The sequence below is a fragment of the Monodon monoceros genome, unplaced genomic scaffold, assembly GCF_005190385.1.
Source record: "Monodon monoceros isolate NGI ecotype Baffin Bay Population unplaced genomic scaffold, NGI_Narwhal_1 Super_Scaffold_21, whole genome shotgun sequence".
NCBI lineage: Eukaryota > Metazoa > Chordata > Mammalia > Artiodactyla > Monodontidae > Monodon > Monodon monoceros.
Window position 1 is genome coordinate 149,226,837 of NW_021703778.1, and position 144,179 is coordinate 149,371,015.

General features: G+C 41.2%; 4 protein-coding genes and 1 pseudogene across 14 annotated transcripts in view; 2 read left to right on the top strand and 3 right to left on the bottom strand.

Annotated features, from left to right (window-relative positions):
- Positions 1-617: 617 nt before the first annotated feature.
- Positions 618-33,019, bottom strand: ALKBH1 (alkB homolog 1, histone H2A dioxygenase). The gene is made up of 6 exons (XM_029238680.1): positions 32,828-33,019; positions 30,466-30,574; positions 26,637-26,799; positions 14,146-14,236; positions 4,995-5,188; positions 618-4,160 (listed from the first exon to the last, which is right to left on the bottom strand). The coding sequence occupies exons 1-6, from the start codon at positions 33,017-33,019 to the stop codon at positions 3,755-3,757; spliced, it is 1,155 nt and encodes a 384-aa protein (XP_029094513.1). The 3' UTR covers positions 618-3,754.
- Positions 33,020-33,115: 96 nt separating this feature from the next.
- On the top strand, positions 33,116-44,522 carry SLIRP (SRA stem-loop interacting RNA binding protein). Of its 2 annotated transcripts, none has more exons than XM_029238739.1 (4): positions 33,116-33,223; positions 40,576-40,634; positions 43,848-43,955; positions 44,410-44,522. In XM_029238739.1, exons 1-4 carry the CDS (start codon positions 33,127-33,129, stop codon positions 44,479-44,481), a joined length of 336 nt encoding a protein of 111 aa, XP_029094572.1. In that variant the 5' UTR covers positions 33,116-33,126; the 3' UTR covers positions 44,482-44,522. The 2 variants fall into 2 exon arrangements, with proteins under 2 accessions (XP_029094572.1, XP_029094571.1); XM_029238738.1 differs by having other exon boundaries at positions 33,127-33,223; positions 40,558-40,634.
- Positions 35,795-38,774, bottom strand: LOC114904612 (annotated as a pseudogene).
- Positions 44,523-44,525: 3 nt separating the features above from the next.
- SNW1 (SNW domain containing 1) lies at positions 44,526-85,021 on the bottom strand. Its single transcript, XM_029238737.1, has 14 exons — positions 84,949-85,021; positions 80,316-80,469; positions 71,404-71,565; positions 63,957-64,052; positions 63,758-63,864; positions 62,724-62,828; positions 60,387-60,456; positions 59,630-59,695; positions 57,894-58,010; positions 51,776-51,917; positions 48,898-48,994; positions 45,792-45,909; positions 45,286-45,449; positions 44,526-45,209 (listed from the first exon to the last, which is right to left on the bottom strand). The coding sequence occupies exons 1-14, from the start codon at positions 84,960-84,962 to the stop codon at positions 45,011-45,013; spliced, it is 1,611 nt and encodes a 536-aa protein (XP_029094570.1). The 5' UTR covers positions 84,963-85,021; the 3' UTR covers positions 44,526-45,010.
- Positions 85,022-115,041: 30,020 nt separating this feature from the next.
- The window catches only part of ADCK1 (aarF domain containing kinase 1), a 116,923-nt gene continuing 87,785 nt past the window's right edge, over positions 115,042-144,179 (top strand). The window contains exons 1-6 of one of the 10 annotated variants that reach the window (XM_029237467.1): positions 115,314-115,638; positions 115,997-116,095; positions 123,348-123,493; positions 125,484-125,567; positions 128,693-128,766; positions 131,331-131,390. In XM_029237467.1, the coding sequence (XP_029093300.1) occupies positions 116,094-116,095; positions 123,348-123,493; positions 125,484-125,567; positions 128,693-128,766; positions 131,331-131,390 (366 nt within the window). In that variant the 5' untranslated portion in view covers positions 115,314-115,638; positions 115,997-116,093. Of the gene's footprint in view, positions 115,162-115,313; positions 115,639-115,996; positions 116,096-123,347; positions 123,494-125,483; positions 125,568-128,692; positions 128,767-131,330; positions 131,391-144,179 lie in introns of those variants that run through there. The other 9 variants (XM_029237469.1, XM_029237473.1, XM_029237472.1 and 6 more) reach the window with 9 other exon arrangements.

Below are 144,179 nucleotides of genomic sequence, written 5' to 3' on the forward strand. Positions count from 1 at the left end.
CCAGCCGCTCCGCGACATGTGGGATCTTCCCAGACCGGGACACGAACCCGTGTCCCCTGCATTGGCAGGCGGACTCTCAACCACTGCACCACCAGGGAAGCCCAACAAGCTCTTCTTGTTAGACAATGTTGATATTCCTAGATTTGCATTCTAATATATTCCAAGTAGAGGCAGAATTACAAGGTAAAGGACTATTTTTTTTAATTGGAAAAAAAAAATTCAAGCATGTATTCTTTACTTAAAAAATGACTCAGGGACTTCCCTGGTGGCGCAGTGGTTAAGAATCCACCTGCCAATGCAGGGGACACGGGTTTGAGCCCTGGTCCGGGAAGATCCCACATGCCATGGAGCAACTAAGCCCATGCGCCACAACTACTGAGCCTGCGCTCTAGAGCCCGGGAGCCACAGCTACTGAACCCCACGTGCCACACTACTGAAGCCCGCGCGCCTAGAGCCCGTGCTCCGCAACAAGAGAAGCCACCGCTCGCCGCAACCAGAGAAAGCCTGCATGCAAGCAACGAAGCCAACGCAGCCATAAATAAATAAGTAAATTTATTTTTAAAAAAGACAAAAAAATTTTCAATGTAAAAAAAAAAAGAAATACAGAAAAGCACAAATAGAAGAAACATCAACTATAATCCCACTATCATTCACACTTTGGTATACCTATCCTTCCAGTTTAAAAAATATATATAAACAATCTATACAGAATGAGGTTACTATGCATGGTTTCATAACTGCGTTTTCTCATTAAACACAAGTATTTCCTCATATCTTTATTTGTTCTTCCAAAACATGAATTTTAATGGTTATAGTTTTCCTCTGTATGGTTATGTCATTTCCACTAGGATATAAGCACCACAAAAGCGGGTACTTTGTGCAAATCAAAGAACAGTGCTCAATAACCATTTATTGAACACATACATGAATTTAATCAACTCCTTGTTGCTGGATATTGAGCTTATTTCAAACTGACTATTACATTCTTATACAAAAATCTTGCAGACAGCTCTAATTACTTCCCTAGACTCAACTAGAAGTGAAATTTATTGGGTCAAATGGTACACATTTTAGAACATAATTAGGATGACCATATAATTTATCATCAAACCAGAACCCTTCTGAGAGGAATAGGGAACATCATTCAGGACTGCCCTGGCCCAACTGGGATGTACAACAGAATTACAGGTTACATGATGCCAAACTGAGCCTTAAAGGTTATATAGCAAGTTACACTGCCACTTGCAGAGCATGAGCGCCAGCTTCCCCAGACCTAACATTTGTGACTCCACTCTTGATACCATGTACATCCTAGAACACAGAGTTATCTACCCTGGCATTTTTGATATAAAATAATAAAGAAAACAAAATATCTTCCCCTTGATGTTTTCTCTTGGTTTCAGGCTCCTTTCTAGGGGTCTGGTTTCCTTTCTAGGTGTTGGCAAATGTTTGCTGTACAGCCTGGATCATATCTTTTAGACTTTGTTGCAATTATTCAACTGTCATTTTAGCATGAAAGCAACCACAGATAATCTGGAAATGAATTAGTGTGGCTGTGTTCCAATAAAACTATTTATGGACACAGAAATTTGAATTTCATATAATCTTCATGTGTCACTGATATTATTCTTCTGAGTTTTTCCCCCCACCGGTTAAGAATGTACAAATGATTCTTAGTCCATGGGCAGTATAAAAACAGAGGGTAGCTCACAGTTTGCTGACACCTGACTTAGAAAACATCTGGGAGACAACTAAAACAAACTTGGTGGGGGGGGATCATCCTCATTTAAATGCAGAAAAATCACCAACTTTTCCTTTTTCCTTGAGCTGTATAATTTCTGCTGTCAAAGTAGTTGCATTATATACATCTTCAACTATATGTGCCTCACAGAAATATACATAAAAACAAGAGAAGTGAACTGTGCAAACAATTCTGCTCAGCCCTCTCCACCCCGCAAATGAGTCCAGGAGCACATCCCTAGAGGAAGCGTGGGCTGGGAGACAGGAGTCTTCCATCCTCTTGGCTGGCCTCAGTTTCCACATGCTTCTCACAGCATACATATCTTGCTTGATGGAGTGTGAGTTTACAGTTGGAACATGTATTTTTTGTAAAATATTGACCCTGAACACAAGGCAATACCTTCATCTGATAACTGACTAAAGAGCAATCTTCTAATGCTGAAAGATAAGCTGACTGCTGGATTTACTAAATGACATGTGTTGGTGTTCAGTGGGTCACATATAATGTACACAGTGTTCATATAATGTACATTATTAAAAACTTAAGGGATTTTTCCAGTGGTAATTTTAATTATATAAAATTATCCTATCACGAACGAATTTTAGAACCTATGTATGTACACATAAAGGATGAACCTGTTAATTTTTATTCCTTCAAACAAAAAAAACCCTACCAAGGATTACAATATAAACTCAATACTCAACACTCATAAGAAAAAAAAGGCAGGACAGAGGAGAAATGCAAATTTGGCAAGTCATGTCGCAAGCAGCAGGTATCAAAGCAGCTTCTGGTCAGTCGTCCACACAAACAAATAAGCCAGAATGTTTCTAAGAGTCCAGATAGTAATAAAATATTGGCAATATTATGTTTCTAGAAAGGAGCACTAAATTTCCATTATTGTTTGAAATAGCAATATCCATCTAGGAAGATGGTAATAAATATTTTCATTTTATGAGTGAGGAAACTGAGGCCCACCGAGACATAAGGTAACTCAAAGGGTCAGGGTGTACCGAGGTGAACTGGTGGGGGTACACAGATTAAACTCAGTGCTTCATGCATTTTCCATACTGTCTACAATACAAAAAACAGCAGTGACTGGAATATCAAGGAATATTCTCTCCTGTGAGATAGCCACAAAGAATACTTAGGGCAGAAACAGCTAGAAGGCTTCAATAGCATGAATAAAGCAAGTGAAAATAGGAAAAAAACGAATCCCAGAATCACTTACCCTCAAACATAGATACAGATCTTTAATTTAAAACTGAGTAAGTTTATTCATGGGGAAAACAGTTACAGAATACCCTTAGGACTTTTTTAGTCCAACAATTAAAATTGCATTTAAAAGCCAACGGGAAGAGTTTACAGACCTGAAAGACATCTGGAGAAACTACTGTCCCTCTTTCCTTGGGTTTATATATATTTACCTTTTAGGCAAGAGAGATAACTGTGATTGTCTTTTCTAGGAGATGCGATTTCCAGTTCCACTGTCTTAAGTGTATAGGATTTTTCTGTGAAGGCCAGAGAAGATCAAAGAATTTGGTGTTGATTGGAAGAATTAAGAAGGTAAGACTAATGGTTGGTTCATGGAACCACAAATCACTAGATGGGGTGGTGGAAGGGGAATTATGTTTCCCATCAATAAAACCTGAGGTATTTAAAGATTCCACAGACATGGAAACTCACGTCTACCTTGCTCAGAGATAACGGCGAGGCTGAGAAGGCTGTTGTGGGAGCTCATACCTCCTTGGACTTCGCACATACGTTAGTGCCAAAACCTAACTGGGACTGGATCACGTCAAGCACTTCTCTGGCCAAAGTGGTTAATGTTTTCTCTTCAGGATGGGTTCCAAGGCAACAGTGTGATCAATGATGAGTTTTTCCCTGCCTCTGCTTTTGGCCTGTCTTTGTGCTGAAGTCTGCGGCAATACAAAACAGCACGGTCATTTACTGTAAGACCTGCCTGAGTAAAAGAGTGGGGCTCTCCAAGTCTCAGCAGTCAGGGTTTAACCTAGCTCATTTTACTTGGCTGTTCTCATCATCCAGATGGCAGGAACCCTCTGTGGTGATGTCTCTTTTATTCTCCTCCATGAGTTCCAAAGGGAAGTCCTGACCTATGGCCAGCACCTGCCGGACAGTCATGTTAACACGAGCAGTTTTCAAGTAGCTGGCGCACACCTGCCAGTCCTCCACAGAACAGGGCTCCACCACTGAGTCTCTGGGGAGGTCAGCTGGGAGAGGCGTCTCTAGGCAGCAAGGCAAGCTTTCCCCTTCCAGACTGGGAAGGACCCTCGGGACTGCATGGTTCAACAGGCGGCTGAAACCTGACATTACCATGATGTCACCACTGTGCATAAACATGGGGGTGGGCGCTTCATCTCTTTTGAGACCACCCAGGAGAAAGATGGCAGACTGTCCGAAGCTATAAAAAAAAAGTAAAACAATACAAATAGTAAGTTTCTGTTACTAGCCATGACTGGGAAAGTTACTGCCCACTGCTTTTTTTTTTTGGTTGCACTGTGCAGCTTGTGGGATCTTAGTTCCCCGACCAGGGATTGAACCTGGGTCCACAGCAGTGAAAGCATCAAGTCCTAACCACTGGACCACCAGGGAAGTCCCAATCCTCCTTTTTAAACCATGCTAAGATACTTCTTTTCCAGCTTGTGTCTATGAGCGACCAGCCCATGATCTGCTATTTAAACTTATTATAGCCCACAGAACTGCTGCAAAATAAAATCTGAAGCAATTAAATAAGCAAATTAAAATTTATTTGGGTCCTTTAATATATATTTATAATTCCTGTTCACTTTAAAGATAAGGCAATTAATAAAAGATTCTGTTCAGGCACTTTCCTCATGAGATACAGGTGCAGTACTTTGCAGAAATATAAACTTACATTTAGGGAGAAAAGGAGAGTAAACTTTTCAGGCTTCTGTGCTTTGCTCTCCTCTATTCCAAAAAGGTTGCTCACTTTGCCTTATGGCCTCTACCACTTATCTATTCCACAGACACTGACAATACCTCTCATTATAAAAGACAGACTCCATGCATCTTAAACAGAAATATTCATTGTAATTTGGTCATTACTCGAAAAGGACTAGGCTAATTTTACTTATGATACATGGCTAAGATGCCCAGAAGTGAAAGATTATAGAGTCCAACCATTTAAAAAATCTAATGTTTTATTTAAGCTTAAAAGTGCTTTAGAAAAAGGAATGAACTGATAAGTAATTCAAAATCCCTAGACCCAACTTACCTGAACGAAAGCAGGGGTTTGGAGTGATCTAGTTCAGATCTGTCTACATGGATTCCTAGTGTGGAGTCTAATCGGTAGTAATTCAGGATTCCTGCTTCGGCTCGGAAACCCTGAAATCCACAGGCAGCGGCTACTTGCTCTGAGAGGAAAGCCAGGTCAGAAGGGAAAGGTGTATAATGATCTGCTGAGTATTTCTTTGATAAAAGTAGGGAGAATAAGAAAAATAAACAATGATCTCAGGAAAATAGGCAAGTGTGGCATAAGATTAATTACCACTTTAAGATCATCTAATTTACATGCAATATACTGATTGATTTACAATGTTGTGTCAGTTTCTGCTGTACAGCAAAGTGATTCAGTTATACCTATGTATACATTCTTTTTTTTTTTTTCGGTATGCGGGCCTCTCACTGTTGTGGCCTCTCCCGTTGCGGAGCACAGGCTCCAGACGCACAGGCTCAGCGGCCATGGCTCACGGGCCCAGCCGCTCCGCAGCATGTGGGATCTTCCTGGACCGGGGCACGAACTCGTGTCCCCTGCATCGGCAGGTGGACTCTCAACCACTGCGCCACCAGGGAAGCCCTACATTCTTTTTAATATTCTTTTCCACTATGGTTTATCACAGGATACTGAATATAGTCCCCTGTGCTATACAGTAGGACCTTGTTGTTTATTCATTCTCTATATATAATAGTCTGCATCTGCTGACCCTAAACTTCCAATCCCTCCCTCCCCCATGGCAACCACAAGTCTGTTCTCTATTACATGTAATATTAATATAGCATGATTTACCCATCCCTCAAATACTATAGCCAGTTTGATTTTGGACCCCTCAGCCTGCAACGTAGTTTCATGTGATTTCACTGGTCAATCTGATGGGATGACATGCTCAAAACATCTGAATTTAAACCGACTTACACTGTGGTCAAGGCACGACCTTAAAATGGAAGTAATTTTCCCCCTGAACTGCCTCTATTTTTTGTACCTAAGGATCATAAATATCCTTTTTCTCTTAAAAAACAAAAAAACAAAGGCCAGAATACTCTCTCTACAAAACATATACAATTTCGGAGAATGACAAGGCAGCAGCCTCCTACGCAGCAGATGAGGCTGACGGCTAGTCTGGCTATGTAAGCCAGCAGCATCCTGATCCCTTCCTTGGGCTGATGCTCCTCTCTCATTCCTCCCGTTACTCAGTCAACCTCAAATCTGATTAGAAAATCCACTTTTGTCTCACATCCCCACTAGTGTCGACTAGCTGGAGCAATGGTCATGGCTCTGGAGAGATGTGAGCTTCTTTTTTTTTTTTTTGTCTTCAGTAAGTGATTATTACTGGGACAAAAGACAATTTGGTACACATCTGCTCCAAAGCACAGAGGATTCAATACAGCAGAAACAATCCATTAACAGGAATGCAGACAGTAACACCAACGAGAAACCTATCACACACGCAGTAATCTTTCATCCACATTTAAAAAAATGGGCTTCAGTATATTTTTGTTATTTCAGTATGTTAACAATATACTTATTTCCTGTTTCTTTCTCTTTCTCTTCCTCTTCATTTTTCTTTTTTATTAGTCATCAATTTTATACATATTAGTGTATACATGTCAATCCCAATCTCCCGGTTCATCACACCCCCACCCCTGCCCCCCGCCGCTTTCCCCCCTTGGTGTCTATACGTTTGTTCTCTACATCTGTGTCTCAATTTCTGCCCTGCAAACTGGTTCATCTGTACCATTTTTCTAGGTTCCACATATATGCGTTAATATACGATATTGGTTTTTCTCTTTCTGACTTACTTCACTCTGTATGACAGTCTCTAGATCCATCCACGTCTCAACAAATGACCCAATTTCATTCCTTTTTATGGCTGAGTAATATTCCATTGTGTATATGTACCACATCTTCTTTATCCATTCATCTGTCGATGGGCATTTAGGTTGCTTCCATGACCTGGTTATTGTAAATAGTGCTGCAATGAACACTGGGGTGCATGTGTCTTTTTGAATTATGGTTTTCTCTGGGTATATGCCCAGTAGTGGGATTGCTGGATCATATGGTAATTCTATTCTTAGCTTTTTCTTTTTTTTTTTTTTTTTGCGGTACACAGGCCTCATTGCTGTGGCCTCTCCTGTTGCGGAGCACAGGCTCCAGACGCGCAGGCTCAGAGGCCATGGCCCATGGGCCCAGCTGCTCTGCGGCATGTGGGATTTTCCAGGACTGGGGCATGAACCCACGTCCCCCCCATCGGCACATGGACTCTCAACCACTGCGCCACCAGGGAAGCCCCTATGCTTAGCTTTTTAAGGAACCTCCATACTGTTCTGCATAGTGGCTGTATCAATTTACATTCCCACCAACAGTTCAAGAGGGTTTCCTTTTCTCCACACCCTCTCCAGCATTTGTCGTTTGTAGATTTTCTGACGATGCCCAGTCTAACTGGTGTGAGGTGATACCTCACTGTAGTTTTGATTTGCATTTCTCTAATAATTAGTGATGTTGAGTAGCTTTTCATGTGCTTCTTGGCCATCTGTCTTCTTTGGAGAATGTCTATTTAGGTCTTCTGCCCATTTTTGGATTGGGTTGTTTGTTTTTTTAATATTGAGCTGCATGAGCTGTTTATATATTTTGGAGATTAATCCTTTGTGTGACGACTTGTTTACAAATATTTTCTCCCATTCTGAGGGTTGTCTTCTAGTCTTGTTTATGGTTTCCTTTGCTGTGCAAGAGCTCTGAAGTTTCATTAGGTCCCATTTGTTTATTTTTTGTTTTCATTTCCATTACTCTAGGAGGTGGATCAAAAAAGATCTTGCTGTGATTTATGTCAAAGAGTGTTCTTCCTATGTTTTCCTATAAGAGTTTTATAGTGTCCGGACTTACATTTAGGTCTCTAATCCATTTTGAGTTTATTTTTGTGTATGGTGTTAGGGAGTGTTCTAATTTCATTCTTTTTACATGTAGCTGTCCAGTTTTCCCAGCACCACTTATTGAAGAGACTGTCTTTTCTCCATTGTACATCCTTTCCTCCTTTGTCATAGATTAGCTGATCATAGGTGCATGGGGTTATCTCTGGGCTTTCTATCCTGTTCCATTGATCTATGTTTCTGTTTTTGTGCCAGTACCATATTGTCTTGATTACTGTAGCTTTGTAGTATAGTCTGAAGTCAGGGAGTCTTATTCCTCCAGCTCTGCTTTTTTCCCTGAAGACTGCTTTAGCTATTCGGGGTCTTTTTTGTCTCCATACAAATTTTAAGATTTTTTGTTCTAGTTCTGTAAAAAATGCCATTGGTAATTTGATAGGGATTGCAATGAATCTGTAGATTGCTTTGGGTAGTAGAGTCATTTTCACAATGTTGATTCTTCCAATCCAAGAACATGGTATATCTCTCCATCTGTTGGTATTATCTTTAATTTCTTTCATCAGTGTCTTATAGTTTCCTACATACAGATCTTTTGTCTCCCTAGGTAGGTTTATTCCTAGGTATTTTATTCTTTTTGTTGCAATGGTAAATGGGAGTATTTCCTTAATTTCTCTTTCAGATTTTTCATCATTAGTGTATAGGAATGCAAGAGATTTCTGTGCATTAATTTTGTATCCTGCAACTTTACCAAATTCATTGATTAGCTGTAGTAGTTTTCTGGTGGTATCTTTAGGATTCTCCATGTATAGTATCATGTCATCTGCAAAGAGCGACAGTTTTACTTCTTTTCCGATTAGGATTCCTTTTATTTCTTTTTCTTCTCTGATTGCCGTGGCTAGGACTTCCAAAACTATGTTGAATAATAGTGGCGAGAGTGGACATCCTTGTCTTCTTCCTGATCTTAGAGGAATTGCTTTCAGTTTTTCACCACCAAGAATGATGTTTGCTGTGGGTTTGTCGTATATGGCCTTTATTATGTTGAAGTAGGTTCCCTCTATGCCCACTTTCTGGAGAGATTTTATCATAAATCAGTGTTGAATTTTGTCAAAAGCTTTTTTGCATCTACTGAGATGATCATATGGTTTTTTCCTTCAATTTGTTAATACAGTGTATCACATTGATTGATTTGCATATATTGAAGAATCCTTGCATCCCTGGGATAAATCCCACTTGATCATGGTGTACGATCCTTTCAACGTGTTGTTGGATTCCATTTGCTAGTATTTTGTTGAGGAGGTTCACATCTATATTCATCTGTGATACTGGTCTGTAATTTTCTTTTTTTGTAGTGTCTTTGTCTGGTTTTGGTATCAGGGTGATGGTGGCCCCATAGAATGAGTTTGGGAGTGTTCCTTCCTCTTCCATGTTTTGGAAGAGTTTGAGAAGGATGGGTGTTAGCTCTTCTCTAAATGTTTGATAGAATTCACCTGTGAAACCATCTAGTCCTGGACTTTTGTTTGTTGCAAGATTTTTAATCACAGTTTCAATTTCATTACTTGTAACTGGTCTGTTCATATTTTCTATTCCTTCCTGGTTCAGTCTTGGAAGATTATACCTTTCTAAAAATTTGTCCATTTCTTCCAGATTGTCCATTTTGTTGGCATAGAGTTGCCTGTAGTAGTCTCTTAGGATGCTTTGTATTTCTGCGATGTCTGTTGTAACTTCTCCTTTTTCATTTCTAATTTTATTGATTTGAGTCCTCTCCCTCTTTTTCTTGATGAGTCTAATGGTTTATCACTTTTGTTTATCTTCTCAAAGAACCAGCTTTTAGTTTTATTGATCTTTGCTATTGTTTTCTTTGTTTCTATTTCTGCTCTGATCTTTATGATTTCTTTCCTTCTGCTAAATTTGGGTTATATTTGTTCTTCTTTCTCTCGTTCCTTTACGTGGAAGGTTAGATTGTTTATTTGAGATCCTTCTTGTTTCTTGAGGTAGGTTTGTATAGCTATAAACTTCCCTCTTATAACTGCTTTTGCTGCATCCCACAGGTTTTGGATCGTCGTGTTTTCATTGTCATTTGTCTCTAGGTATTTTCTGATTTCCTCTTTGACTACTTCAGTGATCTCTTGGTTATTTAGTAACATATTGTTTAGCCTCCATGTGTTTGTGTTTTTTACATTTTTTCCCTGTAATTCATTTCTAATCTCATAGTGTTGTGGTCAGAAAAGATGCTTGATATGAGTTAATTTTTTAAAAATTTACTGAGGCTGGATTTGTGACCCAAGATGTGATCTATACTGGAGAATATTCTGCGTGCACTTGAGAAGAAAGTGTGATCTGTTGTTTTTGGATGGAATGTCCTATAAATATCAATTAAATCTATCTGTTCTATTGTGTCATTTAAACCTTGTGTTTCCTTATTTTCATTTTGGATGATCTGTCCATTGGTGTAAGTGAGCTGTTGAAGTCCCCCACTATTATTGTGTTACTGTCGATTTCCTCTTTTATAGCTGTTAGCAGTTGCCTTATGTATTGAGGTGCTCCTATGGTGGGTGCATATATATTCATAATTGTTATATCTTCTTCATGGATTGATCCCTTGATCAGTATGCAGTTTCCTTCCTTGTCTCTTGTAACATTCTTTATTTTAAAGTCTATTTTATCTGATATGAGTATTGCTACTCCAGGTTTCTTTTGGTTTCCATTTGCATGGAATATCTTTTTCCATTCCCTCACTTTCAGTCTGTATGTGTCCCTATGTCTGAAGTGGGTCTCTTGTTGACAGCATATAGATGGGTCTTGTTTTTGTATTCATTCAGTGAGCCTGTGTCTTTTGGTTGGAGCATTTAATCCCTTCACATTTAAGGTAATTATTGACATGTATGTTCCTATGACCATTTTCTTAATTGTTCTGGGTTTGTTTTTGTAGGTCCTTTTCTTCTCTTGTGTTTCCCACTTAGAGAAGTTCCTGTAGCATTTGTTGTAGAGCTGGTCTGGTGGTGGTGAAGTCTCTTAGCTTTTGCTTGTCTGTAAAGCTTTTGATTTCTCCATTGAATCTGAATGAGATCCTTGCCGGGTAGAGTAATCTTGGTTGTAGGTTATTCCCTGTCATCACTTTAATTATATCATGCCATTCCCCTCTGGCTTGTAGAGTTTCTGCTGAGAAATCAGCTGTTAACCTTATGGGAGTTCCCTTGTATGTTATTTGCCGTTTTTCCCTTGCTGCTTTCAATAATTTTTCTTCATCTTTAATTTTTGCCAATTTGATTACTATATGTCTCGGTGTGTTTCTCCTTGGGTTTATCCTGTATGGGACTCTCTACGCTTCCTGGACTTGGGTGGCTATTTCCTTTCCCATGTTAGGGAAGTTTTTGACTATAATCTCTTCAAATATTTTCGTGGGTCCTTTCTCTCTCTCTTCTCCTTCTGGGACCCCTATAATGCAAATGTTGTTGCGTTTAATGTTGTCCCAGAGGTCTCCTAGGCTGTCTTCATTTCTTTTCATTCTTTTTTCTTTATTCTGTTCCGCAGCAGTGAATTCCACCATTCTGTCTTCCAGGTCACTTATCTGTTCTTCTGCCTCAGTTATTCTGCTATTGATTCCTTCTAGTGTAGTTTGCATTTCAGTTATTGTATTGTTCATCTGTTTGTTTGCTCTTCAATTCTTGTAGGTCTTTTGTTAAACATTTCTTGCATCTTCTCGATCTTTGCCTCCATTCTTTTTCCGAGGTCCTGGATCATCTTCACTACCATTCTGAATTCTTTTTCTGGAAGGTTGCCTATCTCCACTTCATTTAGTTGTTTTTCTGGGGTTTTATCTTTTTCTTTCATCTGGTACATAGCCCTCTGCCTTTTCATGTTGTCTATGTTTCTGTGAATGTGGTTTTTTTTTTCACAGGCTACAGGATTGTAGTTCTTCTTGCTTCTGCTGTCTGCCCTCTAGTGGATGAGGCTATCTAAGAGGCTTGTGCAAGTTTCCTGATGGGAGGGACTGGTGGTGGGTAGAGCTGACAGTTGCTCTGGTGGGCAGAGCTCAGTAAAACTTTAATCGGCTTGACTGCTGATGGGTGGAGCTGGGTCGCCCCCCACCCCCCCCACCCCACCCCCGCCGCGTTGGTTTTCTGGCCTGAGGCAACCCAACACTGGAGACTACCTGGGCTGTTTGTTCGGGCTAATGGCAGACTCTGAGAGGGCTCACACCAAGGAGTACTTCCCAGAACTTCTGCTGGCAGTGTCCTTGTCCCCACGGCAAGCCACAGCCAACCCCCGCCTCTGCAGGAGACCCTCCAACAGTAGCAGGTACGTCTGGTTCAGTCTCCCCTGGGGTCACTGCTCCTTCCCTTGGGTTCCAATGTGTACACTACTTTGTGTATGCCCTGCAAGAGTGCAGTCTCTATTTCCCACAGTTCTGTCAAAGTCATGCAATGAAATCCCACTAGCCTTCAAAGTCTGATTCTCTAGGAATTCCTCCTCCCGTTGCCGGACCCCCAGGTTGGGAAGCCTGACGTGGGGCTCAGAACCTTCACTCCAGTGGGTGGACTTCTGTGGTATAAGTGTTCCCCAGTCTGTGGGTCACCCGCCCAGCAGTTATGGGATTTGATTTTACTGTGAGTACACCCCTCCTACCGTATCACTGTGGCTTCTCCTTTGTCTTTGGATGTGGGGTATCTTTTTTTGGTGAGTTCCAGTGTCTTCCTGTCGATGATTGTCCAGCAGCTAGCTGTGATTCTGGTGTTCTCACAAGAGGGAGTGAGAGCACGTCCTTCTACACCAGCATCTTGGTTCAGGGCTGAGAAGTGAGCTTTAACTTCTCATTAAGAAAGACTTTTCTGAAAAGTCTTTGATGGATGGCCAAGCCTTTTCAGTTGGAATCTGTTTTACTTTTTTCTTCTTTTCCTGAACTGCAAATGAGAGCTCCTATTTAATTTCTGAAAACTAAGGGTGTAGTTAGAGAACTTTAAGAAGGTTTTCTCTAACATTTTGTTTTAGTCCTTCAGAAGACCAGCCACTTAGAGCTCCTATTCTATCACTAGATTGCCTCTGCTATAATATAAGAATTACCTTTTTGGGCTTTCATCCCTATCCAAACTGTCTATGTACTACTCTTCTTTCTTAATTCTCTTTCTCTTTTTCTGATTACCCTTTCAGTGCTTTTGATAATTTTCACTCCATGTTTTTCTTAGTAAATGAGGCTAACTTATTCCTTGGAGAATAACAATATCTACAGTAAAATTAATATCATAAAAAACAATAAGCTAACATTTATGGTGTTAATACATTTAACTGCTTAGAATAGCCAGGCACTGTTGTTAATACTACAAAGGCGTTAATCATTTAATCCTCACAACCACCTTATGGGGGAGGCACTATCCATATTGAAGGCAAGATTCAAATCCAAGGTGTCTAACACAAAGAAAACCACATGGCCATTTCCCCAAATAGATGTCTAGTTTTCCATTAAATCTATATCACTGAAAATAAGAATTTTATCATGAATAGTTCTGAGCAACATTTACCATTATTTTGAGTAGTTAACATATTTATTAATGAGCTGGGTTGACTGAAACTATGGAGCTCTTAAAAAGTAACTGATTAGTAGGAAGATGGTCTATACCAATTTGCTTTATTCAGTTTACTCTCAGAATTAGTCCTTCCACTTGGTGGCAAACATATCATTGCGAAAAGAGGCACTGAGATGCCAGCGATAAAGGAGGCATTTTCTGAATCGTAGGGGTCACAAAAGAAGAAATTGTACCTCAAGAAAACATGGAACTTTGTTAACTGTAGGACATTCTTTCCCATCTCTCTCCTGCTCACACCTTATACAGCAGTCAAAGGCGTCTAGATCTTGAAAGTTCTTTTGTGAGTTGATGGAAGAGAATACCAGAAGTACATGGAGCTTCTTTTACTCCAGGCACATATTATGTAGAAAATAAATGATCAACAAACACTAAATAATAATGGAAATAAAGATTGTAATTGAGAACTGCTCTTGAATACAGTAAAGAAAAATCTGTATCCCTGAAACCTCCCCAGAAGCACCACCAATGACTTCTGATAAAATAATATAACCTGAGAACATATGAAAAAGTAATTTTCTCTTGATAAATTATTCATTCCTCTCGAGATACCATATCAAGAGGATTTTAGGAGGGAATAAATGAAAGAAATCCTTCCACATATGTATATTCTGATACTTTAAGCTTGGCCAGGAAGAAGTCAAACTATGTGGGCCCAAAAAGAATAAAAATGGAAAAACAATGGAATTAGCAAGAAAATTTTAATACCTTATTGTCCCAGTTATAATGGTAGCCTAGGGTCACCCAGCGCAGTTTCTCTAGTAAACTTCGGGGTCTCCGTTTATTCACTTCTTTATACCTGCAAAGATTGGAGACAAAAACGATTTATTCACTTCAAATGGCAGCAATAGCCCGTTGCATGGATCCTGGAGTCTAAATGTGGTATTCTATATAAGCTGTTAGCCAAGACCTCCACAGGGGAAATTAGAACAGAAATGAGTTGACCAAGAATACAATACTCCCTGGTGGCGCAGTGGTTGAGAATCTGCCTGCCAATGCAGGGGACACGGGTTCGAGCCCTGGTCTGGGAGGATCCCACATGCCGCGGAGCAACTGGGCCCATAAGCCACAACTACTGAGCCTGCGCGTCTGGAGCCTGTGCTCCGCAACAAGAGAGGCCACGACAGTGAGAGGCCTGCGCACTGCAATGAAGAGTGGCCTCCGTTCGCCACAACTAGAGAAGTCCTCTCACAGAAACGAAGACCCAACACAGCCAAAAATAAATAAATAAATAAATTTATAAAAGAAGAATACAATACTACTAAAACACATGTTAGCATTTCTAATTTCTAATCGTTGGTTCTAAATCCTCTGCTGAATGGTATTAATTTTAAATGTCGAGTCTCCAGCATCTCAATAATAATTAAACAAAATGACAACAGAAATGCCTTTACCCGTCCATGGGAAATGGGACAAAGAACCCTACAGATAACCGAAAATTTGGCTAACAGAACATGTTCAATTTGGTTTGCTAAAAGCAGGACGTGATTAATTACAGCTATCAACTATGTCTAGAATAATGGCGGCTTCCCAGAATTGCAATTTGGGGAAAAAACATTTGGCAAAATACAGTATACAATCAAAAATTACTGGTTTAACATGACTTCTTTAACCCCATATAACAACTTAGATAACTGAGGCCCAGCTAACAATTAAGGGCCACTGTAATTGATTTGGTTTCTGACATTCCCTTATTCAAACCACAGGAGGTTTCTGTAAAATGGAGGTATCCTTTCTGTAATTATACCTTGTTTAATCAAATCTATGGGATTAACTACTCTTTTTCTTTTTTTTTTGGCCGCGCTGCATGGCTTGCAGGATCTTAGCTCCCCAACCAGGGATTGAACCCAGGGCATTTGTCAGTGAAAGCACGGAGTCCTAAACACTGGACCATCAGGGAATTCCCTAACTACTCTCCTTCTAAAGAGGAAGATTGTTTGATTTACCTCTAAATATCTAAAAATACAAGAATGCTAGGTCTAATCATTTTATTTAGTTTGTTTTTTCTATGTAATTTACATCATTAATCAATCAAAAAAAATTTTGGGGGGTCTAGGAACCACTGCTCTTTAAAAAAGAAAAGATCAGGCTGCTTTAAGGAGTTTATATTTTGACAAGAGACGACAGATAAGTATAAGAAATGAGAGGAAATTTTAAGGCAGTATAAAATTTGGCACTAAACTGAATAGCACAAGACTTGGAGGGCCACTAGAATTAAGAAAAAGCAGAGCTCAAAGTCAACTGTCTAATCAGTTAAGGCTTCATGGCAGAGTTGGGGAGTTGAGTATGGCATTGAAGAATGGTCAGCATTTAAACAAGGAGTGATGCAATAGGCAATATAGGCACAAAGCATGAACAGAAGCAAAGGATTTATTACAGGCTCACACTGTAAGTGGCACTCATCTTGAGGTCTGACAAAGTTTACAGAATAGATGCTATCTGCCCTCAAAGAGTTTACATTCTAAGGAAATTGCCACACAGACATACATCAAGACCAGTAACTCAATAAAAAGAATGGATCAAACACTGATATATTTAGGACAGCTGTGAAGAAAGAAGCATAGCAGGTCCGACTGCTATCCTTTGAAAGCACTGCATATTAGGTTGGCCCTTGGCAAGCATCTGGAACTTGGATTCTGGGGAGGTTCACACCATTGCCAGAACTCACTGTGCCTACATTGTCTGTATAAACAATACAGTTTATGCTGAACACCTGCCTCCCTTCTGGGAATCTGAATTTTTGTACCTGTCAGGCAGAGACTGCCTATGTGCCATCCCCTAGTAAAAATCCGGGCACTGAGCTTCTTTAAATCATACTGATGCTGCTGGTCCAGGAACCACACTTTTCTAGCCAAAATTAAAATACAAAACACCTTCTATCTCTTTCTAGCTCAATAAGAGATCATTTTATTCTTGACAAAGAACCCAAAATCAGATTGATCTGTACAAATAAAGATAACAAGGCAGCTCTGAAAACTTGATGGCATTTTAGACATTTGATATGGCACCAATAAGCTACTTTTCATCAAAAGATTGGGTCTAATGTTCTTTAAGAACAGGGTATACATTATTATAATTAACACAGGTTTATGGCATTAATAAAATTATCAAAATTATAGTAACAACCAAACATGAACATATAGCCTATAACATACCCTTTAAAATTTAGTTTCTTTTTTAGGAAACCAAAAAGAACATGTCTTTTCTACCTTAACTGTATCACTATAAAAAAGGCTTTGGGTTTTGCTTATATTATAGACGGGGACAGGTCCAGGATGCAAAAGAAGTCAGAGAAGAGCCATACTTTCACAAGCAATAAGTCCAGTCCTCATAACAAAAAGGAAAAAAAAAAAGCTTAAAGACGCTTAGTGAAAGAACAGTTGTGATCACCGAGTGTGCCATTTTGAGGTGAAAATGTGTGTGTGTGTGTATGTGTGTGTGTGTGTGTGTATGTATGTACTGTGTTAGACCCAGGTAGGTATGAGATTCTATCCCTTATTTCATATCCTCTTCTGAGAACTTGACTTCCATTCTTGCCTTTGTACAGAATTTCTGGAAGGAAAAGCAGCAACAATTGTTTTAACACTTGCCTTCAAGATGTGAGAGAAGGACTGGCCAGGGCTAGACATTTCTTGTCTTAGTACCATTTAGGGACCTTTCTGGTCCCCACAGGCCTCGTGGGTAACAAAGATTCCAAAAAATTCACTTGAACATTGTGAATAGTGTAAGGCCCAAACCAAGTTTCACATGCTCCCAGATCTTTTTCAAACAGAAAATACTGAGGGATTAATGAAAGGATGGGTGGGCTGTTCTTTTTTTGTACCTGATTTGTCCAAAAAAGAAGCCAAGAAGGCTCAGTGCCAGTGGAGCCACTTATCCACCCAAAGGAAGGCAGGGAATATGTTGGCACCTAACCTAACTTTAAATCTTCACCCAATTATCCAAAAGAATGTTTTCAAGCAGGTGTGACCCTAATTATTGGTTCTCACTGCAAACAGAAACATGCTGCCCCTCCAGGCACTAGCTGGAGGATGATGGATGGGTGGGCTGGCACCTTCTCCCCTGGTGAATGTGCCCACCCAGCACTTTGCTCACTTTCTGTCAGGGGTAAAATCTTAATGTAAGCGTTGGCATTTCTTTCAGCAATCTCATCCTATAGCACTGCTTTCAACTGAACCCTAACTGGGTGGAAACGAACTCTGTCCTGCTTGTCCACTCTCTATGCAGTGGGTAAGCACTGGTATTTTCTTTTCTTTCTTGCCTCAAGGGACAGTAGTGAACCATTGTGAAAGCAAAACTACTCACTCAGGACAGAAGTCTGAAGGTTGTTTATGACAGAAAACCTTCAAAATCCTATTGCAGGTATTGCTTTTTCAATCATTTTTAAAGATTTAGGGATTGAGTCTTTCACAACTCTGAATATTTCCCTCCATGACTACAGCTTTCTGTCCTTCATCCTTTCCTAGTCTCTCGTTTCCATTAAAGCTAAAGTTCCATCTCCTGTCCCTAGAACTCCATTTTTTCAGTATTTGAGTGCTTCCAGTTTTGTTTCCCTTCTCAACCTGAATCTCTGTCAGTCAGCGCAAATGGACATCCAACTCTACCTTAACACTCTTTTGCTATCTTGCAAATGTTAGTCTTATCTAATCTTCTACCTTCTGCTGTAAACTTTCACCATTTATCCCAAGTCCTCAGTCCTGCTCTTGCTCCCTTCCAGGACAAGGAGAATAGAGGCCTGATCAAGTGATCCAGTTACTGATTTCAACTTTCCTCCCCTACACCTCTAAACTTTTTGAAATCCTTACTCTGTCCTTCCTTCCTGTTTTCAGCAGTGGTCTTACTTCTTTTCATTAAGGCCAATTCTCCACCTATACTATCTCCCATTTCCCTGATGTGGCCTCTGAGTCCCTTCTCCATTATCATCTTTCTCCTCATATTTTCAACTCTTCCTGTGTACTTGTTTCTTCCTCTTGATCTGCAAAAATGTTCAACATTTCCACATACTTGAGAAAACATCTTTTCAACTTGACCTCTTACTCTGATACCCTGTATGTCCTGCCTCCCTCTGCTCCACATTGCTTCTTCTCTTCACAATTAAACGTTCCTAAAAGGACTCAATATTTGCTGCCCCCACCCCTTCTCTGAGATCTGACTTTTGCTTACACCACTCTACCAAAACTAGTTTAGTTTCAATTATACCATTTAATTGTCAAATTCCAGGCCTACAGACCTGGTTGGTCCTTCTCTTATTTTGGAAACACTTCCCTGCCTTGGCTTCTAATAGTACCTTTTTTCCCCACCCAGAGCTGATGCTTCCTAGGGCCAATCGCTTTCTTTTCTCTGTGTGTTTTCCATAAACAAACAAACAAACACATTATTCCCACTGTTTGCTTCACTATGGCCTTCATGTGTAACTCCCACATCTATATCTATCTCTGTTTCTCTCCCTCTCTCTCATTATGCTCCTAAGCTCAGTTCCATATTTCCAAAGGCATACTAGACATCTCCATGTGGATACTCCAAAGGCATTTCAAAAACAATAAGCCCCAAACTACACTAAGGATCACCTCTGCTCATTCTCCTCTTCCTCCAAACCCTATTTCCATTAAATCTTAGTATATAATGTTCCACTGAGGAACACGGAGGTGCAGGTATGTTTTTGGGATAATGATTTTGTTTTCTTTGGATACAGACTGAGAAGTGGAATTGCTGGATCATATAGTAGTTCTATTTTTAATTTTCTGAGAAACTTCTATACTGTTTTGCATAAATAAATAATTACAGCATTATTTACAACAGCCAAGACATGGAAACAACTTAAGTGTCCAACAACAGATGAATGGATAAAGAAAATGTGATACACACACAGAATATTATTCAGCCATAAAAAAGGGGAATCCTGCCATTTGTGACAACTTGGATGAAACTTGATGGCATTATGCTAAATGGAATAAATCAGAGAAAGACAAACGATCATACTTTTATGTGGACTCTAAAAAATCTGAAATAGAACAGACTCGTGGTTGCCAGAGGCGGGGGTGGTGTGTGTGTGTGTGTGTGTGTGTGTGTGTGTGTGAGAGAGAGAGAAATGGGTAAAGGTGGTCAAAAGATAAAAACTTGTCATTGTAAGAGAAGTAAGTTTTGGGGATGCAAAGTACAGCATGGTAACTATAGTTAACACTGTATTATATACTAGAAAGTTGCTAAGAGAGTAGATCTTAAAAGTTCTTATCACAAGAAAAATAATTTGTAATGATGTGAGGTGACTAACGTGAACGAAGTTTATCGTGATAACCATCTGGAATATATACACGTATGAAATCATCATGCCGTACACCCTGGACTAACACGCTGTTATGTGTCAATTACCTCAATAAACTTGGGGGAACCCCCACAACTGAAGTGTAAACCTGCCTGTCACTTAGAAATCTGTGCATAATCCTTAACTACTTCTCTGTCACTTTTCATAATCTCTTGGTTCCCAAGCCCTATACAAAATGTTTTTTCCAGGCCTTTTTCATCTTTTGTGTGGGTTATTAAGCTAAATTCATTCTTTTTTTGGCCGCACCGCACAGCATGCAGGGTCTTAGCTCTCCGACCAGGGACTGAGCCCGCACCCCCTGCAGTGGAAGCGCGGAGTCTTAACCACTGGACCGCCAGGGAAGTCCCTTAAGCTAAATTCTTTTTTTTTTTTTGTGGTACGCGGGCCTCTCACTGTTGTGGCCTCTCCCGTTGCGGAGCACAGGCTCCGGATGCGCAGGCTCAGCGGCCATGGCTCACGGGCCTAGCCGCTCCGTGGCATGTGGGATCTTCCCGGACCGGGGCACGAACCCGTGTCCCCTGCATCGGCAGGCAGACCCTCAACCACTGCGCCACCAGGGAAGCCCAAGCTAAGTTCTTAATTGTGCTTTTTGCAATGACTAAATTTTCAATCCATTTTCCTCACTGCCACAAGAATTATCTCTCTAAAGTGAAAAATCTATTACTAATCTTGATGAATTCCTCCTGTTTATAAGGACAAAGTCCACATTTTCCTATTGTGAAATAAAGTTTATGTTTTATGGCAAGATGAGATAAATTCATTCATTCATTCATTCATTCATTTATTTGCTGTGCCGTACTTTTTGTGAGATCTTAGTTCCTTGACCAGGGGCTGAACCCAGGCCCTTGGCAGTGACAGTGTGGAGTCTTAACCATTGGACTGCCAGGGAACTCCCAAGACAAGAAAAATTTAAACATAAAAAAATCTTCTCTGCCCTTTGGCTCCCTCTCTTCCCCTTACTGTGCATTGTGTATCTGCATTATGCATCGAGCAAACCTCACCCTATCGGCAGAAATACCTGCTCACGTAAAGAGCAACATTCTCTTAGCAACAAGACAACTCCTTAAAAGATAATGTTCCTTCTTGATCTTGTAAGGGGATGCTTAGATCTGGATTGTGTAAATTGTCAATAATCCATCACTTAATATACAACTCTCTGTGTCAAAAAACTTATATAACTGTGCCTTGACTTCTAATGGCTGAACAGTTCTTGGAGCTTTCTGACATGCTGTTCCCAGATAATAATCCTCAATTTGGCTTGAATAAAATGTTTCCATTTCTTTCTTAGATCGAGTAATTAATTTTTTGTCTACAGTATATGGCATGCAAACCCCCTTACGATCTGGCACGAACCTTTCTACTTTCATCTTCAAACATTTCCTACAAGGTAACCTACCCTCCTTCTTTCATGGCTGTGTTTTTGACCATACAATTTTCTACTGAAATGCTCTCTACTCTCCTACTCTACTCTCTGCATAGCAGATTTTTCTAACTTGCTTTTCCACACAGTTTAAACACTTAAGGGAAATCTTTATCCTCGATTCAGTCTCTCCCTCTATCTACTGTGCCCATACAGCACCTTGGAACTTCCTCTATTAAAGAATACAGCTTTAGTGCTGTAAATACCTTATGAAAGCACCTGAATTCCTCCTTTAATAGTTCCTTCCTCAAAGACATGTAATGAGTTTTATATCTATGCTAGCACCAAATATTTCCTAAAGCACAAATGTACATTATTTAATAAATTAATGAAACTAAGATGGAAAGGTATTGTACTATACAGTTTTTAATTGATGATTCTCAAGTTCAGCATTATGCTTTTATTGGACTAATAGAGAAGATATCAATTTACTTAAAATTAGTATTTACTGAACACCTTCTAATATATACTAAGAATTGTGGTTGGTGCCAAGGCTACAAGAATTTCAAGGTCTGGGGGCAGGGATGAGGCAGGGCAGGTAGTAGGAAGGAGAAGGGGGCAGATGACAGGATTCACTACAATAAATGCTATAACAGCATCATAAAGTCTTAAAGAAATAGAAAGGGGAAGGAATTAATTCTGCTTCCACATTGAGAATATCAATGGAAAAAAGCACACATACAAAAATGGATACAAAGCACTTCATAAGCTAACTTATGGAATAAATAAAGCTAAGTTGCTTTATTTAAATGTATATTTTCCCTTGCCTTATTTTTTTTATTATTTTTTTTTTCCGCTACGCAGGCCTCTCACTGCTGTGGCCTCTCCCGTTGCGGAGCACAGGCTCCGGACGCGCAGGTTCAGCGGCCATGGCTCACGGGCCCAGCCGCTCCGCGGCATGTGGGATCTTCCGGGACCGGGGCACGAACCCGTGTCCCCTGCATCGGCAGGCGGACTCTCAACCACTGCGCCATCAGGGAAGCCCTGCCTTATTCTTTAAAAAGTTATTTTTGAATAGATAATACATTCACAAAATTCAAAAGGCATAAAAAAGTATCCATTAACTAAGTAATTCTACAAATATTTATTTAGTAACTACCATGCACTGAAAAATAAAAACACAGGGCAAAGGGATAAAGAGGACGGGAAACAGGGGCTATTTTTAATTGAATAAAGGAATCATCTCATAAAATGACATCAGAACAAACAGCTTGTACAAAGAATCTGAGTATGCCTGATGTGTTTAAGGAACAGAATGGAAGCCAGTACTGCTGGAGAATAAATGAAAAGGAATAGGAGATGAGGTGGGAGAGCCAGATCATCTAGGCCTCATGGCCTTGATAAAGACGTTTGATTTTATTCTAAGTGTGATGGGGCTGTAAACAAAGAATCTGACTGGCCTTTGTCCTTGGTTCTTTACAGCAAGGTTTTAAATCCTTGGAATTTCTGGGAGGGATAGGAGTATCTGTTATTCACTGTGGACCCTAAGACCACACCTGAGTTTATGCTTAAAAGATGACTCAGGATGTGGGTTTGTTAAGCTAGAAAGACCAATGTCAACTTAGAGGGTTTAGGCTTGGTGATATTAGCATGACCTACTCGATAGGTGGAGGGCTAGAGACTGAGTTCAAGCATGCAGCCAATGAGTCAATCAGTCATATTCAAGTAGTGAAATCCCAATAAAGCTGTGAACACTAGGCCTTGGGAGAGCTTCCTGGGAGGGCTACATGCCCTGATTCCATGGGAAGAGGACATGGAAGGTCTGTATTCAGGACCCTCCCAGACATCACCTTACAGATCTCTTCATTGGATGGCCCTGATTTGTATCCTTTATAGTGAAATTATAATCATAAGTATAATGCTTTCTTGAGTTTTATGAGCTGTTCTAGTGAGTTAATGAACCTGAGGAGGTCATGGGAATTCCCCTGAATTTGTAACCAGTTGTTAAGAAGTGTTGTACAGCCTGGGGCCCTCCCAAACTTGTAGGTGGTGTCTGAAGTGAGGGTAATTTGGTTAAGGACCACGCCCTTAACTTGTGATGTCTGTGCTGACTCTGGATGGTTTGCATTAGAATTGAACTGCAGTATTGCACATTAGAAACTATAAAAGAAATGACACAATTTCTATACTCTGTAGAAAACAGACTGAAGAGGCACAAGAGCAGACACAGGGAGACTGGTTAGGAGGCTACTGCAGTAAATGATGGTGGCTTAGACTACAGTGGTTGTGATGGAGGTGCTGAGGAATGATTTTGTTTATTACAACTGTAGACCCTACTATATTTGCTGGAGGGTTGGAGTTAGGATTTTTTAATGGCTGTAAGTGGCTGCATTCTACTGCTGGGGTCTGTCATGCTTGATTTATCTGATCTCCTGCTGACAGACACTTGTTTCTCATTTTCCCCCATTACGAACAATGCTGCAATAACGATGCTTACACCTAACTATAGTACGCTTGTATGAGGATCTCTAGCTACACTATTCACTGACAATAAACTTTGAACAAAACATAGAATTGAGTTGCCCTAATAATGTGAACTATTTTTGCTAATATGTTCCAAATATTCCTTCAGTTTCTTCCTCCCTGACCACAGAAACCTAGAAAGTTAAAATCGAAAGGATTCTTAGAGGTCCTCTAGTTCAGTGGTTCTCAATGTGAATGTTATGGTAGATAATCAGAATCTCCAGGGAAATCTTTTTGAACCACAGACCTTCTCCCTTTCTGATATGCTCTGGGACAGTGGGAGAACTGGCATGTATTGTCTAGGTGACTCTGACCGTGATTCAGTCACCCTGAATGGCTTATCCAGCCCAATCCCTTTGTTTCCCAGATAAGGAAACTGAAACACACATTCTATACAGTGACAGAAGGAGAACTAGTCCCTTATTGATTTTCAGTGCTGCCAGCAATGTCTGAGCATATCAATTTCTTCCAATCCTTGACAACAGAAGGTTTGACCATAGCATTTTTCATTTTTTGCTAATTTATTAGACCAGAAAAAAAGGTATCTCACCATTGTTTACAGGATGATTTATTAAAGAGATTCATCTGAGCTATTATAGAAAATGACAACTGGGATTTCTACAGAGTCATTTGTCAGAAACAAAAATATCAATTACTTGAAAACACAGGCTGGCTTAGTAACAAACTCTAACCTCTCTGACTAATTTCACTCAGCCATGATCTTCCTTTACTTTGCTCTCAATTCTACAGAAGACATACTTGAGAACAGGATTTTCCTTACTGCTCTTGTCTATAACATAACCTACAGACCAAGAGGGTTTTAAAGGAAAACCAATGCATTTAATTTTCATTTTCCTTTCAACTTAAGAAAATCGTCTATTTCCCTGCTAGAATTAACATGACATAGTTTCTGAAAACTACACCATTAGAGCCACTTAAGTTGAAACAGACCACACAGAGCTGGTATAATGGTTTTATCAGGATGTTCTAAGGATTTCTCACATACTATCTTGTTTAATCCTCACACTATTAAACGAGGAAAAGACGACTCTGAGGTACAGAAAGGTTAAGAAACTGCTTAAGTTAACAAAGCTAGTAAGTGGCAGAGCTGGGATTTGAACCCAGGCAATCTGACGCTAGAACTAGTACTTTACATCACTGAACTCTTTACAATCCGGCCCTAACCTACCTTTCCGGTGTCATCTCTTGCCAATTCTATTCATGACTTCCAGGAAGCATCTCCCATCATCTATCTTTAATCTAGCCACTTAAGTGACCATACTCATAATCTTATAAACTCTATCCCTGTACCTGCCAAATTGTATTTAATTATGTTTACATGTCTCTGTCCTCGACTAACCTACAAACTGCTTGAAGACAGGGAGTGTGTCTTTTTGGTCTTGAATCTCTAACACACAAGCACAGTTATCTGACACAGCAGAAACTCAACAGGTATTTGTTGAATGAACACACGAATGTACATATTCTGTGCTCCTATCTCACAGAACAAGTTACTCTGTCTTTGCTCAGGCTGCTTTCTCTACTGACAACAGCCTTCTTGCTTTTCTGACTGGCAAATTCCTAATCATTTTTGAAGACTCATTTCAAATGGACAGAGAAAAAAAGAGGATAATGGGCCCAATTAAAAAATCATCTTTCCTTGACACCTCCTTCTTGCCTAGAAGAATTATTTCTTCCTCTGGCCCCCACTGCATTTTCCTAAACACCTATCGTAGCAGTTTCTGAGATCTATTATTTTATTCCTTTTGATACTGAGTGTCTGCTGTAGACTATGCACTCCTGTGTGCAGGGACAGTGTCCTGTTTATCTTTTTATCTCCAATGCTTAGCATCACACCTGGTACATAACTGACCCTCAAAAAATATTTGTAGGGGCTTCCCTGGTGGCACGGTGGTTAAGAATCTGCCTGCCAATGCAAGGGACACAGGTTCGAGCCCTGGTCCGAGAAGATCCCACATGCCACAGAGCAACTAAGCCCGTGTGCCACAACTACTGAGCCTGTGCTCTAGAGCCTGCGAGCCACAACTACTGAGCCCATGTGCCACAACTACTGAAGCCTGTGCGCCTGGAGCCCGTGCTCCACAACAGGAGAAGCCACTGTAATGACAAGCCCGCGCACCACAACGAAGAGAAGCCCCTGCTTGCGACAACTGGAGAAAGCCCGTGCACAGCAACGAAGACCCAATGAAGACAAAAAATAACTAAATAAATACAAACGATAGTAAAATAAATAAAAATAAATAGATTAAAAAATATATTTGTAGAATGAATGAAATGCTGAAACATTAAGGTACAAGGACTAGTTTCCACGAACAGCTGACCTACCGTAAAACAGGCAGTAACACTGACTTCATCTAGGAGAGTAGTGCTTTCAGTGTTACTTTCTTCAGGATACCGTAAGTCTTGAAAAAAGGCTTTTGAAGTCTTTTCTACTTTAGGTAGAAAAAAGGGCTGAAGCTGAATGAAAATGGATAATCTGGGCTTCCCTCGTGGTGTAGTGGTTGAGAGTCCGCCTGCCGATGCAGGGGACACGGGTTCATGCCCCGGTCCGGGAAGATCCCACATGCCGCGGAGCGGCTGGGCCCGTGAGCCATGGCCACTGAGCTTCCGCGTCCGGAGCCTGTGCTCCGCAACGGGAGAGGCCACAACAGTGAGAGGCCCGCGTACCGCAAAAAAAAAAAAAAAAAAAGAAAAGAAAAGAAAAGAAAATGGATCATCTGATGATTGAGAATGAACTCGTTATCTAAGATATGATAAGCAAATCTTTAAAGTGGACCTCAATTTAATATAACTGTCAAAGTGTCTGTCCAAATGTTCGTGGGGGAAAGAATATAACTGTGCTGTATTTGAGTGGAAATGAGGAAAAATAAATATGTTAGTATCTTTCACCGAACTATTATAGAGTAGTTCCTTTAAAGAGCTGTGATGACGTGAGCTGAATACGAATGCTTTACTGTGACTGCTAAGACTTACCTTAGAAACTCTTTGCTCTGTTCCCACAAATCTTGGGTCTCTTCTGTAGTCATATGTTTGTCCAGGTTACATACATTAGGTTTCTGAGAATATAGCTTAAGGCACTGCTTCACCCAGTGCCATTGGTAACCTGGGAGGAAGGGGTTTGGGATAAAAATAAATCCTATACAAAAGATGGATGAGAAAAAAAGAAGAGGAGGAAATCCTCCGTCAGTTAATCAGATCATGTATTTTTGTTGACATCCTTATACCCATTACATTATTATTTATTCCGTGTCTCCTTTTGCTAATGCTTCCAGTGGCTTCCACACATAAGCATATATTCTCATTCCTATTCTCTAATTTCAGAGGAAGAGGAGTTCCTTCAAGTTAATAAAAGCTGTTTTGATGATGAATGTTAGACATCTACCACTATGCAATTATCTCTAGTTTTTTGGGTTATCCTCAAGAGAAACAAATATTACACAATTATCAATTGTGTTATTCCAAAGCAAACTTCAGAACCGAAACTGACGAGTCACCTCTCAAATTTCACCAGGTATCATTTAGAGAGGTGGAAACTGCTTCCTGTAGTTACTACTTTTGTGATATCTCAGTGTTGCCTTTTTTGTTTTCTAATATCTGGCTAATGATTTTTTTTATATAAAATCATCTGTTAAAATAATTGGTGTGATTTCTGCTTCCTTTGAACTCTGATCACTATAACAGGGAAGAAAGGTGGTATAGACATCTGCTCAGTAGGCAAATACCTAACCATTTTTCCTCTGTAAAAGACGAATAACAATACTTAACTGGAATCCTATGCATGGTTAAGGATTCATTCATCAAACATTCAACAAACATACACTATATGTACTTTCTTAAGAATTAGAGATAAGGAGATGAAAAACTTTGTCCTAAGTACCTGGAGATAGAACAGTAGAGACGGTTATACAGATAATGCCTTTAGAAGTCTGGCTGTGAAAGGAAACAAAGGCTGAGTAGTCACAGAAGAATAAGGGGGGAGTTTATTGTTTTTAGGGTTTGGAAAGACCTAAGCATGCTTACATGAGCAAAGAGCCAGCAGAAAGGAACTGGTTGAAAACAGAAGAGAAGAAAGGACCACAGCAAGGTCTTGAAAGCTGGAAGGGGTAAAAGAAGGTGTGATTAAAGGGTGAAGGGAGTGGTTTTGAACAGAAGCAATCCCTTTTCCTCTAAAATTGGAGGACAGGAATGGACATTCACTTATAAGTGTGGAGGCCACTTCTGCATGTCATGTATTAGTCAAATTCTCCAAGTAATTTAGGAGTAACAGGACTGTCAATATTTTTAAAGAAAAAAAAATATGAAAAAAATTTCCAATAACCTACTGTCTGCTATCACCACTATTTCACAAAATAAGAATATTGTAATACCCACAAAGATATCACATCAAAGGAAGAATACTTCTGATCTAATTCAAGTTTGAACAGTGACAGGAAACTGAATACTTTTATAGGCAGTCCATTCCAGACAACTGTTGTCTTCCCTTTATGGAGTTAAAATTTGCCTCTTTTTAATTTTTCATGTATTGGTCTCAGGTCCTGACACATACAGCAACCCCAAATCAGTTGTCAATTCTTCTTGATAAATGCCTCTAACTCTGTAGCTAACATTTACTGAGCATTTACTATGTGCAAGGCACTGACCTAAGTACTTTACATGTACACTCACATTTAATCCTAACCTTATGAAGTGGGTACTACCTTTAGACACATTTTACATATGCGGAAACTGAGGCCAAGAGAGATTAAGAAACTTGCCCAAGATCATACAGTAGGAAGTGATAGAACCAGGACATGAAGCCATGTAGTCTGGTGTCAGACCTTAATCACTAGTATGCATTGCTTCCCACCCCTTTTTGTGTACAACAAATTTTCAAATGTTTGATGCTGTCATGTTCCCACTCAGGTCTACTCTTTCCCAGGCTCAGCTTCAGTCTTCAGACCCATCACCTTCCTGCTCACTCTTGTAAGGACAGCTTGTGGTATACTCAGATTCCTTCAGAATAAGCAGGATCCGGAAGTAAACATAATCCTTCTGATCAAGTCAGAGTAAGAGGAGACTCCTTTCCCATGTTCTGGACATGGTACTGCACTTAAATGCAGCTTACAATGGCAGGAAACATAACATAATGAGGTACCAACTCAAATGATGTGGCTTAAGTGTGAAGTCCTAGGAAACCTCAAATAGCAAGTACAATCATACCTCAGAGATACTGCGACTTTGGCTCTAGACCACGGCAATAAAGCAAATATTGCAAGTCACATGAATTTTTTGTTTCCCAGTGCATATAAAACTTATACTTATGCTCTACTGTACTTTATTAACTGTGCAATAGCATTATGTCTAAAAAAACAATGAACACACTTTAATTAAAAATTTTAATTTATTTATTTTAATTATATAAAATAATGCTGAAAAATGCTAACCATCATCTGAGCCTTTAATGAGTTGTAACTTTTTTTGCTGGTGGAGGGTTTGAAATATTACGAGAATTATCAAAATGTGACAGAGACACAAAATGAGCAAATGCTGTTGGAAAAATGGCACTGATAGACTTGCTTAATGCAGCGTTGCCAAAAACCTTCAGTTTGTAAAAAAGAAAAACAAACAAACAAAAAACAGTATCTGTGAAGCACAATAAAATGAGGCATACTCCAACCTGGACAACAGAAAACCGAAGTGGGATTGATAACTTTGTAGTCTGAACAATCTGTTAAGGGAAGAAGGCACAACAACAGAAACATGGCCGTGAAAACAGGAGCAAGGCCTGAAAGGTAAAGAGCAGCATTCAAGAACAAAAGGTGCACAAAACACTACTGGTGATGTATGCTCATTTACTCAAACTCATGAAGAGCAATGCTTTCATATATAAAAGCCACATTTCAACTGTTTTCTTTGTGACTTCAGACACAAAACTGGTCTTTAGTTCTTTAATATAGAACTAAAGTACACAAGGCCTTTTATAAAAGTTTTAAAGCTGTTACCCTTTCCAATGTTATCAACATATACTTCAGTGCTGAGAATGTACTAATAACTGTAACACAGACCTGGCCCTTGGTACAACGAAAATTAATTTTTTTTAAAGGAATTTTTCTTGCTTTTGACCCATATTTGAAATCACAAGTGCAATGTTAACTTTATGTCTTCTAGAAACAGGATGCAAATATAAAATCGTTTGGCCAAAGGCATTTACAAATTTTCTAAATCATTCATGATAATTAATCTATCAACACAATGGTCCCATGAGCCTAGAAAAAAGGTTAGTAACATTACCCACTCTTCATCATTAATTTCTCTACCTGTAAAATGAACTACCTGATATCATTAAAATTCAAAATTCTAGATTATTTAGTCTTTTAGGACTTTTGATCTCATTAACTTTAATTCTCTTTTCAAAAATTCAGTCTTGATGATAGCAACAATTTTTAAGTTGTTATGCCATTCGTGAATGTAGGGATTTTGCGACCTGAATGAACATTATGAGTTACTCTATCAATTCAAAGTGCTTCTTTTGCCAGAGGAGATGTTCAGAGCTGCAGCAGGGAGCCCAGAGTCAGTGCCCTAATTTTTGACTCGCACCTGGTTTGTCACGTTCTGCACTATAAGGCAGGCATTACTGATTCCTGTTCTATCCTTTGGGAATGCCAAATAAATGGAAATCTTAGACATGGCAGAATTCAGGAGGGGTTTGGGAGTGGAACATTTGTGTGTTTAGTTTTCTTCTTTGTCTATTTACTTGATTATAACTCCTCCTCCAAAATTAGACAAATGATTGATTTTGCCTTCTGAGCTCAAGTGCACTCACCAGGATAGCCCTGGAGACCGTAGGCTCTCCACTTGCTTACGGGCTGAAGTCCAGCTCTGTACGCATCATGGTCACTGACTGAGGACACGTTTAGGTGAGATTTGACCACCTGGCAGGAAGGAAACAGAAGTCAGTGGGTTAGAGCTATTTTACAGATTAACTGTGAGAATCTCAAACCTCTAAAGGCATTTCTGATATGGGGCAGTTAGGAGTCCTAAGTTTGGGGTACTAAACTTAGCTCTATCACTTACTTAATGCATGACTTAGATAAGTCACTTAACTTCTTAGAACCTCAGTTTCCTCAGCTATGTACTAATAACACAACAGGGCTATACAAAATTGAAGTAGTGATGAGAAGCAGACTAACTTTGGCCTTTAAGACTATCTTTTCCTATGATACCACACCTTTGTGATTTCTTATAGGACTCTGAATTATGAAAGGTGCTTGGTATATGGAATACTCTAAGTCACAATGCTATTTACTTCGGTTAGGGCTAACAATAACGCTCCTGAGGAACTTGTACACAGATGGTATTTAAACAGAGCTATGAGGAACACCAGGTTGGGCAGGGTGAGTACTCAAACCACTCAGAAAAAATGGTTCAATAAAACATTGGGAATCCTGTTTGCTAGAAGTACAATATTTGCTCTCTTAGATGGAACTTCAAAATGAAACTTGTTAACTTTTTGTCTTTGCTAGTTACTTAAAAATTAAGCTTTTAAGGGACCTATGAAGGCTTCTTTGCATTTAGGAGTATCTTATGGATGGCTCATTAAACTAGTTGAGAAATCCAATATTCAGTCACTAAAGTAACTAAGGATATTTAAAAAAACCAAACTATTCTTACATTAATAATAAACTTAGGGTCTGGCTTGCCTTAGAATACCTCCAATGTTCTCTCCCCAAAAGATATGATGATCTCTTAATCTATTAACTTTGCCAAGAGCGTAGATTTCCAGACAAACTACCAACAAGTGGCTGCTGTATATCCAGCCTCTATAATGAAATGGCTATCTGAAACTCTCTGAGAGTCCTGACCACCTAACTCTTTCAAGTACCCAGAGAACAGAATGTTTTTATTTCAAACATTTCATAATGATTTCTTAAATAGATCGTACTTAATACTGCACTGTAATTCAGCAACACCCTCAAACTGGAAAGAAGTTTGTGGACCTAATCTATCATATTCTAAGCTGAATCAAACCTCTCAGCCTTTTAAAGTTTGTCTGCTTCCTCCCTTGTCAGACTGTTAGCCATCACTTTCTCCTCCGCTCTCATCTGATGTCTTATTAATAGCAACTTTCTTCTTCTCTAATTTGCTACTTTCAATCTGTTTTGAGCTGGAGAATGAAATACTACCCATGTTTTTATGTACTCAATAGACAGTGCATTTACTGTGTACTTACTGTTTTAGGTACTGTGCCAGATACAATGTCCCCTTCTCAGGTGGCTTACATTTAAAAATTATGTAAGTATTACGGTAAAATATGGGCAAAAGGAGTTAATGAAAGTCTGAGGGGTTCTTCCATGAGCCAAGTACACTATTCCTGTACTTTCTCTATGTTATTTTGACAACTCTAAGACCATCTCTGCTAACAAATGAAGTTTCTAAGAAGCTGAGCTCTAGACAAATATGATGTTACTATAGCATTCCAATTTTGTTACTTAGATCTATTACTAAGCTTGAAAAGAATGCCTCATCCAGCCATCTGTGGACAACACCGATGTTAAATTAGGGATCTATCTTCAGTGTTAAAGCGACTGAAAAGAAACATACGTTATAGTTGTGATTCTCCCTGCGTCCCCTTCCCCTCTCCCCGTGTTTTCTTCAATTTCCATGAGGAATAATGCAGAAATAAGGTAGAAATAATGTATAGTGCTTGGATTCAGTTGCCCTTTACTTTCAACCTGGAGGGATTATCTCAGAATCTTTCAATGCTCTCTTTCTAAAAGTCCCAGAGAAGACAGGGCCTTTTATGGACAACGGTTTCTAGGAAGACTAGGGTAACTGGTTTCAAGCTGTAGAACGCTACCGTAACGTTTGCGAACACGGTTTACGTGTTTTCACACAAATCTAGGTGCAAATTCAAATGGACAGTTAATGTAAGGAATAAACACCAATTCCCAGGCATTTTTTGACCGAGGCCGCAGCCAAGAATAGCTGCGTGGAGATAATGGTCAATAGAGCCCTTCATCGTCAAAGTGTGATACTTTCTGGGCAGTTCAACTGTGCACCCATGGAAGGCGGGATCGCTCAATAATCATCAGTCTGGAAGGCAAAAGAGGTTAGGAGAACACTGAAGCCTCTCCAAGAAGCGAGGCGTGGCGACGGGGAGGTGCGCGCCGCTCCTCTCTCCGTACCTTGTGGGCACCAGGCCCCGTGCCGCGGGCTGCGTGGGCTACCGAGAAATCGATGACCCCTCCCAGGTCTACGGTCCCGGGGCGGCTCTGCCGGTAGAAGCGGAAAAGCTTCCGAAAGGCGTCCTCCCCAGGCTCCGCCGCCAGCGTCGCCACAGACCCCACGGCGGCCGCCATCTTCCCCATCTCCCCCATCTCGCTGCCCGGCCTCCTTTGACCCGGAAACTGATTTCCGTGCTCCGGATCAGGCCGGCTCTTCCGGGGTCGTGACCTCAGGTCACTGGAGGTCTCTCATTCGGAAGATGGCGGCATCGGCAGCGAGGACAGCAGTGGCACTGCGTACGAATATCCGCCGGCCGGTTGCGTTTGTCAGAAAAATTCCATGGACCGCGGCCTCGAGTGAGTTGGAGATGTAGTAAGGGCGGAAGTTTTAGGTCCAAGCAATCCTGAAAAACCTTGCTTTCTGCGGAGCACTTAAATCAGCGTGGTGGTTGGATTAAGGCGGCTGAGTATGCTCCTGAGCAAGCCACTGAGTAGAAAGAAATTTTGTTTGCCATTAGCCGTTTAGGGATCCCCCTTGAGGTTTTGGGGCACGTATTCACGGCCTCTAGCCTTTCGGAGTTTAAAGGTTTAATTACGTGGAAACTTAAGACTAACGATATAGAAGGGGTTATATTGACGGCAGGGTGGAGGATGGATTCAAAGTGGCAAAAGTAGTTTCAGTGATTTAGTTCAAAACTGAGGATTTCAGGGTAGTGATAGAAGGAAGAGTCAGATTCACTTATGTTAACCAAACAAAATCGACAGATGGCTTGAATGGGGGAAGAGTACGGATGGGAGAAAGGGTGGAATGACTTACAGGTTTTTAGCGTTGGTGAATTTCGTGATTAGAATGTAGGAGAAGCAGATCGAAAGAAGATGAGGAGTAAAGTTTAAATGTGTTTAGTTTGAAAAACCTGTGAGGTCTCCGTTAGTTGGACAGAGGACGGTGTGTATCGATGGAGAAATGCACTCTGAAGCCGTACTCCTTGGGTTAGAGTTCCAGCTTGGCCATTTGGTAGTTGTGTAACCTGACTAACGGAAGTAACTGGGGAAAAGGGCTCACTACCGTGCCTCAGTTTCATCATCTACAAAATGGAGTCAATAATAACTTTCTCCTAGGATTGTTGATTGGATTAAATGAATTTATATGTAAACTGCTTAGACTTGTGCTCAATACAGAGTAAGTACTCAATAAATGATAGTTGTTTTCATGATTACAAAAATTGAAGCTCATGGGAGAGGCCTAGGCTGGAGATAGAGGGCTGGGAGTAATCAGTACTGAAATCTCTCACCAACGTTGATTTTTGTCAGCTGCAGTTTTGAGTTAAGGTTTTTACATATGCTTACAAAACTTTAAAAATCCATGGTCACTTTTGCAGACATTCATGTATCAGGTCAGCTCCCTTAAACAAGGAATGGAATGAGTGTGGGTAGTAGAATGGGAAATAGATCAGTTTGTGCCCCACCTTCTCAGACCACACCCAGCAGAATGTCTTGCTTTAGGCCCTGTGAAACTGGAAAGGCCGAGGGGTTTCTGCAAGCATCTTGCAGATGCGTTTCCAGACCATAATGGACTTGCTCAAGATCCTTAAAGAGTGTATAAAATACGACCTTGACTACAGCCTCTCTCAGTTCATTCATTCAGCAGATGTTTAAGGAGTGTCTGTTATGTGGTAGGCATTGTTCTTGGTGTTTGCAGCTGTTTTTCCATAACAGTTGTAGGTAATTTGGGAAAAGGGTTACTTTCTAGAGCTAGTTTGTTTTGGAAGTGAATGTTTTCTAGAACTTTTAATACCTGGTTTAAAACTATTTTGTTTATCCTCCAGTAATATGTTCTGTGTGAGAGCCTGACCTTGGTTTGATCAACTATTAGAGCGCTACAGAAATTTAGCCCCTGTGGCTGGTTGAAGGATTACTGGACATTTATTTATTCATTCAGCAAATATCGCCCTGTTGATACACAATCACTGTGGACATAGTGGACTCAACACTTGGCAAGCTTATGGTATAGTGGTGGGGGTGAGGAGACTTACAAACAACAAATATAGGCAGTTTTTGAACCAGTGAGGTTTAAATGAACTAGGGTGGTGAAACAGGTAACATGAAATGTAAATCAGTGAAAGTACAGGCACTGTAGTACAGAAGAGAAAGCGATCATGTAGTTTTTTGTTTTTTTCAAATGTGTGATTTTTAATAGATCCTGTGTTGAGGGGGGAAATTTAAAAAACACATTTAGGAAACAATTTGGAAGTTTAAAATATATACTGGTGTTACCAAGTCCAAGTTTGTGCTACTCACTGCACAACAGGCGAGTAAATTGAGAGATGAGTTGTTGGGTGGGGCAAAGAATAGCAGCTTTATTCGGAAAGCCAGCAGACCAAGAAGACGGTGGACTAGTGTTCCAAAGAAACACCTTCCCTGAGTTAAAATTCAGGCTTCTTTTATGCTGAAAGGGAAGCGGGTAAACCCCTGGTTCCAGCCAGACTCCGGAGGGGATGTGTTAATTTCTTCTTTGGTACAGCCATTCACAGGTGGGCCTGGTCCGGACATTTCCTATGAGCTAAACAAAGGTATTTTAGCTTAACACTCATTACCAGGGAGGCAGGGTTCCCAGAGATGGGCCATTATGTATAATTTTTTTTTTTTTTTAAAGAAGATGTTGGGGGTAGGAGTTTATTAATTAATTAATTAATTAATTATTTTGCTGTGTTGGGTCTTTGTTTCTGTGCGAGAGCTATCCCTAGTTGTGGCAAGTTGGGGGCCACTCTTCATAGCGGTGCGTGGGCCTCTCACTATCACGGCCTCTCTTGTTGCGGAGCACAGGCTCAGTAGTTGTGGCTCACAGGCCTAGTTGCTCCGCGGCATGTGGGATCCTCCCAGACCAGGGCTCGAACCCGTGTCCCCTGTATTAGCAGGCAGATTCTCAACCACTGGGCTACCAGGGAAGCCCCATTATGTATAATTTAAGCTTTATAGGCAACATCCCTTTAGTGATTAACTTGTCATAGAATACAAAAGTTCTTCCCTATTACACTGGGAGTTAGATGAAATTAGGAAATTATCATTGACTTGTAAGTGTGATAATGATATTGTGGCTATAAATTATGTCTTTATTCCTAGGACAGGAGTGCTGAAGTGTTGAGAGACGTAATGGCACTGATGTGTGTATCTTACTTAAAAATGTTTTTGAAAAACTACATATATATGCATGCATATAGATAAGTGTATATGACAAAATGTTAAGAATGACTGAATTTAGATTGTGGGTGGAGTTGTACATCTCTGCTTGCAGCCAATATGTGTAGATGTCACTACCTAATTCAGGAAGCAATTTTTTGAAAACTCCTCACTGTTTAACTGTTACACCTCAGGGAAGAGGATCTATGTTCATTTTGTGGGGTCTCTCCTCTGGCCATGCCCAATGATCACATCAATCTCCAGAGAACGGTTCAGCTTCCTATCTATGCTTCCCAGAGCTGTTAATTTGTTCTTGGTAGAGATGGACAAATTAATGTATTGTTTCTTCTTTTACTTCCTGTTCTTAGAGAACGAATTTAAATAAGTGACTTTTTGTCCTATATTGAGGTTAACATCCAGTTTCTCTATGGATCCACTGGTGTGTTTTAACATAGTATTGTGGGTCATCAACTTTACTACTCCCAACTTTAGCACAGCTACTCACACACTACACACTCACATCCCTGAAGGTCTGTGTGTGCCTCAGTTTGACTCTGCTAGGTGAACAATGCTTATTTTTTTTATATGTATAACTGATTTACTTTGTTATAAAACAGAAACTAACACACCATTGTAAAGCAAATATATTCCAACAAAGATGTTAAAAAAATAAAAAACAATAAAATAAAATAAAATGTTGCCATTTCCTCCAAACTCTCAGTATTCACGTCTCATTATTAATTCACCACTCTGTTATTAGGGGTTACCACTGAATCAGTGATGACTCCAGAACTTCTGTAGAAGGGGTTTGGGGCAGGTGAGCAATTCATTCTGGGAAAGAGAGTCTAAAACCAAGTGAATGGCCGTTAAATTAGCATGGGCAAACTTCCCACATCCCACCTTGTCTCAACAGAGCCATTAATCTAGAAAAAACTACAGTGTCACTTTTCAGAGGTCTACCCTGTGTGCACACATGGAGAAGACACTTAGAATGTTAAAGTCAGCATGTTAAGTAATTTTCTTGAAATACTGTAACTAGCACCCAGTTTACTTTCTTCACAGTCCTTTTCATAATCTATTTAATTTTAGTCCTTTTTAATTGTCTGGTACACCTTTAACACCTAAACTCCAAGAGAGAAGGAGCTTCATCTTATTTCCAGTGCCTAGCACATAATGGTTTCTAAATGGAACTGATTCCAAAATTGGCCTCATTTAGGAAAGGATCTGCTGTTATAATCAGGTTTCCGAAATCTTTAGTATCAATATGGAATCCTTTCCTCTCACATTTCACAGGAAGCTAAACTTCTTAAAGCCCAAACATGGATGCGTCTGAAGTTTCCCTGACTGATTTAAATTGAATTAAAATAATTATATTGTACAGGAAAACTTTCAAAATTTTTACATTTTTCAGAACATAACCACCTTTTCTTTCTCTACTTTCTTCCCGTAAAAACAAACTTTGCAACACTGGGGTGAGTTAAATAATCAGAAATCTAGCCCCAAATTAAGCTCTCAATGACATGAAACACATTTTTTGCTCCTTTTTAATAAAAATCCTATATGCAGTACATTAATGTTTTCTTTTAGAAATTACGTTGACAACTTAATCCCTAATTTGAGGCATCCATATAATTGGTTTACAGAAAGGTTCTTCGGCAAAATATTTAACACAAGATATATATGAGATGCTGAGATCTGGGTGATATACCTTACTTGAAAGGCAGGAATAGTTTTTAAACACTGTAGCATAATCACACTTAAGGCCATAGTTACTTTCTTCCCAAATCCCTGCAATTCTATTAGAGGGGAGTTCTAAAAGGTCTGTGTCTTCTCCTGTGTCCACAACTGTAGACGTACACTGATGGCCCTCAATCCTGCTCTCCAAACTTCAAATAAGGGGCCAGAGACAAGGCTCGGGACTTGGAAAAGTCCTAGAAATTCCCTGCCTCCAAAGCAGTTTCAGAGTTTTACCTTTTCCGAAGGATGACAGCTGAGTAGACATGCCAAAGTCTTCCAAATCCTGCTGGTTGTTTTGAATTATGGCTACACTGGCTGTGTACCCCTTGAGTTTTTATCTCCACATACTTGAATTAAATCCTGTAGTTCCTCTTCGGTTCTAGCATCTGTGACCTCTTCACACGGTCTATATGCCACAGCTATTTTACCACTTTCTAAAACCACAATCAGCAGTTTCTGGAATGCATCTCTCGTAGCCTTCTGAATAGCAACCTTCTGGGTTACCTTCCTTTTCATAAGGAATGATAATGACCCTTCCTGCAAGTTATCCAAAGGTTCCTCAGCCATGCCAACTTCGGGACTCCTGCACTTGTGGGAGGGCAACACCACCTCTTGATGATCCTTTTTGACCACCCATTGAAACCAAAGTAGTAATTTGCCAATTCTTGGCATCTGGAGCTGTTTAGGGCAGGCGTATTATGTTGAACCGCCTTACGTCTGGTGCTGAGACGAACCTTCACTGGAGATGTCTGAAAAAGCTGCTTCTGGACGCATGGCTTTTGGGCTCTGTGAGCATCCCTTACTGAATAAAACTTGATGATGGCATAGAACCCAGGACTGGCCACTGCTGCGTTTGGGAAGACTCGGACCGAATACAGAAGGCCAAACTGGGAGAAGATTGCAAGGCCTCGGCCGTGGGTCCAGAGCTCAGCTCCCACACCAGCAAGGTTTTGTCACCCGCGATGGGAACCGCGAAAGGTACCAACTCCACCATTTTACCGTCACCGCGCGTGCGCGGCTCGGGGCGCAAGCGGACTGCGCCTCAACAATGCTTATTTTGACCTCTTCTGCCTGCTGCTGCCTGCTAGCTAAAAGGTCAGCAGTATTTTCAGTGTTTCAGTATTTTAAGGCTGGCTGCTGATTTGCGTCGACAACAGAGAACAGTAGTTAGGAGAAGGAGCAGCTGATGGGCTCAGCCAGAGTCGCAGGCCGGTAAAGGCTGTTTCACAGGGCCAGGGAAGGGTCTCTTCACAGCACAAGTGGTCAGTCGGGCTGATGCAGTGAGGCTGCTCAGTAACTTACTGGGAAACCAGGGGCGGTGGGCACACACTTGAAGGCTGCAGGCACTTTGGGCAGAGTGAGGAGCAGCGCGAACGTTCAGCTTCGGGGCCAAAAGGAACCCGGGGATCCTGCCGCCATCTGCGCAGCCATCCGGTCAGGGACACGCGGTACCCACTTATCCAAGTTCTGGTGGGCAGCCACGCGGCGGGGAGGAGGCCAGCGGCGGCCAGGTGGGATCTGGTAAGGATTCAGCAGACGCTCTGGGGGAGGCGGGCTCCAGAGGTGTGCAGCAAGCCCTGAAGCTGCCGGCGCCCTCCGTGTCCCCTTCAGCGAGATACACCTGGGCGCGCAGCCAGAGCGCTGGAGACATTGGGGAAGCTGTGAGGCCTCAGCTGCATGCATACGGCCAAGTTTGTTGGACACCTTCGAGTCCCCAGGCCTGGTGAACTACGCTGGGGGTGAACCACTGCTGCACGGTTAAATTTGAGCCTGGGCCCCTGCAAACCTGTGAGTTCTGGTTTGCAGCTGCAGGCTGTGCAGGAAAAAGTAGCACCCACACTTCCTCGTCCCAGTCTCACGCTTCACGCTCTTCCTGGGTGCCGAGAGTTTCATGACGTACGGATCCCGCACCCACCCAGCCCTGCACAGCTACTGCAGCAGGTGCGGGGTGCAGAGTTTCCACACATTAGTCTCTCACCCCAGCGTTTACAGCATCACCCCACACTTCCTGGACGCGGGCACGCCGATCATGTAGTTTTTGATCTTTAAAATAATCTACTATTCATCTTTAAGGCCTCACTGGGCTAGTATGTTGTCTTGTTTTGCAGTAGGAGCCCAATAAAATCTGTGAATGTTTTTGGCCTGGGTCTTGAAGGATAGATACAATTTAGGTAAAAGGAGATTGGATTACTACATGTTAAAGGGAAAGAACAGCAGGCAAAGACAGGAATCCACAGGACAGATACACAGATTTTCATTTGTTGTACTAGAAAGTAACTATGGGCATGCAATGGGAAGTAAGGCAGGAAGGATAGGTAGGGTCGACTCAACAAACTTTTAAGAGTAACAACGATATAACCTAATGTAAACTGTAAATAATGAAAGGCAAGTAAATTGAGATTTTATTTGGAAATCTCTAATATAGCTAACAACATGCTGTACTGTAATTGTTTTTCTGTCTTCTGTGTAATCTTCTGAAGGATTATAATCCATGCGTTTAGCATAGTACCTGGTGTGGTGAAGACACTCAGTATTTGCTGGGGATGAAGATTAGTCAACTCAGCAATTTATCTGTCCATGTTCCCACCTCATCACCTTCCCAAATCTAGTACATTACAATTTTATAATCAATACCATAGCTATTTCCTAGATCTTAAGGCTTCAAGGGAATACAAAGTAACTAACTCCTGTTCACAAGAAGTTTGGGAGCTCTAGGAGCCCTTTTGGTTTCTATATCAATCTAGGATGGACGATACAAAATTAACAACTCTTAATAGTTTTCTCTTCTTATACAGGTGAACTGAGAGAACACTTTTCACAATTTGGCCATGTACGAAAGTGCACTGTTCCTTTTGTGAGTATTATCTTTTTTAAAAAAAGTAATAATGTTATCCTCTAATTCTTGATTTTTTTGTGTGAAAGCATTATCAATTTATAGAATTTGTAATGAAGTGAAGCTGTTCAGTCTTTGTTGATTAAATTATGGGTGATACTGCTTTAAAAATATAAACCTTATCCTAGGTATTTGAGGTATTTGTGTTAGTTTTTTATTGTTGCATAAAATTATGACAAACTTAATGGCTCAAAACAACACACATACATTATCTCACAGTTTGTACAGATCAGGAGTCCAGGCATAGCTTTGCTGGGTCCTCTATTCAGAGTTTCACGTAGCTGCAATCCAGGTGTCAGCTGGAGCTGCAGTCTCATCAGAGGCTCAACTGGGAACGACTGATTTCCAAGCTCCCTTAGGTTGTTGGTAGAATCAGTCTTTCAGCTGTAGGAGTGGGGTGTCTGCTATCATTCTGGCTTTCAGCTGGAGGCTGCTTTCAGCTCCTAGGAACTGCCTGCAGTTCCTTGTTAGCCAGCTTCTCTCCCATGTGGCAGCTTGCTTCAAAGTCAGCAAGGGAGTTTCTCTGGTCCGGTAAGATAGTTTTATAATGTAGTCTTTGGAGTGACACCCCATCATCCTTGCTGTATAACCTGATCAAGGGAGCAATATCCCATCACTTTTGCTATATTCTTACGGTTAGAAGCGTGTCATAGGCCTTGCCCACATTCAAGGGGAGAGACTATACAGGGTCAACATGGTGGGACACATGGAGATCTTGGGGCTGTTTTGGAATTTTGTCTATTACAGTGTTGTAATAAGGACTTCAGAGAGTAGAGGGTAATTTTATCAAACTAACTGGTGGAGAATATTTTAACCTTTATCCTCATTGAGTTGAGTGCTTTTTATGTGTGTTTATATTTGTTACATTTTCTTTGCCTCCTCATGAGGGTTTAGAAATCAATCTATAGGGAATTCCCTAGCGGTCCAGTGGTAAGGACTCTGTGCTCTCACTGTGGAGGGCGTGGGTTCAATCCCTGGTGGGGGAACTAAGATCCCACAAGCCTCGGGGTATGGCATAAATAAGTAAATAAGTTAAAAAAAAAGTAATGGAGTCCTTTAATTCCAAAAAAAAGTCTTAAAAAAATCAATCTATAGATTTGTTCTACTTTATCCTGGGCTGTCTTTTTCTGTGGACTCTCTAGATTACTGTTTTTTGGGGTGTGTGACGTGAATACACAGAGTTTACACATGCTTCACTAAAACTGCTTTTTTCCTCATGGCACTGAAAAGGCTGTGGTAAAGTATCAACTTAAATTCTTAACGCTTGGTTAAACGTTACTTGCCTTACAAAGATCTAACAGATTATGCATATCCAGTGCTAGTAAAGGTGTAGGGAAACTGGTACTGAAATTGTTGAGAAGTTAACTGATACCTTCACTGAAGGGTAATTTGGCAAAATCTATTAACAATAAGAATTTGCCTTTGATGTAGCAGTTCCATTTCTAGGAATTTATTCTACAGAAACGTGAGGTCAAGAACGTTCAAAACAGCATTGTTTAATAGTATCATAATTGGAAAATCTAAGTGTTCGTCAGTGGGGTTGGTTAAATAGATACTAATTCATTGATACAATGGGATTTATAGTTGATTAAAAAAATGAGCATGCGTATTACAGACATGAAAATCTATAAGCATAAAAAATAGTTTTAAAAGTGTATGAAATTGGGCTTCCCTGGTGGCGCAGTGGTTGAGAGTCCACCTGTCAATGCAGGGGACACGGGTTTGTGCCCCAGTCCGGGAAGATCCCACATGCCGCAGAGCGGCTAGGCCCTTGAGCCGTGGCCGCTGAGCCTGCGCGTCTGGAGCCTGTGCTCCGCAACGGGAGAGGTCACAACAGTGAGAGGCCCGTGTACCCCCCCTCCAAAAAAAAAAGTGATGAACTTTGTATTTTTTGAAGAGCATTGAAAAAAATGTTTCTTGGGAATTCCCTGGCAGTCCAGTGGTTAGGACTCCGTGCTTCTACTGCAGGGGGCAAAGGGTTCGATCCCTAGTTGGGGAACCAAGATCCCGCATGCCATGCGGCCAAAAAATAAATAAATAAAAATATTAAAAAATAAAAAAAGTTTCTCCAAAAGGTAACATTTTTCTTGGTTGCTATTTCCCTCTTAAAAGAACTTAGGAGCCAGAGTTAACAGATTTTAAACATGAGGTTTTGATTCTTGGGAAAATTAAGTAAGTGTGTAACAGGAAGAAAATTAGTTTCTAGTAACAAGCTCATTGTACTCAAGTTAGAAATGCAGGTTCCAATTTTAGATACATAGTATCTAAATTTTAGCACAAAAATGTTAATGCCTTTACAAATGGAAATGGCCACGTGGAGTAGAGTGCTTTAGAAATCGTCCTATCTATCTGAGGTAAGGAGTGAATCACTGGGACATTAACAGAAACTTTTCCTGTGTTCTAGGTTAATCTTATAAACTTACCTTCCAGGTATATGGGGGCAATTTCCAAGAATGTGTTTTTGGGGGCAGAGCACAACATAACTTTGTAACAAGACTGATGATGTGCATTGAGTGAATAGACATCTTGGCCTTTTTTACATAGAAGGGCTGGAGGGCTGGGCAGGGTACGTCTAAGCACACTAGAATCTCTGATGTATAAGACATATAGAATCTGATGTATAGGTTGAATGATAAGCACTCTGTCTTTTGCACAAAGGGAAGTAGCAGAACTGCTTAAATTAACCAGAAGTCTAGAACTAGGTAAATAAGGGTAACTTTTTTTCCCTTTTTCATTAGGAGCATGTGATGATAATGGTGGTAGTTGTGATGAGGGTGGTTAATCTCAGAAATTACTAGAAACGCACCTAGGTTTTAAGGGTTAATTTTCTAGTTTCTAGAAGTGAAGAAGTTAGAAACAGGAAGAGTATTTCTTTATGTGATCAAAATTTCGCTTGACTGTTGCTGTTAATGGTTTATATCTAGAATGACACAGAAAGCTCTTTACTCATATTTTATTTCTCCAGTGGCAGTAGAGAAGCAGAGAGAGTGTTATGATTAAGAGATTAAGCTTTGGGTAAATAGAGTATTTGTATCAAAGCAGGGTTTTTTATATTTATTAAAATGTGTTTTACTCCACTTTGGCAGATGAAAAAGTTGGTAGTTTGATTTGGAACTCCTGGAAACTTTCTCAAGTTCATGATTATTAATCTCTTCCTAAATTTTGAGTTTTTAGGACAAAGAGACTGGCTTTCACAGAGGTATGGGCTGGATTCAATTTTCTTCAGAAGAAGAACTTCACAATGCACTACAACAGGAAAATCATGTTATTGATGGAGTAAAGGTAAATATTTTTCTGTATCATGTCATGAGCTTTCTGTATATCAGTTAAATAGGTCAGAAGTGTGAAATGACAGGGACTTTGGAAGATGTGTAATTTAATGTTTGTTAAAGAATGGTGGTGGTGGGAGAGTGCCCAGTTCTAAAAGGTCTGGAAAGGGAAGTACAAGAAGACACTTTAATGGCTAGCGAGGTATATGCAACACACAACAGTGGAAACAGCAGGGAGACCCTGGTTGAAATCCTGGCTTTTCCACTTACTATGTGACCTTGGGCCAGACTGATGTACAGTTTTTAATTGAAGTTCAGAGAGTCTTAAGTACAAGGAACAAATAACATCCTTTGACTTCCTGGTGCTGACTGACTTCCTAATAAAACAACAGTTTTCAGTTTTAATGTTTTTGCAGACATTGCCTTTCTTTAGAGTGCTTATTATGTGATTGCTTTTTTCTTCCCAGCTCCATGTTCAAGTTCAAAAACCCAAAGCTTTGCAAGGGGACCAAACATCTGATGAAGAGAGGGATTTTTGAGAACATCACTGCCTATTAAATAAAGTAAACAAAACTGGAAATTCTGTCTAAATGTTTTTATTGGAAACAGATAGTTGCACCAAGCAAGAGCGTACTTTCCCCACTCCAAATTAAAACAGAGCACAACCGGGGCCAACATCATTTGGCAGGACAGTTCCGATATGTGAACATCCTTCTTTCTACGCACTGTGGGCTAACTTTATTTGTAAGCAGTCATTCTTAGACAAAATATTAACCCCAAAGTACTAATGTCACTCGAAAGGGAAGTGGCCTTAATTTCATGTGTGGGGCAGTATGTTCTGTAAATGCCAAAAGGTGGGAGAAAGCACAAACACAACCCACTCTTTAAAAAAAACTAAATAATTCAAAGTAGAATTTTTCCATCCCCCCCTTTCTCCTATAATAAAAAGTAGTGCTGGGCTCTGACACCCAGATTTAGTTTTCATCCTGGCCATTTACAAAGTGTTCCCCTATATGACTTTCATCATTAGGGTTATGAATAATAGTTCATTCACTCTGAAGAAAGTATCTACTCCTTTCTCCTCTTCTTGCCTTCATGCTCATGTTCCTTGGGGCGGCTGCTATCTGAGGGTCTTTTAGAGCCACCGTGCTGTTTGGCTTCTTCCAAAAATTTGTCCAAACCAAAAGGATCCTCCTCAAACTGAACTGGTCCTTCTCGGCCTCTTTGTCTACGGTCTGAACCAGAAAACTCCTTATCGGGAACAAATCTAGGGAAAAAGAAATGACCATGAACTACTTTGTTTTCACTGGTGCAGACACAAACTAAACTGTCTGCCTTGGTACCTGTTAGTCTTTATTCTGGCTTCTAGGTCATCACCATACATGTCCTTGTCCAGATTTTTACTGGGCCTGTAAATATTCTGGGCCATATCTTTACCACCTCTCCAGGCTTGATCATAAACATTGTAAATTTCATCTTCTCCACCTGCAAAACCACTGTCCATACCCTGTGGAAAAACAGAGGATGTTAAAAATGTACATGTTATTATTTATTAAAAGTTGAATCTGATTACATTCTTGCGAAGAGTAAAAACCCTTGCTCATTTATAGCTCACATTTTCAATAATCTGAACTGCAAATAAAAAGGTCATTAAAGAACAGTCACAAAGTCCATTAACTTTTGTTCATACCCGCTTTGGGTTCTTAGGTTAAATGTGATGCTCCCTAACAACTGACTGCTTTAGCGTAGTGGTCTTTAAAATTGGAGGATACTAGTATGTTAATTTCCTTTTCCCTGAGGATTGGTATTCATCAACAGCTAATACATGCTATTTCTAGACTCTTTGTACCTTGGATTGGTTGAAGAGCCTTTGGTCATACTGAACTTCATTGGAAGTCCGAGGATTGGGCACACCCAGAGCAATGACTTCGCTGATATCTCGATTTTCATTTCTCTGCAGTTTCGACCTGTTTTGAAATACCATGCCACAAACTGAAAATTCTTCACAAACAAGTTGAATTTCCACTTAAATACAATCGATATCAGAAGCAGAGTAAATATGTACATTCACATCTTGTGAATATATATATTCCTTGATAATGCATAATCAGGATGGCAGCTCTTAAGGCATTTCAGATACATGATTATAAGAGATAGGGTTTTACAGTTAAGCCTTCATGACAGCAGAAAAGAACTGCTAAGAGACTCTTCTTTCCTTGAGATAAAATTGGTATATAACATTATATAAGTTTCAGGACTACAACATAATTCGGCATCTGTATACCCTACACAAAGTGATCACCAAAAGTCTAGTTACTGTCCATCACCATAAAATTGACCTTCAGCCATTTCACCAATCCCTCAACCCCCTTCCCCTCTGGTAACCACCAATCTGTTTTCTGTATCTATGAGTTTGTTTTTGTTTTGTTCATTTTGTTCTGTTTTTGTAGACTTCACAAGAGTGAAATCACACAGTATTTTTCTTTCTCTGACTTGTTTCACTTGGCATAATACCCTCAAGGTTCATCCATGTTGTCACAAATAGCAGGATTTCATTTTTATGCCTGAGTTGTATTCTAGTGTACACACACATGCCCAGATCATCTTTATCCATTCATCTGTTGATGGGCACTTGGCTTCCACATCTTGGCTATTGTAAATAATGCTGCAGTGAACACAGGGATGCATATACTTTTTTGAATTCGTGTTTTTGTATTCTTCAGAAAAATGCCCAGAAGTGGAATAGCTGGATCATATGGTAGTTCTATTCTTAATTTTTTAAGGAATCTCCATAGTGTTTTCCATACTGACTGCACTAATTTATATTCCCACAAACAGTGCATGAGGGTTCTCTTTTCTCCACATCCTCTCCAATGCTTGCTATTTCTTGTCTTTCTGATAACAGCCATTCTAACAGGTGTGCGGTTTTAATTTGCATTTCCCTAATAATTAGTGATGTTGATTATCTTTTCATGTGCCTGTTGACCATCTGCATATCTTCTTTGCAAAAATATCTATCCAGATCCTCTGCCCATTTAATTGGGTTTGTGTTTTTGTTGTTGAGTTGTATGAGTTCTTTATATATTTTAGATATTAATCCCTTGTGGGATATATGATTTGCAAGTATCTTCTCCCATTCAGTAGGTTGCCTTTTCGTTTTGAAGATGGTTTCCTTCACCGTGCAAAAGTTTTTAGTTTAATATAGTCCCATTTCTTTTTCCTTTTGATTCCTTTGCCTTTGGAGTCAGATTCACAAAAAACATTGCTAAGACCAATGTCAAAGAGCTTATTACTACTTGTGTTTTCTTCTAGGAATTTTATGGTTTAAGGTTTAACATTCAAATCCTTAATTCATTTTGAGTTAATTTTTGTGCATGGTGTAAGATAGTGGTCTAGTTTCATTCTTTTGCCTGTAGCTGTCCAGTTTTTCCAATACCATTTATTGAAGAGACTGTCCTTTCTCAAAAGAATCATTCTTGATATGGAAGTCTTTAATACAAGCAATCACCTTGTAATGCATGCTGAGATATGAAACTGCTATGGTCTATATCTGCTATTATAAAGGGTTGGGGGAGTAGATGCAAATTAGATGTATCACACGAATCATTTTCAATAAGCTAGAGTCAGTTCTTTTACCTAACCACACTTAGTAAGTTTATTCTATTAGAATTCTGAGGTAAACATGTCAATGACTGGATTACTCAGTAAGATTTCTGACATTCAGATTAACTTGATCCCCCTGCTGTTTCAGTATATATGCAATCTACATCGCAGTGATACCATAGTAACCATCATCATTTATTTTACTAGAGGCTTAGGTCTTAAAATGATTTCTATAGACAATCTAACTTTCATACAATCACAAGTTTAAAGCTTTTCTATGTTATCAGTTCTCATAGTTACATTACTGGTTTTAAGGGCTCAATTTATCCACAGAGCCATTTTGATTTTTGCAGCTTAGGAATTTCAGACTAAGAGTGTCATTAACTGTGCACTTTCATACTTCGTTCCTCTCTCCTACACTGTACATTTAAACACAACTCTAAATTCAGATTTTCTGCTTCCCTATGACTTCACTCATCAGGGAGATGAAATATGCCATTAAACAACAAAGAATACCACCAGCAGGAATCTGTTTTAGATATGACTTGAAAAAATAGATTGTATCAGCTCAGAGGAGGATGAGAGCATGGAAAACTGCTTATTTGGAAAGAAAATGTTTTACATTTGCATTTAACCCTTACTCAGAATTCCACCTCTGTATTACAGCATGTCTTCAACGTTTCAGCAATTTCAGTCCTCGGCCTTTGGTGAACCACAAACTTCACTAATCCCTACTTTATTCCCAATCTCCATACATGTATTTCCTTTGTTCTATATAAGTCTGTACTTACTAAGAGCACTCTGTCAATTTTCCTAAGTAATTTCAAATGACAGCTCTGTCTTTCTGAATTTTAAGTAAAACTGCTCATGAAAAGAGGCTGACCTTCACTTCTTACAAAACCTGCTCTTCTTCCCCACCGTACTTGGTACAGTACTCTGCACGTGAAAGGATCTCAATAAAGGTACAGAAGCTTATTTCCTGTCTAGAGGAATAGGCACATGATAAATTTGTCTCACCATTTGAAACAGGAAAAGAACAGACCAGAACAGGCATATCCACGACTTTCTATTCACAAACATGATCTCAATTCCCTTTTCTATATCCCCATCATTCTCAATTCTAGCTGACTCTACAAGGTAATGGAAGAAAAGATAACTTCCACGGATAGTTACTTCTTCTGCTAAGACAGAGTAAGCAGTTAAGTGCAAGAAAGTAAGTGCTGATTTATTAAGTTATCAACCTGAAGAGGAAAGAGAGAGAAGCAAACTGGTCTTAGTGCACTAAACCTCCTCTCTAAAAGGTTCACAGAGGCCACTCTTCATAATTCGTATTTATCTCAAATAGTACCTACCTCTTATCTGGAGCTGCCCTGGAAAGATTCCGGTCATGCTGTCTCTCTTTTCGCCTGTCATGCCGGATTTCATCCCTCTCACGTGCCTCCCCATCCTCTGTGTGGACACAGTTGAAAATTATTATTATTTTTTTCAGTATGCGGGCCTCTCACTGTTGTGGCCTCTCCCATTGCGGAGCACAGGCTCCGGATGCGCAGGCCCAGAGGCCATGGCTCACTGGCCCAGCTGCTCCGCGGCATGTGGGATCTTCCCGGACTGGGGCACGAACCCGTGTCCCCTGCATTGGCAGGCGGACTCTCAACCACTGCGCCACCAGGGAAGCCCTGAAAATTATTTTATCACTATATTACCCATTAATATTTTGAACAAGAGAATATTCTTTAACCTTAGACAGAAAAATCCATGAATTTCTTTGTACTCACATTCAGCCCTTTTAACCTTACTTGCAATTAATTTAAATCCAACAGTATTCGTTTAATTTTTGAATGTGAATTCCAGAATCATGCATGCAGCTAAAGTGTTTAGGCATGAAGTGTACTGATATCTTTATGAAACACATCAAAGTAGTATGGTGGATTAACAGATGGAGAGAGAGCTGGATAGGTATGTGATAAAGCAAATTTAGCAATGCTAATAGTTTTTAAATAAATGTTAACTGTAGAATCTAGGTGGTGGAGATATGGGTTTTCATTGTACAATTCTTTCAACTTTTCTATGTGTTTTAAAATTTTCATAATAAAATGTCAGGAAAAAAGAATTATGCAAAGTTTATCCTTATATTTTCAAAGACTGACTTCGAATAAAGAACCTTTTGCTCATGGTACATTGGGGCTGGCTGCACCTTGATCTGTATCTATTGTGTTTATGTCTATCTTCATTTCTCTGCCCTCTCCAGGCTGAAGGGATATCGTGTAGATATAGAAGGAATACAGTGTAGAGCATGAGCTCTGGAGCCAGACTGTGTGGATTCAAATCCTGTTTCTACAACAGATTAGCAAATGTGAAATTGTGCTGATGACTTAACCCCTCTGAGACTTCGTCTCCTCCTCTGTAAAACAGTGATAATAACAGAACCACCGCATAGGGTTGCTGTAGGGATTATATAAGGTAATATATGTAAAGTGCTCAGAGTGGTGCCTGCCATAATAAACACTCAATAAGCGTTAGCTTTTATTAATATTTGGCAAGATATTTTTAAAATTTTTAATTTCTCAAGAACCATTCTGTTTTGTTTTTTTTTTAATCAGTTTAGAGAACTTAGATACAGGGAAGTTTTACTCTGAATGACCTTCAGAGGCTAGGTTACAACAGGTAGCTTTTTAAATCTTGCCTCACTAAGACATTTATATATGATTCAAGGAAGTGGATTACTACTTATAACCTTAGTTACTTCCCTACAGTTGAACTCTAGACTCCTATGACAAATTGTCTGCTTGACACCTCCATTTTAAACTTAACATGTCCACAACTAAACTCTTAATCTTTCCCTCCCAAATCTCTTCCCCCTGCAGTCTTCTCAATATTAGTAAATGGCAACTCAATCCTTCTCAAATATTTAGATCAAAACTTCTAGGTCATCCTTGACTCCCTTTCTGTCATTCCTCTACCAAATCCATAAGCAAATTTTGTCAGCTCTACTTCCAAAATACTTCCAGTAACTGAACATGTTTTCACTACCTCTCATTATTATCTCTCATCTGGATTACTGCAATAGCTTTCCAAACGGTTTCCCTGCTTCTCCAAATGACCATTCCATAGCCTTCTAACATGCAAAATCATGTCACTCTGCTCAAAACTCTTCAAATTGCTTCCCTTGTTACTTGAAGTAAAAGCTATGTTCTTACAACGACTAGAAGGCATACATGACCTGGCCACTTTGCCCTAACTACTCTGACACCTCATCTCCTACTGCTTAGCTTTCTCAGTCTAATCCACCCATACTGGCCTCCTGCTTTTCCTTGAACACACCAGTTATACTCCCAACTCAGGGCCTTTGCACTTGCTGTTCCTTCTATCTGGGATGCTCCTCCCTCAGATATCCACATGGCTCAGTTCCTTACTTCCTTCAAGTGTTTGTGCTAATGTTACTATCACAGAAGTGAGGCCTATTCCAACCACCCTCTCCTTCTGGCACTTTTTTACTCCTTCTCTGTTTTATTTTTCTCCATAGCTATTATCACCTTCTAATATACTATATGACTAACTTTTTTTGGTCTATCTACATTCACTAAAATGCTCACTACCTGTCTAGTAGAAAACTCTGTGTCTAGAAGAGAGCCTTGCACACAGTAGGTGCTCAGTATGAACTGAATGAATAATTACACTAGTCTAGGATTTATTAATGAAAGAAAAACTACCCTCATAATTTTCTTGAATTAGAATTAGTCTTCTCACTCTACCTGAATTAAAATACCAATGTAGACCACTAGATAAAGCCAGAGAGAAAATACTGGCAAATTTAATGATCAAAGGCCTAAAAGATAGAAAAACTCTGGATCAGTTTACCATGTGGGGGAGATGAATTATTCAGTTGGAGATAAGATTTCTCTAAGTTTCAAGAAAATTAAAATAAGAGAACACTAAGCCTATCATTTGAGTAATATGTGATTTTTAAAAGTATACTGCTCAGAACTTTAAAAACTTCTGGTGTTCTTGCATATTAGAGGCCCACATTTAAATACACATTCTTTATTTTCTACTGCTTCAGCTTAATAAGGCATAAATTACTGTTTCACTTCTAAATTATTTCTGAAATATCTATATTTTCTTTATATGTATGTACTGCTTCTGTATGCAATAAAAAACAATAGAGATTTTCTAAAATGAGATAGATATTATTAACAATGCAAATTCAGTTTAGTAATGAGTATGTCATACCTTTTTCCACATGGGTTTTGATCCCAGCTCTTCTCTCCCTGGCTTTCTGGGCCATTTCTCTAAGTTTCTCTTCATGTTTCTCCTTTTCTTTTTGAGCCATCTTTCTCTCTACTTGAGCACGCATTTCCACAGCTTCACGAGCCTGTTAGTAAAGTCAGATGTTAAATAAGACACTACTGGGGATAAAGAATTACAGCTGTCACGTAACTCCCGGACTAAACTCTGGCTTGAAAGAAGTTATAAAGAATTCAAATTTGTTACTGCCAATTAAAACAAAGATTCTTGTCTACAAAAAGATTACTTCCCTAGACAACATTGCAAATTTAGCTTTTTCACTCAGAGAAATGTTTTAGTGGTTGAAACTATAGTGACCCCAATCAATCTTGTAAGTCAGTGTTTCACTAATGTTTCCTCAGAAACAACCTAAAAAATAAAATTAAACAAGATTCCAGTAAAGCAAATTTCAATATCAATAACAGGAACTGGTTATATTCTCAAAATCAATCAGACCAACTCAAGATAAAGCCTTAGAGGGCAGATAGCAGATGCAAGAAGAATTACAATCCTGCAGCCTGTGGAACAAAAACCACATTCACAGAAAGATAGACAAGATGAAAATGCAGAGGGCTATGTACCAGATGAAGGAACAAGATAAAACCCCAGAAAAACAACTAAATAAAGTGGAGATAGGCAACCTTCCACAAAAAGAATTCAGAATAACGATAGTGAAGATGATCCAGGACCTCGGAAAAAGAATGGAGGCAAAGATCAAGAAGATGCAAGAAATGTTTAACAAAGACCTACAAGAATTAAAAAACAAACAAACAGAGATGAACAATACAATAACTGAAATGAAAACTACACTAGAACGAATCAATAGCAGAATAACTGAGGAAGAAGAACAGATAAGTGACCTGGGACAGAATGGTGGAATTCACTGCTGTGGAACAGCATAAAGAAAAAACAATGAAAAGAAATGAAGACAGCCTAAGAGACCTCTGGGACAACGTTAAATGCAACAAGATTCGCATTACAGGGGTCCCAGAAGGAGAAGAGAGAGAGAAAGGACCCAAGAAAATATTTGAAGAGATTATAGTCAAAAACTTCCCTAACATGGGAAAGGAAATAGCCACCCAAGTCCAGGAAGTGCAAAGAGTCCCATACAGGATAAACTCAAGGAGAAACACACCGAGACACATAATAATCACATTAGCAAAAATTAAAGACAAAGAAAAATTATTGAAAGCAGCAAGGGAAAAACGGCAAATAACATACAAGGGAACTCCCATAAGGTTAACAGCTGATTTCTCAGCAGAAACTCTACAAGCCAGAAGGGAGTGGCATGATCATACTTAAAGTGATGAAAGTGAAGAACCTACAACCAAGATTACTCTACCCAGCAAGGATCTCATTCAGATTAAACAGAGAAATCAAAAGCTTTACAGACAAGCAAAAGCTAAGAGACTTCACCACCACCAGACCAGCTCTACAACAAATGCTACAGGAACTTCTCTAAGTGGGAAAAACAAGAGAAGAAAAGGACCTACAGAAACAAACCCAAAACAATTAAGAAAATGGTCATAGGAACATACATATCGATAATTACCTTAAATGTAAATGGATTAAATGCGCCAACCAAAAGACACAGGCTTTCTGAATGGATAGAAAACCAAGACCCATATATATGCTGTCTACAAGAGACCCACTTCAGACCTATGGACACATACAGATTGAAAGTGAGGGGATGGAAAAAGATATTCCATGCAAATGGAAATCAAAAGAAAGCTGGAGTAGCAATACTCATATCAGACAAAATAAACTTTAAAATAAAGAATGTCCAAAAGACAAGGAAGGACACTACATAATGATCAAGGGATCAATCCAAGAAGAAGATATAACAATTATAAATATATATGCACCCAACATAGGAGCACCTCAATACATAAGGCAACTCCTAACAGCTATAAAAGAGGAAATCGACAGTAACACAATAATGGTGGGGGACTTTAACACCTCACTTACACCAATGGACAGATCATCCAAAATGAAAATAAATAAGAAAACACAAGCTTTAAATGACAAAATAGACCAGATAGATTTAATTGATATTTATAGGACATTCCATCTGAAAACAGCAGATTACACTTCTCAAGTGCGCACGGAACATTCTCCAGGATAGATCACATCTTGGGTGACAAATCCAGCCTCAGTAAATATAAGAAAATTGAAATCATATCAAGCATCTTTTCTGACCACAACGCTATAAGATTAGAAATGAATTACAGGGAAAAAACCCCTAAAAAACACAAACACGTGGAGGCTAAACAATACATTACTAAATAACCAAGGGATAACTGAAGAAATCAAAGAGGAAATCAAACACTACCTACAGACAAATGACAATGACGATCCAAAACCTATGGGATGCAGCAAAAGCAGTTCTAAGAGGGAAGTTTATAGCTATAAAGCCTACCTCAAGAAACAAGAAAAATCTCAAATAAACAATCTAACCTTACACCTAAAGGAACCATAGAAAGAAGAACAAACAAAACGAAAGTTAGCAGAAGGAAAGAAATCATAAAGATCAGAGCAGAAATAAATGAAATAGAAACAAAGAAAACAACAGCAAAGATCAATAAAACTAAAAGCTGGTTTTTTTAGAAGATAAACAAAATTGATAAACCATTAGCCAGACTCATCAAGAAAAAGAGGGAGAGGACTCAAATCAATAAAATTAGAAACGAAAAAGGAGAAGTTACAACAGACACCGCAGAAATACAAAGCATCCTAAAAGACTACTACAGGCAACTCTATGACAATAAAATGGACAACCTGGAAGAAATGGACAAATTCTTAGAAAGGTATAAGCTTCCAAGACTGAACCAGGAAGAAACAGAAAATATGAACAGACCAATCACAAGTAATGAAATTGAAACTGTGATTAAAATTCTTCCAACAAAGTCCAGGACCAGATGGCTTCACAGGTGAATTCTATCAAACATTTAGAGAAGAGCTAACACCCATCCTTCTCAAACTCTTCCAAAAAATGGCAGAGGAAGGAACACTCCCAAACTCATTCTATGAGGCCACTATCACCCTGATACCAAAACCAGACAGATACTACAAAAAAAGAAAATTAGAGACCAATATCACTGATGAATATAGATGCAAAACTCCTCAACAAAATACTAGCAAACGGAATCCAACAAGACATTAAAAGGATCATACACCATGATCAAGTGGGATTTATCCCAGGGATGCAAGGATTCTTCAACATACACAAATCAATCAATGTGATACACCATATCAACAAACTGAAGAATAAAAACCATATGATCATTTCAACAGATGCAGAAAAAGCTTTTGACAAAATTCAGCACCCATTTATGATAAAAACTCTCCAGAAAATGGGCATAGAGGGAACCTACGTCAACATAATAAAGGCCATATACGACAAACCCACAACAAACATCATTCTCAATGGTGAAAAACTGAAAGCATTTCCTCTAAGATCAGGAATAAGACAAGGATGTCCACTCTCACCACTATTATTCAACCTAGTTTTGGAAGTCCTAGCAACAGCAATCAGAGAAGAAAAAGAAGTAAAAGGAATACAAACTGGAAAAGAAGAAGTAAAACTGTCACTGTTTGCAGATGACATGATACTACACATAGAGAACCCTAAAGATGCTACCAGAAAACTACTAGAGCTAATCAGTGAATTTGGTAAAGTTGCAGGATACAAAATTAATGCACAGAAATCTCTTGCATTCCTATAAACTAATGATGAAAAATCTGAAAGTGAAATTAAAGAAACACTCCCATTTACCACTGCAACAAAAAGAATAAAATACCTAGGAATAAACCTACCTAGGGAGACAAAAGACCTGTATGCAGAAAATTATAAGACACTGATGAAAGAAATTAAAGATGATACCAACAGATGGAGATATACCATGTTCTTGGATTGGAAGAATCAATATTGTGAAAATGACTATACTACCCAAAGCAATCTACAGATTGAATGGAATCCCTATCAAATTACCAATGGCATTTTTTACAGAACTAGAACAAAAAATCTTAAAATTTGTATGGAGACAAAAAAGACCCCGAATACCCAAAGCAGTCTTGAGGGCAAAACACAGAGCTGGAGGAATCAGACTCCCTGACTTCAGACTATACTACAAAGCTACAGTAATCAAGACAATATGGTACTGGCACAAAAACAGGAACATAGATCAATGGAACAAGATAGAAAGCCCAGAGATAAACCCACACACCTATGGTCAGCTAATCTATGACAAAGGAGGCAAGGATATACAATGGAGAAAAGACAGTCTCTTCAATAAGTGGTGCTGGGAAAACTGGACAGCTACATGTAAAAGAATGAAATTAGAACGCTTCCTAACACCATACACAAAAATAAACTCAAAATGGATTAGAGACCTAAATGTAAGACTGGACACTATAAAACTCTCAGAGGAAAACATAGGAAGAACACTCTTTGACATAAATCACAGCAAGACCTTTTTTGATCCACCTCCTAGAGTTATGGAAATAAAAGCAAAAATAAATGGGACCTAATGAAACTTCAGAGCTTTTGCACAGTAAAGGAAACCATAAACCAGATGAAAAGACAACCCTCAGAATGGGGGAAAATATTTGCAAACGAATCAACGGACAAAGGATTAATCTCCAAAATATATAAATAGCTCATGCAGCTCAATATTAAAAAAAACAAGCAACCCAATCAAAAAATGGGCAGAAGACCTAAATAGACATTTCTTCAAAGAAGACATACAGATGGCCGAGAAGCACATCAAAAGCTGCTCAACATGACTAACTATTAGAGAAATGCAAATCAAAACTACAATGAGGTATCTCCCCACAGCTGTTAGAATGGGCATCAGAAAATCTACAAACAACAAATGCTGGAGAGGGTGTGGAGCAAAGAGAACCCTCTTGCACTGTTGGTGGGAATGTAAATTGATACAGCCACTATGAAGAACAGTATGGAGGTTCCTTATAAAACTAAAAATAGAATTACCATATGACCCAGCAATCCCACTACTGGGCATATACCCATAGAAAACCATAATTCAAAGACACATGCACCTCAATGTTCACTGCAGCACTATTTACAATAGCCAGGTCATGGAAGCAACCTAAATACCCATCGACAGATGAATAGATAAAGAAGATGTGGTAAATATATACAATGAAATATTACTCAGCCATAAAAGAGGAATGAAATTGGGTCATTTGTAGAGATGTGGATGGATCTAAAGACTGTCATACAGAGTGAAGTAAGTCAGAAAGAGAAAAACAAATTGTATATTAACGCATATATGTGGAACCTAGAAAAATGGTACAGATGAACCGGTTTGCAGGGCAGAAGTTGACACACATGCAGAGAAGAAATGTATGGACACCAAGGGGGAAAAGTGGCGTGTGTGTGTGTGTGATGAATTGGGAGACTGAGACTGACATGTATACACTGATGTGGATAAAATGGATGACTAATAAGAACCTGCTGTATAACAAGATAAATAAAATTCAAAAAAAAAGATAAAGCCTTAGTGTAGATGTGCAAGAGATAATTTCCATAAGGGTGCTCACTGTGATACAGAAGGTGTACTCTTCTATGTTCTATACACATGCCATGATGTATGTAAAGTTCAAATACACATATTAATACCATGATATTAATAGACAGCCAATATTATGAATGTCATTTTCTATAGCATTCAACACATCGGAATGTTTATTTGCCGCTCCCTGATACCTTTTGGGAGACACCTACATTTAAGAGAGAAAAATGATGAAACCTAAAAAGAGCAGCTGGCAATCTTCCCAAAATGTGATCAGCCTAGTTAATCATTATTCTGGAATGTTGTGAGGAAGCCGAACCACCAGTGGTGAGGAAGGTGTACGAGTCTACGAACGCTGAGACCAGGTACAGAGCTGCAACCAGCACCTGTCATCTCTCGAACACATCCACAGGTGACAGCCTCTTCAGGTACTCAGCAGTGTAGCTAAAATAACAGTATCTTAGGTAACTGAGAACGGATTTACAAATTATCAAGAGCATTAAACAACTTAATTATAACAGATCAACCTTCCGATCAGCAATGTAGAGGGCTTCGGCCAGTTTTGCAAAATTTTCATTGATGTGAACTGTCTGCAGTCCTCTTCCATCAGCTGCCAGACGTTTATCTAATGGAATTGTATAACCCTAGTGTGAAGGCAGATAGAAAACACTGGTCACAAAAGAGCTACTGCAGAGTCTTTAAAACTAGATTTATATATATCCATTTTGACAACCATTTAAAGTTTTTTCCTTACATCTTTCTTCACAATTAAGCAACAACAGCAGCAGCTAACAATGAGTGCTTTGTGTGGAGGATTGTTTAAGCACTTTATATCCATGGCCTCATTTAACCTTCACAGCAATTCTGTAAGACTGGTAACATTATTATTTCCATTTCACAAATAAGGATACTGAGGTAACGTCCCCAAGGTCATACAGTTAATAAACAGACAAACTAGGATTTAAACTTGGGAAGTACGATTTCAGAGTGCACGCTCTGGGAAAACAGATTCTCATGTTAAGTTTGTGGGTTATAATAAAAGGAAATCACTATCAAATAGTTAATAGTTGTTCATCAAGTAAATGTAACAGCCATACAAAGGTAGAACAAATCACTAAAATCAGTGTCTATAGGTAGCTTAATCTGCTATACTGTTCTCATGACTTGTCAGATTCTAGGAACCCTGCAAGTTTTAGTAAATGGAAAAAAGATAAAATTTGCTAGACAACTAAGATTCTGTGTTTTGAAATTTTGCATCCTACTTCAACAACTCAAGGAATACGTTTGAACATTCATGTAATTTTCAGGCTTAGCTTTATTTTTCCAGATTTCTGACTAGACTCCCAAATACTGACCTCTAGTCCATGGTCTTTATTCCCAATATAAGGAAGTGTTACAGAGTCAGCTCAAGATACCATAGTTACATACATATTAATCAATCCAAACCAGACCACCCAACAATCTTTTTGTTTCAGGATGAGTGTATAACTTCTTCTTTTTTTTTTTGGACACGCTGCACAGCTTGTGGGATCTTACTTCCCCGACCAGGGACTGAACCCGGGCCCTTGGCAGTGAAAGTGCGGCGTCTTATCCACTGGACCACCAGGGAATTCCCTAACTTCCTTTAAGGAATAATTTATATTTAAACCATGGGTTAAAGTAGCCTTCTTCACCCATCAACATCAGAATCATGAAATATTATTTGAGAGAAAAGAGGAAACAGTGATTAGGAAATTTAGTCTGCACTATTTTACAGATTCTTCATGACTCCTGGTAGCTTTGGTGATTAGTACATATAGTTTATACTTGCATTGTTATAAAGAGAAACAAGTAATTTAAAAATTAAAGCAATGAATATATCCAAACATTTACTCTGTTTTGTCATATGATTATTTAAATTGGTTTAAATCCTTTCAGGAAGAATTTTAGGTATAAATTTGAGTTTTCTAAAGAATACTATCTTTCATTGATATGTTACTTTATTCTACCCTTTCCTTCTCTATATGCTTCCAGTAACTACAATTTACTAGGAGAATCCACATGGTATTCATGTGCCTGGCATACTAACATTTCTATTACATTAAAATAAAAAGAGAAAAGTCACATAAGTTGAGTGTTCCTTCTGGAAAATCTTCAGCTAAATGAGATGCTGAGGTTTCAACTAAAGGTACCCAGGCTGAAGGTCCTTCCTGGGTGTTTTCCAGGAGGTTCTAAAACTAAGACAAGTTAATTACCTTTTATGATTTTATGACAAGTTAATTACCTTTGCATTTTTCCAGTTTGAAATACAGGGAGGAATCTTCCACTCTTGTTGTTCCTTCACGGTCATCTGAATTGAGAAAAGAGAGGAAGAAGAGACATTTTTAGATTTATAGTCTAGCTAAAAACCTAAGTGCAATCTTTCTCTTCAAAGACAGCTCAGTATACACTACATATGGATGGATTTAGTCAAAGGTCCTAATTCCATTTGTTTGGTGGCACTATATACTATCTTCCCATATCATGGGTTCTAGTAATAACTTTAATATAAAAAATGGAAAATAATCTATAAATTATTTTTGACAGTTATAAATGCTGGTTAGTATTTTTACATATTTAAACTGATGTGACTTCTTTCAGATGAGAAACTTGTTTTTTTAGTTGGGTAATAAAATATATCTAAAAAAAGCCACTTGGACTATGAAGCACAGACCTAATGATCCCAGGTACTTCCTTCCTATAACTATGATAACATTCTTCTTGTCAAATACCAGACCCTTTTCATTCCATTAAATGCAGGGGTTAGGTTAATAATAATAAAACTACTAACTAACATTTTACATACATTCTCATAGGCACTCTGGAACTGCATGTTATAGTCTTGAGTGGGTCCCTATTTGGTCTTGGAAAACAAATTAAAGAAACCATAAGTGTGGTGAAATGTAACTACATAGGCATCTAGACTTTATTCTATGCGAGGTTATTTATAAAATTAGTAATCATGAGTACAAAAAGAGATTTTAAACTAGAGCAAAGATTACCTTTCGGCTAGGAGAATGCATGACAGGTGCAGGAGGAGAAGGTGGTCCCCGGGGAATTTTCTTATTAATCCTGAAGGATAAACCAAAGCACAACCACAGAGTGATACAGATTTTTCCTTTTTAGTTAATATGTCGTCTCCCCTCCTTATTTTTTATTATGTAAAGCTTCAAACAGATACAAAAACAGAGAGTATATAACAAATGTCCACCTATTATATAGCAACGCGTTGAGAAGCTAGAGCTGGTGTATTCAATTAAGAATGTGCAGATTATGACCTGCTGAATGAGGGGCACAAGACACCCACCCGGGGTCCGCAGATAGCTCTCTGAGCATCCAAGCTCCCACTCTGGGGAAGTGAAACCCATTGGGTTGTTTCAATTAAAGGTGCAGTTTTAATACACCCACCTGAAGTAGAGTCACAAGATTTATTATTACTTTCAGATCCGAGAAGTGAGGAGTGAGGAATGAGGAAAGAACTGGAGGAAGCGATAATCTTCTGTCCTAGGCCACAAGTGAGCAGGAGATGGAGAGCAGCATAGCAATACCTATTACTTATAAGGTAGTTGGGACAGAGGATACTAACTTTTCCTGGGGCTTAACTCTAAGTAGTTATAGTCACCCTTTGGTATCTGAGGAGGATTGGTCCCTCGACGCCTGAGGATACCAAAAGCCGTGAATGCTCAAGTCCTTTATTAAAGTGGCGTAGGGGCTTCCTTGGTGGCGCAGTGGTTGAGAGTCCGCCTGCCAATGCTAGCAGACACGGGTTCGTGCCTGGGTCTGGGAAGATCTCACATGCCATGGAGCGGCTAGGCCCATGAGCCATGGCCGCTGAGCCTGCGTGTCCGGAGCCTGTGCTCCGCAACGGGAGAGGCCACGACAGTGAGAGGCCCGCATACAGCAAAAAGAAAAAAAAAAAAAAAGTGGCGTAGTATCTGCATATAACCTATACACATCCTCGCATATACTTTATTTATTTATTTATTTATTTATTATTTTTTTGTGGTACGCTGGCCTCTCACTGTCGTGGCCTCTCCCGTTGCGGAGCTCAGGATCCGGACGCGCAGGCTCAGCGGCCATGGCTCACGGGCCCAGCCGCTCCGCGGCATGTGGGATCTTCCCAGATTGGGGCACGAACCCGTGTCCCCTGCATTGGCAGGCGGACTCTCAACCACTGTGCCACCAGTGAAGCCCCTCCCATATACTTTAAATCATTTCTAGATTACGTATAATACCTAATACAATGTAAATGTTATATAAATAGTTCTGGTAGGTGTGGCAAATTAAGTTTTGCTTTTGAGAACTTTCTGGACTTTTTTTTCCTGAATTTTTTTTTACAAAGAATTCTTTTGGCCATGCCACGCAGCATGTGGGATCTTAGCTCCCCGACCAGAGACTGAGCCCGTGCCCCCTGCAGTGGAAGCACAGAGTACTAACCACTTGACCACCAGGGAAAACCCTCCCAAATATTTTTGATCTGTGGTTGGTTGGAACAACGGGCGCAGAACCTGCAGATACAAAGGGCCAACTATATTTTAAAAGGCTCCCTGGGAAAGGCAAAGTGGGAACTTATGACCGGCATCCTAAACACAAGTCTTAATCTAAATGTCCAGTCTCTAGGTGTGAGCAGGGTTATCATACTGTAAAATGCCTAGGCAGCAACTCAGGAAAAAAAAAGTTGTTTCCCTCAAAAGTTGTTTTTCTCATCACAACCACTCATCTTCAACAATTATTAAAACACAGCCAACTCTGTCATCATCATTACCCACTTCACCTCCACACTATTAACATCATTTCATCGAGCAATATATTTTTGCCTTCTTAAGAAACAGCTTTACTGAGGTACAACTAATGTACAATTAACTATACATGAAGTGTACAATCTGATTAACTTCTGACACAAGTAAATACCTGTGAAACCATCATCACAATCAAAATAGTGAAGATACCCATCACTACCAAAAGTTTCTGCATGCCCCTTTGCCTATCCCTCTTTTTCCTCTCATCGCCTATCCATACTCCCTCCTTCCCAGCAGGCAACCACTGATCTGCTTCCTGTCATCGTAGACTAGTTTGCATTTTCTAGAGTTCTATATGAAAAGAATCATACAGTATGTACTTGTTTGTGTCTCACTTCTTTCACTCAGCATAATTATTTTGAGATTCACCCATTTCACTTTACTGCACATATTAAAGTTTATTCCTTTTTATTGCTCAACAGTATTCCACGTATAGATGTCTCACGATCTGTTTACCCATTTACATGTTGATATACATTTTCCTCCTTTGATATCTCTTTTTAGGAATAGTGGTTCCTTCTCATGAAACCACCTACTTACTTGAACCTTGGAGGTTCCATCGGATCTTTCTGCATTTCCACCATTCGAATAACTCTCTGTTTAGCTCCAGAGTTGAAAGCCACTCCTTGTTGAGATGGTGTGTATCTAAAGAATGTAGATGAAACTAAAGGTATAACCAGTTCAAGTTTTCAATAGGTATCTTTCTTCTATTACAATCCTAAACTGGACTACACTGTCAATTTCTCTCACAAAGTATTAATCGAAAATTGCAACAAAATTTAGGCAGAGCAGATAGCAACAGAGATAAGAGAACTAACAGCAATTCTGAATTATAAGCACAATGTAAACTACAGTTGTATTAATTTGCAAATAATTCATCACAGTCCATTTTGAACCATGGATGCCACAGTGTTCAATTTCACAGATAAGAGGTCTAGAAAATAGCACCTATTTTGTAAGTCTGCACCTATTTGAGGAAAAAATGCCTCATAATATCCTAAGCAAGCAACTTATAGTTAGTAGTTTTTGACTAAGCATAGGCTGTAAAACAGAAAGAATAATGGCAGCAGTCCTACCAGCTCTCAATTCTCCGTTAATATCTATATATGAATCATCTTTCCACATAAAGATTTAGTTGAGTGAAATCCCTCAAAATTTGGAAGTATTATAAGGATGCCTATTATATAAATGATATTAATATATTAATATTTATAGTATACTATTATATTAAATAATTATAATAGTATTATACTATATAATATTTCCAATATACTGTTATATATTATATAAAAATGGAAAACTATAATCATTGTGGTTTGCATCACATACTCTATGTAATTGTTAATTTCTAAAAACAAAAAATGTTTTTAAAATAGCATAATAGCTAATATCTTAAAAGTGGATAGCTTAAAATATTCTGCTTTCAACTGAATGCACAAAAGAGTCAATAGGCTTCAAGTCATTATTCAAAAAACTGCATTTACAGTTGCGACTAAAGATAGTGAAAGAATACCAGGACCCCCAACTCCAATCACTTCCAACATGAAACTAAAACCTCCAGGCATGATTCATACCGGATATACTGAGCAGGAGCCAGTTTATCAGCTGCTCGGACTGGCATGGCTGCAGCAACCTTCTGCGATACGGATTTTTCTAAGGCTACCCTTGTCTTTTCTGTTATCTGAAATAAGAAACAACACATTGAGTGGTTTGAAAGTTAATAAAGATGTAAAACGTCATCTAAAATAATTATATATATCAATTCCCAGTTACCTCTTTAATGGCTTCTTCATCAGGTCTTTGCAGGTCTGGGTCATCTGCATTCATGACTTCTTTGGGAACCAGGTCAGTGTACTTGCTATAAATGACCTAAAATGTTCAAACAAAAGCAGGCTTAAGAAAAGCAAAGAATGAAGAGAAGCAACCTCATTAAGTCATTTCAGAAGTCAAAATGTCCTCTCAGCACACTTATAAATTTAGGACACAGATTTTGTCTTTTAGATTTTAAAACCAAGGAAGTTTAAAATATATATACACAAATTGCTGCCCTGGCTATAAAAGTTAATAATTTTCCTCTGACCTCATGCATTTAAATTATTCGAGATCGTCTAATCAAGTCAGTGTCCAAATAAATTGTGCCAACGAAATCTTATGCATCAGTGATCCCTATTTTTGAGCCTCACTAGGACTTGAAATTAATGATGATATAAACTGCCTATAGCACCATTATCTTGGATTACAAGCTCACTGGAATTTAAGTCAGGTTACTGAATAATTTCCAAATTCAGGAGGCCTAAAAAATTTCATTGACCTCGCCCTACTTATAATGTTTGTCTTTTATGGCATCAACTCTATTCATAGACTAAGAAAATGAACATATGCCATGGTCAAAAAACCCAGAACACTTTCTTCCATGAAAAAACAAAATTCTACACACATACCTTATTTTACACTCATTATCCAAATTTAGGACTGTTATCTGATTGGTAGGCCTCTGCCGAACAGAATATTACTGACTTTCATGTCCATCTATCCTTTCGAATACTTCCATAATAACTTACATGGCAGATTTTATAGAAAAACAGAAGTACTGGAAATTTAACAGATAAGCAGCATTCTAGATTTTGCTGCTTGAGTTAGGAATTCTTTGACACACACAGAGATAAAGGACAACTTATAAATATGAAAGAAAACCAAATTCCTGGGCACTTGAGATCTTCAGAAATTTTCTGCAGAAGAAAATGTTTACTACTATAAGTCAAAGTCTTATATCAATAATTGCATTCTACCATGACATTCCTTAAAACAGCTTAAACGAAATGCATGCTATTGCTAATTTCTCACTCCAAACAACAGAGCAAAAAAACTTAATGGCCTATATGACCTGACCTGGCTTTGCCTACAGCTTCAATCTTCCCCTGTACCTCTCGCTCCCTCATTCTTTATGCTTCAGTCACATGGACTCTTCTGTTTTTCGAACACAACCTGCTTTCCCCCAATTCTGGGCCTTTACAGAGTATTGCTCCCGGTTCTTCAACTGGGTTCTCAACCTGAGTCTTCGTTCAAAGGTCAGGTATGCAAGGGGGAGGCCTCCTATGACTACCCTCACTAAAGGAGCAACCCCTCCCTACCCAATCATTCAGTGTCACAGAACTCTGTTTACTCTCTTCAAAGCACTGCTTACAGTATGAAATTATTATCTACTTTAAATCTTTACCTGTCTTGCCCATTAAAGTAATAACAATTATAATAGGTAACATTTATTAAGCACTTATTTTGCGCTTAATAAATGTTTATATATATAAACTAACCTAACTTTCGCATCAACCCTATGAGGTGTGCACAATGATTATACCTACATTATTGATGAGGAATCTCTCATTCATTAAAGTATCTACAGTGCTTCTAACAATGCTTGGTCCCCAGGAGGCACTCAGTCAATAGTTTTTGTACAAATGATTGAATGTATGACTTTCAGAGAGGCTCTATTCTATGCTAAAGGTACATATATTTTGGGCCTGCAGAATGTTCTACATAAGCTGTTGATTTCCTGGAAAAACTGTATCATGACTATAGACTGAAATCTCTAGCTTGTTTTTCTCAGGAATAAGAAAAGGGATCAGGTAAGAAATGTAGATAATTTACCACAAACATGTCTCTTGATATGGGAGCTACTAGTGTCACCATCCTCTCAGAGTGTTCATTTTGGAAGGGACCCTAAAGCTCACTCCAGTGAGAAAAGCAAGGCTCAGTGCGTTAAGATCACACAGCTTGTAGCTGACCTCAAAAGTTTTACTTCTTGGGCTTCCCTGGTGGCGCAGTGGTTAAGGCGCAGTGGTTAAGAATCCGCCTGCCAATGCAGGGTACACGGGTTCAAGCTCTGGTCAGGGAAGATCCCACATGCCGCAGAACAACTAAGCCCGTGCGCCACAACTACTGAGCCTGCGCTCTAGAGCATGCGAGCCACAACTACTGAGCCTGCGTGCCGCAACTACTGAAGCCCGCGTGCCTAGAGCCCATGCTCTGCAACAAGAGAAGCCACCGCAGTGAGAAGCCCACGCACTGCAATGAAGAGCAGCCCTGGCTCGCCGCAACTAGAGAAAGCCCGCATGCAGGAACAAAGACCCAACGCAGCCAACAATAAAAATAAATTAAAAAAAAAAAAGTCTTACTTCTTTTCAGTATGGAAAAAATCTATATCATAAGAATTAAAAGTTATATAACAGTCTCTAGAAAATAATACCAAGACTATGAAGAGTTAATTACTTTTACACAGTAATTGCTACAGGAAGGGATCCTACTCCCTGGTAGTCGTATATGCTCAACATAAAGTCTCAATACTAATTTAGCATACAAGAGCCATTTGCTGCTTCTTATTTGGGTATTCCAAAGTTAATAACCCTTTAAATGAGCATCAGTAAGATTCTAGCATTTCACAAAGCTGATGAAGGACATTTGAAGAGCAAGATTCCTCCATGGTATTAACTATAAAACCCCCAATTTTTATTGCCTGAGAACCAAATGTGCTGAAGAAACTCAGTATATCTCAGGGGGCAAAGGGGCTGGGGAGGATTATCCGAAAAATTACAACATACCTTCCAAGGTATCAGGAGCACAAATGCGTTTTGTGAACAAGATAAAGTAATAACTCATCTATGAAACAGAAGTTTTTTATTACTGAAAACTGGCAAAGGATTGGATTGACTAAAAGGATAAGCTTGTCAGCATAGCTACCATTTCAGAGGTAGAGAAAGAAAACACTGTCTTTATAGACATAGTTCGTGAAATCCTATGAACAAGGTAATAACATACAATTTATCTTGGGGTTAAGGTTGTTTGGAGTTTTTTTGGGGGGGGCTGAGGGGTTGAAGGCATTCTTTTAGGCAATATCATGTATGTAACATTTCCTATTTAATAATTTCAGAAGGAAAAATGTAAACATCAGGCTTTTTATTTCAAGATTTATGACTGAAGTCACAACTGGAAAAAAAAAAAAAAGGATTTAGTTCTATTGAGATTTACTTAAAAATTTTTTTCTCCTTCCCAATTTTGTATTACCATTAAGTCTTGTACACAGTATTTACTTTACATTTAGAGAGATCAATCGCCTTAGACTTGCCCTAGAAGATTATCCCTTGGAACCTTTCCTTGTTCACCTCTTATACCTACAGCTAGCATTTTCCATTCTTACTTTTTCACTATTAATATTTCAGTGAGAAGTCCCTGGTTTCTGAAGAATGCCAGATCCCTCTGATACAAATCAGAAACCACTGCAGTATAGCGCAAATTCAATAATCCAATAAGCCATTTTCATCCTATGTCAAGGACCTTGCATATCAGCATTCTGAATGACAATGAATTTTTTAAAAATCCCATTTTGTGCATCTAGTAGCCAATTCCTACTTCTAAAACAGGAAAATCAGTGGTTTTAACACAGGGCAATGCTAACGCCTCCAACTCCCCTCCCAGGGCCTATGAAAATATGTGAGATGTTTCTGTTTAAGACAATGGCGGGGGGGGGCAGGAGGGGGCACTACTGGCATTTAATAGGTAGTGCCAGTTATGTTAAACATAATACAATGCTCAAGACAGTCCCAAACAATCAAGAAGTGTCCCTCTCCTCTAAATGCCAATGCATAGTTAATGTTGAATCATTACATGCAGTCTAGAACTTCATGCATTAATACATCCACTTTTTAAAATAACGTATTAATTAAATTTGTATAAGGAATTCAAGTGTATATTCCAGGGTATAAAGTCCAGCAAGGAAATACATCCATCATAAACAATGTTAGAATACTCCAGGTAGTCACTCTCTTCAGTATCCTTCTTCTCAACTCATTGAATGCCCTATTCTTTTTTTTTAAATCTTCATTGTGGTTATTTATTATGATTTTTTTTAAGCAGTCTTAAGAGCAGTTTTCAGAGCAGTTTTCGGTTCACAGCAAAATTAACAGGATGTAAAGAGATTTCCTATATACCCCACACATGTACAGCCTCCCCATTACAGTCAGGGTTAGTATGAACCTGAGAGTGGTACCCCTATAAACTACTAGTCTAGGGTTCATTTCCAGTGGCTGATTTCTAGGCAAACATGTAAGGCTTTTACTGTGTAACGAACAATACTATGGAGACCTTATTTGGCCAGAATACTGAAATCCAAAAATAAACAGTTCAGTTTTAACATTTCTACTCTACTTTCAATACAAAAGAATCACCAATATACATGTAAAATGGGCTAAAACTGTATTTCATTCAAAATTACACATCCTGTCAAAGTCAAATTATTGTCCTAAAATGCTGCTTTTTCCTAATAAATGAGAGGAGAGGTAGCAAATACCGATAAAGCATAGTTATTATTCCAGAGAAGGAGAGGTGCACAAAAACAAAGGTGAATGAAGGCCTTCATGGCCCAGGGTAAATTTCCAGTATATGCCCTGCAAGTATAGGGATCTATTTTTCCTTTTGCAGGAGTGGACCATGCTTCCTTAGTGGCTTCAGGAAAAGTGGCTTTCTGTTATTCAATAAATATTGCTATAATACCTCCAACAAACACTTCTGAATGCCTGTGTGTCAAGCTGTCAGGCACTAAGTTAGGTGCCAAAGAGGAAAATGAAAAGATATAATCTCTGTACTCAAGGAGCTTTTAGTCAAATGACATAGAACATCGTTAGTGAATGGATAACTACAACAAAAGGATAATTGCAACAAAATGGATAATTACAACTGCTACTTTATAGTAAACACAGGGAATAGGGAGGAAGGACACCCAGTCTAGCTAGGGAGGATCAGGGACAGTATCCTGGAATAGTGAAGAGCAAGTTGCGACTTGAAAACAATAGAATTTAGCCAGAAAAAAGAATAGGGAGACGGCTTTCCCCAGCATCGGAGGGCACCCAGGGGAAGCTCCCAAGGTAAGAAAGAACGTGCCATAATAGGGGAGCTGCAAGAAGTTCCTCATAGCAGACATTCATAGGGAATGCCTGCAAGCTTCTTCTTCTTTAACAACCACCTGTTATGGTGATTATTTTCTATTGAAAATAAATAGAACGGCTAAAACTGGACTCTTTATTTTTGGATTTCAGTATTCTGGTCATGAAAGTTGATGCTAGGCTAGAAAGGTAAGCAAGGGGTCAAGTGTGCCATAAGGTGCTTGGCTGGTTCTTATCCTGAAGGCTATGGAAAGATTTTAAGTGTGCATGCCTGTATGTGTTTTTGTGGGGGAGAGAGGGAGAGAAACAGAAAAACGTGAATGACTGTTTCTTCAGGCAGGCAAGACAAATGCCAAGGAGATGGGTTCAGACTCTGCTGCAGTAAATTAAGCGAGAAAAAATAAGCGTCTGAACTAAGTAGCAAAGAAGGGACAATACTAGAGAAATGTTAAGGAAATAAGATAAATCATGGTGACTAACAGATGGAGGGTCTGAGGGAAACACAAAAGAATGGAATAATTTTAAGCAAAGGCTTTTTAGAGAACATACTGGCATTATGTGTCACATTTGAAATGTGAATATCCTTTGACCCAATGCATAGACTACTAAGAATTTATTTTACACAAATACTCATGTGCAAAGATGTTTATATATGGATCTTGAATACAGCACTGTGTGCAAAACTAAAAAATTGGAAACCACTAATGCTTAGAATATCTATATAGATTTTTCTTAATGAAAATCTTCAAAACATCTTAAGAAAAAAAAAGCGTCTATGGGACTTATGAGAATTAAAATCTCATTCATGTAAAAAAAGGATGAGTATGTTTGAGTGTGTACGTGTGTGTGTGTGTATATATGTAAAGTGGGAATACATGTAAAGGTGAGGTTACAAAGAAAAGGGGAAGGGACGAGATCCAGGATACACTAGAATACACTTGGCAAGATTAGGTTTAGATAGGAGAAGAGATCTGTTATAGAGACAAAAGGAATAGTCAAGACAAAAAGACACGTGCAGGATAAAGAAAGCCACAATTTTCTTCCAATAGCCTTATCTGCAAACAGATGGGGAGTTGCCTGTTAAACTGAGGGGGGATGGAGAGGAATAGGAGCTAAGCTTGAAGGAACATCAAGACAGCTCTGCTGAAACCTGAGATACAAATTTGCATGACTGCATAATTGTTTTCCCCAAAAACTAGCAACCATGACGGAGGAGCAAAGGATGGTTTATCATTAGTGCTGTCTTACAGGGTAAAATGAAAATGTTTGGGAGAGAGAGAAGCAAAGGACAGGTAGTGAAGGTTCTCAAGTACCTTCCCCAGTATCTTCAATTCTGAAGAGCCCTTTTACCTCCAAAATACTCCAAATACTTGGAGTATTTATTTATTAAAAAAAAAACAAACGAGGGCTTAAAAACAGTTCCTTGGCTCTGACTGTGGCTGCTCTGTGATGAGATTATTTTAAGTAAACTTCATTTTTGGTCTTTGGATTACTTTGTAAGCAGGGCCATCCTAAAAGTAGCAAGTGTCAGTTTTGGACTTAATCAAGGGAGAAAGAAGTTTATATGATTAATTCTATTCAAATGAACCATTAAAATAATTAAGTATCTATGTACTCTTTTTTTTGTGTGTGTGTGTGGTACGCAGGCCTCTCACTGTTGTGGCCTCTCCTGTTGCGGAGCACAGGCTCCGGACGCACAGGCTCAGCGGCCAAGGCTCACGGGTCCGTGGGATCTTCCCGGACCGGGGCACGAACCCGCGTCCCCTGCATCGGCAGGCAGATTCTCAACCACTGTGCCACCAGGGAAGCCCAGTATCTATGTACTCTTTAAGTACATGGAAGAGAAATAGAAGACTATACACAAAACTAAATTTAATTTTTTTAGGGTGCTAGGATTGTAGATTTTAAAAAATTTGCTAGCCTTTAAAAAAGTTAGTACTATAAAAGAATTGTTTTTAATATACAGTGCTGTATGTCAATTATATCTCAATAAAACTAGAAGGGAAAAAGAAGAACTGTTTTTTAAATGTAAAACAAATACATAAAAACCCTTAAGTATACATAACCTAATCATCAATTTGGGGAATTTCAAAGGAAAAAGTCATTGCTGTTATGAAGTCATATTATATTGTTCATACTGTTATGAAGTCATCTTCAGTTAGCCTGAGTATACGTCACTGTTACTTTTAACATAAACTAAATGGCCAGATTTATCATTTTTCATACAATTAAAAAAACTCCTCACAAAATATTTATCAATGGGGAAAAAAAATCAATGAGAGGGTTACCTTGTCTTTTGACTGTCCCTGTCGAGCAATTGCATCATACTTAATTTTTCCTTCAGCATCCACCTGAATGGCCAGTGCATTTGACATTTTTTTCTTTCGTCCCATATCCAGGGGATACTGGGCCACGTGGATCTCTGGAAAAGCACCTCCATCTCCAAAATCCTATATATTAAAAAGAAATAAAAAGAACATTTAATAGTAGTTTGAGATTTAAGATATATTCACTTATTCAACAAATAACCATTGAGCCCTTATTATGCTAGATGCTACAGAAATGGCAGTAAACAAAACAGAGGTTTCTGACCTTGTGGAGTGTGCATTTTAGTGGGCAAAGATATAAAAAGCATGATTTTTGGCTTGTGATAAATGCCTTGAAAGCAATAAAGGGACTGGGAAGAGGGGCTATTTTCTTTATTATTTTTAAAATTTGTTAATTTATTTTAGGCTGCATTGGGTCTTTGTTGCTGCGCGCGGGCTTTCTCTAGTTGCGGTGAACAGGGGCTACTCTTCCTTGCAGTGCGCGGGCTTCTCATTGCGGTGGCTTCTCTTGTTGCTGACCACAGGCTCTAGGTGTGCGGACTTCAGTAGCTGTGGCTCGTGGGCTCTAGAGTGCAAGCTCAGTAGTTGTGGCGCACAGGCTTAGTTGCTCTGCAGCATGTGGGATCTTCCCGGACCAGGGCTAGAACCCGTGTCCCCTGCATTGGCAGGCGGATTCTTAACCACTGCGCCACCAGGGAAGTCCCAAGAGGGGCTATTTTTGATAGTGTGGTTGGGATAACCTTTGTGAAGAGGTAACACGAGCTAAAGCCTGAATGATGAGAAATCAGTCATGGGAAAATCTGAAGGAAGCATTTTCTAGGCAGATTATATAGCAAGTGTGAAGGCCCTGCTGCCAAGAACGAACTTGGCATGTTCTAGGAAATGAGTGTCCATTGGGGCTGTAGCTTACTGAGGGCAGAAGAGCAGACATATAGGTGATAAGTCTGCATGGGTGTACAAACACCAGATCACGAAAGGGCTTCTAGACCACGGCAAGGATGTGGATTTTATGTACATGACAGGAAGAAATTAAACAAAATGTTTAGCATAAGGAAAAGATTTTCCATTTTAGCATACATAATTTTCTTAGTGAAGGACAGGTCATTCATGCTATAGGTAGAGCAAAAATGTAAAGTATTAGGGAGTTCCCTGGTGGCCTAGTGGTTAGGATTCCGGGCTTTCACCACTGTGGCCCAGGTTCAATCCCTGGTCAGGGAACTGAGATCCCGCAAGCTGAGCAGCACAGCCAAAAAAAAAAAAAAGTATAGAATTATATTTCTTCTTCAGATTTTAACAACATCTTATTTATTCAGTGTTCCATGAGAAGCAAATAAATAGGAAGGACCCAGAAATGAGTTTACCACATTTCTAACGATGATTATACAATTACTTAGAAGAGAATTAAGACTTCTAAAGTAGAACAAGCTAAGTCTGTCAATGAAGTTTAATATTACAAAAATGTATATCATCAAATTAACATATGAATATTAAATATAATTTAAATAGTTTTGTTAAATTTAATAATACTTGCCCACACGTATATTCTCATTTAATTCTTGTAGTTCTTCAACACCTCATATTTTCATATGGAAAAAATTCAAGTTTAGAAAAGTTAAAAGTGATTTTTCCAAGGTTTCATGGATAGCTATGAGGACCTGAACCCAGATCTTTTGACTCCAAAAGTTGTTAAATTTTTTACTAAACTGAAATACCCTGACTCAAAAAAAGGCAAATCATTTCACTAAGAAATGAGAGAAAAAATATATTAATATTAATCATTTAGAGGGGGTTTGATGGAAAAAAATTATGAAAATAGCCACTTTTATATGATCTCCTCCTTCAAGAAATATTCTATTAGATCCTGGATATGTGATTTTCTAGGTACAACATGCTTACTTGCTAAAGAAAGGTTTGACATTTTTTAAAACAAACAATAAAGCTAAAGGAGACGTTTTCTTGTAAATTAGGCAGAAAATAGTTAAGGTATTCCCAAGAAAGGTACGACCTGTAGCCAGGCCATCAATCTGACACAGGTTCAGATTTACTAGAGTTCTTCAACTATAATAAGCACTTCAAGACTGTAGATGTGGCATTACATGGTCATAAAGCTTGCCAGAAAAATCATAGCTTTTACTTTAAAAACTAGAACAAGATGCTTCCTTCCACAGAACTTTCACTCTCCTCAAGAAGCACTCACAGTATTTCTATTAGCTGGCCATTTTGGTTTGATTTTCAAATAAACTGTTCTGCTCCACCAGGATATATGACACTTTTGATAGTCAAGTAAGATTTTAAAAGCTAATAGTACCTGAATGTCCTGATGCTGAAATCCAAGTAAGGATGAGATTTCTACCGTAGGTAAAATGATGCCTGCCACCCCACCCTAATCTATCGAGAGGCCAAAAGTAGAGCATCTGTAATCCCTAAAAAGAAACACTCAAGCCTTCTGTTAGATAATGACAAGTTCTGTCTTTCTTGCCACAGATAAGACGGCATCACAGCTTCCTTGATATCTTTTATTTTGCTCTGCTTCTCACAAATTACATTATCAGTGAAAACAAAAGCAAACACAACAAAAAATCCCATCATAAGTGTGGTAAGACTGGCTTTCACACACTAGAATTAATAAGGACCAGAGGACCGCTGATCAAAAATCAACCAGAGAAACAAAAAAATCACCAGGGAATATGTTAGGAGAAGACATGATCTCTTTACTTGAGTGTTCTTCTTCTAGGCTGTACAAAGAGTTTGGTAGGGCAGGGGTAATGACAAACATGAGAGAGGCTGAGAATACAGTTGCCTTTTTATAGGTGCTAAGCAACATATTTCAATCCACTGAATACTTAGTTCACTATGATCACCACTTGCAGGCAGATGAAAAAAAGCTAAGGACACTTGGCCCTTCCCATTTGTAAAGTAAAATTATAACCATATAAAGACAGAACACGACAAAGTGATAAAATGAAAATAACTGGCCCTAATATGGGAAAGGAAATAGTTAATCAAGTCCAGGAAGTACAGAGAGTACCATACAGGATAAATACAAGGAGAAATACACCAAGACACATATTAATCAAACTGTCAAAAATTAAATACAAAGAAAGCATATTAAAAGCAGCAAGGGAAAAACAACAAATAACACACAAGGGAATCCCCATAAGGTTAACAGCTGATCTCCCAGCAGAAACCCTACAAGCCAGAAGGGAGTGGCAGGACATACTGAAAGTGATGAAGGAGAAAAACCTGCAACCAAGACTACTCTACCCAGCAAGGATCTCATTCAGATTTGATGGAGAAATTAAAACCTTTACAGACAAGCAAAAGCTGAGAGAGTTCAGCACCACCAAACCAGCTTTACAACAAATGCTAAAGGAACTTCTCTAGACAAGAAACACAAGAGAAGGAAAAGACCTATCATAACGAACCCAAAACAATTTAGAAAATGGGAATAGGAACATACATATCGATAATTACCTTAAATGTAAATGGACTAAATGCTCCCACCAAAAGACACAGATTGGCTGAATGGATACAAAAACAAGACCCTTATATATGCTGTCTACAAGAGACCCACTTCAGACCTAGAGACACATACAGACTGAAAGTAAGGGGGTGGAAAAAGATATTCCATGCAAATGGAAACCAAAAGAAAGCTGGAGTAGCAATTCTCATATCAGACAAAATAGACTTTAAAATAAGGACTATTAAAAGAGACAAAGAAGGACACTACATAATGATCAAGGGATCCATTCAAGAAGAAGATATAACAATTGTAAATATTTATGCACCCAACATAGGAGCACCTCAATACATAAGGCAAATACTAACAGCCATAAAAGGGGAGATCGACAGTAACACATTCATAGTAGGGGACTTTAACACCCCACTTTCACCCAAGGACAGATCATCCAAAATGAAAATAAATAAGGAAACACAAGCTTTAAATGATACATTAAACAAGATGGACTTAATTGATATTTATAGGACACTCCATCCAAAAACAACAGAATACACATTTTTCTCAAGTGCTCATGGAACATTCTCCAGGATAGATCATATCTTGGGTCACAAATCAAGCCTTGGTAAATTTAAGAAAATTGAAATTGTATCAAGTATCTTTTCTGACCACAACGCCATGAGACTAGATATCAATTACAGGAAAAGATCTGTAAAAAATACAAACACATGGAGGCTAAACAATACACTACTTAATAACCAAGAGATCACTGAAGAAATAACAGAGGAAATCAAAAAATACCTAGAAACAAATGACAATGGAGACACAACGACCCAAAGCCTATGGGATGCAGCAAAAGCAGTTCTAAGGGGGAAGTTTATAGCAATACAAGCTCACCTTAAGAAGCAGGAAACATCTTGAATAAACAACCTAACCTTGCACCTCAGGCAATTAGAGGAAGAAGAACAAAAAAACCCCAAAGCTAGCAGAAGGAAAGAAATCATAAAAATCAGATCAGAAATAAATGAAAAAGAAATGAAGGAAACGATAGCAAAGATCAATAAAACTAAAAGCTGGTTCTTTGAGAAGATAAACAAAATAGATAAACCACTAGCCAGACTCATCAAGAAAAAAAGGGAGAAGACTCAAATCAATAGAATTAGAAATGAAAAAGGAGAACTAACAACTGACACTGCAGAAATAAAAAAAATCATGAGAGATTACTACAAGCAACTCTATGCCAATAAAATGGACAATCTGGAAGAAATGGACAAATTCTTAGAAATGCACAACCTGCCAAGACTGAATCAGGAAGAAATAGAAAATATGAACAGACCAATCACAAGCACTGAAATTGAAACTGTGATTAAAATTCTTCCAACAAACAAAAGCCCAGGACCAGATGGCTTCACAGGTGAATTCTATCAAACGTTTAGAGAAGAGCTAACACCTATCCTTCTCAAACTCTTCCAAAATATAGCAGAGGAAGGAACACTCCCAAATTCCTTCTACGAGGCCACCATCACCTTGATACCAAAACCAGACAAGGATGTCACAAAGAAAGAAAACTACAGGCCAATATCACTGATGAACATAGATGCAAAAATCCTCAACAAAATACTAGCAAACAGAATCCAACAGCACATTAAAAGGATCATACACCATGATCAAGTGGGGTTTATTCCAGGAATGCAAGGATTCTTCAATATATGCAAATCTATCAATGTGATAAACCATATTAACAAATTGAAGGAGAAAAACCATATGATCATCTCAATAGATGCAGAGAAAGCTTTCGACAAAATTCAACACCCATTTATGATAAAAACCCTGCAGAAAGTAGGCATAGAGGGAACTTTCCTCAACATAATAAAGGCCATATATGACAAGGCCACAGCAAACATCGTCCTCAATGGTGAAAAACTGAAAGCATTTCCACTAAGATCAGGAACAAGACAAGGTTGCCCACTCTCACCACTCTTATTCAACATAGTTTTGGAAGTTTTAGCCACAGCAATCAGAGAAGAAAAGGAAATAAAAGGAATCCAAATCGGAAAAGAAGAAGTAAAGCTGTCACTGTTTGCATATGACATGATACTATACATAGAAAATCCTAAAGATGCTACCAGAAAACTACTAGAGCTAATCAATGAATTTGGTAAAGTAGCAGGATACAAAATTAATGCACAGAAATCTCTGGCATTCCTACATACTAATGATGAAAAATCTGAAAGTGAAATCAAGAAAACACTCCCATTTACCATTGCAACAAAAAGAATAAAATATCTAGGAATAAACCTACCTAAGGAGACAAAAGAGCTGTATGCAGAAAATTATAAGACACTGATAAAAGAAATTAAAGATGATACAAATAGATGGAGAGATATACCATGTTCTTGGATGGGAAGAATCAACATTGTGAAAATGACTCTACTACCCAAAGCAATCTACAGATTCAATGCAGTCCCTATCAAACTACCACTGGCATTTTTCACAGAACTAGAACAAAAAATTTCGCAATTTGTATGGAAACAGAAAAGACCCCGAATAGCCAAAGCAATCTTGAGAACGAAAAAAGGAGCTGGAGGAATCAGGCTCCCTGACTTCAGACTATACTACAAAGCTACAGTAATCAAGACAGTATGGTACTGGCACAAAAACAGAAAGATAGATCAATGGAACAGGATAGAAAGCCCAGAGATAAACCCACGCACATATGGACACCTTATCTTTGATAAAGGTGGCAGGAAAGTACAGTGGAGAAAGGACAGCCTCTTCAATAAATGGTGCTGGGAAAACTGGACAGGTACATGTAAAAGTATGAGATTAGATCACTCCCTAACACCATACACAAAAATAAGCTCAAAATGGATTAAAGACCTAAATGTAAGGCCAGACACTATCAAACTCTTAGAGGAAAACATAGGCAGAACACTCTATGACATAAATCACAGCAAGATCCTTTCTGACCCACCTCCTAGAGTAATGGAAATAAAAACAAAAATAAACAAATGGGACCTAATGAAACTTCAAAGCTTTTGCACAGCAAAGGAAACCGTAAACAGGACCAAAAGACAACCCTCAGAATGGGAGAAAATATTTGCAAATGAAGCAACTGACAAAGGATTAATCTCCAAAATTTACAAGCAGCTCATGCAGCTCAATAACAAAAAAACAAACAACCCAATCCAAAAATGGGCAGAAGACCTAAATAGACATTTCTCCAAAGAAGATATACAGAATGCCAACAAACACATGAAAGAATACTCAACATCATTAATCATTAGAGAAATGCAAATCAAAACTACAATGAGATATCATCTCACACCAGTCAGAATGGCCATCATCAAAAAATCTAGAAACAATAAATGCTGGAGAGGGTGTGGAGAAAAGGGAACACTCTTGCACTGCTGGTGGGAATGTGAATTGGTTCAGCCACTATGGAGAACAGTATGGAGGTTCCTTAAAAAACTACAAATAGAATTACCATATGACCCAGCAATCCCACTACTGGGCATATACCCTGAGAAAACCAAAATTCAAAAAGAGTCATGTACCAAAATGTTCATTGCAGCTCTATTTACAATAGCCCGGAGATGGAAACAACCTAAGTGCCCATCATCGGATGAATGGATAAAGAAGATGGGGCACATATATACAATGGAATATCACTCAGCCTTAAAAAGAAACGAAATTGAGCTATTTGTAATGAGATGGATAGACCTAGAGTCTGTCATACAGAGTGAAGTAAGTCAGAAAGAAAAAGACAAATACCGTATGCTAACACATATATATGGAATTTAAGGAAAAAAAAATGTCATGAAGAACCTAGGGGTAAGACAGGAATAAAGACGCAGACCTACTGGGGAACGGACTTGAGGATATGGAGAGGGGGAAAGGTGAGCTTTGACAGGGAGAGAGAGAGTTATGGACATATACACACTAACAAATGGAGTAAGGTAGATAGCTAGTGGGAAGCAGCCGCATGGCACAGGGATATTAGCTCGGTGCTTTGTGACAGCCTGGAGGGGTGGGATAGGGAGAGTGGGAGGGAGGGAGACGCAAGAGGGAAGACATATGGGAACATATGTATATGTATAACTGATTCACTTTGTTATAAAGCAGAAACTAACACACCATTGTAAAGCAATTATACCCCAATAAAGATGTTAAAAAAAAAAAAAGAAAAGAAAATAACTGGGTACAAACATGAATAGGCACAGAGGTTTTCAATAGGGCAGGTATATCCCTTCGGAATTGGAGGAGGAAAATTTGCAGGAGTCAGAATGAATACAGGGAGATGGAGAACAGGAAGCAGCTTGGAGGAGGGAAGTCTCAAATGTCTGTGTTTCCCCCTAGATTAAAAAAAAGGTGATCAAGCATGGGCAGTATGCCCTGGAATTAGGGAAAGGAATATGCACTGAACTGACGCACAAGATCCTGTGAATAGGTGCTGCCAAAAAAGTTTGTTCTTTGGGAACAAGCTAGAGATATAAAAAGATCATTTCAGATTCCTCCTTCTCCCTCACTGCCTCTGAATCAACCAACAAATTCTGTCTCTTATACCTTCTCCCAAATTTATCTAATCTGTATGTTAGGATATATTAACATTCTCAAGTTGAAGATAAGAAAACAGATGAAGAGAGCTTAGGACCTGTCCAGGGTGACACAAAGAGTAAGGAACAGGGCTTCCCTGGTGGCGCAGTGGTTGAGAGTCCACCTGCCGACGCAGGGGACATGGGTTCGTGCCCCGGTCCGGGAAGATCCCACGTGCCGCGGAGCGGCTGGGCCCGTGAGCCATGGCCGCTGAGCCTGCGCGTCCGGAGCCTGTGCTCCGCAACGGGAGAGGCCACAGCAGTGAGAGGCCCGCGTACCGCAAAAAAAAAAAAAAAAAAAAAAAAAGAGTAAGGAACACAGCTATAATGCAAAACAATTAATTAAAAAAACCCTCCTTGTCAGTGTTCTATCCACTATACCAACAGGAAGAAATCAGAAAAGGAAATGCTGCTGGAGTTTTCCCTGGAGGAAAGTTGTTTCTTCAGGGTGATGCAGCATTGTGCATGAAGGGGAGAGGGAGGGAAAGGCACCTGAACGTGAAACCATTTTTCATCTTTTTCCTCTTACTTTCCCATTATTTTCCATATACTATAATCCCCCCCAAACATAAAGGGTTTGTTAGTTTCTTCTGTACATAAGTAACAGTTTGACATAAGAATAGACATAAATTGTACACTTTTTCAGTGATCATAAAGCAGTGCGAATAAGCAAGAAGAAAAAGCTCAATCTTCTGAGGGAAGTACATGTCTTGAGAGCTCACAACCAGAATTTCTATCATACTGACATTCATATGCAGAAGTTCTAGGGTTTAAACTTATTTTACAAAGGTGCTATAATAATTTTCAGCACAATTATTTACCTCTAATAACCGAGGTATCCAGCCTTTCCGGTACCCGTATGGGGGAGGTTCTCTTCGAGAGGAGACCAGTGAGGTCTGTCGTGATCTCTGCGATCTTGCTTTTTCTTCAGCCTCAAGCTGGTCCTGAGATAGCTGAGTAGGTGCAGGTAAAAAACTATAAGCAAAGATAATAAAAGTGAGAATTTTAAAAACTCTTATATTTGATTATTGCAATTTGGCCATCAGACACTATTTTCCTGTAATACTTTTTCCTTTGAGCAAAAGAACAAACTTTCCAATGATTTATGGCAGGATTATCAGTCATTTTATTATGCCTGGAAAGAAATAAGTACTAACAGACATACAGTAAAATCATCTGACCAGGATGCAGGCAACTGGTGCCCAGAATAAAAAATTAACAGATATTTCACATAATAAACCAATGAGTTTTTATGCTTCCACCTTTCTTTTCTTACAATAAGTAAATTTTCTCAATTACCAAGGGGTCAACTCTTTAGTATATGGTTTTCTTAGTGTCTTTACTAGTCTTTTACTCCTTATTTTTAACTATTTTACTCTTATGCTTCCTACTTTTAACTATTTTAGCATCAATACAAAAAAATAATTAGCACTGAACGTAGCAAAGAGGTGGATAAAAAAAGAAAACACGAGTTGCACATTTAAGTGTGTTTTCCCAAGGTATCTAGTTTACAATGGAATTTAAAATTTAAGAGGTCAAAGATCCAAAGCAGAAATTCTAAAGATGTAATTTGGTACTCTTGAATCAAAGCAGCCTTTCTACTAAACCATTCTTAACTTTTAAGTATGATAAATGTTATTATAGAGATATCCCAAAGTACCACAAAAGGATTCCAGTATATGAATAATACATTTAATGGAAAAGTTAAGGTTCCTTTGTGATTCTTGACTAGTAAGAATATGTGAATAGGGCTTCCCTGGTGGCGCAGTGGTTGAGAGTCCGCCTGCCAATGCAGGGGACATGGGTTCGTGCCCCCGTCCGGGAAGATCCCACATGCCGCGAAGCAGCTGGGCCCGTGAGCCGTGGCCGCTGAGCCTGCGCGTCCAGAGCCTGTGCTCCGCAACAGGAGAGGCCCCAACAGTGAGAGGCCCGCGTACCGCAAAAAAAAAAAAAAAAGAATATGTGAATAAGCAGTAGAGCTTATTTATTCAAAAATATTTAGTGGTTGCTGGGGTGCAGGCACTGTGTTAGGTAGGCAATGAGATGATGAACGGAAAAAGACAGCTGAGTCTTGCAGGGGAGAGAGACAATCAAAATCACACAAATCCATAGTAATCCACTTACTAAGTGATAAGAAAAAGTACAAAGTGTTATGACAGCGTATGTCAGAGGGCTCTAATCCAGTCTGGCGGGTCAGGTAATGTGATGGCTAAGAACTCAAGAGTTCAAATCCTACCTATGCCACTCACTAACCTGGATTAGTTGTTTACCTCTCTGAACCTCAGTTTTCTCATCTGTAATGACAGACCATAAGATTACCTATCTCACAGAGCTGTAATAAGTATTAAATGACAGTACCCATGAACCACTTGGCACGGTGTCTAAATACCATTCAATAGGTGTTCCATAAATATTTGATTATTTGGAGCTGTTCCCCAATTCCCCCAGTTTGGGTTAGTTGCCCAAACTAACCACCCATGCTCTCACAAGACCCTCTATGTATCATTATTACAATATCTACCTTATTTACTGCTATCATCTATTTATTTACCTTTCTTTCTCTCATTAGACTGTAGGCGACTTGAGGGCAGGAATCACGCCTTCTGTTTCTTTTATTCCTAACTCTCTACGCATTGTCTAGCTAGCTCACAGCAGGGCCTACTTCAATGTTGGCAAAATAAATATATTCACTCTTCCCTTTGCACTCATTTTTATGTTACTTGTTCCTTTAAACAAGCCATCTCGGGATCTTTACATTTGCTTTCCCACTGCCATAAAGTATTCTATTTACTTATTAAGAAAACTCTTCCCCAGATTTTTTAGTGCTTGCTTCTTAGTATTCATTGTCCCTGCTCAATTATACCTCCCAACAGCTGTCACATGACCACCTTGTCCAAAACAGCATTCCACCCCACACTTTGAGTCACTCTCTATCCCTTTATTTGTATTTTATTCTTAGTACTTACTACCTGAACTTGCATTACTGATTTGTTTACTCCTGCAGTCTGTCTTCCCTAGAATATAAGTTCCATGAGGATAAGAGGTTTGCCTGACTGATTCAATACTGTAAAACCAACCCTAGCCTGACACATAGTAGACTTTCAACACATGCGATTTACTAACTGGATGAATGGAGTCAAACGTTTTGGGCTTATACCACAGTTGTTTTCAGTAAACCATGTATACCCAATACATAGGAGGGATACAAAGACAGTAACAAAGAAGCCAAAATATTTACTTTTGTTTCATTTCTCTTGTCTTTACCTTCTGTTGGAAGAACCAGTCAGTAAAATGATCAAAAGGCATTGTTTGGACAAACCAGTAAACACGAAATCTGGCCTGGATTACGATTAGAACACACCCTAGCCTTCCAGGGGGTCTTAATTTTGTTGTTCCCTGTAAAAGATGATATTCCCATGAGGTACACTCCTATGGTGGGGGTGGGCTGCATAAGCCAGCAGAAAGTCTACCTCAGTGTTTCTCAACTGGGAGCAAAATATCTACAATGTGGACATTTGACAATGTCTGGAGACATCTTGATTGTTAGAACTTGGGAGGTCGGGGGTAGAAAGGGGTTTGGAGGTTCCACTGGCATCTAGTGGGTAGAGGCCAAAGATGCTGCTAAACATCTTAATATGCGCAGGACAGTCCCATACAAGAATGAATTATCCAGTCCAAAACATCAGTAGTGCCACTGTGGAGACATCTTAGTCTATCCTTTCCCCTTTACTAAAGAAAGCGTATTAAATGCAAGTGATATTATTAGATACATAACCTTAAACACACGAGTTTAGAAAGTTAAATCAGTATGACTTTAAATCTTTAGTTAGTAACACCAGGACTGTAACACATCAGCATGTCCAGTCCCTGCTGTTAAGAATCCCTGGTAGATTTCAGAGATAAAAGTTCACCTGGAAACTTGAGACCATCTCTAGAAACCAAATTAGCTAAAACTCAACAAAATCTGAAATCTATGTAAGTCAAGCTGTTTAAAGACTGCACTCTGCCCCTGCAATTTTAAGGAAAAAAAATAATAATTTTTTGGCCACGCCACACAGTTCCCCCAACCAGGGATTGAACCCGCGTCCCCTGCATTGGAAGCGCTGAGTGTTAACCACTGGACCACCAGGGAAGTCCCTGCCACTGCACTTTTAAGCACACAATACCCACAATATCTCTGATATTTTTCCTTTGTGTCCTTTTCCAATTCCATCTTTTCCACAAAGCCTTTCCTCATAACTCGACTAGTCTTTGTCACACTTCTCCCATCTGGAGAGCACTCAATCAAATGTTTGCTGCCTGCAACATTTACTAAAGAACACGCTCCATTTCATTCAGCTCATTCCATCTAATTCTTTTTGCACTTAAGGTTAGTACTACACAATAAGCATTCTGTGTGGTTCTTTGTTTCATATCTGTATGCCTTGTACCCCATCTTCCCTGCAGCCAAAGACTGTCAGATTTTCTTCTGTATACACACAAGCCCTAGGATAGAGCAAGGCATCCAAAAGTAATTCCCCAAAGAATTTTCTGATTCAATTATGTTTAGGATTCATAACTGTCATCAGCCAGGAAAAACGTATGTGAGGAGAATGAAGGGTGTTTAGGGAACTCAAGCGTATGTACTAACGTGATTACTTTCTTTACCTTCTGTGACACTCAACTTTTCCTGTTGCGTTCGTTCGCATGGAAAGTTTTTCTATTTAGATGGGGCAGCAAGGTCGACAACTAATAGGAGTTACGTAACTCCTTGGAATCTCCCCCTTAAGCATCTTTCTCTTAAAGGCGGGGACCACTTTACTTGCGGTTGCCAAGGCAACCGGGACAGCAAAAATCCGAAGTGGTTCCATCTACGGGAAGAAATTCTAAGGCCCAAAGTTAAAGTGCGGAGCAGCGGCGCGAATTAGTAGACAGCGGCCAGTACTATGGCTGATTTTAAATCTCCGTTCAGTGCCGCGCCCCCACCTTTTTTTTTCCCGGGAATCCTTGTTTAGGGACAGAGACAGGAGAGAGACTTCGGCAGGCGAACGGCAGTAAGCCAGGCGGTCGCCTCCCACCCGCTTCACTCTGCCAAGACAAATAAGCCACTGCCCTCCACACTCCCATCGCGCCCACCCGAGCCGCGGACCCGAGGGCGCTCTCTCCACACCCCCAAGATGCTTAAGCGAAAACACATGCGACTCCTCCGCATCTTAAGCCAGAGAACTATTCCCCACGCCGCGGCTTTCGGTCCTAGTGAGGGGGCGAACTCAACCCGGGAAGCCGCTCAGGAAAGACCCCAGCTTCGGCTAGGCCTAGTCGCCCCGGCGGCCGGAGAGAGGGCCTAGCCGTGGCCTCGGCCTATGTCGCTCTGTGACCCGGGCCGGGTTACTGCCCGGAGAGTGTGGGAAGAGAAATGAAAAAGGTGGGTACTCCCAGACCCTTCCGTATCGAGGACCCAAATCAACAACTCACCTGGTGAGCGCCATCTTCTTCCGCTTCTTCCAGCGCGAGCGACAGCACCGCGGGGCGGGTCTTTCCCGGCAGAGAGGTGGGGAAAGGAAGGAGCGCGCGGTGCGCAGGCGCCCTTGCCGAATGGCCTTCAGGGATTTGTAGTTCTTTGAACAAGACTACAATTCGGTTCTCTTCTAACTGGAGTTATCACGGGATAAGCGCTTCAGTTAAGAAAAAGCAAATGCATCTCTTCCACTGTGACACGATAGAGCGTTCTCTAGGCAAAATACTAACGAAGTTGAGATGCTTTTTAAGTCTCTTTATTTTATTCTACACATAATCACATTTTCCTTGTTGGTGTCCCAAATACGAAAGCCTTCCGGGGGCGGCAACGTTCAATAAAAGAGTGGGAAATCGTGAGACTGGCGAATGCAGAATTATTGGACGCTGTGAAAACATTCACACTCAAAAATTTTTACACGCTTTCTTTCTCCACACTCCACCTCCAAAACACTCTCCGGGGGGAGGTATTGTGTGATCCTTAGTAAGTTACCTTTAGAACACTCCTTATGTGTATTATGTATGTATGTTTTTATATACGTAAGTGTTTTAGATAGATTGTATTTTACATAGATTATGGATTAAACACAGTCTTTGATGAAGTGATAGGATACATGAAATCTGCTTCGAAATATTGGGGAGAGGGAGGTGGGTGGAATATACGGTAGATGAAACAAGAATAGCTATGAGTTTTGATCACTGTTGAGGCTAGATAATGGGGAAATGGATATTTATTATATTATTCTCTCTACTCTTGTATACGTTTGAAATCTTCCATGATGTAGAAACGAACTTTTTTTTTTTTTTTTTTTTTGCGGTACGCGGGCCTCTCACTGTTGTGGCCTCTCCCGTTGCGAAGCACAGGCTCCGGACGCGCAGGCTCAGCGGCCATGGCTCACAGGCCCAGCCGCTCCGCAGCATGTGAGATCTTCCCGGACCGGGGCACGAACCCGGGTCCCCTGCATCAGCAGGCGGACTCTCAACCACTGCGCCACCAGGGAAGCCCGAAACGAACTTTTAATAGCAGTATAGCACACATACAGAAAGGTGCATACACTCAGTGTACAGTTCTTTGAATTTTTCCAAACCACACGCACTAGTTTGAGCAGCAGCAGAAGCACCCCACATCCAAGATCACTTGATTTCTGGTGTGACAAGATGTTCAAGGCTAATTTAGTACTTTTTCTGCCCCAGACCTTGAATCAATCCTTTATCCAAGAAGGTTTTCTTTAAGTGGAAAGTGATATTTAAAGAAAATCTGGATGCTACAAATGCTCATCGTTACTGGGCAATTATTGTTTGTAAGCCTTTTCAGTGGACAGAGCTAAAAAATTCACATAGACACATAGTTTTTGAGAAAATGCATCATGCATTTATACTAATATTCCAATCCAAGTTTAGGATTATACAGATTTTACTTTGATTTTATATATGTATCTCTTCTGAAAATCTCAGTACCTAATGGTGTTAACATAATTACTCATTTGCCTTATCCTACTATATATATAATGGTTTCAGAATAACATTTCTAATATGATTACTAAACATATGCCTAAAGATAATAGTTTCTGAATTTTTTTTTCAAGTCTTTTCTGTCCTCAGGGTATATCTCTCTAGGCATGTACAGTCAAGTTGCATTGCTTTAAAGTGACTTGGAATAATTCCTCCGTGTGTCATTATGCCACTAGCTTGATACCCAGTTAGGTCTGAATATTTCATTTTGCTTTGGATTTTTGGGAGTTGCTTTTTTTAAAAAACATAGTTTTGTGAAACACTTATATGGTTTCAAATCCAAAATTTACCAAGCAGGTAGTACATTTAGAGAAGTCTAGATTATTTCCCTGTCTCTTCCTTCTTTTTCCTTTCCTCACCCTGTAGATAACGTTTAAAAATATTTTTTATAGTTTATCCTTCCACTTAAAAGTATACACAAATAAGTATATATATTTTTTTAATAAATTTAATTAATTAATTAATTAATTTTTTGGCTGCGTTGGGTCTTCGTTGCTGCGTGCGGGTTTCTCTAGTTGCGGCGAAAGGTGGCCAGTCTTAGTTGTGCTGAGCGTGCTTCTCATTGCGGTGGCTTCTCTTGTTGCAGAGCACAGGCTCTAGGTGCACAGTCTTCAGTAGTTGTGGCACGCGGGCTCCATAGTTATGGTTGCGGGCTCTAGAGCGCAGGCTCAGTAGTTGGGCATGGGCTTAGTTGCTCCACGCATATGGGATCTTCCCAGACCAGGGCTTGAACCCATGTCCCATGAATTGGCAGGCGGATTCTTAACCACTGCACCACCAGGGAAGTCCCCATATATATTTTTTTATACTTCTTTTTCTTTCTTAGACAAGTAGCAGATACCATACACACTTTTGTTCACTTTGCTTTTTTCCACTTGTCAATATATCTTGGAGATCACTCCTTTGCAGGATATAGAGATTACATCAGAGGCTCTGAACAGAGAAAAAACTTGATCTGACGTATGCTTTTAAGACGATCATTATGACTACTATGTTAAAAATGGATTCCAGGAAGCAAGGAAGGAAATGGGGAGACCAATGCGTAGCTTTTGAGATAATTTGGGGAGAGATGCTGATGGCTTAGGCAGGGAGTTAGTAGGGGATATGGTAAGAAGTTGGAATCTGGGTCTATTTTGAAGGTATAAGCAACACATTTTGATGATGGAATTGATGTGAGGTATGAAAGAGAGTAATCAAGGATGATTCCAACCAGGATAGAGTTGCCATTTACTGAGATGGGAAAACTGCAAGAGGGTCATGTTTGGGGTGGGGGGAGGAAGATCAGGAATTTGGTTTTCAACATGTTACATTTGAAATGCCTTGTTAGACAGCCAAGTAAATGTGTCAAGTAGGCAGTTTGTATACAAGTTTGAAGTATGGGGGAAATGATCTAGGTTGGAGACAGATAGTACTTACATTCATGATACCAGATGAGATTACCAATGGAGGGAGTGTGGGTACAGAAGAGAAGTAGTCCAAGGACAGACTTCTGGAGTTTAGAAGTTGGGGACATGGGAGGAACCAGTAAGGAGACTGAGAGAGAATTGCTAGAGGTTTGATCAATGAAATTAGGAGAGAAAGCATAGGCCTTTCTTTTGGATCAGAAGCTATAAGGTTGTAGGTGTGATTTACCAGTATCTATCTTTCCTGGCATAAAGCAAGAGCCTGTGACAGGGAAGAAAGAAGCCACCATGCAAAAAGGAGAGACCAGAGAGTAAAGAGAAGGAGAGTAAGAGATTGATAGAGGTTGAGACCTCTGAACAACATCATGGGAGTTCCTGGATCCAGCAGTGCCTAAAGACCACACCACCTTGAATTTTTTTAACCAAGTGAGCCAATAAATTATTTTGTTGCTTTAAACTAGTTTGAGCTTATTATCATTTACAACAAAAAGGTTATTTTCTGTGCTCCCATAATAATTGTTCTTCCCCCAGTCTTTTTTTTTAACATCTCTATTGGAGTATAATTGCTTTATAACAGGGTGTTAGTTTCTGCTTTATAACAAAGTGAATCAGCTATACATATACATATATCCCCATATCTCCTCCCTCTTGCATCTCCCTCCCACACTCCCCATCCCACCCCTCGAGGTGGTCACAAAGCACCGAGCTGATCTCCCTGTGCTATGCGACTGCTTCCCACTAGCTATCTATTTTACATTTGGTAGTATTTATAAGTCCATGCCACTCTCTTAACTTTGTCCCAGCTTACCCTTCCCCCTCCCTGTTTCCTCAAGTCCATTCTCTACATCTGCGTCTTTATTCCTGTCCTGCCCCTAGGTTATTCAGAACCATTTTTTTTTCAATTCCATACATATGTGTTAGCATACAATATTTGTTTTTCTCTTTCTGACTTACTCTGTGTGACAGACTCTAGGTACATCCACCTCACTACAAATAACTCAATTTCGTTTCTTTTTATGGCTGAGTAATATTCCATTGTATATATGTCCCACATCTTCTTTATCCACTCATCTGTTGATGGACACTTAGGTTGCTTCCATGTCCTGGCTATTGTAAATAGAGCTGCAATGAACATTGTGGTACATGACTCATTTTGAGTTATGGTTCTCTCAGTGTTTATGCCCAGTAGTGGGATTGCTGGGTTGTATGGTAGTTCTATTTTTAGTTTTTTAAGTAACTCCATGCTGTTTTCCATAGTGGCTGTATCAATTTACATACCCACCAACAGTGCAAGAGGGTTCTCTTTCGCCACACCCTCTCTAGCATTTATTGTTTGTAGAGTTTTTGATGATGGCCATTCTGACTAGTGTGAGGTGATACCTCATTGTAGTTTTGATTTGCATTTCTCTAATGATTAGTGATGTTGAGCATTCTTTCATGTGTTTGTTGGCAATCTGTATATCTTCTTTGGAGAAATGTCTATTTAGGTCTTCTGCCCATTTTTGGATTGGGTTGTTTGTTTTTTGTATATTGAGCTGCATGAGCTGCTTGTAAATTTGGAGATTAATCCTTTGTCAGTTGCTTCATTTGCAAATATTTTCTCCCATTCTGAGGGTTGTCTTTTCGTGTTGTTTATGGTTTCCTTTGCTGTGCAAAAGCTTTTAAGTTTCATTAGGTTCCATTTGTTTATTTTTGTTTTTATTTCCATTTCTCTAGGAGGTGGGTCAGAAAGGATCTTGCTGTGATTTATGTCATAGAGTGTTCTGCCTATGTTTTCCTCTAACAGTTTGATAGTGTCTGGCCTTACATTTAGGTCTTTAATCCATTTTGAGTTTATTTTTGTGTATGGTGTTAGGAAGTGTTCTAATTTCATTGTTTTACATGTAGCTTTCCAGTTTTCCCAGCACCACTTATTGAAGAGACTGTCTTTTCTCCATTGTATATTTTTGCCTCATTTATCAAAAATAAGGTGACCATATGTGTGTGGGTTTATCTCTGGGCTTTCTATCCTGTTTCATTGATCTATATTTCTGTTTTTGTGCCAGTACCATACTATCTTGATTACTCTAGCTTTGTAGTATAGTCTGAAATCTGAGAGCCTGATTCCTCCAGCTATGTTTTTCTTTCTCATGATTGCTTTGGCTATTCAGGGTCTTTTGTGTTACCAATATTCCACAAATTGTGGAATATTTTGTTCTAGTTCTGTGAAAAATGCCAGTGGTAGTTTGATCGGGATTGCATTGAATCTGTAGATTGCTTTGGGTAGTATAGTCATTTACACAATGTTGATTCTTCCAATCCAAGAACATGGTATATCTCTCCATCTGTTCATATCATCTTTAATTTCTTTCATCAGTGTCTTACAGTTTTCTGCATAAAGGTCTTTTGTCTCCTCAGGTAGGTTTATTCCTAGGTATTTTATTCTTTTTGTTGCATTGGGAAATGGGAGTGTTTCCTTAATTTCTCTTTCAGATTTTTCATCATTAGTGTATAGGAATGCAAGAGGTTTCTGTGCATTAATTTTGTGTCCTGCTACTTTACCAAATTCGTTAATTAACTCTAGTAGTTTTCTGGTAGCATCTTTAGGATTCCCTATATATAGTTTCATGTCATCTGCAAACAGTGACAGCTTTATTTCTTCTTTTCTGATTTGGATTCCTTTTATTTCTTTTTCTTCTCTGAGTGTTGTGACTAAAACTTCCAAAATTGTGTTGAATAATAGTGGTGAGAGTGGACAACCTTGTCTTGTTCTGATCTTAATGGAAATGGTTTCAGTTTTTCACCATTGAGAACGATGTTGGCTGTGGTTTTGTCATATATGGCTTTTATTATGTTGAGGTAAGTTCCCTCTATGCCTACTTTCTGGAGGGTTTTTATCATAAATGGGTGTTGAATTTTGTCGAAAGCTTTTTCTGCATTTATTGAGATGATCATATGGTTTTTCTCCTTCAGTTTGTTAATATGGTGTATCACGTTGATTGATTTGCGTATATTGAAGAATCCTTGCATTCCTGGGATAAACCCCACTTGATCATGGTGTATGATCCCTTTAATGTGCTGTTGGATTCTGTTTGCTAGTATTTTGTTTGAGGACTTTTGCATCTATGTTCATCAATGATATTGGTCTGTAGTTTTCTTTTCTTGTGACATCTTTGTCTGGTTTTGGTATCAGGGTGATGGTGGCCTCGTAGAATGAGTTTGGGAGTGTTCCTCCCTCTGCTATATTTTGGAAGAGTTTGAGAAGGACAGGTGTTAGCTCTTCTCTAAATGTTTGATTGAATTTGCCTGTGAAGCCATCTGGTCGTGGGCTTTTGTTTATTGGAAGATTGTTAATCACAGTCTCATTTGCAGTGCTTGTGATTGGTCTGCTTATATTTTCTATTTCTTCCTGGTTCAGTCTCAGAAGGTTTTGCTTTTCTAAGAAGTTGTCCATTTTATTGGCATAGAGTTGCTTGTAGTAATCTCTCATGTTTTTTTTATTTCTGCAGTGTCAGTTGTTACTTCTCCTTTTTCATTTCTAATTCTATTGATTTGAGTCTTCTCCCTTTTTTCCTTGATGAGGCTGGCTAGTGGTTTATCAGTTTTGTTTATCTTCTCAGAGAACCAGCTTTTAGTTTTATTGATCTTTGCTATTGTTTCCCTCATTTCTTTTTCATTTATTTCTGATCTGATCTTTATGATTTCTTTCCTTCTGCTCACTTTGGGGTTTTTTTGTTCTTCTTTCTCTAATTGCTTTAGGTGTAAGGTTAGGTTGTTTATTTGAGATGTTTCTTGTTTCTTGAGGTAGGATTGTATTACTATAAACTTCCCTCTTAGAGCTGCTTTTGCTGCATCCCATAGGTTTTGGGTCGCCATGTTTTCATTGTCATTTGTTTCTAGGTATTTTTTGATTTCCTCTGTTATTTCTTCAGTGATCTCTTGGTTATTAAGTAGTGTATTGTTTAGCCTCCATGTGTTTGTATTTTTTACAGATCGTTTCCTGTAATTGATATCTAGTGTCATAGCGTTGTGGTCAGAAAAGATACTTGATACGATTTCAATTTTCTTAAATTTACCAAGGCTTGATTTGTGGCCCAAGGTATGATCTATCCTGGAGAATGATCCATGAGCACTTGAGAAGAAAGTGTATTTTGTTGTTTTTGGATGGAGTGTCCTATAAATATCAATTAAGTCCATCTTGTTTAATGTATCATTTAAAGCTTGTGTTTCCTTATTTATTTTCATTTTGGATGATCTGTCCTTGGGTGAAAGTGGGGTGTTAAAGTCCCCTACTATGAATGTGTTACTGTCGATCTCCCCTTTTATGGCTGTTAGTATTTGCCTTATATATTGAGGTGCTCCTATGTTGGGTGCATAAATATTTACAATTGTTATATCTTCTTCTTGGATGGATCCCTTGATCATTATGTAGTGTCCTTCTTTGTCTCTTTTAATAGTCCTTATTTTAAAGTCTATTTTGTCTGATATGACAATTGCTACTCCAGCTCTCTTTTGATTTCCATTTGCATAGAATATCTTTTTCTATCCCCTCACTTTCAGTCTGTATGTCCCTAGGTCTGAAGTGGGTCTCTTGTAGACAGCATATATATGGGTCTTGTCTTTGTATCCATTCCACCAGTCTATGTCTTTTAGTTAGAGCATTTAATCCATTTACATTTAAGGTAGTTATCGATATGTATGTTCCTATTACCATTTTTAAATTATTTTGGGTTTGTTATTGTAGTGCTTTTCCTTCTCTTGTGTTTCCTGCCTAGAGAAGTTCCTTTAGCATTTGTTGTAAAGCTGGTTTGGTGGTGCTGAATTCTCTTAGCTTTTGCTTGTCTGTAAAGGTTTTAATTTCTCTGTTGAACTTCCCCCAGTCTTAACATTTACCACACTTTATAGATTTTGATGGGTTATGTGACTGCAAGGGAGATTGAATCTCTCTCACCATTCACTTGTGGCCATACAATTTTGGGAAGTCCTCAACCCTCACTGGATTTCAGATTCCTCATCTTCTAAAGGACAGCATAGGCTCAGGTAATATCACACATCCCTTCTAGTGTCAACATCCTTTGATTGTTGGTACTTTTCTCTAGTTTTTAAACTTCTACATAAAGAGGTTTAAAAATATGCCATTTTAGGGACTACTGATACATACAACAACTTAAATGAATCTCAAAGGCAGTATGATGAGTGAAAAAAGCCATTCTCAAAAGATTACATGTTATGTGATTTTATTTATGACATTCTTGAAAAGATAAAACTATAGTGACAGTGAACAGATCAGTGGTTGCCAGGGATGAGGGGTAGGGGAAAGATGTGACCCTCTACAAGGCAACTTTGGGGGGTTATGGAATTGTTCTGTATCCTGACTGTGATGGTGGTTACATGCAACGATACATGTGCTAAAATTCATAGAACTGTACACCCAAAAAGTCAGTTTTACTGTATGACACTTAAAAAAATAAAAGTTTTAAAATTCCTGGTCCAGTTCTTACTACCACACTGTTAGAAGGGCTACTTAGCCTCATTCTGCATCAGCAATGTGTACTCTACACTTGCTGTGGTTCAGAACACATCTTGGGCTCCTAGACCCGTAGAAGTGGTTTCAGAAAATGTGTTTTTGTTTTTTTTAAGAAGAGTAAGGGAATATTAGATGTATTTGTTTGCTATTGCTGTATAACAAATTATCACAAACTTAGTGGCTTGAAACAACACCCGTTTATGAACTCACATTTCTGTAGGTTAGAAGGCTGGCACAGCATGAATGGGCTCTCTGCTGAGGGTATCATAAAGCTGAAATCAAATGTTGACTGGACTGAATTCTCATCAGGCTGAGGCTCTGGCGAAAAATCCACTTCCAGGCTCATTCTAGTTGTTGCAGTTGTAGGACTGAGGTCCCTGTTTTGTTGTGTGCTATTGGTGAGGATCACCCTCACCTCCTACACGCCACTCTCAGGTCCTTCCCACATGACCCCTGTGGTTAGTTCACATCATGGCTGTTTACTTTCTTCCAGGCCAGATGGAGCACATCTCTCTGACTTTCTCCTCTGCTATCAGCTAGAGAAAAATCTTTGCTTTTATAGGCCTCATAGATTAGGTCGGGCTCACCCAGATAATCTCCTTATTTTAAAATCAACTTTGCCTTATAAACATAACACAATCAGGGGACTGATATCTCATCATATTCACAGCCCCAGGGCATGTACACAGAGCTGGGTGTGGGGAGAGGATCATGGGAGAGATCTTAGAATTCTGCCTGCCACAGGATATAAGCCAAAAGACAAAAAATATTTTGGTAAATGCAGGGTTATTGACTGTATTGTATGAGGTACCAAGCATGATCTGGGAGTCTGAAGATATAAATTCAAGCTATAGCTTCACTGGTAAGCTGTGTTTTCATGGTCAAGACACTTAACTTCTTTGGCCCCTAATTTTATCAAACTTAAAATGCTGATCTTGTTACCTGCTTTATGTATATATCATAGAGTGATTGTGAGACTTAATTGAGGTAATGGTGAATATGTTTTACTCAAATCTAAAGTACTGTGTAAATATATTAGTTATTTCTGTTAATATTTCGGCTGACAGTGATCTGCTTTAACCTCTGCTCCAGGAATGTATTATTTCTAAAAAGAGAATAAAAAAGGGGCAAATTAGAGAAAGGTCCCAAAGCCAAGATCAAGAAGCTTAGATTTAATTCAGCAGGTGACTTGGAGCTGAAGGAGGACATAAACAAAGGGCCTGGGTCAAAGAAACTGGCAAGGAAGACAATTCTTAAGGCAGAATGGGTTTCTATGGTGATGAGAGACAAAGGAGCCCACAGAGGAAAAGGTTAAAATAATTAACATGGGAGATCAGTAAGATATAGACCAAGATCTGGGATGTAGGATTGAAAGAAAGGGGTGGAGAAGAGCTTTTACAGTCCAGTCTCATTTTTCACAGAGGCATATCCATGTGAAGCATTTCTACCATTTGTGGTCCCTTGCTGTCCATGGGGTGTATAGAGAATAGCAACTGACTTTAATAGCAATGTTAGCAAAACATAATTATGAAGGCAAATCTACTGAAAAAATAACACGATATTATACCCCAAGGCCAAGTACTTTATTCAGTTTTGTGGGGAGGGGGCTTGTGTTCAGCTGTGCTGGATCATCCTTGTAGCATTCTTCCCTTATTATCACAGGTAAGTAGCAGCTGCCTGCTCATGATAGACTGCCCAGTGTAGGCTAGAATTGGTGATGCTCCAGATTACGAGGAACAATCAACTGACTCCACTCTTGGTATTCCAGATAGAGGGAGGAATTCATTCTCAGAGGGCCTAATTTGATTCCTAACTAGCTGTGGCCCCATAGCCACAGTGACATAACTTGTGAGGTAGAAGTGTGGAGCTCTTAAACACACAGATTCTAGAGTCAGCTTCCCTGGGTTCCCATCCCAGCTCCCTAATTTACTAGGGAATTAGGGCAAGTCACTTAACTTCTGTCTAAATTTCTTGCTGGCCAAAAAAATGGGGAAAGTAATTATAATCTATTCTCATAAAGCTGTTGGGATAATTAAATGAACTCATTAATTAATTTAATCACATAAAGTGCTGGAATAATGTCCAGGATAAAGTACTCAAAAAATTATTATTATTTTCTGGACTTAATTTAATTGGCCTTAACAACATTTATTAAGCTTCTTGAGCTTCAGGTTTTGCATTTGTAAAGTGAGGCAGTTAAACTCAATTTTATTTCTAGGGTACCTTCGAACTAACATTCTATTCTCCTGTATGATGCATGTTTTTATTTATTGCAATGCCAGTATTTTATGCTCTGATGCCATTATGCTTTAGTTATTGCTGCTTTATTTATTTATGTTCATTCCCTGGTGAAAAGTAGCACCGTCCTACCTTTTTAGAAGCCTTTCATATGCCTTCACAATCTTAAAAAAATTTTTTTAAATCAAAGTACTGATTTGTACTGAAGCACAGTTTAAAAGGTTAGACTCACAGATTACTTATTAACTGCAAAAGAAAAAATGTACCTTTATAGTGGAGAAATCTGGATCAAGGGACAATTTGATATTAGGTGCTTCTGACAGGATGTTCCTAAATCACCTGATCAAGCTAGACCTAACTTTGACCTCACAAGAAATTCAGGAGATAGAGGAATTGGTTAAATAGCATGAGGAAACAATCAGAAAAATCCAGAATATGAGACATTTTACAGGACAACTGGCCTGGAATCTTCAAAATGTCAATGTCACAAAGTGGCACACATTTCATTCCCAAACCCTTCAGCATGCATCTCCTAAAAATAAGGGCATTCTCTTTGTAACCACATTATCATTAATACTCCGAAGAAAATTAGTAAAAATTCTATCATGTAGTCTACTATCAGCCGATAAACCTGAACAACAAAAGAAAACAATAGACAAATTGGGCCTCATGAAAATTAAAAACTTTTATGCTTCAAAGGACACCATCATGAAAGTAAAAAGACAACTTACAGAATGGGAGAAAATATTTGCAAATCATATATCTGATAAGGAACTTGTAGTCAGAGGAACTCTTACAAGTCAACAACAAAAAGACAAATAACCCAATTAAAAGAATGGGCAAAGGATTTAAGTAGACATTTCTTCAAAGAAAATATGTGAATGGCCAATAATCACATTCTATTTATGAATAGAATCAATTTTTTGACTGTAGATGACAAAGTTAAGGTCAACTTGTATGTGGTGAGATGGGCTCCTATGTCTTCTTCCTGGGCATGAGCAGCTCTTTGGGTTGAGATGGAGGAAAGCAGTTTTGCTGGCAGCTACTTCCCTCCTCCAGCTCTGAGACTTCCTGATTGAAAGCACTGCGAGACCTGCTGACCCCATTTCTTTCCAGATTTAATTATTCTTTTTGAAAGTTGGCTCTAACCTCAAGGGGATTTGAAACACAAGGCTCCAGTGGGGATGAAGCTTTAGACCCAAGATAACTATTCCTTTTGCTATTGAACAGCCTGGCAGGGGAACAATTTGCCCCTTGCCCTGAGCACTGTCATTTATTTTGATCGTTTTCATTCCTATCAAGTGTGCTTCTGGCTCAGAAGGCAGCCATCCGATACCTGAAGTGACTCCTTACATTACTTCCTTGTCTTTTCTCTTGTCTTGTAACAAGATATCCCACTAAAATATGCCTGTTTGTGTACTAGGGAGCTGATGTGGGCGTGGATGGCTATGATTTAGTAACCCTAAGGGGGAAAATACGGGGGCAATAAGAATAGTTATTGTGTGTTGATGAGCTCCTCTGTGTCTATTTATTTCATTTAACTCTTACAACAACCCTATGAGTAGTTAACTCTTATTTATCCCCATTTTACAGATTGGGAAATGGAGGCTTAGAGATGTTACGTAAGTTGCCCGAGACGACAAATGGAAAGTGACAAATCTGCAAAGTGACTTAAACCCCCCAAATATGGTCTTAACCACTGTTCCATACTGGCACCCAAGTGGAAGAGGGTACCTTTCTAAAAATTTGGAGTCAGACAGACCTGAGTTCGAGTCCTGCCTCCCTTGCTTCCTAGTTCTATAACCTTTAGCAAGTCTACCTACTTCATAAAGCTTTGAGGATGCTATGAGATAATACAGTGCATAAGTGCTTGGTCCAGTGAGTACTAAATGAATATCAGGTGTTTTCCTTCAAAAACCTATCAAGTGCTTTCTCTGTACCAGACCCTGTGCTAATCTGGGGGGACTTGGAGTTAAATACTGCACAGTCTGAGTCCTAAAGACCAGGGGGTTAGTAGATCTGGGGCTTGTGGACTGAATCTGGCCTTCAGAAGTGTTCTGTTGGTCCACACATGCTTCAAAACTTTTGAATTAGTTGCAGACATTTAAAAATTGGGAGATTTTAATAAACATCTGTATTTCCAGCTTTGGAAACCTAGTAGAGATGGCAATACTGGGCCTATATTCTCACACGGCAGCAATCATCTAGGAGGCAGTTTGCCAATGTGGGAATGTGGGCCACAGTCCCCGCCACTCCCTATTGTATCTGAGGGGGTCAGTGGCCATTCACGGTTGCAGTTGTGCACTGTTTTCTTTTCTTTTTTTTTTGGCCATGTTGTGTGCATGCAGGATCTTAGTTCGTGTGGCAGGTAGAATTTATATCCCCTTACAAAATAACCACCCTAAATGCTGTTCCTGACAAAAGCAAGTTAAATTCCTCCCAGGGCAGTAAAGAGAAGCCTCCAGAGGTGAGGTGAGAGTATTTCTGGGAGAATCCAGAAAAGTGGAGAGAGGAGGAATCTAGCTCCTTTCAACATGAGAATGGAAACCTGTCTGAATGGTCAGGGACAGGGTCAGGCTCAGCCTCAGCCCATAGGAAAAATACTGTTATTCATAGTGGGTAGACTGAGAATTTTTTTTTTTTTTTTAGGGCATTGGGAGCCCATTCTTAGGAGGGGTCTGAGAGACTTGGCAAAGGCTGGGTGAAAGCTGAGGATGGAAGAGAATATTCAAGGTGAAGTTCAACCTATAGTCAAGAAATTTGCTCCAGGGAGTTCCCTGGTGGCCTAGCGGTTAGGATTCAGGGCTTTCACCACCGTGGCCTGGGTTCAGTCCCTGGTCAGGGAACTGAGAACTGAGACCCTGTAAGCTGTGCAGTGTGGTCAAAAAAAAAAGATAAATTTGCTCCAAACCACAATAAGATACCACTCCACACCCACGAGGATGGCTATAATCAAAAAAGGCAGACAACAAGTACCAGAGAGGATGTAGAGAAATTGAAACTCTCATACATTGTTGGTGGGAATTTAAAATGATGCAGTCGCTTTGGAATACAGTCCGGCAGTTCCTCAAAATGCTAAACACAGAGTTACCATATGACCCAGAAATTCCACTCCTTGTATACCCAAGAGAAATGAAAATATATGTTCACATTGAAACTTGTACACAGTGTCCATAGCAACATTATTCATAATAGCCAAAATGTGGAAACAGCCCAAATGTCCATCAACTGATGAGTGGGTAAACAAAATGTGTTACATATATTCATACAATAGAATATTCTTCAGCAATAAGAAGGAATGAAGTACCCATAGGTGATACATCATACATGAATCTTGAAAACATTATGCTAAATGAAAGAAGCCAGCCACAAAAGACTGGATATTATATGATTCTACGTATATGAAATGTCCAGAATAGGCCTATCCGTATAGAATGTAGATTAGCGGTTGCCGGGGGCTTAGGGCCAGGGTGGGAGGACAGGAGGGGGAGACTGGGAAGGAGAAGTGACTGCTACTGGTACAGGTTTCTTTTTGGAGTCTTAAAAAAGTCCTAACATTAGATAGTGGTGATGGTTGTACAACTCTGTTAATATAATAAAGCCCACTGAATTGTACACTTCTTTTTAAATAGCTATATTAGTCTTACTTTATTTTGCTAGCAGATTTTTTTATTTTTATTTTTTGGCTGCGTCAGGTCTTAGTTGTGGCATGCGGGATGTTTTTTTATTGTTGCGGCACGTGGGTTCTTTGTTGTGGCGAGGGCTTCTCTGTAGTTGTGGCATGTGGGGTCCATAGCGCCTGGGCTCTGTAGTTTGTGGCAGGCGGGCTCAGTTGCCCCACGCCATGTGGGATCTTAGTTGCCTGACCAGGGATCGAACCTGCGTCCCCTGCATTGGAAGGCAGATTCTTTACCACTGGACCACCAGGGAAGTCCCTGAATTGTACACTTTGAGAAGGTGAATTTTATGGCATGTGGAATTATATCTCAGTAAAGCTGATACTAAAACAAATCTCTGCTCCAAGTTTCCTCACACTCCCTCTGAGATAAATAGAAGCCACAAGGGACTTTTGTCTCTCTCCCCTTATCTTGTAAAAAGATTCCTTAGCCTCTACGCATTAACTCCTTATCTGCTGGCTTTTCTTAAGGTTCTGCTTTAGACCCTTTTCTAGTTATGCTCCATGAAGCAGACTCCCAACTTTACCACTAATGGTTGTGTGATCTTGAGCAAATTAGTTAACTTCTTGACCTCAATTTCCTCATTTGAAAAATGAGGATAATAATTGCATTGTTACTGAATCAGGTCCAGCTGCTCGCCGCTGGAAAAATCAATACTGGAGAGAGAGAGACAAATGTTGGTAGAAAGGAAAGGTGCTTTTAATCAGAATGCCAGCAATCTGCGGAAATGGTGGGCTCAGTGTCCCACAAAACCACCTCCGAAGATTCTGCTCGGCCATGAAAGTTTTTAAAGGGAAAAGGGGAAGTAATCTCGGTTAATCACTGAGATAGGGAACTGGACTCATAGCCATCTCCCACTGTCTGCAGGCTTGTGTGCAGGCTTGTCGACTCCTGGTAATCTTTCTTTAGATGCTATCTTGTTCACACAGTGTATTCGTGAGATTACTGAAGGGGAAGCTGGGGAAGAGATCTGGTCATCTGTTAATTACTTATTCTTCATTTCTACTTCCTTGATCTATGGAAAGAACCGATAAGTTAGGCAAGGTATTGCGTGATTAGAAGATTTGAAAGGTGTGCTAGCGCCAGAGATGAGTAGAGCATATGGGGGCACCTGACTTAAGGTTAGTGACAAGACAAAAGAGTGCCTCCTGCAGAGAGCTCTTTCCTGCAAAGAGCTTTTTCCTGCCAATAGCTGCTTACAGGGACTCCTTCATAGGTTAAGTGTGAAGATAAAATAACTGAATATATGAAACCTATTTAGAACAGTACCTGGCACATAGTAAATTCTGTATTAGTATTTTAAATGATTATTTATATATTAAAACCCTAGAACAGTATTTAGCACATGGTAAGTGCCCAATAAGATTAGCTATTATTCAACCATACCTCATAAAAAGATTAGCTATTATTAATTAATTAATTTTTATTAGAGAGGGTAATGGCAAGCTTGTCCAAGACTTTGCTCTCCTGTTGATGAACATTTGAGCTGTTTCCAATTTGGTGTAATTAATGAATAGTGCAACTTTGGGTATTTGCCCATCAGTTTCTTTGGGTACGCACTTAGGAGTAGATTGCTGAGTCACAGGGTATGTGGATCTTCCTATTTCCAGATAATGCCAAACTCTTTTCCAAAGTTGGTGATTCAGTTTACATTCCCACCTCCAACACTTGATATACTCATCATGTAAAATTTTACATCTGGTATGTAACGATGGCATTGATTTTAATTTGCATTTCCATGCTTACTGATGAGGGGAGTGTCTTTGATTTACTCTTTTATGAAGATGCTGCTCAAGTTTCTTGTCCATTTCTTACTGGTTGATAAGTTTTTTTCTCGTCGATTTGTGAGAATTCTTCATGTGGTTCGGAAACTAGTGCTTTGTCTATTGCAAGTATTTTTTTAAAATTTATTTTATTGAAGTATAGTTGATTTACAATGTTGTGTTAATTTTTGCTGTACAGCAAAGTGATTCAGTTATACATATATTTACATTCTTTTTCATATTCTTTTCCATTATGGTTTATAACAGGATACTGAATCTAGTTCCCAGTGCTATACAGTAGGACCTTGCTGTTTGTCCATTCTCTATATAATAGTTTGCATCTGCTGACCCCAAACTCTCAATCCCCTCACCCCCGCCACCTCCTTGGCAACAATAAGTCTGTGCTCTATGTCTGTGAGTCTGTTTTGTAGTATTGCAAGTATTTTCTATTACTCTGCTTGTCTTTTTGCTCTAACAATGGTATCTTTTGATGAATAGAAAATTTTAATTCTTAAGTAAGCAAATTTACGAGTCTTTTCTATAATGGTAGTGCTTTTTGTGTCTTGTTTAAGAAATTCTTCCCTGTCTCAAGGTCTTCAATATGCTTTCCTGTACTATCTTGTAAAAGCTTTATAGTTTTCGCTTTTACACTTAGGTCAATTCCACCTGGAATTGACTATTGTGTGTGAGGTGAGATACAAGTGCAATTTCAATATTTTTCTACATGGATACTCAATTTTATCAGCACCATTTATTAAAAAATCTGTTCTTTTCTCACTGCTCTGCAGGCCGCCTCTGTCAGGTAGCAAGTGACCATATGTGTAGGTCTGCTTGGGGGCTCCTTATTCTGTTCCTGTTTCAGCAAGTCCTTTCAGCTTGTTCTCCTTATTCAATAGTGCGTTACATCTTGGCCCTTTACCTTGAGAACCTGCTTATCAAGTTACACACACACACACACACACACACACACACACACACACAAACTGAAAACTAAATAAAACAAAAACAGCTTTCTCAATCAGTATACATCTCAAGATCTAACTGGAGGGTAGGGGGCAGGGGTTTTTTCTTTTTCCAGCCGGAAGGGAACAAAGAAGCATGTAGATATAGTTGTGTCTCTTTTATTTGACAGCTGCCTTGTTCTAGCGACATCAGTATGGGGTTGAAAACAACAGTCAGAGATGGGCAGAACCAAGGGAATCATTGAGGACAGTCAGACCACGTCTTCTGAATCCTTCGTACCTCTGGGTGCTGCAGCTCTATTGGCTTAACTTGGGCTTTTTTTTTGGATGCAACCAAAGGCATCCTAACTTATCCATAAGCTATCTTAAATACAGACTTGCATGCAGGAACAAGTAAAAAGGCCTCTTCATGGAAAGGAAAACAGCTGTTACAAAAATATGAATTTTATTCTCTAGGAAGGTAGTATGTAGTAACAATAACAATGATAATGATCATAGTTATAGCTAACATCTGCCAAGCCAGGCATGGTGGCTAGGAATTTACAGATAATATACCATTACATTTATGACCTTATTTAATGGGTATGACCTCCCCGTGCTGTTCTTTTCCCAGGACCACAGATGTTAAGTAACTCTCCCAATGTCACACAGTTAATAGGATTCAAAGGTCTGGCTCCAATACACTTATGAATTGCTCTTTTGACTTAGAATTTTTTATTAAATAGGGAAAATTAAATTCTTCCAGAAGAGTAAGATTTGGGGCAAAGGGGAATTCTATCTCACTACTGGTAGGACATTAAGTGGATAACCTTCCTAGAGAGTAGTTTGGTAGTATGTATTAAATACCTGAAAATGTTTATTGTCTTTTAAACACTAATTCTACTTTTTAAAAATAAGTGCTGCCCCCAAAGAAAGATTTTCAAGGATGTTTATAGCAGAATAATTTTTAGCAGTAAAAATAGAGCTTTCATTAAATAAATGTTAGGAACTAAAACACTACTGCAGCTATTAAGAATAAGGTTTTAGAGTTTTTAATGGCAAGCAAAAATGCTACCTTAAGTGAAAGAAGCAGATCACAAAACAATATTCACAGCAGGATTTCTATTTCATATATTATTTAAAAGTCAAGAAGAATATACTGTAAAATGATAGTAGTGATCATCTCTGCAGGGAGATTATGGATAATATAAGTTTTCTTCTTTTACTTTTCTGAAAGTTTCAAGTTTCAGCTGTGAACTTCCAGAATATATTATTGATGAAGATTTCAAAGATATTAAAAAATAGCACAGAAAAATGAAATGATGAATACGCCACTGACTTTAACAATTTTCCACACAGGGCCAATCTTGCCTATCATACCCTTTCCTATTCCCTCTCCTGGATTATTTGGATGCAAATCTCAAACATTATATTTCATTTGTAAAACTTTCATTATGTTTCTCTAAAAGATAGACCCCTGTTTAAAAATCACAACCACAGTACCATCGTCACTCCTAAATTAAAAAAAATAATTCCTTGATGTCATCAAATATCCAGTGTTTGAATTTCCCTGATTGTCTTAAAATTAGGCTTTACATGTTTTTTTAATGTGTTCTTGGTTTTGCTTTACACACACACACACACACACACACACACACACACACACACACACAGTTTTGCTTACCTGAATTGAGATCCAAGTAAGTTTTATCCCTTGTGATTGGTTGATATATCTCATGGAACTGAGCAGAATCCTGTAGGGCCCCTCCAAGTACAAAGGCCCCTCCATGTCCCCTGCCCCTTCTTTGTAGAAAAACTGAAGTCTCCCAGGCCTCCCTGTGTCACAAAAGGGCAGGCTCAAGCAGTTAATGATCAGGACAATAGAGTCACAGAATCCTTCAGCATCTGAGTTGTTTTACAGATACTATAACTGCCACCAGAGGGATGACCAGACTGCAGCCGTGACTTAAGCTGTTCCATCTTGAGCAGTACTGAATCTATGGCTAGCACAATTCCAAGAACTGGCCTTAAGAGAATGGGATTAACACTGTTGCTCATAATAATCTATATCTTTGTGGGCATCAAAATCATTGTAGCTTGTTCTGCCCATATATGTAAGTAAGCAGGCAACTAAAATTGTCAGCCAAGAGAGGCTACAGACGCATATCAACATCTTTCACTCTGAGAATATGGCGCCCTATGTTAGCATGAAGAAGTAAAAAAAGACAGACCTTCACCCATAATCCCATAGAAATGGAATGATGTTCTGACAAGTGGGGATTTACAAGCAGCTTTCGGCAGGAAAGAGCTCTCTGCAGAAGGCCCCTTTTGTTTTGTCACTTTAGCAAAGCTATATTGTAACCTTAAACCAGGCACCATCAGGCTCTACTCATCTCCAGCCCAAGCACACCTTTCCAATCTTTTGATCACAAAATACCTTCCCTAACCTGTTAGTTCTTTCCATAGATCAAAGAAGTAGAAATGAAGAATAAGTAATTAACAGATGACCAGATCTCTTCCCCAGCTTCCCCATCAGTAATCTCGCGAATAAACTGTGTGAACGAGGTAGCATCTCAAGAAAGGTCGCAAGGAGTTGACAAGCCTGCACACAGTGGGAGATGGCTACATCTGATCCCCTAACTCAATGATTAACTGAGATTACTTCCCCTTTTCCCTTTAAAAACTTTCATGGGCAGGCAGAATCTTCAGAGTTAGTTTTGGGACACGAGTCTGCCTTCTCCCCAGATTGCCAGCCTTCTGACTAAAAGCAACGTTTTCCATTTCTACCAGCACTCTCCAGTACTGATTTTCTAGTGGTGAGCAGCTGAACCTGAGTTCAGTAACATCATATCTCTTTTACTTACAGGTTCCCCCTCCATCTCTTTTATTTATTTATTTTTTATGCAATATTTTGTTGAAGAAACTAGGTCATTTGCCTTGTAGAGTTTCCTATAACCTCTACTTTCTATCTTTGTGATGTTGTTCCTCCTCTGTTTCCTGTAAATTTTTATTTAGATATAAGGGCCTGGTTGGATTCAGGGTTTTGTTTTGCTTTATTTTTGCGGTGCAGTGGGGGGAGGGATAAAGCAACTTCACAGATAGTAGTGTTTACTTCTATTAGGAAGATCCAAAGTCTGCTTGTCTTTCCTGTGATGTTAGCAGCCATTTATGATCATTGCTACACCATCAATCATTAGTAATCGCAAATTGGTGATGTTCAATCATTCTTTTTCCATTTATTAGTTGAAATATTCTGTAAAAGAGAATTTTCCCTTCATCAACTATTTGACTACCCTTTGGAACAGATCACAAAGGGAAGAGAGAATAGATACTCAGTTCTTTCTCTTTATTGACCAGCTTTTAAAATAATTAAGTGGTTTCCTAGTATTCTTCAGAGGTGACTTTTTGGTGGGGGGGTATCATTTTAAACTTTATGGAGTTAAACATATTTGATGTGCTTCAATCCATTGATGATTTTAGCCAATGGATGATCAAACTGTCCCACCTTCAGCAAGTGGGAGGCTCTTCCTGTTGACTTCTGAGTCCTTTTGACCCAACCCCAGTAGTCTGATAACTTCCATGCTTTCTGGTATGACAAGATATTCCAGGATCATCTTACACATTTCCATCCCCCCATCTGGAATGAGTCATAAAAACTACCCTTTGAGGAATACTTCCAGATAGATAGGCAGATAAAGTATGGGGAGGAGGGTATATACCTCAAAAGATTGCACCTTGGGCTTCCCTGGTGGCGCAGTGGTTGAGAGTCCGCCTGCCGATGCAGGGGACGCGGGTTCGTGCCCTGGTCCGGGAAGATCCCACATGCTGCGGAGCGGCTGGGCCCGTGAGCCATGGCTGCTGAGCCTGCATGTCCGGAGCCTGTGCTCCACGACAGGAGAGGCCACAACAGTGAGAGGCCCACGTACCGCCAAAAAAAAAAAAAATTGCACCTTGGAACTTATTTCTGAGAACCACATTTAAAAAATTTAGTGTTTCTCTTTTTTCTGATTTCAAAAGGATTTTATTCTCTGTGGAAAATTTTAAAAGTAGAAAAGCAAATAGAAGAAAATAAAAACCACCTGCAATTCTATAATCCAATTTCCATGAAGTTGGTGTATATCCTTCCGGGCTTCTAAAGGGCATTTTAATTGCTCTTTTTTGCCAGCAGATACCGTCAGTGACTTGCCTGGGGTCTCTCAGCAAGTAAGCAAGAGAGTCCACGCTGGAACTCAGCTGCTGAATCCTGAACTTCACTGTGCTCCATTGTAGCAGGAACGGAGGAGCTCGCCCTCCCCCAGTATTACTTTACACATTTGTCTATATAGCACTTTTGAAAGTGCTTGTAAAATTTAAAAAAAAATCTGTGTCTACTACTGAACTACGGGCTTCTCAGTGGGGCAGGGACATCATCTTATTTACATCAGTATTCTCAAAACAAGGTGTGGTGCTTACTAGTGGCTCGGTACCTGGGTCATGTTAGACCCCCCAATAACTGTTCCTTCCAGGCAGGGAGTGGGAGACAACTAGGTCTCCATGGCCTCTCACAGACTGGAATTGCAGGTGTCCTAGATTTTCCTAGACTGACCTGGTTTTCTGCCAAAGAAACGGTTTGTCGCACCCCATCATTCAAGAAACAGGATATATTCTTGAAAACATGATGTAGGAATGTGTGAGGATGTAACCTTCCAGACATTTCATGGTGAGGCAGCTCCCTTCAGCCCATCAATTTTCTGGAGATTGAGGCAACTGTGAGCTGTTAGCAGCCAACAGTCACAGCAGCTGAGTGATGGGCATACTGGCCTGGTCAAGGGGACCTGGGCAGAACACTAACTGTGTGTACCACATCACCTAAAATTATCTACCACCAGGGGCACTTGTACCATAGTTTAGAAAGTCTGGGTATACAGAATGGCACTGTGAATGCAGTGCCTTAGGTGGTGTTTCGTGGAAAGTCTTTGAGGGGGAGGAGTCTGGAGGAAGGGGTACTGGACGGAAGTCTGTGGAAGTCTAGTCATGGGATGTGCGGGGAGCTTGACAATGCTTGTGGTGATAGGAATGGGGAGGAAGAGAAAGATGGGAAGGGTTATAGAAGGAAGTGTCAAGAGGCTGAGCTCGTGAAGAGGGGTTGAGAAGAATGAAGGAAAAAGGATGACTTGGGTTAGAACCTGGGGGCTTGGGAGAATAGCAGTGCCTGGGAAGGCATAGAGATTCTGGCTGAGGAAGCCAGCTTGGTCCTTCTGTCAAGAGCAAGAGATCAATTCTCTAGCATGAATGTTTGTGGAAATATCCTCTCCTTTGCTTTTGTCTGGAATATCCATTGCTAAAAAAGTAAGGATTTGGACTTCCCTGGTAGTGTGGTGATTAAGAATCCGCCTGCCAATGCTGGGGACACGGGTTTGAGCCTTGGTCTGGAAAGATCCCACATGCTGCGGAGCAACTAAGCCTGTGCACCACAACTACTGAGACTGTGTGCCACAGCTACTGAAGCCCACGTGCCTAGAGCCTGTGCTCTGCAGCAAGAGAAGCCACCGCAATGAGAAGCCCCTGCACCGCAACGAAGAGTAGCCCCTGCTCGCTGCAACTAGAGAAAGCCTGTGCGAAGCAACGAAAACCCAATGTAACCAAAAATAAATTAATTAAATAAATAAATAAAAAAGAAGAACTGTGCACCCCAGGACTTCCCTGGTAGTCCAGTGGTTAAGACTCCAAGTTCCCAATGCAGGGGGCCCAGGTTCGATCCCTGGTCAGGGAATTAGATACTGCATGTCACAACTAAGACCTGGCACAGCCAAATAAATAAATAAATAAATATTAAAAAAAATAGTAAGGACTTGCTGCCCCCCAGATTTTAGCAAAAGGAGCAGGCTAGGCGGATGTCAAAACCCATCTGTCTCCTCTTCCTACAGAAATTCCAACCCACCCACCTGCCCCACGAGCAGGGTAGGGCCAGGGTGTCAGGAACTCCCAGGCAAAGCTGTAAGATCATCTCTTTCAGGATTGAATTAGTCCTAGACATGAGTCATATTTCCAATTGCCTTTCTTTCTGATGAGAGGGTCCTCGCTGGCTCTGCTGTCCTCCTTTCTTGGCAACAGAAGGGTGGTGTGAGATTAAATTTCTCAAGAAAACTAAAAAAACCACAAAGATCCCCAGTCTCCATATCATGTGAGCCAAGATATTCTTTGGGTGAAGAGGGTCAGTGCAGACAAAGGCACTCTGATCACTTGCGATGCTTTCTCTCTCTAATTATAGAAAGTATTTAGCTATTGTTCCCTAATTGCTTGCTGCAGTTGGTTTTTTGTTTTTTGTTTTTTTGACAAAAGCCCGGTTTCTGATGAGTTGTTTTGTTTTGTTTTTTTCCCTTCCCCTGCCTTGGTCCATTGCCGTATCAGGCCCTGGCTATCCCATTGGAGAACTAACTGAAGGAGTTGGTATGGTATTTCTCAAGAAGCCACTTTAACCCATCTAATTGTTTTCATGGCTTCTCCTCTCTTCCTCCTAGTTGCCTCATAGAGAAAGGGAATTAACATTTACTGAGCATCTGTTTAGAATGTGCCAGGCATTGTACAAAACCTTTGCATAGATTATCATATTCAATCCTGGCAGCAAGGCTGAGAGGCAAATGTTATTTTCCTCAATTTACAGATGAGGATTCTAAGGCACAGGAAGTTCTCACAGCCTGTAAGTAGCTGAGCCAGGGTTCAAACCCAGTGAGTCTGAGCCCGGATTCCAACGCAGGTCTCTCTGACTCCATGTCACCTCTCTCAAAAGAGCCCAAGAGTTTTTTTATAGACTTTGGCTAATAGAACATTGGTACTGATGCTCCCACCACCATAGGAGAATTGGGGAATCCTGCCCCCTCACCCTGAAAGTGCCTATTTCTAGGCCCTCTGACTAGGTGAGGATGCCTGTAGGACTCTGAAAGGAGGTCTGGGATTCCTGTGTTGATTTATGACACATGGAGAGATGGTGGCAATGACAAGGAAGAAAGCCACCCCACTCCCAGGGGCTGCAGCAGTCAGGGTTCCACGGGAAACAGATGGCACATTCAAGGGTTTAAATCCAGAGCACTGAACGGATGGACTGCTTAGAGGAGGTGTGGGACGTTAAGGGGAAGCAGCTGGGCACCAGCAGAGCAGGAAGTCATTGTCATCCCTAAGTCTAAAGGGGTGTGGTGTGGGAGTGGTGCCCCTATAGCCCAGTGGGAGCTGGGGCTAGGGCAGAGGTGCTCCAACAGGAGCTGTGGCAGGAGAGGAACCCAGCCACTGCCAGAACACAGACAGGAAGGCTGGGAGCACATGCGGAAGGGGGCTCTGTGTGTGTGCAGACATCGGGGTCTCTCTCTTCTTTGGCCTCCCTGCCTCCTACTCACGCTTACCACTGGCCAAGCTCAACTAGAAGACAGAGGGCAGGGGAGTCTCAGGGATGCAGCCTGTACTGGTCAGCCTCCTGGGCATGGAGCAGGGCAGAGAAAGGTGGAGAGTTGACCTTGGGGAGGATACAGAGGATATTCAGCACAGGGGCTTACTCAAGCCTGCCCTCCGTGTCAGTCTCTAGGGGTAGGACAGTGCTTACAGACCCAAAGAATCGTGGAATGTGAATGATGGAAGAGTCCTTAGAGTTCTGCCCATAGAATTCCTTTACTTTACAAAAGAGGATCCTGAATCCCAGGGATGTAAAATGACAGGCCCAAGGTCAGCTGCTAATTAGTAGCATAGGCAGGACTGGAACCCAGCTCCCTAGCTCCCAGTCCATCATGCCTCTCAATTTGAGAACTGTGGTCAATTAATCGTTGGTAATAAAGGATTACTGCTGAGCCAGCTTGCCTATTTCCTGTTAAAACTGCTCAAAGACCTCAGGGTGTATTTTACTTTGGCCCCAGACGTTTGCCTCGAATGATTCCCTCTCTAAATACATCTGTGATCATAGTGGGCTGCCCATTCCAGAGTGTGGGCTCTGGAGTTAGACTCATGGGTTGGAAGCCCAGCTCTGCCCTTCGGCATGACCTTGGACAAGTTGCTTAACTCTCTGTTCCTCAGTTTGTTCAACTATAAAATGGGGATAATAGTGATATGTATCTCATATAGCATGAGGATTATATGAGAAAACGTACATACTTAAAGCACTTAGACTAGCATCTGGCAATGAGTGCTTGATAAATGATAGCATATATATGTATATATAATATTTATTCAGATATATAAATATATATGGGAAATATATATTCCAGTAAATAATTTGCAATTCTGGTTAAGAATTTATGTGTTTTTTTTACCCTTACTGAGATATATCAGCTATTTTTCACAAGGAATTTTTCTTTTCCCTTATGACAGATAAGAAAATTGAAGGGTATGTCAATTAGATTTCAATAAATTTGGAAAACAAAAAATGCCTGAAGGGCCTGGGTGATGTGTCTTTTGTGGGATTTCTCAGCCAGTCAGAGGCAGATAAGAAATGCCTGTTCTCAATATCACTCCAGCCCCCAGGTTGGAAATGAATTCCAGATTACTCATCTTGATTTACTTCCTCCCAGATACTAAAAAAAAATCCCTTTAGGCTTCCATCAAGTCCAGGCCCGTCTGACCACCTCATGGGGCAGGCCAAGCAGGTTTCTGCCCTTCCACTCTACTACACAGATGTACATGGATTGGCACATGGATTGGGCTGCCAATCCTCTGGCAAACGCTAAACCGCCCTCTGGGGTAGCTGGATCCTGACCTTCTGGCCCTGGGTCTGAGTTGACTTCCTTTGTCCTACTGGAACTTTCTGTCCTGGGCAGGTGCTAACACCAGCTTCGGGCCTCTAGCCCATGCTTCCTTCTGCTGCTGCTTCTGTGGATGGACTCCCGTGGGGCATTGCTCCCCTTTGGGATGCTGCTGGGAGCCAATGCAGCTTTCCTGCTTCCTTTACCACAGGCCCTAAGCCTTCTCCCCCTGCCTAGAACACAGTTCCCTTATTACTTCCTCTGCCGTGCTTTTTTCTTGTTGCCTTAAGGAAGAATTTTGTACTTTGGTTTCTCTTGCTTTTCCTCTGGTTGGCTGTGTGATGCTTTCTCCCAGATGGTCCACCTCTGGGATAAGCCACACAGCACCCTGAATGAAAACCTCTCTTGGATAGCATTCTAAATACTCAATGTACCAAACCCAGGCCTTGCTGTCCCAGAAATGTAACCGGGACTCTGGCAGGTTCTGGAATGAGTTAGTTGCTTTCCTTAATGGCTTTGGTTGCTCAGTGCATTTTCTGTTTAGCTTCGCTGGTCACGTCCCCTCTCAATTTAAAACCCTTCAATGGCTTCCTAGTGCACTTGGACTAAAATCCAAACTGAGGAGCCCTCCAAAGGCCCCTGTCTGCTTCTCCTACTTCCTCCTACACTATTCTCTCTGCTCAGTCACACTGGGTTCCTTCCTGTTCCTCAAACCTACCAAGCTCTTTCCTACCCCTGGGCTTGCTGTTCCCCCTGCTTGGAACATGCTTCCTCATCTTCCGCATGGCTGATGTCCTCATCCATTCGGGTGCACCTTCCTCAAAGAGGCCTTGTGTGACTACTCTCTCCAAAGACGCAACCAATGGCCTCTGTCCAGTTACTCTTTACCATACCCCCCTGCTTCCTCCCTTCACAGAGTTTATTACATCATGCAACTATCCTGTTATTTCTTTGCATGTCTATTGTCTGTCTCCTCTTTCTCCACCTCAGGTAAATGACACTCTGTGAGGGACCTTTTCCATTTTATCCACCATTATATCCTTAGCACCTACTGTGTGGTAGGCACTGTTCTAGGCACCATGGATCTAAATCCATGCTCTCGTGGAGCTTATATTCTAGTGGGGGAGACAGATAAAAGCCATCTTAAACAAATGAATGATATAATTTTTAGTATTGATGAGTACTTTAATAAATAAAGCAGTGTAAGGGGATAGAATGTGTCTCAGGGAATGTGGAGGGGTGGTGGTGGTTAGATAAGGGTGATCAGGGATGGCTTCTCTGGAGGGGTGATGATGAAAGAGAGAACAGATTGCTGTGACAGAGCAGACCTTTGGGGGAACAGCAAGTGTAAGGGCCTCAAGGGAGCAGGCAGATTGGCAGGTTGAGGAACAAAAAAGGAAGCTGGTGTGACTAGAGTGGTGTGAGCTGGGGGAGATGGGTGGGAAACAAAGGCTGGAGACAGAGGGAGTGGTAACAGCCATGGGCAGAAGGGAGGGTTGGGTAAAGAGTTTGTGTTTTCTTCTAAGTGTGATGGGACACATCTGTACAGCACTATTCGGTTTCCAAAGCACAAACACCATCTCACTCGATCCTCACAAGAACCTCTGAGGTAAGTAGGACAGATGATAGTTCATATCTTTCATCAAGAAGGAAACCACCATTTTATTAAGATGAAAATGAAAGCTCTGCTAAGGGAGAAAACTTGCTTTAAGTCACACAGTTCAAACAAGATTCTGTGAATCAGTGGTGTTTAACCTTGGCTGTGCATGGAAATCCTCTGGGGAGCTCTGCAAAATCCTTCTATCTGGGTTCTGTCCCTGGAAAATGGATTCAAGAGCTCCAGGGTGTGTCCCAGGAGGATTGTTAAAGCTTTCCAGGTGATTCTGCGGAGGCTAGAACTCTGCTCTCAATCTACCCACTTTTCATTATATGAACTGCCTTCTTGACAGATCCTTTCCACTAAACTGCCCATTAAAATCACAAGGCAACTTTCTAAGAATTACAGAGGCCCAGACTCCAAAATCAGAATTTCTGGGGCTGGGGCTCAGGCAACTAGCTTGTTTAAAAGTGCCTCACTCGCCTATCTGCTTTGGAGTTTCCCACATATATTTTTAAATTTTTTCTATTTGCTGTTGTCTCCTTTCTTGTTCCTTTTGGGGTTTATGCCTTTTTTATTCCTTTCCTGTCATTTTCATGGGATTTTAGGCAGGCATGGATTTAAATGGGTATACTAAACATAGCATGTTGAACTGGAAACCTGCTAAATTAAAAATTAAAAAAATTTAAACAATTAAATTTTAATTATAAAAGTTATACATACATTCACTGTAAAAAATTCAAATATCACAAAAGGGTACAGTATAAACTGAAAGTACTCCAGACCCACCTCCCCCATTCCCATTCTTCAGGGTTAGCTGCTAGCCTGCTGGTAAGAATTTCATAGTTAAAGTTAATGTCCAATTAGAGTAACCGTATTAAGTTTTTAATATATTTTCTCTCTCTGTGGTTTAAAATTTTCCATTTTAATTTAAATGTCTTTATGTCTTTTACTGTATTCTTCATCTTTATGCTTTTTTATATGAACTTTCCTATGCCTGGTCTGCTCCCCAACACCCTTCTCCCAGGAAGCCCCTGTTTAACCTTTGATTCTCAGCCTATAAGTCACGTCTGAGTTTACAAAGCATTTCAAAATCTCCTGGGCAAAATTAATGCTCCCTTCTTTATGTTCCTATACCACTTTGTTCATACCTCTATTCTAACACTATTCACACCATTTGGAAATTATTCCTTTTTAAAAAAATATTAATTTAATTAATTAATTTATTTTTGGCTGCATTGGGTCTTCATTGCTGTGCACAGGCTTTCTCTAGTTGTGGCGAGCGGGGGCTACTCTTCCCTGCGGTGCTCGGGCTTCTCATTGCAGTGGCTTCTCTTGTTGTGGAGCATGGGCTCTAGGTGCATGGGCTTCAGTAGTTGTGGCACGTGGGCTCAGTAGTTGTGGTGCATGGCTTTTAGTTGCTCCGCGGCACGTGGGATCTTCCTGGACCAGGGCTCGAACCTGTGTCCCCCGCATTGGCAGCTGGATTCTTAACCGCTGCACCACCAGGGAAGCCCAGAAATTATTCCTTTGTTTTTATCTTAACACTTATACATTGCAAACTCGAGGTGGTGGCAGCTGTATTATGCAACTCTATAATACTGCTAGCTCTGTACTGTAGCCCTGTACTGCAAGTGTCTTCTCCCAGTTAGTGGCTTGTATTTTTCTTCATGCCTTTTGATGAGGAAGTTCCTAACTTTAACGTAATCCAAATTTATCAAAGTTTTCCATACCGTTTTTCTGATGTCATTTAATAAACTCTTCCCTGAGATAGTAGGAAATTTTCCTTCAAAAGTTCTGATTTTACTTTTTCCTTTAAAATTCTTTAATCTATTTGGAATTAATTTTTTGTGTTAGGGGCCCAACAGAGAACCAGTTGGTTCAGCTCATATGCCAGCTGTGTCATATATCAAGATTCCACATGTGCCTGGATTGTTTTTGGGCTCTCTAGGCTGTTTTATTTTCCCTCTCTCCCTATCCCTATACTAATATCCCATAGTCTTAATTTTTATAGTTTCATAATAAATGTTGATATATGTAAGGGTAAGTCCTTGAAACATTTTACTCTCCTTCAAGAGTGTTTATGCTATGCTTTGTCCTTTGTTTTTCCATGTAAATTTTAGCTTAGCTTGTAAACATCCAGAGAAAATCCTGTTGGAAAATTTATTAGAATTGCATTGAATTGATAGATGAATCTTCCACCCCATCTCTGTTCCCCCACGAAGTAGCTCAAGAGATGTTTGTAGAAGGAATGAAGGTCTGATGATTGTCTCCAAAGTACATCTTATAAACAAACATTCAGTAAATAGAGGTCAGTGAATGAATGGGGGATAAAATGACTAAGATCGATCAGCACTTTCTTACTATTCAGCAACTGTCAGTAAAATTCTTTGCCTGTTGTAATACACAAACCCACGACTCCATCCTCCTACTGAACATAAATCTATGACCAATTTGGATAGCTTCTTGAAAATAAGTTTTCAGGAAGGATCCTGGCCGCAGCACAGGCAAAGAAACAGGCTATCTGACAGGTCAAGTGTCTGTGACCCCTCTGCCTCCCTAGGTGGAGCGGTCCAGGGCGACCGCGGCTGTTCTTTGGCCCTTGTCCCCGCGGCTTAGGGAACCAAGAAGAACTACAACTCCCGGCAGGCCGCGCGCCGCCCCGGCTTCACTGAGAGCAATCCGGAGGTGGCGGCAAGCAAAGTTCCCCGCGAACTCCCGCCACCAGGCTGCTGCTGGAAGCCGGGCGCCGCGTCTCTGTTTCCCACGGGGTGAGTAGGCGCAGCTCCTCGGAGGCCCGCGCAAAGCCCGGGCTGCCAGGGCCCCGGGGCGCAGGTAAGCCAGTATGGACGCGCCCGGCGCCCGCCTCTGCTGGGGCCTCCAGCCGGGAGGGAACCCTGGGCCGGTGACCTTATCATCCGGGGCCCGGAGCGCGGCCACGTGACAGTGCCCCATCACCTCTGCCGCGACTCTCCAGCCTGCCTCACCATTGGGCGGAAGCGTGGCGCAGTCCTGCGTGTAGGTAGAACTGGAGCTGGAGGAAGGCAGCAGGTGGCTCGCCCAGACCTCCTCAGCCTTGGTGGTCTGTGGGCTCCTAGGCGCAGGCGTCCGGGGCTGGAGCGCAGGCTGGATCAGAGCAGGGGCGCGCAGGTATCCTTGCCCTCCGCAGGGGCCTGCGCGACTCCGGAGCGCGCCGTATCTATAGCACTTGGTGGGGCCCTGAGCTTCCGGATCGCACAGTAAACGTGTGCTGATGACAGCGCTGTATGGAGAGCAGCCTATAGAAGACGCCTAGTACAGCTCTCTCCCCAGGTTAAGTGGCATTTCCTTTCTACTAACTATGAAGTCATTCGATTCAACAAGTACTTATTGATCACCTCCATGATCCTTGGCACTTAGTGGCTGCTCAGGAAATATTTGCGGAGTTGAAAGTGAATTAGACTTTATCTGTGCCTTCACACGTTTTCTTTAAGCAGTAGTTCTCAAACTTTAGCGTGCATCAGAATCACCTGGAGGGCTTGTTACAACACAGAAACCTGGACCCCATCCCCCAAGTTTCTGATTCAGTAGGTCTGGGGTGGGGAGCGAGCATTTACATTTCTAACATGCTCCTAGGATATACAGATGCTGCTGGTCTGGGAACATACTTTGGAATATCACTGTTTTGTAGGAAAAATTCCTGTGAACTTAAAGCACCAACTCGTCACTCCTGGTCCTGGGCCTTTCTGTTCTGGCTTGCCAGTTTAACTTCGGTAGCGATAGTAAGCATGTACGTATTACTTTGTTCACTGTTTCTTCCCCCACATTATATACAGATTTTCATGTAGTCTACACTTGTGTCAGTTTTCCTGGGTTACATCATATTGTATCTTTGGCCATTTCTCAGCAGCCCTCAGGATGTAAACTTTGACCTCTGCTGGGAGAGTTTACATTTTTTCCCTTTCTGATATACACTTATTTTCTTGTCACACAAGGGACCTATAAGACAAGAATAGTGCTTGGTTCATGCATTCCCCCCCCCCCAACTCACTGAATAAGCCATCTCAGTTTAGCTATCTACATCAGAGGCACTTCAGGGACCCACCTCAGGGCCCAGCAAGCCCTGTTCTCGTCCGCCTTGTGCTCTCTTGGCTGGAGCAGACACACCTGTATTCAAGTTCTGGCTGCATCACTTAGTAGCTTCCCAGCCAAGTTTTTTACCTTTTCTAAAACTCAGCTTCCTGATCTGTAGAATGAGGCTCTAATAGGATGCACCCCAGGATGTAGTTGTGAGAGTTACATGAGATGTTTAAGCACTTGGCACTGTACATTTCTGCTTACAATCTCACTCACTCTTCTCCTCTTACCTGCTACTCACGCTTTGTGCTTGGTTTTCCACTGTTCTCCCTGAGTCCCCCTATCTCTGGATGAAGTAAGTGGAGAATTCTATTCCTTGCCTGGATGAGATTTATTTTTCCTGTCTACTCTGGGACTTTGGCATCAGTTGGGGATTCCTTTAATCAATATTGATTGAATCACCTTCTGGGCATCAAATACTAGGAAAGAGAGTGATTACATTTGGATTACATTCCTATCTACAGGGCAGGGCAGGGCAGGCTATAAACCTGCTCAGGTCAACTAGATGGTCCCTCAGCATTGATATGAGACATGATGGTATCATCCACCTTGGTTGCTTTTTATCTACATCAATAACCAATTTTCCCTGAAAACCAGATCACTGTCTCCAAATGTATTATTGGGTCTTTTCCAGTCTTGGGAGCAGACCAAAAGAAATACTGCTCGTTTGTCTAACGGTCTCTCTAGGAAATGGGAGGAGGAGCTGTGGTCACTTTATGGGATTAATGGGATTGGAGCCCTAAATTCTTTCCTCTGTGGCCATTCTCACCCGTGCAACAAACAGGGAGTGGTGATTCTAGGCTTACTGTCCTGTAATGTGGCATGGGGAGGAGGCAGCAGATGGATAGTAGCTGAAAAGCCTAGCCCTGTGAACAGTAAGTGCTTGGTTTCCTATTTAGTTCTGCACAGAGGGTGGAATTTCATTTGACCATCAACTTTTAATTTGTAGAACTTCCCAGACTCTCCTCTTCCCTTGTCTCAATGCTTGCTAGTATGTTTCCTGTGGTCCAGCGAGATGGATTCCATGCTCATCCTTGATTTGACAATAACACAGCTCTCCTAAATGTTTCATAGCCTGGAATTGGTGGTTTCTAGTGAGGTGCTTTGTTGATCTGTGACATGCTGTTGACTTCCAGGGTGCCAAGCAGTGTCTTCCCTGTGCCTGGCACTGTTTGGGGGTGGTAGAGGGTCAGAAATCATAGTGACTGATGCAGTTACTTGAGAATGGGGTTAAGAATGTTGGGGATTGGAGGTCTGCGAGTCCCTGTCAGGAAGGTCACGTGCCATAAAGAGAAAGGGCTGAAGGTCTACCCTGCCATTTACCAGCTGAGCCACCTGGGGCAAATCACTCACCCTCTCTGCTCCTTGGTTTCCTCATTTATACCTGGGGATGGTAGTAATATCTGTCTCACCTCACTGGGTTGTGTGGAATAACTAACGAAATAATGAGTGCAAAGGGCTGTGTAAAGATCAGTTATTGCTAATATTATTATCTAATGTTTAGGTTTTAGGGTCCAGTGGCCCCAGGCACCTCCCCCTCCCACCCCCAACCAAAAAAAAGGATGTGCTGTTATGAGAAACAACTCAGGTGAAAGTCAAAAAACGCAAGTAAACAGAACAGGGCAGGTGATTCATTAGCAAAAGATTTAATAATGAAAGGTGTTTTTCATTGACAGACATATTTCACGGCTGACAGGGTCTTTTAAAATTGCTACCCCGAGGAAAGCAACTCATTTACATGTTAAAGACTCACTGACACCTTATGGAAAACTCCAGCTCCAGTCTATTTAGACACAGTTTGACTCCTGTATCATCTATTTTATGTTTTTCAATTTCCACCTCTTATTACTGAAGACGTTTGCATGAGAACTGGGTCTTGGGAGTTGTGTCTGCTTTACTGCTGCTTCCCCACTCAGAGTTGGGCTTAAGGCTGGGGTGGCCTCATTACCTAGAGGGACAGGCCTGGAGGATGGTGCAACCTGAGGAGGATGGGGTTCGGGGAGGGAAGTCTGGGAGGGATGTTGGGGGTGACTGGAGGAGGATTGCTGTCGAATTGGCAGCTCAAGTTTGTGATTCTCACCTGGGAATCTGTGTTGTTACTGACTCTGTACAGGTCTCATAGGGTATAGTTTACCCATTCATTAATTCATTCATTCAGTAAATACTTTTGGAGCACCTATTCCATGTGCTAAGCGAGGTTATGGCCAACTATAGCCTGCAGGCCAAATCTGACCACACCCATTACTTTACATAGTGTCTATGGCTGTCTTTTGCTTTGCACTACAATGCCAGAGTTGAGTAGTTCTAACAGAGATATTATAGCCTGCAAAGCCAAAAATATTTCTATATGGTCCTTTACAGAAAAAGTTCGCTGACCCCTGTTCTAGGCAGAGAGAATAGCAAGTGCAAAAGCACTGAGGCTGGAATGTGCCTGGCGTGTTTGAGGAATAGCAGGGAGGCTGGTGCCTTTGGGGTGAAGTGAGCAAGGGGGGACAGTGGAATGGCCTGAAACCCTGGAGGGAACTGGGGAGTCAGATCAAGAAGGCCCTCTCAGGTCACGCCAAGGCCTTGGCTCTTTTGAAACCACATACCTCAGATTGGGACTCGAACCCAATTGCACCTCAGATGGGATTTGAATCCAGCCAAAACTCCTATTGGGACTCGAGCCCACGGGCTGGGACTCGAACCCACTGTCTTTTAATTAAAATCACTCACCTGGTGTCAGGACTTACTGAAGCTCAGGTTCTTTATGTCTCAGCGCAGAAGGAATTCAGTGAGAGGCAAAGTGATAGGCAAGAAGTTAGATTCATTAATATAGGACACTTGTGAGGAATATAAGCAGGCAGGCAAGGGGGCTCTGGCCTGAGAACTAAGTGGGAAAGCAGGTTTGTTTAGTGAGATACACACTCCATAGACAGATTGTGGGCCGTCTCAGAAGGCGAGAGACCCTGAACTATGGGGTGGTTAGTTTTTATGGGCTGAGTAGTTTCATAGGCCAGTAAGTGGGAGGATTATTCCAATCATTTCGGGGAAGGGGTGGGGATTTCCAGGAATTAGATCATCACCCACTTTTTGGCCATTTATGATCAGCCTCTGAACTGTCATGGCGCCTTTGGGTGTATCATTTAGCTAATGTATCATAATGAGCATATAATGAGGCTCAAGGTCCACTGGAAGTTGAATCTTCTGCCATCTAGGGCCTAATTGGTTCTAACTGGTTTATGTCATATCCTCAATGGCTGTGTCATTCTTTTAAAGGTTGTGCCCTGTCCCCTTCCCTCCTGTCTCACTTTGAGTGAGGTGGGAGCCATTGGAGAGTTTAGAGCAGAGGAATGCAGAGTTTGACTTAAGTTTCCGTGTTGAGAATAGAGTGGGGAAATTTTCACTCTCTCATTCATTCAGTCTTTTTTTTTTTAGCAGACTTATTTACTCACTTATTATTTATTAGCGAATTCTGCGCTTTGCATTTAGTGGAAGAGGCAGATATAGGGCCAGATTATTAGAGGTAAAAGCAGTGTACAATGAGACCAGAGAGGAAGGAGCAAGGAACTCTGAGTGATTGGCTGACAAAACTTCATAGAGGGATAATGCGGGATTGAGTGTGGGGGGATATTTTGGGAGATGAAGCTGGAAAGGTGGGTTGGGATGAGAATGGGGTGGGCCTTGAATGCCTTGCTAGAGAATTTGGACTTTTTGGTAGAGAGTGGGTAGGTAAGAGTGATAAGAATGCACTTGTGGGTTAGGATGATGACGACTTGTGTGGCAGAGTGAAGGTTGGCTGGGATGTGGGGAAGTGTTTGGAATGGGGAATGGTTGAATGGTTCAGGCAAGATGTGATGGGTTTCTCCCACCTCCTTTATTAATTGTACAAGGTTGTGCTGAATTCTGGTCCCTGAGAGCTAGGAGTTCTTCTATATAAGCTCTTCAGCTTTTCAGAGAAGAAGAAATGAAGTTTAAAATAACAATAAGGAGAAGAGGTCTCATTTATTGAGCATGGTAGGCATTCTGTTAAAGCAGCATCTCATTTAATTCTCACAATGACCCTATGAGGTAGGTACTATCAAGAGCCTCTTTCGTAGATGGAGGCTCTAAGAGGTTGTGGTTTGCTCACGGTCACACAGCTGGTGAGCAGTAGAGCCGAGGCTCTTCCCGGCTCCAGAGGCTGAGTTCCTGACCACCAGTTGCTCTGTACTGCCTTCTTAGTGTGGGCTTTTCTGCAGGCCCCACAAGGAAGGTCCCTGGATCACCCCTCATGGACCTTTTCGAACTGATGATCTTGAAGGAGGAAGGTGTGTGAGGAGTTGAGGGCACTCAGCCTAATTTAAGGCCTGCGTCCGGGTCCAACTGGCAACCTGTGTCTTGGCAGAAACAAGGTGGAGGGGACATTGAGCGTGCTGCCCCTTTCAGTAGAAAATACAACAGTAAGAGACCCACGTACCGCAAAAAAAAAAAAAAATTGCTTGCATGGGACTTCCTTGGTGGTGCAGTGGTTAAGAATCCACCTGCTGATGCAGGGGACATGGGTTCGAGCCCTGGTCCGGGAAGATCTCACATGTCGCAGAGCAGCTAAGCCCATGCACCACAACTACTGAGCCTGAGCTCTAGAGCCTGTGAGCCACAACTGCTGAGCCCACATGCCACAACTACTGAAACCCGTGCACCTGGAGCCCATGCTCTGCAACAAGAGAAGCCACCGCAATGAGAAGCCCCCGCTCACTGCAACTAGAGAAAGCCCGCGTGCAGCAATGAAGATCCAATGCAGCCAAAAAAAAAAAAAAAAAAAAATTGCTTGCAGTCATCCTTGTGGGGTGAATGCAGTCATCTGGGGTTGTGAGTGGGTAGGATAAACTTGGAAGGGGGCATGATTTCACTGATGAATTTGAACACATGAAGCCTCTCTTTATTAAAAGTGAAATATTTAGAAGAGTGGTTCTCAAACTTTGCATAAAAATAACCCATTATATTTCCTATTAAAATGCAGATTCCTGAGTCCTACCCCCAGCTTTGATGATTCAGTGGGCCAAGGGGTGGACTTCAGAAATCTGCATTTTTTTTTTTTTTTTTTTTACTTTGCTACATCATTATCGTTATTATTATTTTTTTGGAGTATAGTTGATTTACAGTGTTTCAGGTGTATAGCAAAGTGATTCAGTTATACATATATATTGTTTTTCAGATTCTTTTCCATTATAGGTTATTATAAGATATTGAATATAGTTCCCTATGTTTTACAGTAGGTCCTTGTTGTTTATCTATTTTATATGTAGTAGCGCGTATCTGTTAATCTCAAATTCCCAATTTATCCCTTCCCCCACTTTCCCCTTTGTAATCATAAGCTTGCTTTCTATGTCTGTGAGTCTAGCAGAAATCTACATTTTTGAAATGGCACCCAGATTGATATTTATTCTTTTTGAGTTCCTCTGACCACACTTTAGAAATGCTGGCTAGGAAAAGAACACTGCAAAGGGAAAAACAATGGGATTATAAAAAGAACTGGGTCCAGAAAAGTCAAGAAAGGAGAGAAAAAGGAACAGAACAGGTAGGAATATAGAAAGCACAGAAGATGGTAAAATTAAATCCAAATACATAAGTGATTATGTTAAATGCAAACAAAATCAACTATATGCTATTTAGAGAAACAGTATAAAGTGTAAGTTGAAAGTAAAAGAATGGAAAAATATGTCCCTGTGGATACTTAAAAAAAATCTGTGACTATATTATGAGGCATGAGTCAAGATAGACTTTAAAGAAAATGCAGACAAGGCTGTTTGGAGCAATTGTTTCCATACAAAGGGGAAACAGAGGCACAGAGCAGGGAGGGGATGGTCACAGACTGAGTCCAGGGCAGAAGCAAACAGGGTGATGACCTAAATTTTCCTGCTGCATTTGTGCCGGGTTTGCAGCTGCAGGTGGCTTGATGGTGGCACTTCTGGGTGGGACTTCTCCACTGGCAGCTGCAGCTGTGGGCAAGGTCTTTATTCTGATATAGAATTCCTAGGAATTGAAGGGGAATCTGCCCACTGGCTACAGTGGCCCCAAAGACTGTCTGTGCAGCCACCTGGCACGCTGAGCAGTACAAGTAGGGTGGGGAAAGGGAGCCGGGAGCCCACTTGGTCCCACTGAATGGGAGTGTGAGTTTGGTGAAACGGAGCAAATCAGCAGGTGGACCTTGAGCCCCTAACCAGAAAGCAGCCTGGAGGGCTGTGAGTGGACAAGTAGTAACAGCCATGGTGTTTGCCCTCAAGGAGCTTACAGTCTAGAAGAGGGGCTGTCTATTCTAATCAAAATAAATATTTTGAAAATCAGTCAGACGTGGAGGGCTTACCTGGCTGCTCGGACCAGCTGCCATCTTGGCTGTGGTTACTTCTGACCTGGGCATAGGGGGCTAATGACGCCTTTGTGCGCTTAGTGGTGCAGTCATAGTTTCCGTAAGAGTCGTTAACACGCACTCGCTTCTCTTATCTAAAACAGCATCCTTCATCACATATTCGTCATCCTTCCTCTTACCCACTTTGATTTTCTTCTCAGCACTGAATACCTGCTGCTATTCTAACACATGTCTGTTTGCTTGTGATCTGTCATCCCCTCTAGACTGTAAGAACATTGTCTGTTTTCTTGGCTCTCTCCCTAGTGCCTAGAACAGTGCCTGGTACTGTTGAAGGAAGAATGACTTTGACAGTTGACTTATGCTGGGTACTGTGCTAAGCACTTCACATACACGATCTCATCTTATCCCAACAGCTTTTGAGGTAGGTATCCTCCTGTTTTACAAATGAGGAAACACAGGTGCAGCGAGATTGAGGAAATGACTGGAGATCATGCAGTCTAAGTGGCAGAGCCCGGATTTGAATTTGACCACCTGGGAAACTCTTAACTGCTCCTCTTCCTCTGCTTTCCTTCTTCAGGGTCTGGGGACATGGCCCGGAGGGCTCTCAAGCTTGCTTCGTGGACCAGCATGGCTCTTGCCGCCTCTGGCGTCTACCTCTACAGCAACAAGTACTTGGACCTCAACGACTTTGGCGCTGTCAGGGTGGGCAGAGCAGTTGCCACGGTAGGTTCTTAACCTTTTGGCAGGGGCAGAGGAACTGCAGTATTACTTGCAGGTGTTCATACATGTAGCAGATGTACCTGCCAGTCACACATATGTGGAGATTCACATGTACCCTTACACATGTGAAGCTCCCACTACACAGTTGTACAGGCATGGGTGTGCACCCCTGTGTGCCTGTATCCCTGTTCACACAGCCTCTGGCATCCTGAAGTTAAACAGAGTGGTACTGCATGGGGTCTCTGTTCTGAAGCCTTTACCTTTAGAGAACCTCCTCGCCTTATTTTAGTGACAGACTCAGGAGGCGGTCTTCTCAGGAAACACATGGAAAGAGAGCTTTGCAGCTTTGATTAAATTCTACCAGAAAACTTGGGCTGCCTCCAGTGAGCTCGTGAATGGCTCGTGATGCAGGGCTCATGCTCTGAGTATCTATGCCTCGAAGAACTTTGCCGATCCCCTCCAAGCTCCAAACTAAAAGAATCTGAATTGAATATTTGACTGTTAGAGGCTTTCTCCAGTGGTTCAGGAACATCGTTCTGGTGTGATCACATCCTCTTTAACTCTGCTGAAAGTGGCTGTTCCAGGCACCCCTACATAATTGCTCCATTGGTGGGTAGAGTGCCGCATGCGTCCTGCTTTCTTTCCTCCTTTGTCTGCTGCAGGATGAGCCCATGCTTTCTTCCCCTCGGTGTAGAGACACTCTGATGCACAGTCTGTCTGGGCTGTTGTCTAATCATTTCCTTAATACTCAGTGTTGTCCCGTCTTCTTCCTAGCCTGGCTCAGATGTGGTGCCTGCTCCTTAACGTAAACTGGGTCATAGACTCAAGATTAGCAAATAGATAAACAGGCCATGGCATATGTAGTGATTCTTAAGTGTTTGCTGAATGCCTTTTTTGGGCCCAGCATTATCTTATGTGTCTTAGGGGTAGAAACGAACTGTCCCACGCAGGTGCAGCTTTTTTTTTTTTTTTTAATGTATATATTTTAAAATTTTATTTATTTATTTATTTATTTTTGCTGTGTTGGGTCTTCATTTCTGTGCGAGGGCTTTCTCCAGTTGTGGCGAGAGGGGGCCACTCTTCATTGCAGTGCGTGGGCCTCTCACTATCGTGGCCTCTCTTGTTGTGGAGCACAGGCTCCAGACGCGCAGGCTCAGTAGTTGTGGCTCACGGGGCTAGTTGCTCCGTGGCATGTGGTATCTTCCCAGACCAGGGCTCGAACCCATGTCCCCTGTATTAGCTGGCAGAGTCCCAATCACTGCGCCACCAGGGAAGCCCCTACAGGTGCAGCTTTGAAGGACCTTCTGGCTGAGGAGTGTTCACATGAATGGGTCAAAAAAACAATCCCTGGTGGCACAGTGGTTAAGAATCCGCCTACCAATGCAGGGGGATATGGGTTCGAGCCCTGGTCTGGGAAGATCCCACATGCCGTGAAGCAGCTAAGCCTGTGTGCCACAACTACTGAGCCTGCGCTCTAGAGCCTGCAAGCCACAACTACCAAGCCCGCGTGCCACAACTACTGAAGCCCGTACGCCTAGAGCCCGTGCTCCACAACAAGAGAAGCCACCACGAGAAGCCTGTGCACCGCAATTAAGAGTAGCCTGGCACTGTGAAAGGTGCAGGGGATACGATGATGAACAGGAAGGACATGCCCCTGAGCTTATAGAGCTTAATTTCTAGTGAAGTGGAAACCATCCATATACAAGGAAACAAATGAGCAAGGTAATTTTGGATGGTAGTTTGTTATAATAAATAATTGGGAGTTCCTGGTGGATGGGGGTAACTTTAGATTGAGGGTCTCTGCAGGGGTAGCATTTGTGCAGAGCCTTGAATGACAGGAAGAAGCCAGCCAGATCGAAATCTGGGGGCAGGGCCTCTTAGAGGTTGGACTGTTTCTCTAGACATACCACCTGTGTCAGGGGGCTGCAGCTGCAGGCCTTGGACAGAGGAGTATGATGTCTGGTGCTAAGCCTTCCTCTTCCTTGGTTCACAGACAGCTGTCATCAGTTACGACTATCTTACCTCCTTGAGGAGTGTCCCCTATGGTTCAGAGGAATACTTGCAGCTTCGATCCAAGGTAAGGGACCTGTGGGATCCATCTGAGCTAGGCCAGGCCTGGACAAGTCCTGAAGTGACTGCAAAGCCAGCAAGCTTCCTGAGTGCAGCTGGAGGTGGGCGGGGGCAGTGTAGGGATTGAGGCTGGGGGCTTGGGAGGAAGGAGGGGGCATGTTTTAGTGCCCATGGGCTGGGCTGCCAAGCTGCCATCAAGCTGGACCCCCCAGTACTGAGGTTATAAATCTATAAGGTGCTGCTGGGGAGGCTGGTGTGTGTGTCTAGGGAGGGCACGCGTCTGGGATGACTCAGGAGGGATGAAGGCTCTGTCCCTGAGATAACTCAGCTGGCTTCCAAACTGCCTTGTCAGGCAAAACCCAACTGAGAGAGGTTAATTGCCTTCCTGTCCTCTGAAGGCTACACCGGGGCCTATTGTAGGCCTCTGAGTGGAGCTGTCGACCACACACTCTGTTCTCATTTGGAACAGGATAGTTGATTTTGGTGCTATGTCTACATGTCCCAGAGAGTTGGGGGATTAAGCAAGAGGGCACTTGTGTGGGATGTAAGTTGAGTTTGAGGTCAAGTGTATATAACTTTGGTTCTCCCAGAGAGAGGTTTGTGATAGATCTGTGTATCTTTACTCAGCCTGGAAGGCCCTTTGCCCCTTAGAAAATTCCTAGTCATCCTTCAGGACTCAGCTCAAATACCTTTCCTCTGTGACACTTTCCTCCTCAGTCATCCTAGGTGGCTGGAATAATTAATTTTTATTTAAACTTTTCATTATGGAAATTTCAACCATCCATAAGGGTAGAGTAGTATGAGCCCCTATGGAACTGTCATCCAGCTTCAGAAATTATCAACCTTTTGCCAATCTTGTTTCATCTACTCTTCCCTTTATTTATTCATTCCTTCATTTACTTCTTTATTCATTTATTTATTTATTATTATTTTTTGCTGAAATATTTAAAAACAAATCTCTGGCATCATATTATTTCATTTGTAAATACTTCAGAATGTATCTCTAGCAGATAAGGACCTTAAAAAAACCTTAACTACAGTACCATGATCATACCTAACAAAATTGATAATAATTCCTTAATAACCTCTAGTAGCTAGTCCATATTCAAATCTTCCTTTTTGGGACTTCCCTGGTGGCGCAGTGGTTAAGAATCCGCCTGCCAATGCAGGGGATGCGGGTTCGAGCCCTGGTGCAGGAAGATCCCACATGCCGCGGAGCAACTAAGCCCGTGTGCCACAATTACTGAGCCTGTGCTCTAGAGCCCATAAGCCACAACTACTGAGCCTGTGCTCTAGAGCCTGTGAGCCACAACTACTGAGCCTGTGCTCTAGAGCCTGTGAGCCACAACTACTGAGCCTGTGCTCTAGAGCCCGTGTGCCACAACTACTGAGCCCGCATGCCACAACTGCTGAAGCCCGTGTGCCTAGAGCTCGTGCTCCGCAACAAGAGAAGCCACCGCAATGAGAAGCCCGTGCACTGGAAGGAAGAGTAGCCCCCGCTCGCCACAACTAGAGAAAGCCCACGGGCAGCAACAAAGACCCAACACAGCCAAAAATAAATAAATTAATTAATTAATTTATTTTAAAAAAAACCTTCCACGTTGTCCCCAAAATTTCTTTTTTAAGTTGATTCAAATCTGGATCCAAACAAGGTTCATATATTATGTTTGGCCGATGTTTCCTAAATCTTTCTAAGTCTATAATATTTCCCCTCCCTGCTTTTTTGGGGAGCTATTTGCTTGTTGAAGAAACCAGATCATTTATCCTGTGGAATTTCCTACATTCAGCATTTGGCTGATTGCATCCTCACAGTGTCATTTAATGAGAAGTAAATTCAACGGTACACAATTCAAAATATATAACATTTGAACATAAAAAATGACCCTCCTATCCCTGTTTCTCAGGTACCCAGTTTTTCTGCCTGGAGGTGATCATTATTTCTTGTATATCTTTCCAGAGAGATCTTCCTATTTGGATTTAACCACTCTATGTTCTTTATTCCTGTCATAGATGATAGTTGGTTATGTGTCTTTCTCTCTCTTTAGACCATAAATTCTTTTAGATCAGGGATGGGTCTTTCTTTTTTACATCTCCTATCTCTAGCAGTGATGCCTGGGACTGAGTTGAGTTACTGTCTGTCTCAATGCCAGGCTGTACCCTGCTAGCTCCCTGCCTTGGGAGAGGCCCCAGAAAGAGAGTAAGGTTTGTAGTCAGAAGACCTGAGTTTGTGCCTTGGCTTTGAGAAGGTCATTCAAACTTTTGGGGTCTGTGGACTACAGACAGTTATACCACGTACTGAGGATTATATGGATAGTATCTGAGACAGTGTGTTGTGAATGTAAATGTAAATAAAGCAGGTATCAAAAATAAGTCAGATGTCTACTAGAAGGTATGCTCCATGAGGAAAGAGACTTGGTCTATGTTGTGAATGTAAATGTAAATAAAGCAGGTATCAAAAATAAGTCAGATGTCTACTAGAAGGTATGCTCCATGAGGAAAGAGACTTGGTCTATGTTGTATATCTTCACTTCTGCAGCACCTACTACAGTACCCAGGACACAGTAGCTCCTAAATAAAGGTTTGTTGAATGAATGAATGAATGAAATGTTAGTTTGTATTGGAAGATCTCAAAGTCCTTGTCTCTGAGACCTAATGCCCCCTGCTTTTCCCTACCCCCTTTTCTCCATCTAACCAATGCTATGGACCTTGGAACCCACCAGAGCCACATTTTGCAGAGAGGTCCAGGCCAGGGCACAGGGGCAAGCCCTCTGCCTTGAGGAATCTGCAGAGCAGACAGGGGGATGGATGTCGTGAAGACAGTTGCCCTTCATGTGTAAGTCATCTGGAAAGCACTGGTGCTGCAGGTCCTGGAGAAGCTTGGGGGAATGCAGTTAGGAAAGTACAGTCTGGCAGTTGACAAGAGGGCAGCAGCGCGTGGTGACTGGCACCAGATAACAGGGTGCAGGCTGGTCCCTGGGAGTTGTGCCTGGGAAGGGAGAGCCGGCCAGCACTAAAGAGCACAAGTAAATACCGCAGAAGTGTTTTCTTGCATCGGAGCACTTATCTGTTCTGGTCTATGAGACTGATAAAGAAGTGAGTGACGGGTAAAACATAATTATCTCACCTGTTAAGCCAGTGTCCCCAGGTCCCGGAGCCCGCCAGAGCCAGGAGCTTGGCAGGCAGTGACTTCGAGAAGCACTTTCAAGGTTAGTGCTCAGCTGGCTGGGATCGCAGTGACTCAGCTCTGCTTCGAGAGGGGGTGGGAGCCAGCGTGAAGGTGTGTTTTCTAGGGGCACAGTGGCACTTTGCTAGGCAGTGAGGGCGTGGGGCGGGACCCAGGTGCTTTGGAGAACAAGACTCCTGGTGCCCAGAAAGGACGGGTGTGAACTTGCCTGTGCCTGAAGCAGAAAGAAGTCACTGCTGGTACAGATGTCCAGACGATGGGCTGGAGGAGGCAGGACTGAGTTGATTCTGACCAAGGAGTCGAGGTGTAGTGGACATATGTTAATTTTGCAGCACAGGAGCCATTCTTGTTTTAGGGAGCAGCATCTAAACTTTCCTTTGGGAAACCACTCCTATCTCATATACATGCCTTGAGGTTTGAGTGTAGCTCACCCCACCCTCAGGGTGGGCGTGTGACTTTGGCTATCAGTGTAGTCCATTCCTCTGGCCCTAGTGATTGATTCAAGGATGAGTATCTAAGCCAGTGCTGGTCAGTGAACTTAAATCAGCTCCAGGACTTTTGGGGGTGTCCCCCCTGTGACACTGTCTTTTCTGCTGGATTAGCTGAGAGTATCAGATGTTGGCTTAGAGCTGCTGGCAGCCATCTTGCCACCACGAGGGGAGAGCCCATCTGTGAATGGAGCCAGTATTGTGGAGAGATATATTTGAGTCCTAAGCTAGACTACCACTGGACTTTTCAGTTATTTATGCCAGGAAATTCTCTTTTTGTTTAAGATGTTTTGAGTTCAGTTTTCTGTTCCTTGCAGCCAAATGAGTTCTGATAAACTCTTGGGGAAGCGTAATTAGTGTTTTGATAGGTCACAGAAGGACCAGTAACTCAAGGAAAGAAATGAAATTCAGAAATTCCAAGGCCCATGGAGGATGAGGAGATAGAATGATAGTGCTGGGTAGAATGTGAGCCATTTTGGACCTAGAGCTCCTGATCTGTCACCACACCTCTACTTCCCTAACTGTAAAGTGGGTCTTTGCCCCAGCTAAGTTTGTAAGAACAGAGATGAGAAGCTTTACTTAATTAAATACTGTGGATTATTTAACCAGCCAGAGAGGAGATCTAGAAGCATAGTTTGCCTTGATGGCTCCTTATCATTTTAATGAACAAGTTAATTATTTTCTATTTTTCTTATTTTTACATGTATTAATTGGAATTATTCTACAAGAAATAGCTGTCCCTTCTCAATCAGTTATTTGTTTATTTTTATCAGTATCAACTCATGGATATTTATTTTATTCTATGGGTTAGAGTCCAAAATAATCATTATTTCTTTTTATCACTCAAATTGTTCTGACTTTGGCCATTGGGAGCTTCTTCAGGTTGTCTCCTGTGTTATTTTGATATGCCCCATCATTTTTTCAGCACTGTCTTAACTTTCTGGTACCACAAGTTGCCCCAGGCTCATCTTGTATTTTCATTGCCCAATCCCTGGAATCAGTCACTTCTCCAAGGAGCCCTGATTCCTTTTATTGGAGAATGGTATTCAGAAACCAAGATGTGGATGCATGTTGCTACTGGGGTGCTGTTGTTTCTAGGCTCTTCCAGGAGACATAGCTAGGAAATATATGGACGTATACTTATTCATGCATAAACACATCTGTCTATTAAAAAAACATGAGCTCATGCTGATACCTCTAATTTCAATCTAAACTCACAGAGTTCATTATAGCCTTCTCCCTTTCCTTATATGTAACTTATTTCTCCAACAGTGAGAATGCCTATTATCTACAATATATTCACTTATTTGTTAAACCCTAGTATAGCCCAAATTAGTTAACACCCCTAAGGCATACAAGAGCAGAGAGAGTGGCTCAAGATGAATTAAGAGGGTATTTGAGCTGGGTTTGGATAGATGCATAAGATAGAAACATGTAGCATTGGGGACAAGGTGATCTGGGCTGAGGTTGATGGGTAAAATTTTGGCAATTGTCTATAAGAAGCAGAGAGTAGTTCAGTGTTACTGGAGACTAGGTTATGAGTGAGTGAAGGGTTATACTGGCAAACAGAATTAGAGGTAGGTTGCAGAGGAACTAAAGGCCAAGTTTTATACCATGGACAGTAGGGAGCCCTGGAAAGTTCTAGAGTAAAGTTTTGTTAAGCCGTTAATGAATGAGAATGCTTAAAGTCATCAGTTACTGAATATTTTCTGAGCTTCTGCTTTGAGTTAGACAATGAGTAAAAAAGTGGTGTGTGTGTGTGTGTGTGTGTGTGTGTGTGTGTGTGTGTGTGTGTGTGTGTATGTGTATGTGTGTGGAGAGGATAAAGTGAGAGAGTGAGAGAAATCGCATGTGCCTTTTCCTTTCTTAATCGGAGTCCTAATATAGGCAGGGGACCTTGATTGTTGCTGTGACTGGGAATCTTTAGCTGAATTCAGTTTCTTGTTTATGGAGCAGGTCACTGAGCTCCTGTGGTATGCTTCCTGGGATGCTTCAGGTGTGCAGTATGTGTGCGTCATATTAGTTACTACGGTACTTAATAAATATTTGGGCTTAGGAGGTAAAGATGTAAATACTCTTTTCCTCTTTGCCCAAGAAGCAGAACCAAGGAGATGCAGGACTCTGCCAGGTAGAGATCAAAATGTCAGCTTTATTACTGGTAAGTGTTCGGCTGTATCACATGTCTTGGGCCTGTGAACAAGTGGGCTTGTTGAACTTCACCCCTGAATTTGATAGACTTGCCTACCCAGGCACAGACGTGGCAGGACAAGCCTCTCAGATGGGGGCCTGCCTCTTAGGGCAGGGAGGGACTGAATACCAGTGTTCTGCAGGTTTGCAGATCCCAAAAGGGAGGAGAGAGGAAGAGGTGAGCTGTTTCTTCTCCCAAACTCACCAATCCGGTTGAGGATTCCTCCTCCCACAGGGCGGGAGGGAGAGGGAAGAGAGAGGTCAGGAGCCTTACACCTCTAATGGGGCTCCCTCCACATGCTTGCCTGAAACTTAGTGAAAGGAGGCTTACCTGCAGCACTTACCCTCGGAAGGGGAGGTAGCTTTAAATTTGCTGTAAGAACCTTTTGTGCCCATTAAATCCTGCTAACCTTTACACCTGACCTTGTATAGGGACACAGGCTGCTTCGGGCTTGAATATGGGCTGACAATTTCAGCATTACTGAAATCTGCATTTAGAGGGAGGAGTCATGTGCTGTCTACCTTTAGAATTATGGCACGTGGTAGGGTATTTTGGGGGAAAATGGACTCCACTTCTGACCAGTGGGTATTGGTCAGAGGAGCAGAATGAGGAGCTCAGGGAAGGTGATGGCTATTTATAATCATTCCATTGAACTTGGGAAAGACATCTTTGGCATCAGCTAACTCAAACCTCTAATGTACACATGTGGAACTGGAGGCCCAGAGCAGGATGTTACTTCTTCAGGCACCCCCCAGCCCCCTGCAGGTCTTGGCAGATCGCAGACTTGGTCTTGGACATCCAGATCTTGCCCAATCTCATGTTCTTTGCACTTTATACTTGGTTGTCTCCCTTTTTGTCCACTTGCAACCTGGACAAGCACCAAGTTGGATAGAAAGTAGAACCAAAGATGCCTGTGCAGCTTCTCCCCATGGTCCGCGCCCTCTGGTGCAAGCCCTGAGGCTGTGATGCTGCCTGGGGTGGGCTTGGGAAACACAGAGGAAGAGAGAAGGGCAATAGAGCCTTCTCCCTGGGATTCCTTTACTTATTTAACCCATCAACCAAAGAGTTATTAATTCAACAAATATTTGGACTTTGCACTCCCCAGTGGAGGAGAGTGTAGACCCTCCAAAGGAATCAGTAGATTGCTTTGGGAGTTTCAACTCTTAAGCTCTTGAGCAACCGCTGGTTTTGAGGATAACCACACTCCCAGCTTAGTGAGAGTATGATAACTCAGCAAGCATTTTAAAGCTCTTCTTGCTTTGCAAGGGGAACTGTAGCAGCGTCTGACTCTTTAGGAATATTCTCTGAAACCTGGGACTATTCTGGCCAAATCAGGACACGTGTTCACCATTCTTCCATCCGCCTGTTATTTTAACCAACATTAACTGAGCCTGCTGTGTGCCAGGTCCTGCGTCAGGCTCAGGCTCAGAGGATATAAAGGGAAATAAGACTCAATCTCTGCCCTCCAGTTGCTCACAGTCTAGTGGGGGGACCAGACGTGAAATCTCCAGTTGCAGAAGATCAATGTGTTTTCATTCTAGCTCTGGCCCCTGACAGCAGCTAACTCCTAGCCAGGAGGATCAGGGTGGGTGGGGCGTGCGTGGTGGGCAGGAGCTCTGCGTGGGAGGCGCTGCTAACCCCGCCTGGGGGGTGGGGGTACATGCCTAGAAGGCCTGGAGTTGCCTTTTCTAATTGTGTTGCTGTTCCTTTTGCACGTTTGGCGTCTGTCAAGCTGGCGTGGACACTTTTCAGGGAGTTTTAATGCATTCTGTCCCTCAGATCCCCTTTTACTGCTTTTGTTTGTCATCATGGGATATTTGCCTGAGCGTATTCTGCACAGAGGAGGAGGGAAATTGGATCCTTGCTGTCTTGGTGACTGGCTTTCTCAGAGTTTGTGATAATTTCTGCAGGAGCATGAGCTGCATTTAGTGTGCTCTGGTTGGGTCATCTAAGGACCAGGCCTGTGGAGTAGGGAGACCAGAGTCTGCTACTGAATCTAGCACCTCCTTTTCAGTTTTCTGCATACCCAGATCTTTCTGAGTACTGCATTGCAAACCTACACAACTTGCTGCGGTGGCCCTGACCCCAAAGTCTTTCTGATTCAGAGAGGGTTACACAGCAGGAGGCTCTTGGGCCTTGGTGTGGGCTGGGGAAAGCCTTGGTGGGGTCCACTCCCATTAGTGGGGACCCTGGGGGAAAATGTGGTGTGCCTTGAGCTTCCCCAGGAGATTGGGCCCACTGTGCAGTGGCTTCTCTGTAGTTCCCAGGCAGACCACACAAATGCCAAGCTGTCTTCCTGGTTGCTCTGGACTTCTCAGTGGCCTATGGACCATGGCCAATAACAGTACCCACTTTGCCATGCCTGCATACCTTTTATATTTCTAAAAACATGTGAAATATATAAGACCTAAAAAAAAGTATAAAAAATAATTTAGTGATCACCCTTACACTCCCTGCTCAATTTCAGAAAAGATACCTTACCCATATAATTGTAGACCCCTAGGTATTTCTTCCCTGATTCCAGTCTTCCTCCTGTGTAACCAGTTGTCATTCCCATACACTTCTTTTTTTTTTTTTTTCGCGGTACGTGGGCCTCTCACCACTGTGGTCTCTCCCGTTGCGGAGCACAGGCTCCGGACGCACAGGCCGAGCGGCCATGGCTCACGGACCCAGCCGCTCCGCGGCATGTGGGATCCTCCCGGACCGGGGCACGAACCCGTGTCCCCTGCATCGGCAGGCGGACTCTCAACCACTGTGCCACCAGGGAAGCCCCTCCCATGCACTTCTTTATACCCAACTATTTATGTATTGGTATGATATTTTTCATTTTATTGACTCTTTTTCCTTTACTTGGTTTTGTTCTAAGCAAACATATCTGTGAAATTGCAGGTTTGATAGACTAGCTTGCTTTTTTGGGGTCTAATGCATATGCAAGTAAGACGTGTTCTGGGTACCACCCAAAATTGCTGCTTGTACCACTTTTTTTTTTTTTTTTTTTTTTTTACGCTGGTGCCAGGTCACACTTAGAGAAACACAGGCTGCACCATCAGTAGCAGATGCTGGGCCAGACTCTGGCTTGCGCCCTCCATTGCCTCGGTCTTTCCCCTGCTGGGCTTGGCTCCTCTTTTTCTAGCTTTCCTCTTCCCCTAGCTCACCCTGTTTATCTCCTGGGGCTGCTTCGGGCTTGAAGCTATGTGATAGGCTGATATTTGTTCCTGCTGCTCAGAAGTAGTGATCCCTTTCCAAAGGCCACAGCTGAAACAAAACAAAATCAGAAAAAAACAAAAAAAACCCAAACCCCCCCCCCCAACAAAATCAGCCCCTAGGTTTCCGGTGATGGGAGGCCATTGCCTGTGCTGGGCGTCTCTCATCCTGATCAGCACGATTATCACCATTAGCCAGTTCCTCATTTGCAGTGTCTGCAGCTCCCTTGCCTACGTGGGCTGCCTTGACACTCAGAGCTGGCTTTCTGCTGCTGCAGATCTGCTCTCCAATTGCCCCTGCCACCTGGTTCTGAGGAGTGGCCAGAGGAAGGCAGAGGGCCCTGCTCCCCAGAGATGGTGCTGTGTTGAGGGTTTAGCCTGCACGTAATGGGGCAGGAGCTGGAGAAACCCCAACTGCAGTCTGTCTTTGCTCATCTCAGATTCCATCCCAGACTAACCATGGCTGGGCTTCTCACTGCTGATTGCTTTTTCCACTGAAAACCTCTCTGCAGTTTCCTTTCTTGTCCTGGACTGGGTGCTTTCACCATGACCAAGGTCTTTCTACCTCTGCAGGGAAATGGAATGAAGCTGTGTGATGGGGGGTTAGGAGTAGGCAAAAGCTAGAACTTCCTTACCGCTAAGGTTCTTTAGTACTGGACTGGGTTACCAAGGACAGATGTGAAATCTGTATCTGGAAGGGCAGCTTTCCAGAAACAGCAGAGACTCTGTCGTGGAGCTCACGGATGGTTTCTAACCTGTCAGATGGGGAGCCTTAAAAGTACAGATTCTTAGATTCTATGCTCTAAAATTTGTTTTCAGTGATTCTGGGGTAAGGCCTGGAGAACCCATTTTTTAAAATGGGCTCCCCAGGTGGGCTTCTTTTTTTTTTCCCCAGGTGGGCTTCTGATGCTAAGAGCAAGTGTTTACATTGACTGAACACCACGGGACAGGCACTGTGCTGAGAGCTCTCTCTGTATTATCTCCTTTAACTTCACAATGACCTCGAGGTAGATGCTATCATTGTCATCCCTATTTTACAGATGGACAAACTGAAGCACAAACAGATTAAGTGACTTGTCCAAGGGCGTACAGCTAGTAAGCAGGTATATTAGTTTCCTGTGATTGTTGTGACAAATGGCCACAAGTTAGGTGGCCAGTGACAACAGAAGTTTATTCTCTTACAGTTCTAGAGGCCAGAACAATGAAAACAAAGTGCTGACAGGGCCACGCTCCTTCTGGAGGTTCTAGGGAAGAATCCTTCCTTGCTGCTTCTGGTGGCTCCAGGCATTCCTCGTGGCTGCATCACTCCAATATCTGCCTCTGTCTTCTCTTTTCTTTTCTTCTGAGGACACTTGTCATTGGATTTAGGGCCTATCTGGGCAATCCAGGGTGTTCTTATCTCAAGATTCTTAACTTAATTAAATCTATGAAGACCCTTTATTCCAATTAAGGTTACAATCATAGGTTCTGGGGGTAATAAGACATGGGCATATCTTTTGGGTGCCACCATTCAACCCACTGTAGGGTCTTGGATTTAATCCCAGATAGGTGGCCCCTGAGCCTGTGCCTATAACCACTCAACTTCCTGGCTCTGTCTCCTGGACTGGATGAGCTTCTAGGCTTCCTATAGGCCAGCAGTCGAGGCATGGATTAACTTGCTGTATCAGAGAGTTGACAAACCAGTATTTTCCTCTACCTCTCTCCTATCGCCTCGACCCTCCACCATTTCTCCTGAAACCCTTTGGGCTGTTCATCTCAGATGCAGAAATTCTCGCACCTTGATGTGCTTGGGAGGTGAGGCCGTAGGGACTATGAGGCCACACTCATACTGGCTTGGGCGAGATGCATTTTTCTTGCCTCAGTGGCCACGTCTCCAAAATGGGAATCGCTGGAATAGCAGGGGTAGATGGAAGGCCATAATACAACTAATAAAGTTGTTGGAAGGAATCTGCAGCTGTAAGGGTGATGGAGGCGGTTGTTAACAACACTAATAATCTAATAGCCTATTTTGATTTCCTGCTTCTCACTGTCTTGGCCCCAAGCAGCTATTTTCTACCAAATTAAAATCCACTCAGCTCCTTTCCTGTTCCTGAATAAAACTACCCTCAGAGCTCTTCCCTGTTACAGCAAGACTTTTTAATAGACTTTTCCTTGTAGAACCGTGAGACATATGTCCAATTAGCAGAATAACTTCACTTAAATATACAAATAAACTGTTGACAGATAATGGCAGGACATATGTGAAGCTAATTTAAGGCAGCATGGTTTGGGAGCTGGGGCACTGCCCCCTCCCACCCCAGTCTGTCTCCAGGCCTCTCCTTCCCTCCAGTTTCTTGCTTTTGGGTTGGCTCTTCATGCCCCACACTCTATAGGATGAAGAGGGATGTCTCCATGCTGTGCCCGGTCACAGCCCAGAGTACCTGGGCCACTCACCATTCATACAGTCAATTGTGCAGCAAATATTTTTGAGCACTTACTATGAGCCAGGTACTGTGTGAGGTGCTGGGTGTACAATGGTCTATTCTTGAGGGGATAGGAGATCATTAGCAATTGATGGCACTCACAAGAGTGTCTGGTCCAGGAGGGCAGAGACTCGATCTGTTTTTCTTGCTGCTGTATCCTTAGCACTTGGAACAGCGCTTGGCACACAACGGGCTCAGTGAATACTTTTTAGTGACTCAGTGGGGTAAGTAAACAAGATAATGTCAGCTCTTGCTGAGTTCCCTAAAAGAGATAAAACGTGGTCACGGGATAAAGAGTGACGGAAGCTGGGCTTTGGAAAAGCTCTCTTACATGGGGTTTTTCAGTTGAAACTGAAAAGTGATGAAAAAACCAGCAAGTGAAGAGCTGGGAGAATATTGTTAGAGGAAGAGGCAGGGCAGGCTATGTAATTTACAGGGCCCAGTGCAAAATGACAATGCAGGGCTGTGGCTGGGTGGGAAGTCAATTTCCCCTTCTTGTGGCCCTGCTGCCCCAACCCGCAGTGGATGGGAAGCTCCCAAGGGATTGCAGCCTCTGTGCTGGGATGTGCTCAGGCTCTGGACTGGGCATGAGTGAGAAGTCCTGCTGAGTCACCTGCTGAACTTGTCGTGGTAAGCCTAGACCCCGATCCTTCCTATGCCTGTACCCAGGCCCCCAGTAGGGACGAAGGGCAATGGAAGAATGTAGACATCTCCCACCAACATGACCTGTTTGCCATGCTGGGTGGAGAGCAGCTGTAATTGTGGGGAGGCTGGATGGGGCCAGGGTACTGGGCTTGGGTGAGGAATGGGCAGCTGAGAACCCACCAGGGAGGTGGGACTGTGTGTGTGCTGAGTCCCCCAGTGCATGCTCCATAGTCCCATTCGGCTTCACTTGAAAAACACAAATTCAAAGATAAAATTAAGAATTTCAAGACAGCTACTCTGTATTAGCTTCCTATTGCTGCTGTAACAAACTACTATAAACTTAGTGGCTGGACTTCCCTGGTGGTGCAGTGGTTAAGAATACACCTGCTAATGCAGGGGACAAGGGTTCGATCCCTGGCCCGGGAAGATCCCACATGCTGCAGAGCAGCCAAGCCTGTGTGCTACAACTACTGAGCCCACGCACCACAACTACTGAAGCCCGCGCGCCCTAGAGCCTGTGCTCCACAACAGGAGAAGCCACCGCAATGAGAAGCCCGCGCACCGCAACGAAGAGTAGCCCCTGCTCACCACAACTAGGGAAAGCCCGTGCACAGCAACGAGGACCCAACGCAGCCAAAAAAAAAAAAAAAAACAACAGAACTTAGTGGCTTATAACAATATAAATTTATTCTTTTACAGCTCTGGAGGTCAGAAGTCTAAAATGGTTCTCACTGGACTAAAATGAACGTGCCAGCAGGGCTTTATTCCTTCTGGGGGCTCTAGGGGAGAATTCATTTCCTTGTCTTTTCTAGCTTTTATTGGCCACCTGCATTCCTTGGCTCAAAGCACCTTTTCTCCATCTTCAGAGCCAACAATGTCTGGCCAGGTCCTCATGCTGCTACCTCTCTGGTTTCTTCTTGTCCCCCCCTATTGCACTTGAAAGAACCATTGTGATTATACTGGACCCCCTGGATCACCTGAGCTAATCTGTCTCAAGGTCAGCTCATCAGTAACCTCAATTTCTTCTGCAGCCTTAATTCTCCTTTGCCATGTAAGGTAACATATTCACAGGTTCCAGGGATTAGGGTCGTGGACATCTTTGTTAGGGGGGTATTATTCTGTCTTCCGCATTAAACCACAAGTGTGAAGCCTTTCTGAGTGCAGGGTGCAGTCTGACTGCACTGGTCACATGTCCGTGAAGCTGGCCCTGGGAAGAGGAGGCTACAAGCCTAAAAGTCCCGAGATGGGAGCAAGCACAGCTTGTTCAAGGACCCGAAAGGAGGCTGGCGTGATAGACTAGAGTGGATGACAGGGAATGTGGTACAAAATGAATCAAGAGAGGCTGGCGTGGGTCGAGCACACAGGGCCTCCTAGGCCACAGTGAAAGATTAGGAACAGCAGGTAGGGATCTGCCTTAAATCTGAAAAAAAACAAGCAAACAAACAAAAAACCACCCCCCCCCCCGAAAAACCCAACTCCATATAAAAAATTTCAACTATAATTAAAAAGTAGAGAGAATAATAAGGTGAACCCTATACCTGGCACCTAGATCTAAAATATGTTGCCATAATTCTTTCATTTATTTATTTATATTTTTTGCTGAAGAATTTTAAATTATAGAAATCATGGCATTTCAACTGTAATTTCAACATGCATTTCTAACAACTGACATTTTTTATAAGTACTGACGTCATTATCACAATGAATGAAATTAACAAGAATTCTTTAACTTCATCAACTTCCTGTGTATATTCAGTTGTCCCTCAAATACCCTGCCTGTTGATCTTCACGTCGTACCTGAGCTTTGCACCTTTTCTTCTTCTGAGGTTAGAATGAGTCTTCCTTCTCTGTATCTTTTAGGATTTTGTTTTTTGTTCCTTCCCACTCCTGTCCCACACCCAGGCCTGTAGCCTGAACAGGGTTGAGGGGAACGGAAGGGAAACAGGCTGGATGGATATGTTATTCTGCTTGTGGCCTAATGTTTCTCTCTCTCTCTCTTTCTCTTTTTTTTTTTTTGCTTGTAATTGCCATTCCAGAAATGCCCTCACTCTTCTAGCCACAGAGCAACTGTTGAGAACAAATTAATTATGCATCTTCTCAGTGTGTGTGATTAAGGGGCAGATGGAGGGAAGGGTTCTCTTCAGTTTTTCTGGCAACTAGGTTCCCAAATGGATGCTTTCCAGACCAAAGAATGCGTGTCCTGGGCTCCCGTGGGCATCTGGGTTTGTCTCTGTAGTGGCAGGCTTGCTCACTGGCAGGCAGAGTCAGAAGTTGTCAGTAATAATATTATTAATCCCTTAAATTTGCAGCATATTTGCTGTTTGCTGAGGGCTTGCGCACTCACATCAGCTCATTTGATGGGATTTCAGGGATGCTGGAACAACTTTCTTTGCTTAATACCTCCCTAAATCATTGCTGATGCTTGTAATTCCACCATTAGAGATTAATTCTTTTGGCCCCAAACTGTTCCCTATTAAAATGCAAGTAGCCTTGGCAGTTGTGTAGCATGTTTTATTCATAAAGCTTTCTCAGCCACTAGTGGCTGCCCTCCCCAAATGCCCCCTCCCGCAACTTTCTTTTTAGGATGGGCTTCTCTGAAACAGAACCTATGTTTGGAGTCTTTCTCATTCCAAAGAGAGAACTCTGCTCTCAGCTAGTTGCTGAAGCTGGGAAGACAGACAGAAACTCATGCCAAGGTGTCAGTGACTGATAATAATTTTCTGTGTTACCATCTCTAGGGAGTATTTGTATTTTAAGTGGAAATTTCTGGGAGCACAGTGCTTAGTACAAAGGAACCTGTACCCCTTCATCCTATTGTCAGTGGCTTTGACCTTAGATCTCCCTTTTATTGGGCTCCCTTAGAGAGACAGAGGAGAGAGAGGGCCAGCACATCCAGTTCACGTAACTACGATTAAGCATTGGCTTGGAGTGTTGTCCATTGTGGGTCGGGGAGAAAGTGGAGCTGACCACGTGTAACATAATGTCCATTTTGCAGAAGGAAAATGGAAGCGTAAGGACAAAATCTAGTTGGAGTGGGGCTAGAATTAAAATTTTGTCTTCAGAACCCCAGTAACACAGTTTTAGATTTTTAGAGTCAGAAGACACCTTAGAAACAATCTAACTCTGGGAAAGCAAATGCATTTTATTTGTCAATACCAGTTGATACATAGTGGTTGAGGGGAGGGTGGAGAATGAGTGAGTCTTCACCTGGGCTCAGTGTGTTGTGGTTGATTAGTAATGTCTGATGGGTGCCATGGTAATAGAGGGGAGGCATGTATGCCGCACTTGTATTCCTGATTCTCTGCAACCTCTCATTGTACACATGGGCCAGCTGAGGTCCTGAAAGCTGGGATGATTTGTTCAGGATTATATAAGTAGGGGTGACAAATTAGGGGCAGAATTGGCCCAGAATCCAGGTCCCTTGAATCCTGGTTCAAAACCCTTTCTTTTGAAGTATCCAGGTATTCTAAGAAGCATTTCACTGTGGTTGAAGAGCATGTGGTCTTGGAGTCAGACTGCCTGGGTTCAGGTCTTAGTTAGCTGTGTGCCCTGGGCCAAGTTATTTAACTTTTCTGAGTCATTGCTTCTTTATCTGTAAAACAGGGGATAATAATTGTGCCTACCTTATAGGGTGGTTATGGAATTAAATGAGATAATATGTGTATAAGGTGTTTGGATTAGGGCCTATACATAGTGAGTACTTAATAAATGTTAGTAACTTAATTAAAATTTTTATTGCCTTGTCCTTCTAGATTATTGCTGGATACGGACACAAAAACTCCCCATGGTCACCCCCTCTGCAGTATCTTGCAGAGGTACCCCTCAGACACCTGCTTCTCTTCCTTCTCTATTGAACGCTCTGGGATTTTCTGTGTTTGATGTGTTCCTGGAATTTGTAATTTGGTGATGAAAAGTCCCACAGTACTAACAACCAAGTGTGAGATGGTGCTGGGCCTGTAAATGCCCACGTTTGGGGCGTCATACTTCACACTCTACAGGAGTTTGTTTTGGTTTGGGGCATCGACAAAGCCCTGGAGGCCTGGTGGGGTTCCCTGAGGACCAGCTGCCAAAGAGTCCTCAGTGGCCGTTTTGCCTGGTCTCTCCTCTGATCGGAACATTGCTATAGCATCTCCCCAGACCATCCCTGCTCCCCTGAGCCAGTATGTGCTCCCATCCCCCAACCTAGTTTGCAGACTGGACATCAGTGCCCAGCTGGTGCCAGCCCCCTCCCCTCACACCCGCCTCTCCAGTGGGCTTAGAAAGCAGGGCCCAGGCAGAGCCTGGACCCATAACTGGGCTGGGGTCCTCTTTACGTCTTAGTCCAGCCACACAGGCCCTTGTCAGTGGTCCCTTTGGGTGACCTTGAGGGGGACCCAGGGAGGCCTTGAGAGCCGGGAGGAGTCTGTGATAGTCCCGGATGTCTGGCCTGGGGTGATGGGACTTGGGGCTGACTCCTGTAGGACCATGGTCTACCCCTGCATTATTTGACTTTGCCTCTTGGTAGCGTGCTCAGTTCCTCATGGAAGCAGTGTCCGGTGGCTCCTCTTGGAGTGTATAGGGGAAGGGAGCTGCAGCGGTGGGGAGGGCTCCCTGGGTGCTGTGATGGGCGTGTGGCTTCCGTTAAGTGAATCATCTGTGATTCCAGTCCTGACTGGCTGGGGGGGAAAAGCCTCTGCTCTGGATCCTCAAATAGGGGCCTTCTTAGGGTCTGCCTGTCTGTTCCTGGCAGACAAAGGGGGGAAAGGGGGCTGTGGGAAGGAGGCCATCCCCACTGAAGGACAGTCACGTCATTGCCCCTAACATTTGGAAGCTCTGTTGCTTTGGGCCTTTCATCTTGGGTCACAACCAAGTTTGGTGGCAACCTGGCCGTGTCTGCGGTGGCTTCCCTGCTTTTCGTTGTCTGGGCCCAGAGCAGAGCGGACGATTAGAGCCCCCGAGCTGCAGCATGCTCAGAAGCCTCGTGTTTTCTAACGGAGGTTCAGAAAAAGGGAGGATTGAGAGGCACACTGGAGGTGGAGCTCTGACTCTGCTGTTAGTTCTGGGATGGTGGGCAGCAGTCACATCATCTGGGAGAAGGTAGACGGGGAGGAGAGGAGAATGGGCCAGGCTGGGACTAGGAAAAGGTGAGGGGAGTGAGGCCTGGGTCCAGGCTGAAGAGGATTTTGACAGGTGAGAAGGAGAAAGAGATGGTGAGGTTATGGAACTGCCTGTGCAGAGGCCGGGGGGCAGGGGATGGCGCAGGACTGATCACTGTGGTTGGGGGATAGGGAGTGAGTGGGGAGGGTAAGCGATGAGTTCAGAGGGCACCTGGGTTGCATCGTGATGGGCCTGGTAGGAGCTTGGATTTCATACCAAGGGCAGTGGGGACTTCTGGAGGGTTATCATGGAAGGCTATTTCCCTTTTCCCACTGTGGCCAGTATCCTGCCCCTTCGTGACCTGCCTGCCTGGGCTGTACAGTCTTGTGGTCTTATCCTATGTCTGTAGTGAGACACGTTATGCCTCCTGGGCCTCCCTCTTTTCCTTCTCCCAGTGGCTCCCTGATTGCAGTTTGTTCGTGTGACTGGTGTTTTCCAGGCCCCTCTGTGTGCTCATGAATTTGTCCTAATCTTGGTGTTAGCCGGCTTACTGGAATGGCTCCTGGGAGCCCAGACACGGCCAGGTGCCATGGCGGCCACGTGACCTAGTTGTGGGAAATAGCTGGGGGCGGGAGTGGGGAGGGCAACGCCGAGGGCCCATGGCCACCTGGACTTTTTCCTTCTAATTTATGAAGAATGTTTAACAGTGTTTTTGGAGGAGCAGTGGAGCCTAGCAGAAAGAGGTGGCTTTTGGAGTCAGAAGACAATGACTCAAACCTTGGATCTCCCATTTACTGGCTGAGTAACCCTAGCAAGGCCCCTAGCTTTTCTGTTAGGGGCCTTGGAGAGAATGGTAATATCCACCCGAGGGGCTCTTACCTGGATCAGGTGAGATAATGTGTGTGAAAGGTATAATGCACTTGTAAAGAATTGTGCATTTACTGCTGAGGACCATTATTACAGAGCGTGTGATGAGCAAGATTTTGTTTCCCAGCGGCTTATGTCATATGCTGGTATAGTGAATCAACAATTCAAATAGAAGCTAATGATTATGGAGAAGAGTATGTGAAAATTATAAATTAGGGACCTATTTGTACTTGCATTGTGCTGACAAGTCATTTGGCATCTTAGTTTGATCCTCATTTTAATATGAAATTATTAACTGAACTTGAGTGTTAGTAAAACCTAAGATAATAGGAAACTCATACATACTGGGCATTCACAACCTTTATCATCTATTAATGAGTACTGATAAATTGAATGAAGGCAGTCTTATTTCAAAGGCTCAAGATGGATATTTATATAAAGTGTGACTAAAATATTATAATTGATTTTAAAAAGTAAAACAGTTTTTGTGTCCTGGAATTAGATAG

Bases quoted from the DNA above. Each gene is read 5' to 3' on its own strand.
- SNW1 (XM_029238737.1), bottom strand. The intron at 63,865-63,956 runs GTAACTGGGAAT...TTCTTATTTCAG, and splicing joins ATGAAGAAGCCATTAAAGAG to ATAACAGAAAAGACAAGGGT. The intron at 62,829-63,757 runs GTATGAATCATG...TACATTCTTTAG, and splicing joins GCTCCTGCTCAGTATATCCG to ATACACACCATCTCAACAAG.
- ALKBH1 (XM_029238680.1), bottom strand. From the start codon at position 33,019: ATGGGGGAGATGGGGAAGATGGCGGCCGCCGTGGGGTCTGTGGCGACG. The intron at 30,575-32,827 runs GTACGGAGAGAG...CCTTCCTGCCAG, and splicing joins CGGGGCCTGGTGCCCACAAG to GTGGTCAAATCTCACCTAAA. The intron at 4,161-4,994 runs GTAAGTTGGGTC...TTTTTTTTATAG, and splicing joins AAACCCCTGCTTTCGTTCAG to CTTCGGACAGTCTGCCATCT.
- SLIRP (XM_029238738.1), top strand. From the start codon at position 33,127: ATGGCGGCATCGGCAGCGAGGACAGCAGTGGCACTGCGTACGAATATC. The intron at 33,224-40,557 runs GTGAGTTGGAGA...AACTCTTAATAG, and splicing joins TCCATGGACCGCGGCCTCGA to TTTTCTCTTCTTATACAGGT. The intron at 43,956-44,409 runs GTAAATATTTTT...TTTTCTTCCCAG, and splicing joins ATGTTATTGATGGAGTAAAG to CTCCATGTTCAAGTTCAAAA.